Source organism: Balaenoptera acutorostrata, chromosome 5 (assembly GCF_949987535.1).
Source record: "Balaenoptera acutorostrata chromosome 5, mBalAcu1.1, whole genome shotgun sequence".
Taxonomy (NCBI): Eukaryota; Metazoa; Chordata; class Mammalia; order Artiodactyla; family Balaenopteridae; genus Balaenoptera; species Balaenoptera acutorostrata.
Window position 1 is genome coordinate 27,894,522 of NC_080068.1, and position 123,814 is coordinate 28,018,335.

Here is a 123,814-nt window from a genome sequence, read left to right on the forward strand (position 1 = left end):
ATTTTTGTCACCCCCAAAAGAAACCCCATAACCGTTAGCTATCACCACCCCCTGCCCCAGCCTTTCCAATTCCCCCAAACAAAGGCAACCACCATTCTCCTTTCTGTCTCTATAGGTTTGCCTATTCTGGATATTTTGTATAAGTGGAAGCTTACAACTTGTGGTCTTTGGTGTCTGGCTTCTTTCGCTTAGCATAGTGTTTTCAAGTTTCATCCATGTAGCATGTGTCAGTACTTCATTCCTTTTTATGGCTGAATAATGTTCCATTGTATGGATACAGCACATTCTATTTATCAAAGGAGGGTTTGAGCAGAGGAGCGATCTGATGGGAGTGGCATTTAACAAGGCTCACTCCAACTGCTGTTTTGAGGAGTAGAGAATGAATAACTGTATCAAAAGTTGGTTTTTTTGGGAAAATGAGACCCAAGAATTGACCTGTAAGTGCTCAAATCATTTAATGAAGAAATTAGCAGAAATATTCTGACCTATACATAAACAGTATTTTATGTGTTTTGGGGGACTTGTTGCATTTCCTTAGAATAATTAAACATGGAATGCAGAAATTAAAAAATAGTTAATAAATAAGAATTTTAAATGGAATGTGCACGTGTAAAAGTACATGAACAATTGGAGAGTACCATTAATTGGATTTTTAAAAAAATATTGCTGGTAATGGTTCTTTTGGTACATGTGAAATTTATTCCTCAGAATAATTATTCGCCTCTAAACATAACTCAACATTATGGTAATTATCCAAGATTTCATGCCAGCTTCCAAGAGAGCTGGCCAAGAGAAAAATGAAATCTTATAAAAAAATATTTTCAATGTCTACGCAGATCAGGTATCTGGGAGCTAGTTCCTTTTTATTTTGGGAGGTTGGTGTCATCTAAAAGATTGTAGAAACTGGATCAAAAAAATTTAAAGTTCTATTGTGGCATCTGTCATTATTTGGAGCAGCGAGGTAACCAGCTGGAATCATTAGATCCCGAATTGGCATAAAACACACGTACTGATTCAGGGTTTGTTACAAGCACATGCAATAGTTACTGGGTTATCCATTTTTTGGTACTTGCAACTTCTGGGGCTTGCAAGTCGTTAAGGAGTAAGCGAGGGGCAAGGAAACTAAACATAAAAAGGCGAGGCTCGAAAGGTAATTGTCAAAACGCACTCCACGTTTATAGAGCGGTTCGGTGGGCCCGGTGGACGTGTTCGAGGAACATTTCAAATAAATAAAAATTGAACTCGGAACTTCACCGGCAGGTAAGGCACCGAGTCCGCTCCCCCGGGGCTAAAGGAGGCAGGGGCTGTGGTGTTTTCTCCTTAGAACCGGCGAGGCGTGGGGCTGGCGGCGCGGGAGGCGGCGCGGGACGCGGCGCGGGCCCAGCGCTCGCGCCGGCGGGGACGGGAATTTGGAGAGGATCCCTGGTCGCGCAGCCGCGGCGGGAGCGGCGGCGCGCGCGAGTGCGCGTGTGAGCGAGCTAGAGAGCAGGCGGGCGGGCGAGTGCGCCGGGTATTGGCAGCTGAGGAGTGGAGGCTGGGCGGCTCCGACTCCCTGACGCCAGCGCGACCAGATCAATCCAGGCTCCGGGAGCGAGCGAGTGTGCGAGCGGGCGGGCGGGAGGAGGAAGGAGAGGCCGAGCCGCTGAGCCCGGGCCGAGGCGCGGGGAGGGACCCTGCGAGCGCAGCGCCCGGCCGGCCTGACCGGGGCCGCGGGGGACCCCGCTCGCCCGGCCAACGCGTGCGCCCGCGTGGACAGGCGCGCAGCCAACCCGGTAAAACGAAACAGACCCGAACCCAACTTTCCCCTCCGTCGCGTCCCCGCCCTCCCCTCGGCGCCCCCGGCTTCCCAGCGCTGCCGCCGCTGCCGCCGCGGGCTGGGGCGGGCGCGGGCCGGCCGGGTGGCCACCATCGCGCGCGGGGTTGGCGGCGCGGGTTGCGGCGGGGAGGGGGCTCTTCCCCGCGTGGGGCAGACCGGGGATTTCCCCCCCCCGCCCATGATGGCGCCTCCCGGCCGCTCGGAGGAGCAAGCCTGCCACCTCCTCCTCTCCTCGCGCCTGGCCAGCCGGGCAAGGCTCGGGCCCGTGTGCCCCCCGCGTCTTTGTTGGGTCTGCGGTGGGGAAGCCGCGTTCCTCGGCCCCCGGCCCTGCGCGCGGCCGGCCCTCCGCGGCCACCCTCCCCCTCCGCCCGCCGCCCGTTTCCCTTTCCCTTCCTGCAGCCGAGCCTGGGCCGTCGGCGCGGCCCGCGGGCCCATTGTGTCCCGCGCCGGCCCGGGCGACCCCTGCGGGAGTCGGAGGGCGGCCGCCGGCGCTGCCCTTTCCGCGGAGTGGGGCTGGCGTAAGGGGGACACCGGGTGCCCTGGGTCCCTCTGCGTCCGGGGCGGGCTCCTTCCTGTGCCCCACCAGCGTCTTGGGGGTCGAGGTCAAGGAAAGTTCGCACTGAAATTCCCTCTCATTTATTCAAAGGTTTGGCGGCGGCGGCGCGCGTAATTTTTTTTTTTTTCTCTTCCGCCTACACCCCCCGGAGTCTCCGAGTGTCGTCTCATTCCTTTCCCTTTCCCGGATTCGATTGCCTCACTGCATGTGTATTTGTGAGTTCGCTGTGCAGCAACTGTTCATTTACTCTGCGCCCGGTCTTTGTTAGTGTTTCTCGGGGTTGTTTCTGCAGGAATGGGGGGGGGGGGTGGTGTAGGGTGTGAGAGAGACAGACGTGGGCTTGTTTTTCTCGTTGCTTAATATATATGAAGGCTTCCAGGGAGAGCGGTTCCCTGATGTACTTTGGGAAGGGAGGGGGAACAAATGCCTGCCGGATCTTACAACTACAGTAGCTGCGGCTTTTGTTTATTTTGCGGCGCGGACCATGTTTCAATGCACTTGCAAGATCCCCGGCCGGGCGCTTCCCTTCTGAAAATCGAGGCGCGTCTCCGAGCCCTCTCCCGAGAAAACATCGTCGTCGTGAGTGCTGTGACAGCCGGCCTCTTTCTTTCCCCTGAGGTTCTCTTGCCATTGTAGCTGAAATTTCACAGTAGGTGGAATGATACAGAAGTTGCCTGATATCTGTATGTGCTTCCTCTTACTGAAACTCCTAGCAAGCAGCTCAATCGCAAAATGCCTTTATTTCAGAACGTTTCTCGCTTTCATTACCTGCCGTGGATAACATGCCTGCATTCAGTAGCACAATGAGAAAACTGTTCTCTGCCCATGTTGATTTTTCATCTTGTTTCTCATTACCACTTGACGCTTTATTGGAGGTAGCTGAGCTGTATTGGAACCACGATTGAAAAAGAATCAGGGCAGAATCAATGTGCACTGCCCCGGGATTTTCAATTAGTATAAATATTTTGCATCAGTGTTAATTCTGATGGAGGTGCCAGGCCTAAATATGCTGTAACTGATTTAAATGTTTGTCCTCCCCTCTCCCTCCCTCTTTCCCATTTGTAGTTATTTGATATTTCTGTGCAGCTGGTGTACATTTGTGTAATATTGCAGTTCTTAGGAAACTGTAACCAGGGTCGTGGGAGATGATTTTCTAGAGGTGGGTGATGTCTGAGCCTCTGGAGGATCCAGGCAGGATCGGGTTTCTTCTGACGGTAGGGATTTGTCCTTGATTTAGTTTTGACCCCTCCAACCGTAGGTATGTAACCAAATACATTTTTCCTTTTTGCAGTATCCTTTGGTTTTATACCCTTGAAGAGCTGATGACCTTTGCATTTTAGAGAAATGACAGTTTTTAGGCAATTTAAAGTATTAACTTCTTACACCTCTTGGAATTTAATTTTTTTTTCTACTAAGTTCATTAAAGCATTAAGAGGAAGTAAGTCTCATTTTTCCAAATACATTTATTAGTTGAAAACTAAATTGCAGTTTGTAATTTTGATTTCTAGTAATTCTGGGTTTAGTAACTTGGTTAGAGTGGAAAAAGAATAAACTTGAGTGTAATTAGATGAGTATATTTAAGCTGCAGTCGCCTACATAATCAAGGCCAAGTTGTGTGTGTATAAAAGATCTCATTTGTGTAGTCTTACAAGGCTAATGGAAGCATCATTGAGGCTTTATAAATAATGTAAGTTGTGTATAATGTAGAGTCTCCAGAGACGGCAGAGAAAGCATCATTACCAGCCTTTTCAACCTGCTTGAGATCTTAAATTGATTTACAGCACTGAACTGGTGCAAAATGATACATCAGGATGACATGGGGTCAGCCTGTAAAAGTCTATGATGTCAGCCTATTAGTTCAGTCATCATAATTAAACCATATTACAGGGGCAGCTAAGCAGGAGTCTGGCGTTATCCTTCAGATATGGGTGGTACATGGATTTTGTTTATAGTGGAAAGGCCAAACTGGCAAGGAACGCTAGTGTTTCTGAAAAGGGGGAAAGGCTTACAGAACTCTGAATTTCTGAAAAAATTGAAGCTAAATTAAGAGATGTTCAGTCTGCATTGTCTAAGTAGCTTTCCATTTGGTAGTGGAGAAACAGATGCTTTGAGGGTGCCGATAAGGACCTTTGCAGCTCTGATCCATGCACTGAATCATGCTTCATGTGAGCTTGAATTTAACTTGGCCTTAGGGACCTTATAAAATATCAGAGGACCACATATTTCACATCTCTGATCCTTTTATTAACACTGAGTTGCACTGTATTGATGCAAACGCTGATACTTTATTTCTTTAATCATAGTTACCAGGTCTCCACTGGAAACAGAGGTATTTGAATTGAACATATAAACAATTCAGGAAAAGAAGATTCTTATTTTTTGCTGAAATTTCTGGCAATCCTTATTCAATTTATGGGTCATCTAGGGCTGTGCTGTCCAATTAGGTAGCCATAACCATGTGTGGGTATTTAAGTTGAAATTAATTAAAATTAAATTAAAATAAAAATTCATCTCAGTAGCACTAGCCACAGTTCGCGTGCTCAGTAGCTAATGTGGCTAGTGGCTACCACCTTGGAGAATATATACATAGAAAATTCCCATCATCACAGAAGGTTCTGTTGGACAGTGCTGTTCTAGACCCTTCGCCTCTCCTCATCCTCACTTTCTACTCACCTTTCAGCTGCTTCTCTGCTTGTTACCTCTGTGGATGAGTTTGTGGGGTCAAAGGGAGAAAGAGATATGTCAATTAATTTTGCTACTTCCTAGTTGCTCTTGTTAAAATAAAAGTTTGGAAGTGACAGTTGAAGCTACTGCATAAAATGAGGTTGACTTTTCTGTCAATCATATTTATCATTGGTGTCATGGCTTCTAATTTGATTTAGAGCTTTGGGTAGGAGAAATAATTGTAACTGATTTTTTTTCTGAGTTTTTACTGTGTCCTTGTCTTTGATACTCATATCTCATTTAAGCATCAAAACTTCCCTAAGTACTGTTGTTACGTTTTACAGATAAGGAAACTGAGTTCTGAGTGATTCATTGTCTTGCCTCAGGCTACATAACTAGTGATTATATTCTTAGCCATGAAGTGAACAAGGCAAGCTCTCTCTAGAGCCTCACTTTTCTAAAAAATTAATTAATTAATTTTTGGCTGCATTGGGTCTTCGTTGCTGTGCGCGGGCTTTTCTCTAGTTGTGGTGAGCGGGGGCTACTCTTCGTAGCAGTGCGTGTGGTTCTCATTGCGGTGGCTTCTCTTGTTGCGGAGCACGGGCTCTAGGCGCACGGGCTTCAGTAGTCGCGGTGCATGGGCTCAGTAGTTGTGGCTCGTGGGCTCTAGAGCGCAGGCTCAGTAGTTGTGGTGCACGGGCTTAGTTGCTCTGCGGCATGTGGGATCTTCCCAGACCTGGGCTCGAACCTGTGTTCCCTGCATTGGCAGGCGGATTCTTAACCACTGCACCACCAGGGAAGTCCCCTCACTTTTAAATATATATATATATATATCTAGAATACCTGAATAATCATTGTTCTGCTGGGCTTTATTATTCTGGTATAGACATGACTTTGCTTTTATTTTTTAGGCTTTTAGACAACTTTGCCTTCTATTGTGCTTTTCTGGGCCATCTTCTGTTGTCTTCCTTTAAGTGCTTAAGAAAGGAAACATAATGTTAACACCTCTCTAAGCAGAACATAATTGGAAGACTAAATCTGACATAAAAGTAATGCATTTCAAAGCCAAATTGGTTTTATCTCTGCTTTTCTGGATTATTCTTGTCACTTTCCCCTTGCTTTTTTCTTGTATAATCACAAGCTGATGGTACTAAAAAAGAAAGTTCTAGTAGTTCAGTTTATCTCATTAAAATTAGTCTTTTTTAGCTGGTAAACACTGCACCTTGAGATACAAATAGTTCATTGAAAATTCCTTGAAATTTTTTTTCTCTTTTTACATTTATGTCTACTTTTGTATAGTCTTACAGTTCAGTCATTTTTATTTTTATTTTTTTTGGTCAGGGCTATTTAAGAATTTGATGAAACCCTGGATCCCCTATCACACTCCCATCCTCTAATCCAAAAATGCTTATATGCCCTGGTAAGCTTGTGTGTGCACAGAAGTACCCAAATTTCAGGCGAAGGACATCCATGGGACTGCCTTGCCAAGTGTGTTCATAAACACTGATTTGTAATTTCCTTTACAAAGAATAGAGATATTGAGTATTAAAAGCTACTTTGATGTTCCTATCAAGTTGAGCAATCCGAGGCCCAGGGAAGATAGCGGACTTGCCTGAAGTCACCCATACAGTGATTGGAGGAGGGAAAGCCTGCACCTGGATCACTGTCATTGTCAAGTTGCCATTTGTTTTTTCCTTCCTCACTCGCTGTGCTCCTGGGCCTTTGGTCTGAGCATATCCAGTGTTAATTGGGGAGGGGAGGAAAGAAGAATTTTTTGGCATGATATTAACTTTTTGTACCCAACATTGTTTGAGCTGAGTATGAATCAAAAAGTCTGACAACCTCAGAGAGATGTTTTTTTACAGATTAAAATTGATTTTTTTTTTTTTTTAATTTTAGAGATGGAAAAGAAACGCCTTATGCCTGATTTAGTCAATGGGACCTTACTAGGAAATGGTAGATCCGAGATTCTACGAAGTTCAAATTAAATCAGGCAAGTCTGCTGTACAAATCTCCTCTTTTGGCTCTCAAAAACAAATCATATTCCTAACCAAAAGTCAGGGATTGGGGTATTTAGGGAAGGAGTTAGGAGGTACTAGGGAGAGAATTGGAAAGGTCTAAGGAGAAAAGGGATAATTTAAATATAAAAATTTAGAAATGAAATATAAAGTTATAAAATGACATTGAGGCTGATGAAGTATTCTGTGTAATTGTACTTCAGTATGTGGTTTTTTCTTTTTATAAAACTTACTATTACCGGTTTATTATGAAAGGATATAACTCAGGAACAGCCAGATGGAAGAGATGCACGGGGCAAGGTATGGGGGAAGGGCGCCGTGAGCTCCATGCCCTCTCCAGGCTCCCCATCCCCATAGCACCTTGATGTGTTCACCAGCCTGGAGGCTCTGGTCTTCATTTTTGGTACCAACATTAGCAGGAAGTGCTTTGATAACAAATAGAGGCATCTCCATTTTGCCTCGAATTGAAAACTGTTGACTCTTTATCCCCCTTTTCTGCTATTAACGTCGTATTGCAACTATTTAGGCTAATCTGGTGACCTGTCATCTGATTTGCTGCAAAAATACCTGAAGTATTTTTAATACTTCTGGAGTTACTGCCTTTAAAAAAAAAAACAAAAAAACTAAGTTGCATGAATGTATTTACTTAAAATCTAAGTCAAAATCTTCACTATGGTGTTCATTATTAAAATAATGTCAGTTTTAGAGATGTACTACTAGTCCTAGGCAAAAAAGTAACATTTACAGCTATTGCTTGCTGACTTGCAGAAATGAGCCGGCCCTGTAGAATATTCATTTGCATAAGGAAAGCTGTCTTTCAGATGGGAAAAGCCAATCTTTCAAAAACAGTTCAACTCCAATGGCTGCATCGGGTTTTTAGGCTGATACTGGGAACTGCAGTATTTGAGCAGTTTAATCTAACATCTTTGTGATTTTTTAAAAACTAATTTATTATTTTATTTTTGGCTGCGTCGGGTCTTCGTTGCTGCGCGCCGGCTTTGTCTAGTTTTGGCGAGCGGGGGCTCCTCTTTGTTGCGGTGCGCGGGCTTCTCATTGTGGTGGCTTCTCTTGTTGTGGAGCACGGGCTCTAGGCACGAGGGCTTCAGTAGTTGTGGCACGCAGACTTAGTAGTTGTGGCGCACGGGCTTAGTTACTCCGCGGCATGTGGGATCTTCCCGAACCAGGGCTCAAACCCGTGTCCCCTGCATTGGCAGGCGGATTCTTAACCACTGTGCCACCAGGGAAGCCCTGTGATTTTTTAATGAGCTAAAATCAGAACTTTAGAGAACATTCCCTCTTGAAGATAAAGCATCAAACTCTCTCAGGTTTGAGGGAATCCATACCTGGCAATTCTCCCAAATCTCTCTGCTTGGTTCCTAGTGTTCACATAGGAGCCTTATATAGAACGCAGGTCTATGGTTGGTGGATTGATTTCTTAACTAATTTTCTTGAGACAAACAAGCCTGGATTTCAAGGAACACATACAGCATACACAGCGGTTACTTATGCATCTATATGCTTTTGAGCTCACGATGAAAATAAATATTCACTATGTCATGTTTGCGAAAAGGAGGATAGAGGGGTCTAGCTTTTGATTCAAAAATATATTTATATGTGTAATTTTTTAATGCTTTATTTGTAGTTTCCCCTTAATTTTAGGGCAGCTGTACTATATTTTTTCCTACAATTCCAGATAGTTAGGGTATAGTTACTCAAACTATTCATTCATTTTCCTCTCCATGTCTATCTTTTGTGGTTTCTTTGCGGTGTGCTTATGCAAAGTGGAAGTATTTCAGACCTTTATAGTTTTTTTTCTTTCAGTTTCGAATACCACAAGAAGAAAAGGGAACTAATTATCTTTCAAGTATTATAATTAGGCATTAAATTAAGTCATTATTTAGTTAGCTAAATGCAAGATCTTTTGTTTAGATTGAAGGAAAACATGTCTTTTTAATGGAGGAGAGGGGTATTAAATATCTCCTTATTTGATAATTTTGATGCAGTGTGGTAATGAGCATATGCTTCACTTAGTGAGTCTGTTAGTTCAGAGTGGCTCAGTAATTAGTGAGGAGACCCACAAAAATGAAAAATTAAATGCAACATCACAAGAGTTGCTGCAGGGTGATATAGGGGTAAGTTGTACAGACAGTTCACATGAGGCCCACTGTGGTGTGGAAGGACGTGTGGGTTTGCGTAGGGAGAAGGAAGAGACATTTGGGCAGAGTAGCGGCGTGGAAGACTCAAGGTAACAGGAGTGTTGGGAGCAGCGCTGTCCGATAGAACTTTCTGGAGTGATGGAAATGTGCTGTGTCTGTGCTGTCCAGCACTGTAGCCACTAGCCACAAGTGGCTGTTGTGCATTTAGAATGTGGCTAGTGCAACTGAGGACTGCATTTTAAATTTTCATTAATTTATGTTTAAACAGCCACCTGTTTAACAATGAGCTATCACGTTGGACAGCACAGATCTGGAGGCCAGTCTGCAGCTCTGCCTGACCACAGAGGGTATTCCTGATGGGGTCCCGTATGGTGAGCTGGGAGAGGTGTTTGGAAAGGTTGAGTTGAGGATGAGGATTTGAGGGCCTCAGCGTGCCAGAATAAGGAAGCATTGGGAAGTCACAGAAGGTGTTTGAACTTGCAGTTTGGGTTGGAGAGGGTAGAGCCCATATGCCAGGAGATTGATAAGAAAGCGCTTTGAGTTCTCTCTGATGGGGTGGGTTTTGTGAGTGAAAAGACACCTGGTGGTTATTTGGCTATAGAGTAATGGGAAAGAGGGGTGTCACATTATTCTTAAGTTTCCAACCTGAGTGGCTGGAAAATTAATAAAGCCTTTACTTAAGAATAGAGAAGAACTGGTTGTGGAAGGAATAAAAATTGTGTGAATGATAAATTAGAATTGACAGGTTGAATTTAAGGTGGGGTATCTAAGTATTCTACAGGCAAGTTGGAGATACATAACTAAGCTAAAGCCTAGGGAAGGGCTCAGAGCTTTACGTAGATGCCAAGTAGTGATCTGTTGGGAATGATGGTGGAACGTCCAGGAATGGATGGGTATTTGGAGAGGATCATGAACAGAGAAACAGAGAGCTGGTGGGTTGAATCTTCCATTGATGCCCACAATTAGGAAGTGGTAGAAAGGAGAGAGGCACGTTTGAAGTAGACAAAAGAAGGATCTGGAAGAAGGGTGTGGGGTCAGAGGAGAAGTTAAACCAGGAAGCCAAGGGAAGAGAGAGTCCAGAGGAAGGTTCAAAGGGGGCACATGTTATATGGTTCAGGGTGAAGGAGAGAAGGTCAGGGTAATCAAGTGAATGCAGCTGAGGTGAAGAGACTGAGTATATTAAGAAATGAGAAACAGTCTTCTGTGCCCTCGAGTGACTTATGTTCCAAAATTGATGAGACGACTTCTTATTTGAAGGTTGAGGGAAAGAAGTTAATGGACAGAAAGCAATCAAAGATGATGGAGTTAGTGATCTGGAGCGCAGGTGACAAGATATGAGTCATGGTAAGGAGGGAGGTTGTCTGAGAAGGAAGCAGGATGGGGTCCGAGAGAGGAAAGCAGATGGCACAGAGCTCCTGTCAACTTGCGCTGGTTTTCCCAGTAGTGTCGGAGGCAAGTCAGTCCCTTCATTGGGATGGTGAGCCGGGAGAATCAGAAAATGGTACTGGAAGTTTAAGAATAATGGACAAGTTTTGGAAGAACCATTGTAGGTGATGTGCTAGGAAATCTATGGCGAATTCAGAGGCTGAACAGTGGGAGGAAGCCTGGGGTGAGGTTTGATGCGACTGTAGAGTAGACTAGTAATTGTTGCTTTTTAGCGTAACTTGGTGGCCTGAAAAAGTAAGATTGGAGAGGAATGTTGGCAGAGGTGATTCTGGCTGAGGGATAGAAAATAGGCTAAGAAATGAGGTTCTAGAGTCAGGTTGCCTGGGTTTAAGTCCCGGCCCCCAACACTGACTTGCTCTTTTATAACTTTGGGAAAGCTGCCATTAACTTTTTTTTTTCTAATTTTTTTTTAATTGAAGTATAGTTGATTTACAATGTTGTGACCATTAACTTTTGAACCTCACTTTCCTCATCTGAAAAATAGAGATAATAGTATCAGCCTCAGGGTTGATAGAAAGATGAGATGAGTTATCCTTCCGTATTTCATCTAAGATGCTGTTAATCATAAGATGTTATTTCATGTACTACTGAGGAAAAAACCATCATTTAGGCACAACATACCACTGATTGTAAATTTCCTGGTTAGGAGAGGGTACATCTTGCAGTCAGTGAAGTACAAAATACATAAAGGACCTAGCCTAGGACCTGGCACATAATAAGCATTTGGAAACTGTTAGCTATTTAATATTTGTAAGAGTCAATGTGATTGTAGGGTCTAGAATGTTAATGAGAGCAATATCGAATCCAATCTAGATAAGGGGTTACAGGTTATAAGGAGTCTAATGGATTAAATGAACTGAGAAGGGTTAAGCAATGGGAATCCCGGTAATGAAATTGTGAAATAGCAAGTTTGGGAATTTGTAGATGGAGCGTTTCCCTGACAATGCCAGCTAAAGGTTTTTAAGAAAAGTGTAGTAATTGAACTAAGAGAAGAATGCCCTTTAATGATTTTAAAAAGCTATTTAAAGTTTCCCAGAGCTTTTCAAAGTAAGTATTGTGAATTTATCTATGGATTTTTCTTACACTATTCATTAGTGGTAAAAAATTTTTTTTTCATTAGAGAATACACACTCAGTGAAGAAAGATTCCGGCATGGATTCTTGTCATAGTGTCAGAAGGAAAGGGGGAGATGGATTCTCGATTGTCATTGATTGAGTGAATTGTCATTTTTAAGAGATGGGGATACGGGGGCGGGGGTAGTCCTAATAGCTGCCTGTAGAGCTCTTTTTTTTTTGTTTTTGTTTTTTGTTTTTGGCCACGCTGTGTGGCATGCGGGATCTTAGTTCCCCCACCAGGGATCGAACCCGTGCCCCCTCCTTTGGGAGTGTGGAGTCTTAACCACTGGACCACCAGGGAAGTCCCTGTAGAGCTGTTTTAAACATGGCTCTGAAGGCAGAAACCATAAAGGAAAAATTTATAGGTTTGACAACATTTATGTGACCAAACACACAGTCTTGAATGACCACACACAAAAATACAACCTTTCAAATTTGCAGCAAGTTACTCTTCTTGTAAAAAACTTTTTAAATCAATAGGAAATACCACCCCTACAGAAAAATTGGTACATGGACCTGGAGAGTATCATACTAGGTGAAGTCAGGCATACAAAGACAAGTATCATATGATATCACTTATATGTGGAATCTAAAAACATGATACAATGAACTTATTTACAAAAGACTCACAGACATAGAAAACAAATTTATGGTCACCAAGGGGGAAAGCGGGGGAGGGATAAATTAGGAATTTGGGATTAACAGATACACACTACTCTATGTAAAATAGATAAACTACAAGGATCTACCGTATAGCACAGGGAACTATACTTAATATCTTGGAATAACCTATAATGGAAAAGAATCTGAAAAAGAATGTGTGTGTGTGTACATACACCTGAAACGTAAGTCAAGTATGCTTCAATTAAAAAAAAAATAAATGAAATTCTGGGCTCCTAAACAAATTGGTAAAGGACAGGAACAATTCACAAACGAATGAAATGCAAACTACTAATAGACATGAACTGTTCTGCCGAGTCCTGGATGAGACTCTTCACTGGAATGGGGATGATGTCTTCTCTTTTACTTTATTGTATCATTCTTTGTGGACCAGGAAGGATCAGTCTGGGGAAACTGGGCTTTTCTCACTGAAGGAAAGGAAGCCAAAATTTCCCTGCCTCCTAAGAGAAGCTGAGGTCACAAGGAGGTACCCAATGAATGTAAGCTGGAGTTATAAGAGACAGGCCATCTCCATCCCATTTCCTTGATGTTGCCCCACTACCCTCATGACATTGGGCTAGGAGTCTCCTCATTAGAATGTGAGGTGTTCCCAGCGCTTTAGGGGCTCTCAGTTCTATGCAGGTTCTCAACCAGCTGGCACGATCGGTGAACCTTACGGATACCAGTGCTCCACAGAGCACATCGAAATGGGCCTCTTTCTCTCCCACCTGAGTCGCAGTATTAGATTTGATTTGTAGCGGCATTTTCGTATTCATATGAGACACAGTGATGGTCTTAGAGCATGGTTTTGCTTATTGAGCTAGACTGGTTCGTAAGGTATTGAAATAAGAAGTTCTCCCACATAGTAAAACCTCTTATAAAGTGAAGAAAATTTAAAGTTAGGCATTAGCATTTGATTTCCCAGATTGTCTCTTAAGGGTAATAGTTAAGGTCGTGGGCGTAAGAAAGGCTTCTCATGTGCTGCCCGTAAGGTGGTTATTGGTAGGGTCCTTACCTAACCAAAGTACACCCAGTCTTACCTCGGCCTTGAGTTTTTACCTGGCCACTAGACAGAAGAGGATTCATCAGCATCTTCTGACCCACCATCTCCTCTCTCTTAAGTGATCTGCAAATATTTCAGAGTTGGGGGAAAACAAGGCTTTTGAATTTCACCCCCGGGCTTACCACCAATTTCAGCCACAGGCCAGTTACCCCCGCCTCTTCTTTCTTACGTCCTTTCAGAGGACGGTGACTGGGAGTAGGGGGCTGGAACTGGTACGCATTGGTCAGAGCCGTCCTTCAAACTCTGAGCAAAGTTGGGGAGGGAGGACGAATGCCGGCAGCACGAGCCTTAATTTTATCAAAATGGGTCTTTAATTTTATGGGTAGCTTTGTGTGAAAGGGAGTGGTAATGCTACAGTGAGTGTTGCTTTAGGAAGTACACCTCTAGCCCTGTGACAGCTCAGCACAGCTGCCTGTACATAGCTTGCCGTCCCATCTGTTACGGCTTCCTGTTTTGCTTTGTGTCCGTTGCTGGCTTTGCAGTCTGCATAATTAATAACAACCTCTTTATTTTCCCAGTGTTCGTGTTTGTGTGCTCAGGACTTCTATTCAGTTTGTTCAAGCTCGAGAGAACGTCTCATTGGTTTCAAATGGCCTTCTGTTAAACTGTGAGCAAAATTAATTTGATTATCCTTGAAATGATTGGCATCCAAGCTGTATTTATAGCGTTTATTTGCATGGAAACACTGAAGAGTTGTCTTGTCACACTGTGCAGGCTGAGGTGTTGATCTGTATTCCAGGAAAGCCTCCTTTAAAATTGGTGCATCCTCACTGAGCAGTTCTGCTTTTTGTTGAGCCAATATTAATCAATTCAGCAAATGTTTCATGCATCCAGCGCTGGGCTCTGTTTCGGGGAGGGAGAGAGAGAAACATCTAAGTCAGTTTTTGCTGTGCAGAAGCAATCTTAACTGGTAAGAGGAGACTATGATTATATGAAAAGCTAAATAACGAGCCATCGTTATTCATGTTATAGCGTCTTATTTTGAGTGTTTTTCTTCAGTAATTGGGATAGCCTTTCAGAGTCAAGGGATTAGGAAAGAAATCTGATGTAGTTGGTAGAGCTCCTGCGCCGTGCCCACCTCCAGCTTAGTGGATTCTTTCAGCAAGTTTTTGAGCATCTCTACGTATACTTCTGTTCATAGTGTCTCTTATAGAGCTTGATAAAGTTGGGGTAAGGGGTCATAAATGTAGGATTTGCACTGAGATTGTAACTTTGAGGAAAAATACGAACCTGCTTGTCTAATGTGACTTCTGTTTTAATAGCTTTTATTACAGTTATCTTATTCATTCTTTAGACTGAGTTCCTTGAGGGTATGTGGACAGTATCTTCACGATCTTCATGTTAGCACAGTGGTTCTCACTTTGCACATCAGAATCCTGTGAATGACAACCACCGCAAAAATGCCAGGGCCCGCCCCTGGGGGGGGTCTGGTTCCAGGGTTACGGTTGGGGAGCTTGTAAAGAAGCAGCACAGGTGAGTCTAATGTACAACAGCATTGAGAACTGTCGGCTTGACACATGGTAGTGATGAGTGAATTTTTTCATTTTGATGTGTTTAAAAACATGTCAGGAAATAGGACCTGTGGTATGTTGTAGGTCTGTTGTGAATATGAACTACGTCTTTGATACCCAGCAACACTTGGTGCTGGGTGATACCTGTTCTAGGTCCTCCAGACGACCCAGGTAGTTCTGAGGGTTAACTTTTGCTCCCCCTTTTTTAATTTGAGGAGAGAAGAGGTAGAAAGAAAGGATATGTGTGTTTGAGAGCTTTCGCTTTTCCCTTCTTGAAGGAATCAGCAATTCCCTGTGTCCTAGAGTCTAGAAGTAGAGCTAATAAATAAAGCTGTTGCGACCTGGGGCACCAAGAGCGCAAAGAGAAGAGGAGAGAAGAGCGTCAGCGGAGGTGATAGCGGAGGTGATCTGGCGGAGTCTGGAGGAGTGCTTGGGTGTCACAGCTGGGCGGGGGCAGGGCTGTTTCCACCAGCAGGGATGCCGCCAAATGTCCTGAAATGCCGAGGTTGAGAAACCCTGGAATAGGGGATAAGGAAGGGGGGACTAGGAGGCAGATAGGATACTGAAGTGGTAGCGTCACAGACGGCTTTTCCTGCCACACCCGTATGCTGTTTGCTGTGTTAGCCCCTCTCCCAAATCCTCTAGAGTCAAGAGCACTGTTTTTTGCCCTTATCTGTAGATAGGATTGTGACTGCCAGCTGTGTATGAGCCGTTAAAAATTACCTACAATAAAATATGGTACTTGAAAGAGTCCTTCAGCTATTTTCCATCTCTACATTTGCTTGAATGGGACAGTATTAATTCACACACAAAGAAATGAGCCAGTAATTTTTGTTCTGTTTTGCTTATGTTTTCAGTAAAGGATACTAAGAACAATCAGTAAAACTGGAAAAAAAAACATTAAAAAAATAAATCCAATAAAGCAATCAGTCAATCCATCTCTGAGACAACCAGAATAAAAGGAAAATTTCCAATCTTAACAAAGGCTATCTACTAAAATCTTACTTTTTAAACTGCTGTTTCTTACAGCATCATTTATAAAGGAGGAGTTTGAGGCAGCGCAAGTGTCTCCCTTTTAGGAATGGATAAGAAAATACAGTCTATACGTCTTTTTTTTTTCTTTAACACAGTAACTGGTAAAAATAAACTAGATTTAAAAAAAAGAACAATCATGGGCTTCCCTGGTGGCGCAGTGGTTGAGAGTCTGCCTGCTAATGCAGGGGACACGGGTTCGAGCCCTGGTCTGGGAAGATCCCACATGCCGCAGAGCAGCTGGGCCCGTGAGCCACAATTACTGAGCCTGCGCGTCTGGAGCCTGTGCTCCGCAACAAGAGAGGCCGCGACAGTGAGAGGCCCGCGCACCGTGGTGAAGAGTGGCCCCCGCTTGCCACAACTAGAGAAAGCCCTTGCACAGAAACGAAGACCCAACACAGCCATAAATAAATAAATTAATTAATTAATTAAAAAAAAAAAAGAGCAATCAGTGGGAATGTAAAGAAAATGAATTTCTTAAAAGGAGTTTAATTTTAATATTCCGCAGCCTCATCATAAGAAAAGAGTATTAAGAGATGAACACATACGTGGGCTGTTGGTGTGAGGTCATGGTGCCAATTTCCTTGTGTCCTTGTTGAGTTATAGCTTACAACTACTTATCCCTATTCTAGGCTGTTTAGATTAAAATGAATTTAATTTTGTCATCGCTGCCCTGATAAAACTCTTGGTTTTTTCATGTTCTAGGAAAGTGGCAAGATGCCAAGAAGGAAAGCAACAACGAAAACAAAAATAAGTTGGGGAGAGAAGGAACCAGGGGGATTAAAGTAAAACCATAAGCACATCCTTGCTTGTCAGTCCCTCTACTTTATGCATGAGACAAAGGAGGAGGTTATTTAGGAGAAGCAGGGTGGTAGAGAGGTTGCCTTGGCAAGCCCTTAACCTTTCTGCACCTCGGTTTCATCATCTCTAAGATAGTCTCTACATCATAGGATTCCCATAAGGATTAAAGAGAGGGAATAGGTGTAAAGTGCTCAGGACAGTGTGTGGTGGTGATGGTGATGACGAGGACGATATGAGAATGATCTTTTATTCCCTCTGAATACTTGAGCTGTGTTGGAAACTGACAGAGACCATGGATACACTCTTGTGTGATGTCACCCATAGAGCCACCTGCGTGACAGTCCTCTCTCCCTTCGAAGTGGGTGGTGACGAGGATGAGAGTTTATGGAGTCCTCAAACTGGGGTGTTTCAGATGTTCTGTAAAGACTGTTGCCAGTAGAATGAATTTCCAGAGGAGGAGAAAGTGATTTATGTGACGAAATATGTTTTTAAGTTTTTATAACATAATAAAACCATTATACTTAAGTCTCTGTCATCCACATATAGATTTTTCCACAGCAATATTTGAATCTTGAGCAGGCATTTCTTTAGAATTTACTACGTTCTCAGAGTATATAATAGTTTTCTGGTTAGTGTAAGCAACATGTGGTAAAGAATTAAAAGTGTTCTTTGATAAAAGCATAATACATATTCGAAAAGCAATAGTTAAATTTTATTAAGGCTGCTTTGGATAATCCATTCCGTGGTTCATCCCCACTGATGCAAGTGGTTGATAGTCAGCTGAACTCGTTTGGATTTCCACATCAGGGTAGGCAACACAAAGCCCAAGATGCACAGGAGATGTAGTTGTGGTAAAGAAATGGCAAAGGTTTTTGGCCACTGTCCCTTAGATGAACAGCCCGAACACGTCCTGTGACTCTATCACAATCAACCTGATAATATGGTTCTTCAACCCCCAGCCCCCCATAACGGTGAGCAGGGTGATGCTGGGAACTGTTTCATACCCATTTTCTTCCTACTGCACCTTTACGTTGGGGATAAGCACTTAAAGTACTGTTCAGTTACGTAGTGAATTGGTGGAGACTGACGCCTCTTAGTAGTTGAACGTACAGAGGAGGAGAACTTGTGTTCTGAAGCCTTCTAAGAGCGCTCTGTTTATTAGGTTTTTCCATCTCGATTGGTCAGTAACTCACTGAGGGGAGGGTAATGGATAGAACTGACTGAACAAGTGATCTGAGGCAGAAGAGATCTAGATTGATGGTGCTGGTCTCACCTAATTCTGTAGGTGATGCTTGTATCCACAGCATTGTTTTCCTAACCCAGTGAAAGATGAGCATCTGCTTCTTTTCGCTCTTAGTTGGAGGGAGCTCTTACTGTTCTGGAAGAGGGCTGCTTCTCTTTGTTCAGTTTCTCCTCTGAGGTGGCCGAGTGAATGTCTGTAAGTCCAGCTTAGTTTTTGGCAGATTGAAAACAGGATGTCATTGATCATGGAGGAGAGTGAAATCTGGCTGATCTCAATGTTTGTTCCACTGGTTATGTAAACTTTTGATTTTGAGAAGTTATTTTATTCTTCCAGATAACAGATTTACATACTGGAAAAGGGACAGGACCAAATTGCTCTTGAGATATTTGAGTAATACAAAACATTTCTTTGGTAAGAAATTCATGCCCTGAAAAATTGGAAGGAGATTTGAATTGTTAATGGAAAGGGGACCAGGAACTACAACGGAGAGGAAACTGACTTTTTGTTATAATATGCCATTTTGTAAAATTGAATTTTTTGATCATATGGCTGAATTGTATAATAAAAAAATACATTCCCACCCATATCATATTCACCCAGAATTAGGTCATATATCCTAGCCCCATATATCAGAATACATTTCTCTGAAAATCCTAGTTCAGTGATAATTCCATTCTGTGCAGAGACACTTTCTATTATTTTTTTTCTTCGTAAAACGATAAATCTTGTCACCTGCTGGTCATAATACTGTCTCCTGGAGCCGTGTAGAATAAATCTCTTACCTACTTTCAGTTTTTATTTGTTTTTATTGTTAGAGTCTTAAAATTGAAAACCGTAATTGGTTGTAAGTAAAAATGGTCTGCTTTCCTGAACTCCCCTCCTGCCAGCTCACTGCTAAAGGTAACCACTTGTTCAGATTTGTTTATTTCCTTCCAGGCTTTTAAAGGTGTGCGTATATTATACATGTGCAGGTTTCGTTTCTATTTGTGTTTTTAAAATGGGATCGTACTATATGTATGGTTCTCTAGCTTTTTTTAACTGAACAATTATAGTATGGTTTTATTCCCATGTTAGACATGAAAGGCTGTCCTTCCCCCCCGCCCCCTTTTTTTATTTTAGCAGTTACATCATTGTCAGATGTACTATAATTTATTTAACCATTCTATTATTGTTAGATACCTGGGTTATGTGGAACGTGAATGATCTTGAACACAGATCAAATGCATCTGAGGCTGCTGCTTCCCTTGTAGCTGTTTCTGCGGCTGTTTTCTCTCCTCACCCTCATACCACAGGGCCTGCTGGAGGCAGGGGCCTCCTAACTGTCTCCTCCAGACCATTCTTCCACCATCCTCCATAAAAACACCCACCTTTGACTGTCCTGTCAAGTTATACCACACTTCCCCTCCGTGTTACTCACTTACTGCCTCACTCCCCATCCTCCCCCCTCATTCCTACAGGAGTTTAGTGTCTTTATTCCCTTCCTGCTGCTCCTGGGATCATTCTTGGCCTACATCTCCAGTGACCTTTGACCCCAGCACAGGTACTCAGTCTCATAGGCCCATAATATGGGATTTTGCACTTGTAAAAATTAAACAGATTTCACCAACTTTATGGTTAATTATTTTCCTCATTTACTTAAGCAATAAAGTGTATTTGTTCATAGGCGTACCTTCAGAATACGCAGTAGCTGGGATCTGACCACTTCTGCTGGGCTGATCCAAACCTTTATCACCTTGAACTGTAACAACTGCCATAGCTTCCTAACTGGTCTCTTTACTCCTTCCTACTACTATCACTCCTCCTCCTCCTCCTCCTTCCATCCTTTCAGGCTGTTCTCAGCCCAGCCATACCACAGTCAGCCTGTTAAGCTAGAAGTCAGATCACGTTGGCACCTCTGCTCCCAGCTCGCAGCGGTTCTCGTCTCAGTTCAGAGGGAAAGCTACAGAGTCCTTGCGGCGTTCCTGTCTGCTCCGACCTCCTCTCCCCTCGCTCTCTCCATCCCAGTCACATTGGACTCCTTGCTGCCCCTGGAACATGTCAGGCATATTCTTGCCCCTTGGCCTCTGCCGTTGCTCCCCCGCTGTTTGCGACATGCTTCCCTAGATATCCACGTGGCTCCGTCCCTCACCTCTTCAGGCTTCTGTTGGAATATCACCTTCTCAGTGAGGCCTTCCCTGACCACTAGAATGTAGGTCTCATGAAGGCATGATCTTTTTGAAAAAGAAAAAAAGCTGTTTCTGTCTCTTGTTCGGCACTGTGTCCCAGTGCTTAGACTAGTGACTGGTATATTGTGGGTGTTTGTCAAATGAGTTGAATGACTGTAGTGGTCATCAGCCTTTCTTTTTATCATTTTCTTTCCTTTTTTTGTACAAAGTTAGAACTTCACTGGACAGACAAAAGCTAGGACACAAACTTTGTTTTTTTTGTGTGTAAACAAAATATTAGAATTAGCTTATTGTGAACCAGCTCTGTAAATATGTTACATTTTTCAGCATGTTATAATTTTCAGATCAACTTTACCGATTCCTATTTAAGGCTGATACCAGCCCAGCCGGGTAGGTGGTGGAATCAAAATTTCATGGAAGAGGAAATTGAGGCTCAGAGAGGTGTTTTGTTCAAAGAGCAGCTGCCAAGTGGAAAGCTGCTCTTCAGACCTATCTTTTTTCATTCCAAGTGAAGGGCTCCTGCTTTCTCATTTAGAAGCATCTCAAAATGACAGAAATATGGTGGGGGTCTTATTTGAAAGCCTGGAGACTGTGCCCTGATTTCTTCCTCTAGATTTTGCCTGCCTTTTGTTTCCATTTGGAAAGCACATAAAATACATGGTTCCCTTTAAAATTCCTGACAATGACAGAGCAACAAGTTTTATTTCTCTCACCTGTGGAGGAAGTGGCCTCCACCCAGTTTTACTGAATTAGGAGGGAAGTGATTTTTTCAAGTGATAAAAAGAAAGAAAATTCCATGCTCTTCCCAGAGGAGGAGCTCAACAATTGGGAGAATGGCGTGAGACCATATGTTGGTTTGTAAAAGGATATAACTTGTAAAGATGTTTCCTTTGATGCCTGTGATGAATATGGATGTGTTTCCCTTCTAGAGGGTCCTGATTAAATTATTCAGTTAAGCGTGGAGCTGGAGGATCTAAATATAGGGAGAGGGTTCAGGCTGTCCTGCCTTGTGGCTGTCAGCTCACCCCTACAGATGTGTGTGTGTGTTGTCATAAATAACACCTGCCAGATCAGTGGAGAAGGAGAAATGTTCCAAAAAATGAAACACAGCAGGGTATTTTTTTTTTTAAATGAAAGGGACAGTTTTTTTCCGTCCTTCGGCCTATTCCATTTTCATTTATGAATTTGGCATTTGAATTACTGATTTTTTTTTTTTTTTCTTAACCTGATTCATAGACTTTAGTATCTGTTCTGGTTTCAAGTGTAAATCTACCACTTACTAGAATATGATCTTGAAAAAGTTACTTCACCTCTGATCCTTAGGTTTATTACTAAAATTGAGAGAATGCTATACATCTTGAAAGATTGCTCTAAGAAGTCAATACGATCGTGTTTGTAAAAACGACCAATATAATCCTTGCATAAGGTAATAGCTCAATTAAAATAATTTCTTTCATTTTTTAATGATTGTATCATTCCTAACTGGTCGCTTATGGGAATTTACTGCATTTAGCATGCTTTGCAATCAGTAAAATTGCTATACTACGATAACAGTGACTCAAAGCGAAGAGTTTTTTTCTGAGAGACAACTACTGTATACTTTTTCCGCTTATAGTCTGTACAGTTCAATTTGCAAATGCCCCTGCTCTGCAGTTTCCTGTGTTTGAGGAGTAAGCACTTGCGAGCCAAATGAGTCTGTACAATTTTTGAGTTGAGGTGACTGCAGATGAGATTTATCAGAGTGAGGCCATTAGGACCTGGAAATCTTGAAAGGCTACCACGTGCTGAAGGACAGCTTTCCATTACAAGCATGAATTCGAGAACAGGGCTTCAGGGGGATTAAGGAATGTTATACAACTTCTAGAGAAGTGGTAAGGAGATGTAGAAATAAGCCAAGCTTGTTTGTTGAAGCTGAGGACAGCAAGAAAACTTTTAATTGTCTCCAGTCTACTTTAACTAAACAGGTAATCGTCTCGTGAAACAAAACAGAACTGACACTTGTTATTCTATAAGGGAAGCTCTGTGACTAAGAAAAATTGACCAGGTGCCCTGTCAGCAGCCTGAATTTGTCAGGATGGAAGGACTTGTGTATGCAGAGCAGAACCAGAAAGAGTTCTTGTCTTGAAGAATTTTCTAACACAACGAACATATATTAAATAGCATACTTGGTGCAACTAAACGCATAAACAACAGCCCTGTCCTTAGAGACGCATCTAAGTGCGACGTCCCTAAATTCCTTGCTTCATTGTCATCAAGGGGATGCTGCTTTTGGTTGAAATGTCACTGCTCACGATGAACTTCCAAGTGGTAGGTGGTAAGCTCTTCTTTTTGATTCCTAAGATTCCTACTCAACACTGTTGAGAGACCACATCAAGGCAGCTCTTGCTGGCATGTCCCTCAGGTCACACCTGAGAGACTGGTAGACCGGCTGTTGGTGCCTGTGTTTTAAAGGCACCGGTACCTGCTTGACTTCATTATGAAAAATAGCTTTCAAGAGCTGGTCCTCTCTTCCACCTTCACCCCCTAGTTTCTCCAGATTTGGAAAATTCACCTCTGAAAACAATTTTTTTAATGAAAAAGAGGCAAACTAGCTATTCTGTGTCATCAAACTGACATTTAGAAAGTTGGGAAATGTTTGGAAGTAACCGAAACAAGGCTTTACAGTAAGAGGCTCAGGAAAGTGAAGTCTGCCTTCTGGATGTTTGTGACAACAGGACTTTGCTGTAAGACCAGCAGATTTCTGTGATCGTCAGTGGATCTTTTTTTTTTTTTTTTTTTTTTTGTAAAAAGTATTATTTAAGAAACGTTTTAAAATTTTTTCTTTATTCTTTTTCAAATTCCTTTCCCATTTAGGTTATTACAGAATATTGAGCACAGTTCCCTGTGCAATACAGTAGGTCCTTGTTGGTTAACCATTTTAAACACTGCAGTATGTACATGTCAATCCCAGACTCCCAATCTGTCCCTACCCTCCAGTGGATCTTCGTATCGCTTTCTTGTGTAGGGACTTGGTTTAAATATATTTTCTTTTTCTGAGGACTGAATCAGAGTAGAGTTCCTGTTAGCCCAACTTCTCAGCAAAGAAGTAGGTAGTTTAAAAAGCGCTTTCAAGTCTGTAAAAGAAATGGAGAGAGGTTTTATTCATCCTCACTTTCTTCTTCTTCTAGGTTTTTTTTTCCCCCTTTATTTTGGTTAGTGGTGAGCTTTATTTAGCTACCTTTGACCCGTTTGAAATTGAGAAATGTTGAGTGAAGGTCCAGGGCTAACTGCTAGTTTAAAACAGGAAAAGGAAATGCAGAGGGACTTCACCTGTTTTCTCCTTCAAGACAAGTATCTCAAAGCCAAATGAGTTCCTAATTGGAGTAACCAGGGAAAAGAAACATTTGAACAGGTTATTTGTTGAAAGGACTTCACAGAATCACAGACCATCGTTGCTTTGGGATATTTTCTGAGACTGAAATAGCTGGAGAAAACCCATCTCCGTTTTTATTTTCATTGTGATGGCATTATACTTGTGTAGCAAATTTTAACTTTTTTTCCCCATTTGCCTTAAGAGTAGATAAAGGTGTATCATTTTCCTTAAGGAGCTGTACGATCAGTAATTGATGATGCTTTATTAGGAACTGTTTGGAGTTGGTTCCACTCTGGTTGTGTCCTGTATGTCCAGAGTACTGTCTCTGCCTGTCCTCATTACTGGTTTCCCTGGGTACCGTTCACAGGGTTGGTTCTCCAGCTGGAAGCCTTCCTATTCAGCCAGTATGTGGGGTGTCTGCGGTTCTACTTTTAAGTAATAAGTATTTTAGCTTTATCAAAAGTTTGGTAGTTCCCAGTTCTTCAGGACTTTGGATTAATTCTGTAGCCTAATTTTATTTAGGCCTAATGAATATGGTTATGGTTTTCACCCCCCCACCCTACCTTTTTTGTGAATTCTCCATCATACTCTTACCAGCAAAGCTCATTGCAATTCTTGGCTTAATGATGGGTTGCTCTTTATGTTTTAAAATATGTGCTGGCATTGAGTCTCTGGAATATTTTTCTTTGCAGCCTTCATCTTTTTTTTTTTTTTTTTTTAAGATTTATTTATTGATTGATTGATTGCTATGCTGGATCTTAGTTTCTGTGCGAGGGCTTTCTCTAGTTGCGGCAAGCAGGGGCCACTCTTCATCACGGTGCGCGGGCCTCTCACTATCGTGGCCTCTCTTGTTGCGGAGCACAGGCTCCAGATGCGCAGGCTCAGTAGTTGTGGCTCACGGGCCTAGTTGCTCCGCGGCATGTGGGATCTTCCCAGACCAGGGCTCGAACCCGTGTCCCCTGCATTAGCAGGCAGATTCTCAACCACTGCGCCACCAGGGAAGCCCCAGCCTTCATCTTTTTAAGCGATTTTAACCTTAATCTATAGTGTGTGTCTGTGATTCTGTGGTTCCTATGAGCATCAGGAACGTTTGAGTGTCTTTTTTTATCCTCCTTGGGAATCATGATCTGTTTTGATGATTCTGCTTTTGGTTAGGAGTATACATATGGTTGATGTGGGTACCTGAATGAAATGAAGTACGTTAAAAAAAAAAATAGTCCATTTTGGAGTAATGAAAAGTTACATTACAGATCCCCTGGTATGTTAACTTTCTGACTCTTTCTGATGTTTTAATTTAGCTAAGCATCTCGGGGAGGCAAGATTTCTCATCAGGCCTTGAATCCTATCTGAAATCGAATGTTAGGCTAGATGACACATACCTTTCCACAGAACTAATTAATATTGCCGCCAGTCACCTTATACAACACACCTCTGATGTACTTGACATCTCCATGGCATTCTGGTGAGGTATTTGGTGAAATAATTTAGATACAACTACCGAACTACAGAAATCATATAGTTTGCCTGTGATTTCTCTAAGGCCGCACAGTAGCTCTTCTTTAGGAGCTGGAGTCTTACTTTTTCTGTTTCTTCACAAGATGATCTATTTAAGAAGAGCTAGTGGTATAAGTCAGGAAATATGCATACAGTTTATTTAGTTACTTGGAAATACTTGTTTCCCCCGCAAAATGGATCAGGCATTTTTTTTACAGAAAGATAATTTTTGTAAAGTTTTCGTTTTTCTTAAGTAACATATCCAACGGTTAAACAGTTCCAAAACAAAGTTAATCAGTACCCATGCGTTTAGTTCCTTGATTCTTTTGATCTTTATGCCTTGATGTTTTACCATTAGAGTTAAGACAGTAATGAACCAAAGAACAAGAAGTCGGGGGTTGGGGAGAGTTGCTTGCTTCATTGACAGTAGACCATTTATCTACTTTTTTTAAGGTACTAGCAGGGAGTCTTTGATATTTTTTCCCCCAGTCACTTTTCTGGAGCCTGTATTTCATGCTGATTTTATTGAATCATTTCATTATTCCCTCAGTATTTAAAGGAATCAGTCGTTTTGTCTAGTTCACTGGATTGCGTGCCAGTGCAGGAACTGTAACAGCACTGGTCTGAAGCTGTAGAGGGCGACTGGCCATTGTCTGTCTCCTCCCCTCCTCCTCCTTCTGTTAAAGGTACTTAGTTTGTAGCACTTGGCGCACCCGCCCCGCCCCCCCCCCCGCCCCCCGCCCCCGCCTTTTTCTTGTGCTTCAGATACAAATTAGAATAATTTCCTTTTAAAACTTTCAGTGGGAGTCTGGGATCTGAGGTGTTGCATGGCAGAGAGTGTATTTTGTTGATATTCACACAGTTGGATAATTACATGTTTCTTTGCTAGATGAAGGTGAAGAAAGTGCCCGTTGTTGTGCAGTTGGCTAATGAGGTTTCCTTTCAGTATAGAGCCAGTCTCACAGCAGTTAAAGGTATTTTACTACTTCTTCCTTTTTTCCTTGTAACATTAAGGAATACCACATAAGTTGCAGAATTCAATAGCCATGTCCAAAGGAGCATTATAAGAGTATTTTTCTCCTTTGGTTCTGGCATTGCTAATAGAAATCCTTCCTTTGGGCGAGACTCCATAGGGAAAGGGCCTGACTTTAGAACCCTGTTTTAAACTGCATTTTTATTACTTCCAAAATCGGGTCACACTGTAAGTGCAACCTGATTTATAAGTAGACTTTGTATGTGGCTTGAGTTAATGAATTGAGGTTTTGTTTTGTTTTTTTGTGTGTAATTTGCAAATATTTGTGTATAGAGGCTTTTAAAAAATTTGAAAGTAGCAGTTTATTATTAAAGAATGTTTGAAAAGTTTTAACAAGTAGCGGGGAGAGAGAGAGATTATTACCCTTCCAGACCCAGCCACCGTTACATGCTTTGGTATATTTACGTAGTTGTTCATGCTATGTATACCATTATTTTGGTATATTTACATAGTTGTTCATGCTATATATACCATTTTACATTCTGCTTAAGGTTTTTTCCCAGTTATTTTTATGAACATAATTTTTTAAGGGTTACATAATATTCTATCGAGTGGATTATACTACATCTTACTTAACTATTTTCCAACTTTTAGATATTTCTTTTTTTCCTTATAATAAAGAATGCTCTAATGAAAATCATTGTGCAAAAACTTTTTTACCTTTCCAGTGCAGTGTTTCCTTAGAGTAAATTTCTAGAAGTGAAGTTGCCAGAACAAAGATCTCCCTATTTTTTAAGGCTTTTAGGGGGTTCTTTACCAGATGAATGCTTTTGCTTCTTTGTCAGTGTGAAATGTTTGTATTTGGAGAAGAGGGAAGGAAATCTCTGTTTGCTGACTCATGTTTTTATTTTGCACTTTAAACTGATAACGCCACTTAGCTTTTGACATAAACTAAAGCAGGAAGTACCAAAAGGGGCAGAAAAAGAATGAGTTGCCTTGCCAAGGCCATAGTGTCATGGACACATTTGAGTTCCTGATGGGGGAGGTAGGTTACTTGTTTGACTTGAATATAAAAAAATGCTTAACTCAAGTAGGCAAAAATCAGTCATCAGCCTGTATTTTGTTTCATATGCACATTTATATGCAAGAGTTTGTGATCTTGTCACTTTAATGTTTTTAGTGGCATCAAACCCCCCCAACTGGCCCTGTGGTGTTGGGAGACCCTAGGGGGTTTTTTTTCATTTTTCGTTCCCTGTGTGGAGAAGCCTTTTGTATTGAGGATATCACCTTAGCTATCTTTCTAAAAACATAAATCTAATCACACTGATACCCTGATTTAAAGCCTTCCATTTGTCCACAGGATAAGATGTATGACAGGCCCTTCACAGTCTTGCCCTGCCTTTATCAGCCTTGTATCGTCTACAACAACCTTGAACCCTAGCATTTCTCTGATGTCGGTTAGAACGAGCAATTTAGAAAAGTGGTTTAAAAGTTGAGGCTCTAGAGCCAGACAACATGGGTTCACTCTGGCCCCGCCACTTACAACTGTGCGCATAAAACCTCGGACAAGTTATTTAATCTTTGTATTGTATATTTCACTTTCCTTACCTGTAAAATGAGGAAAATAAGAGTGTTCACTAAAGAGGGTTTGTCACAAAGATTAAACTAGTTAGTAGATATAAAGTGCTTGGAACAGTGTCTGTCTAGTAACGATCACTCAGAATATTAGCTCTGCTGTTTTGCAAAATTCTACTCATCCTTTAATGCTTGTCTGATAGTTCTTCTTTGGGAAAACTTCCTGAAATCCCTGGAATTAACTTTTCTCTCCTTTTCTGCTTTTATACGTTATCGTTTATACCTGTCATAGAGCTTTTGCACACAGTGTTATTGTTGGTTCATGGTGGGCAAATGCATGGTACATGGGCCGCCTCTTCTATTCCTACACTCAGGGTTCACCTTGCTACAGTCCTGGCATTCCTTCCTGCTGAGGTCTGCACTTGACCCAAGACTCCGCAGTACAGTCCCTTAGCTTGGCATGCAGGGGAACCAATTTGCTTCAAGAGAGTTCACTGTTTACACGCTGGCTCTTCAGGGTGGAGGCATCTTTGCTTCCATCCTCTGTGGATAGCATAGGTACTTAGCGGGCACTCAGTGCAGCTGTGCTGAATGAATGTCACTTTGAGCAGTTAAAGCAAAGGTCTGCAATGGTGGTCCTTAATCTCGCCAACCCCGCACATACTTACCTTCTATAACAAACCCAGCAGTGCTAGAGTTTGAAACAGCCCCAGGTGATTTTGATATAAACTCACCCCCTCTATTTGAAAACCATTGACCAAAATATAAAAAAGCAGTTTTTGGAGTCGAAGAAAAGGACATACAGAATAAGAAGAAATGTATTCCTTTTATAAATTGTTGCTAGAGGACAAGGAAAAGAAGTTGTCTTTCTTGTTCTTTGGCACAATTAACCTTTAGTAAAAGTAAATGATCATTTCACGAGGTACACTCTGACCAAGTGTGACTTTTGATGGTAGCATAGTTTTGTTTTCTCTTTTTCTGTTCAATGAAAACGCCAGCTTTAAAGCACTGGTAAAACTCTTTACTTTACAAAAGGGAACAACTGACCCACTACAGCCTGTTGAATAAGTAAAGCTCCACACTTGGCCTTCTGATTCCTTCAGGGAGCTAAATCATTCATCAAACATTTATTGAGACTCTGATATGTGCCAGCTACAGGGCTAGGTTCCAAAGCTAGGAAGACAGTAAGATAGAATTCCTGAGTCATTTTCCTCTAGTGAGGAAGTAGCTATAGACATGCACAGCTGTATGTCTATACCACAAAGTAGCTATAGACATGCACAGTTTGCTATGATAGCTGTTCATAATTATTATCCCTTTGAGTTCTGAGGATCAGTAATGATTTCCCCCTTTTGTTCCTGTTATTGGTAATTTGTGCCTTCTCTTTTACTGATTAGTTTTTTTTAGAGGAATATCTGATTTTATTCGTATTTTCAAAGAGCCAACTTTGATTTTATAAGTTTTCTCTATTTTGTATATATATATTTAATTTTTGCTCTCATTTCCTTTTACTGTCTTTAGGTTTAATTTGCTGTTCCTTTTTTTTTTCTTTTGATAGATACATAGAAAATTAGTTTTCAGCTTTTTTTCTTTTCTTATATATGCATTTAAGACAATACATTTCCCGCTAAGCATGGATTGAGCCACATCCTACAAGTTTTGATGTGTCTTATTTTTATAATCATTCAGTTTAAAATATTTTCTAATTTCTCCTGTAGTTTCTTTTTTGATCCATGCATTATTTAAAAGTGTAACTATTTTCAATAACAATACTTTTGGCATTTATTCTTAGTTATACTATGATCAAAGGACATATTCTGTATGGTTTTATTCCTTTGATATGTGTTGAGATTTACTTAATGGCTCATTATATGGTCAATTTGGATAAGTATTCCATGTGTTTTTGAAAGTATTACGTATGTTTCAGTTGTTGGGTGCATACACAAATTGAGTCAAGTTTTTAAACATGTTGTTAATCTTCTATATCTGTTGATTTCTGTTTGCTTGTTTAGTCATTTACTGTGTTAATCTCCCACTAAGATTGTTAGTCATTTTAATTCTGTCAGTTTCTGCTTTATGTGTTTTAAAACTGTGATTACTTGGATAAAAAATTGGGATTGTGATGTATTTGTGGTGGATCAACTCTTAACATTATGAAATGTCCCTCTTTTATCCCTGGTGATGCTTCTTACTTTACAGCCTCTTTTGCCTGATATGATAGCTGTGTGAGCTTTTTTGGTTAGAATATGCATAGTATATTTCTTTCCATATTTTTTTTTTCTTTCAGCCGTTTTCTGTCTTTATATTCGACGATGTGTGTCTCTTGTAAGTACAGTATAGTTAAGTGGTGTCCCCACCCCTACCCCCGTCTTTTGCTTGACAGATTTAGTCTCTTGATATTTAAGTAATTCTTGAGACTTTGAGGATTAGATCTGAATCTTACTGTTTTCTATTTGTCCCATCTATTATGTGCTCTTTTTTCCTTTTAAGTTTTTTTGGATTAAGCATATTTTAAAAAATAATTCCATATTTTTAACTCCTCTATTACCTTTTAATGGTTTTTAAATTCTTTCAGTTGTTGCTTTATTATGACATGAATTCATAACATATCAACAATACTTCTACCACAACCTGGGTAATACAAGGACCTTAGAAATCTGACTTCATTTACCCCTTCTGCCTTTTTTTGTTATGCATTTTAATTCTGTATTTTAAACACCACAAGACATTCCTATAATTGTTCTGTAAAGTCAGTACCCTTTTGGAGCTCTTCATTCGTTCCTGCAGTTCCTTGCTTTTCCCTTGTGCCTGAAAATTCCTGCTGGAAGCCAGTTCTCTCAAATTTTGTTTGTTAGAGAGCATATTTATTTCACAGTCATTTTGAATGATTTTTCTTCACTAAGTATAGAATTCTGAGTTTCCAGCTATTTATTTGTAGGCTAAAGATGTCATTTCACTGTCATCTGGTTTCCATTGTTTCTGTTGAAATGTCAGCTGTCAGCCTTATTGTACTCATTTTGAAAGTATTGTGTCTTTTTAAAGATTTTTGTGGTAGGTTTTCAGCAATTATACTGTGATATGACACATTAAAACTTGTGGATACCTTTCTATTTCTCCTTCTTTGGATTTGTAGGCCTTCATGAATCTGTGGCTAGACATCTGTTGTCACTTTTGGAAAATCTTTGGCCAGTATCTACAAATATTTCCTCTCTCACAGTTTTTCTCTCCTCTTTTCCCATCATCTTGTTCCAGTCTAGTATTAAGATGATTCTAGGCTGTGTTTCAGTGTTTGTAAACACTGGTCCATTTCAGTTTTGCCCTTGCACACTAGGGCATACCGCTTCAGGGGTCTCAACTGAAAGCCTGGTATGTTTACCAGGCCCTCAACTCCATTTTTCTTTTTTCTTTTTCTTTTTTTTTTTTTTGGTCTCCTCAGCACTATGAGACTACTGAAATCTCTGTTTGGTTCTTTAGCCTCTTTCTGCTTGGCTACTCACATTACAGGCATTGGCAAATGCCTTGAGAAGAAAAGCAGTGAAGAGTGTTCAGCTTATTACTTCATTGCTTTTCACATCTCTCCAGCATCTTGGCCCCTCATGTCCTGTGTACTTTGGTTGCTCTTTGATACCTTTAAAAAGTTGGAGGTTTTTCCCCCTGATTTGTTCATTTGTATTTTAGTCAGCTTTTATAGTTTTTTTGGGGAGGAGGTTGGTTTGATACCTGCTACTGAATCTTAGCCAGACTTGGTACAAAGTTACCATCTTTAATCTTTTTCACTGTTTGTGTTTTTATCTGGTGAAGAGTAACTAGAAAGTTTAAATGAGACAACTTGACAAAAGTATTTGGTACAGTATGTGTTCACGTGCTTCATTCCTTTCATGTCAATAAAAAGCAAATTTGAAAAAGTAGGGGGTGTATTTCCTACCTTACTTGCCTGATAGCCCATAGGCATAGGCTTGTTTACTGGTTTACTGAATAAATACCCTCAAATGTTGCTACACTTATATAGTGTAAATATAACTACCCTTTTTATAGCATAAGACATACTTGAGGAACAAACCAAAAATAGATGTTAAGACTGTTGCATTTTTATTTCTTCCTTTTGGTTTCAGTTTTTGTTGATTGAGGTGTATTTTGAAATATATATCTTAGAGCCTATAAATGAATCTAAATATAAAACATCACAATAGCTGTTGAGAACTTGAACTTTTTTTGCTTTAAGGGGTGTATTGCTTCTATCTCAGAACTCATGTAAACAGTAACATACTCCTTTTTAAACCTGCATCTCAGTTTATTCATCTATAAAATGGCAATGATGGTATTACCTAGTTGAAAGAATTATTTAAAGGATTAAATACTGTGTTAGTCTGCTTGGGCTGCCATAACAAAATACCACTGACTGAGTGGCTTACACAGTAGAAATGTATTTCTCACAGTTCTGGAGGCTGGGAAGTCCAAGATGAAGGCTACAGCCAGTTTGGTTTCTGGTGAGGGCTCTCTTCCAGGCTTGCAGACAGCTGCCTTCTCTCTATGAAGAAGGCCTTTCCTCAGTGGGTGCACATGTAGGGAGGGAGAGAGAAATCTCTCCCTTCTTCTTATAAGGCCACCAATCCAATTAGATCAGGGCCCCATCCTCATGACCTCATTTAACATTAATTATTTCCTTAGAGGCCCCATCTCCAAATACTGTCACACTGGGGTTGAGGGCTTCAACGTGAGTTTTAGGGGGGACATAATTCAGCCCATAGCATAGTGTAATACATAAAAGTGCTTAAAATAGTATCTGGCCCATGGTAATTGTTTAATAAATTGTGATTTTGTGCTAGAGATGATTTTAAACATCTTTTTCCCTTCTTTCTTTTCTAGGTGCTGACTTTGGGTTACTTTTGGAAACACTAGGAATGGTGATTTCTGCTTTTCAGGACCTCAGCACGGAGAAGCTAAGGAGACTCCTATGTAAATAAAGTGAAACCTCTTCTGCTGTCCTTTCACATTTGGGCACGTCTTTCTTTCTCCATCCACAAGGAGTGTACGTGGTACCATCATGAACGTGACAAGTTTGTTTTCCTTCACGAGTCCAGCTGTGAAGAGACTTCTTGGGTGGAAACAGGGTGATGAAGAAGAAAAATGGGCAGAGAAAGCTGTTGACGCTTTGGTGAAAAAACTGAAGAAAAAGAAAGGTGCCATGGAGGAACTGGAAAAGGCCTTGAGCTGTCCGGGGCAGCCCAGTAACTGTGTCACCATACCCCGCTCCCTGGACGGCAGGCTGCAAGTTTCCCACCGGAAGGGGCTGCCTCACGTCATTTACTGCCGTGTGTGGCGCTGGCCCGACCTTCAGAGCCACCATGAACTAAAACCACTGGAATGCTGTGAGTTTCCTTTTGGTTCCAAGCAGAAGGAGGTGTGCATCAATCCCTACCACTATAAACGAGTAGAAAGCCCTGGTAAGTGAGTCCTTTTGTGTTGATGCGTTTAGCAGATTTGTATTGTTTCTCAGAATCATTCCTTTCCATGTTTTTAGTTGTAATTTTCAAATATTAGGGGAAAAGGTATGTTTGTCCGCCCTTGAATATGTCATACGTTCTAACAGCGTAGTCTCTAGTTAACCTTATTTCTTAGGAGCAGGGCTGTGAAACCTGTTATCCCGGTACTAATACCTCTAACTTGTAATAAATTGTTTTCTTTCTAAATTTATTCTTTATGTTTCCCTTTGGCTCTGTGCATTTCTCTAGACAAATTTAGCTATGATTTTATTGTGAGGGAAGAAAATCAGGAAAGGAAAGAAGCATGGCGTTGCCGTCTACCTACTTGAGGGCAGTTGCCAGTGACTTGAATCACTTTATCCTTAAAAATAGCAATTTTTATCACCTCCAGTGGAGTTTCGCTATGGCATATTCCCTGTAGAGGATATGAAGGAATTATGTTCTGCTGTGGAATCATTTGATACTGTTACTTTATAAGATATTCTTAGTTTTTACATATATGACCTTGGCCGGTGGGCAGGGGGAGAAGCACAGTAAAGGATATACTTTAAAATTTACTTGGTCTTACCCTCAAATTAGAGTCCACATTCTAGACAGTTGCATCAGTTGGAAAGTGATTAGGCAATCTCAAGACCTTAAATATCTCATTGTCAGATTGGAACCAGTTTTGTTGATGGATTAGTTATTAATAGCTGGTGGGTACCAAGGGTTCCCAAATGAGGCTGTGCGTTAGATTCACGTGGCTCCCCCCCGGAAATTCTGATTCTGGCATAGCCTGGTAATCCGTGTTTTTAACAAGTACTCCAGGTGGGGCTGACGGGAACTATTGGATTGGTGTTTGGGAACTACTAAGCTAGATCCTGTAATAACATGGCTCTCAAATAAAAGGCATTCTGGTTTCTTATGGAATATTTAAGAAGAGTTTAAGGACTAGGCAATAATATAATAAACATCTTTGTATCCGCCACCCAGTTGCCTTCAGTAACTACTGTCCTGAATTTGATGGTTAAATTTGAAGTTCATCATTCCCATGCGTGCTTTTATACAGCAATTCTGTATGTGTTTGAATCCTTGACAGTATGTACTGTCAATTTTGTATATTTAAAGGTATTATATAATGATATTGGAGTATCCTTCTACAAGTTGCTATATTCATTCAACATCATTGATTTGTGATTTCTATATTACACACTTTAGGATTACCTTGTCAGGCCTGTGAAAAATCCTCTGGAGATTTTATTGGAATTTCATTGATTTCATTTGGGGAAGGATTGACATAGTTCTCCTCCTGAGCGCAGTATTTTTCTAAATTTATTTAGGTCTCTTAAGTTTCTTCCATAAAGTTCTTGCACATCTTTTCTTAGATTTATTTCTAGGTAACTGGGTTTTATTGTATCCTTTTAACTTTTTTTTTTTTTTACTATTTTTTATTTTATTTATTTATTTTTTTGGCTGTCTTGGGTCTTCGTTTCTGTGCGAGGGCTTTCTCTAGTTGTGGCAAGTGGGGGCCACTCTTCATCGCGGTGCGCGGGCCTCTCACTATCGCGGCCTCTCTTGTTGCGGAGCACAGGCTCCAGACGCGCAGGCTCAGTAGTTGTGGCTCACGGGCCTAGTTGCTCCGCGGCATGTGGGATCTTCCCAGACCAGGGCTCGAACCCGTGTCCCCTGCATTGGCAGGCAGATTCTCAACCACTGCGCCACCAGGGAAGCCCTATTGTATCCTTTTAAAAGTTACATCTTGTTAACAGTTGTTCATGGCTAGGACTAAACTTGCTTTTTTCCAGCCATCTTGCTGAATTCTCCTTGTTCTAATCTAGACATTCTTTACTGCTTGTCACACCCACTGTGACGTAAATTTTAGCGTGTAATATGTACAAACAGGATTGCTTAGGTACATGGTTTTTAGATCCCCATAGTAACTTTAAGAGGTACACAGGGAAGATTCTAATCCCACTTCACAAACGGTAAAACTGAGGTCCCTATAAATTAAGTGACCTGTGTGTCAGACACCCAAGGTTCAGTACTGAGAAAACACTTAGGCTACATTTTCTCCGGCCACCCCTTCCTCCACTCTGCTCCGTTTCATCTTACGCTGCAGCCGTTGGGGACCAGCGCACTACAGAGAGTGTTCTCTGAAGATGCGCACCACAGCCATGTAATCTTCCTGCTTCCCATTGCTCTTACGCACAGCTCTGTGTTCTGGTCTTCACCTGCCTCGCCAGCTTCTTTTCCCACGTTCCATGCTTCGTGTGCTTGAGTCATATGGGGACACTCAGTGCACTCTTCCTCTGTACCTCGTTTCTCCTCCCTCTTTGCCTAGTTCACTCTTCTTTATCCTTCAGGCCTAAGCTTAATGGAGGCCGACTTTGCTGAGAAGCCTTTGTTGATACCTCCTCCCCCTGCCCCGCCCCCCCAGGCCTGTCTGTGTTTCCCATAGCAATTTGAATTTCTTCCTGATGTTCTTCACACTTACATTTACCATTGTTAGTCTTCCTTGCAGGATAGTAAATCAAGCTTCATAATGGCAAGGACCATGTGTATTATTAACATCTCTACATTTAGTAGTGAGCATGGTTAAATACATTTTTGCTGTTAAATGAAAATACTTTTTTAAATTTCTCTGTGTGGTCTTTTTGTTTGTTTGTTTAAAGATGAGCTTTCAATTTGTTGAGGTCCTCCAACCATCATCTTCCCTTTCGTGTTCATTTCATTGCCATTACTATCTGACATAAGATGGAAAGGCTTTTTTAAAAGTTAAGGCTGAGGTGATTTTGTCGATTTTAATAATTTACATGTAAAAGGCTTGATAGGGAGGAGGTGGAAAACCAGCTAAAATAGGGCGTTCTGAGACTCCACGAGTATCATTCCGTCCTCCCCTTTAGCCAAGAATCTGGTGAGCAGCCATGCATAGACCAGTTCTCAAAAACCGTGAGGCCAATATCTGTTGAATTTGAACATATCAGGATTTTCCTTATATTTTTTATATTGTGAAGTGAAAATATGGTGGGAATAAGAGTAACTGGACCTCTTCCGGAGACCACCGTGAAGCAGCCCCTGCACCTCATGGGGAGAGAAGCCCCTCTAAATCCAAGTGCAGCGGGGCCTCAGCCCCTCACAATCCCAGTTAAGTAGGCATTTTCCCTCTGTAATGCAGCTTGGAGCACACCTGGTTATTGTTTCCGTGAAATAGGAAAAAAGGGGTCTGGAAGTCTAAGCTGCGGACACGCAGCTCAACACTGAATTACTTTGAACTCTGTAACTATTTTACCTCACATAAAGTATTTCAAAGAGCAATTTAACAGTTTAAGCATAAGATAGTCAGGTCTCCCAAACTTGTTATTTTCTGCTAAGGCCCCTTCGGGGATCTCTGGAGAAAAATTCAGCCGCAATTGGGAGTGTCTAGATTTAGAGCAGTGGTTTTCCAAGTGTGTGGCCCTCAGACTAGCAGCGCCAGCATCACCTGGGAACTCGGGGGACACGAATATTTTTAGGTCCTTGCACAGACCTGCTGAATCAAACTTTGGGGATGGAGCCAGCAATCTGTTTGGACAAACTCCAGGTGATTCTGATTCAGACTAACCTGTGAGAACCACTGGTTTAAGGTATCCAGGCAGGTCAAGTCCAGCTGACTAGATGAAGTCTCTTATTGAAAAGAGATGCTAATGAGTTACAGTTTGAAATCCTTCATCATTTTGAACTTTGCATCTTGTTAGGGGTATGAAACTGACTTGCTCTTTCCAGAATTTACCTTCCTGCTGATATTCATTAAGATTAGCATTCTGATACAATGTGATAAAGGTGTCTTTAAGGGAGTGGAGGAGTGAGGGGAGAAAGGAATGCTTTGTTGTTTGGCCCAGTGGAAGTTTTATAATTGTTCTTTGGGGTATCTTTTACTATTTCTGTTTCTTTGACCAAAAATAATTTTAATGGATTTAAGTAAACGTAGTTTTTCTTTAACCTGTGCCATTAATTTTGTTATAAATAAAAGAGTCTAAACATTGTGGTGGGGAAAAACCCGAAAGTTACAGAAACACTTTGCAACAACTTGTGCTCATCATAGGCAATGATGGGAGAGAGTGTGAGAGGGACGAAGCTTCCTTTTGGTGAAAGGTAGTAAGTACCTTGCCAATTACTGAAAAATGCATCTTTGGGAAAGTAGAAAGTGGTAAGAATTTCTTTTTCTGCAAGTGTGTGGATAGTTATAGGAAAGAGGAAGTTTGTTTGTACAGTTTCTGAAGACTGTGCCCCTGCTGATGATGTAACAGGTGACTGTTTACTTGGACTTTTGGTAGCCTTTAGAGTCCAGGCTACTTATTAGTGGTTGGGTTAAATGGCGGTTTTCTTTTTCTTTACCAAAGCAAATGCTGCCAGGGTAAAGTCAGTCATCTCAATGTGGTATGAGAAGGCTATTCAGTTGCTATCTGCCGCCATTAAAATGTCTTCATGAAGACTTCCTGTCATTTGGCTTTTTTTTTTTTTAATGTTTTTCACATGGTTCCTGAGAATTATCTTCTGTACTTTGAACTTCATCCACTTGCAAGGCCATATTGATCCTGAGCTTGAAATTCTGAGATTTCAGTTTGATCTTTAAAGTAACACCCTGCTGTTCACTTCCTGGTGCTTCTTCCATTTTCAGCAGCATGGCTCCCAGCTGTTGAAAATACACCTAAAATCCTCTTCACCTGTTGACCGAATGCAAGTTTTGCCCCTTTGGCTGCCTCGGTCGCCAGGTAATTCCTGGCTTGGTAAATTTTACCTTAAGAAGAAGGCCTTAAAATCATAGAAATGGAGAATGAGTTGGTGGTTGCTGGGGGCAGGAGGGGAGTGGGTGTGGCTACAAAAGGGCAACATGGGGGAGGGACCCTTGGGTTGATGGAAGCGTTCCGTGTCTTGGCTGTATCAGTGTCAGTGTCGTGATTGTGATGCCGTTCTGTAGTTTTGCAGGATGTTACCGTTTGAGGGAACTGGGTAATAGGGTAGGCAGGATTTTTCTCTTACTTCTTACAGCTGCCTGTGAATCTGCCATTATTTGAATTTTAAAAATGGTGATTCCCTGAAAAAGCAGCTAGTGCAGCTCACGGCTCAGTCACATTGAGTGCTTTTCCTCGACAGCCACTGTGTTCTGGCATGTAGCAGAGGTGCTCTGTGAGTACTTTATATTGTCACACAGAATATTAGACAGACATATACTCAAGGATCAAGATTTAATAAAATTAATATTTAAAAAATTAAAATCAAAAAATTTTAATGTGTTTCTTCATGTTGTGAATGTGTTTTTACATGAGCCAATGATGACAAAAACCTCTATCTAATTAAAGTGCCTTTTTTTTTTTTAAGTCTTTGTATTAGTACATCCATTCGGAGGATGGTAATGGGTGGGGGGACGTATTGACTTTTCCTTCAAGTTTATCTGAGTGGCTGTATCGAGGAGTCTGGTGACTGAAGCTGTAAACCAGATACCAGGATACGATGGTGACGAGTGTTTTGAAGATTTAGGATTAATTAGCAACAATATCAACTATAAAACTTAAAGCATTATGACCTGTATATTATAGTCAGAATTCTCCAGAGAAACAGAACCAATAGGATCAATTGATCCATCTATCTATATACATATATACATATACACACATATATATTATATATATATAGATCTTATATGTTATATATATATATTATATACCTAGATCCTATATATTTAATAGGATCCTATTAAATTTAAATTAATTTATTAATTATCCTGTTAATAAGTCTACTATTGGGACTTCCCTGGCGGTCCAGTGGTTAGGACTCGGCGCTTTCCCTGCTGAGGGCCTGGGTTCAATCCCTGGTCGGGGAACTAAGATCCCACAAGCCTCACAGCCCAGCCAAAAAAAAAAAAAAGTCTATTATATATTATAGATTTATTATGGGAGCTGTCTCATATGAGTATGGAGGCCGCGAGGTTCTATGATCTGCTGTCTGCAAGCTGTAGAACCAGGAAGTCTGATAGTGGAAGTCCCAGTCTTAGTCCAAAGGCCTGGGAACCAGGGGCACCGTATCCAAGGGCAGGAGAAGACAGGTGATCCAGCCTTTTTGTTCTGTTCAGGTGCTCAGCAATTGGGTCACGTCCACTTACAGTGGTGAGGGTGATCTTCCTTACTCAGTCTACCAATTCAAGTGCTTATCTCCTCTGGAGATACCCTCACAGACACAACCAGAAATATTGTTTTACCAGCTCTCTGAGCATCCCTCAGCCCAGTCAGGTTGACACATAAAATTAACCATCACACCCTGTGTTCATCCATCTACATCTAAATTCCTCTTCACTCAAACATCTGGGGCCCATGTACAACTCCTCAGGAACTGGGTCTGCCAGAGAAAGACGGGCATGTGAGTACAGCACAGTGTGCTAAATTGAATGATAGAAGCGTGGACGGGAGATGCAGCCAACTCTTACAAGCCTGAGAGTGGCCATAGAAAAGCTCACTGGACTCCAGCGCATCTGGACATTGTGTTCCAGCCTGTGTGGTGGTTCAGTTATATAAGTATGTAGTATATTTCATTGTACAAAGGATTTAAATTGGTTTATAAGAAGACTTACAGGGCTTCCCTGGTGGCGCAGTGGTTGAGAATCTGCCTGCTAATGCAGGGGACACGGGTTCGAGCCCTGGTCTGGGAAGATCCCACATGCCGCGGAGCAGCTGGGCCTGTGAGCCACAATTGCTGAGCCTGCGCGTCTGGAGCCTGTGCCCCGCGACGGGAGGGGCCGCGATAGAGAAAGGCCCGCGCACCGCAATGAAGAGCGGTCCCCGCACCGCGATGAAGAGTGGCCCCCGCTTGCCGCAACTGGAGAAAGCCCTCGCAGGAACCGAAGACCCAACACAGCCAAAAATAAATAAATAAATAAATAAATAAGAAAATCCTTTAAAAAAAAAAAAAAAAGAAGACTTACAGTAAAGTAGAAAGTATAACTAATAAGGTAGGCCAGGGAAAACAAATTCAAAAGGAAGGTCAAGACTAAGAGGAAAATTAGCACATATGCGTCCATGACTCACTATGATACAGATGTACTGCTGTGCATCGTTACGTTAAGTCTGTGATCCTAGTCTGGATGGTTCTCTCCTACTTTTGGTGTGGGAGAGAGATGTGTATGACATTGAAAAGAAGGAAGAAGGCTTTGAAAGCTGTCAAAGGTAGTTCAGAACATTTGTGCCTGAGGGTGGGTGGAGGATAGAGCCACTGAGGCAGTTTGCAGAGACTTCCTGCAGGAGGGATCCTTGGGGCGAGGGCAGTGTCCCCTGACTTTACAATTGCTTTTCCATAGTCCACTCAGGGCCCCGTTCTCCCGTCCATGTGGAAGTTTTGTTTTGCAAGAGCATTTGGTTACTACTTTTGCTTCCGTCTGAGTTCAAGGGACAGCCAAGTGAACGTGGAGTTTAGATGTTGAACTTATTTCCCAAATATTATCGTTGGCATTTGGCTTGTGTTTGATAATTTCATCACTGTCATCTCAAATATTATTAGAAACTTGAAGTAATGTAATCATGTGTGGGATTTTATACCCAGATCTCTTAGTGGATTCCATTTTCTCAAATCCAAGGCAAAATGTGAAGTTTATTATTCCCATCTTTTTTTTCCCCCGAGCAACTGTTCCTAGTGCATGATTTGGGCAACTGGTTTTGTGTTATTTATTAATTGATGAACACATGGTAAGTTTTAGCAGTTACTGTATGTTAACTTTTACATAAATTGTAAAAGTACATAAATTTCATAAGTTGAAGCAGACATGGAGGCCATAATTCTGTGATTTGTTTCTGGGTAGCATTTTTCTATTGCCAGGTCTACTCCAATCTGAAATTTTAAGACCATACTCCATAGGTTATACAAAGTATCTTGCTCATACTTTTGCTTTCCTGACCATTATCCCCCACTTCATTCCTTTTCTATCTCTGCAACATTAGGTGGGCAAGAGAAGATATTTTCAGACCTTTTGGATTCACTTAAAGCTCAGCACTCTTCTCTCTACCCCTGCTAGTTCATAGGGCTGAAGGAACACTAGCCGGCTGGCAGCTGTTAAAAACAAAGCACACACACACAAAACCATGGCTGATGAAAAAGCAATTTTGAAAACCACAGGAAAACATTTGTCGTAATAAAGTAGTTCACTGATTGCAATTGTGTGGAAATAATGTTTCAAATCAAAAGGGAAAGCCTGGCTAATAACTTCCAGGACTAGCTTTGGGTGAAATAACATTGAGACCTGCGAGTACTGCTTTTTGGCTTCGTGTCCCCACGTGTGGAAAATCCTCAAACGGTGATGTCGTGTCGGTCTGGGAACGTTCTGTGTGACTGTGGTGGGGAGAGACAGGTGGCTTGCCCCAGGTTGGCAGTGCCCTAGGCTCTTGACAGACACGAAAAGTGAGAGAAATGGAGGGGAAGTTGGCTTTTGTAATGATCTCAGACTGATTTTCTCGGTTTTACTTTCAGCCTCCTTGGTACTAGCTGTTCAAAGGCTCAAGGAAAAGCCTGGGCATTTCTTTCCCAAAATGTATGTCCCATCCCCTTGTCTTTTTCCACTTGGAGGTGCAGCTATTCTCTTGAAGGACCCAGCATCATGCCTAATAATCATGAATTAGCCAAATCATCAGACCTCTGCCCTGTTATTTGGGAAAAGGAGATTTGTTTGGGGAGGAGATGGGGAAACAGAGTGGATACTTATTTATTTTAAAGAGCAGAGCTGGGGGACTTGGGGCAGCTGGAGGCTACCCTGAGCGCTGTGTTAAAAATCGCAGAGGGCCTGGAGAAGGGGAGGACTAAAAAAACCCCAAATTTTGCTAATTTGCTAGCTTGGCTGGGGATTCGTTGCTCTCAGATACTGGTCTCAGGACTCGTTTGAAAGGCTGCAGACTTGCTTCCCCTGCGTTTAGTCTGGGCTGGGCTTCCACCGTGTCAGCAGCAGTTCTTCCCCGTGGGTGGGAGATGGGGAGGTAACGCTGAACTTGCCACTTACCCATTTCACTTACCTAACTACCGGTGCCTCAGCTGGACTTCTCCATTCGCATGACCTTTAGCACCGAAGCCTGCCCGTAACGCTCCATCCAGTCGGCTCTTCACAAAACTGCAGTGCAGGGTCCCCAACCCCCGGGGCGTAGGAACCGGCCGCGCGGCAGGAGGTGAGTGAGCAGCGGGCGGGCGAGCGAGGCTTCATCTGCCCCGTCGCTCCCCGCCGCTCTCTTTGCCGTCTGAATCATCCCCCCACCCGCCGTCCATGGAAGAACTGCCCTCCGCAGAACTGGCCTCTGGTGCCAGCAGGGCTGGGGACAGCTGTGCTGCGAGCCACGTGGCTTGTGTAACTAGGAGTAACGGTAACCGCGCCGAGAAAAGAGGGAGAATCTGGAAACAGAGACTATGTTTAAATAAAGAGATTTAGGTCCACAAAGGACTGTTGGGCACTTTTTCCCCCGGTTCTTTAAATGGTCGGTTTTATACTCTGGCATTTTAGCAGCCCTTACAGCGGAAGAAGAGGTTTACGTATTACTGCATCGCTACATCAGTTCTAAAACAGCTCCCCCAGACGCCGCTGTTCTCAGTTCCCCGCTCTCACACGGAACGAGCCATTTCCTGTCTAAGCGCGAGTGTCTGGCTTATGTAGTCCTGCGTCACCTGACCACCTCCCACTTGCTCCTGTATGGGATCTTCAGTCAGAATAAGGCAAAAGGAGAGCCTATGATTTTCTTTTTAATATATAAATTTATTTATTTATTTATTTTTGGCTGCGCTGGGTCTTCGTTGCTGCGCGCGGGCTTTCTCTAGTTGTGGCGAGTGGGGGCTACTCTTTGTTGCGGTGCGCGGGCTTCTCAATGCCGTGGCTTCTCGTTGCAGAGCACGGGCTCTAGGTCTCATGGGCTTTAGTAGTTGCGGCGCAAGGGCTCAGTAGTTGTGGCTCACGGGCTTAGTTGCTCCACGGCATGTGGGATCTTCCCAGACCAGGGCTTGAACCTGTGTCCCCTGCATTGGCAGATGGATTCTTAACCACTGCGCCACCAGGGAAGCTCCCAGCCTGTGATTTTTTTGAGTGGTATTTGGGCAGCTTTTTGTAAACTAAAAGTAAACATATATATGACAACAGAGTGGAATTCCCTTGTATGTTTTCTCCTGTATGTTTCCCTATAAATTCCTGACAGTTACATCTGACCAGCTCTGTAGCAGATTCAGCAGTATTTTTTGTGACAGTACCCTTTCTTTGAGCATCTAAAAAGTGTCTCCAGGTTATGGTGGTGTACCAGGACAGGTATTTAAGTACGATGGTCAAGTTAGGAAACAGTTGTGGATAAACGCTTTTGAAACATCAAACTTAACAGCTTTTAAACAGGAAAAAGAACAGCTGATTTTAAAATGAGTTATTTTTAAAAGAGAAAACTGGTGGGAGCAGGTCACAGGGACACGGAGGTCAGCTTGAAGGGGCTGCTTCTGGCTAAATCAGACAGTTTGATCAACAAGATATTTAAGGGCAGAAATGAATTATCAGCCACTGGGGGATAAAAACAGGGATCCATGCTGATAGCACTCATTCTACTCTTGCTCCCAGTAGAATGCTGATTGCTGACTGGTAGATGTGGAGTGGAGTTCTTCAGGAGAATCAGGACAAATGGGGACTATTAAAGGAGATACCTCTCTGGAGCTGTAAGGTTAAAATATGGTGGGGCGGAAACTCAGGTGAGTTCAGGACTAAAATTTTGGCACTTGGTATATTTGACCTCGGGCCAGTTGCTTGTCCTCTTTGAGCTTGTGTTTGCTAACCTGTGAAATGGGGAGCGATGGTATTTACCTTCCAAGGTCGTGCTGAGGCTTAAATTAAATAATGCACATGAAAAGGCTTTATGCATTCTGGAAACATAATGTGGCTGAAACAGTGAAACAAAGAGCATAGCTTTTGTGCACAACTTCTTTAGAATAAAAACAAAATTTGTAATGTTAAGTTTTCACTAAACAGATCTGCAGAAAACTATAATACAGTTGACCCATGAATAACTCGGAGGTTAGAGGCACAAACCCTCCATGCAGTGGAAAGTCCACGTGTAAATGTATAGTCGGCCCTCCATATCCGTGGTTCTGCATCCTTGGATTCAATCACCTGTGGATCGTGTAGTACTGTAGTACATATTTAGTGGGAAAAAATCCGTGTATATGGATCTGTGCAGTTCAAACCCATGTTATTCAAGGGTCAATTTTTACAGTATTAATAATAGTAACAATAGAAATTAAAATAGCTACTTTTTATGCTTACTGTGTGCCAGGCACTGTGCTTATGGATTCACGTGTATTGTCATTTCATCCTGACCGAGCTGTGAAAGGTAGAGAGTGGTACCCACCGACAGGGCCACTTAGCTGCAATTTAAGGAAGTTGTCACATGGCTTGTAAGGGGAGAGGCGGGATTCAAATTGAAGTCTAAATGCAAAGTCCATGCTGCTACCCACCACACCACTGCTTCCCAAAAGAAGTCGTTCTCCCCGACCCACCCTAATCAATTTTCTCTCTCTGACAAAGGGGAAAGGTATCCAAAATTTTCAGTGGTAGAGCATTTGATCTGAAATATACCTGTGCAACAGCTGCTTGAATTTGGGGTTGCTAATGGTAAATTGAGAGTCCACACCTGTGCTTCAGATGCTTCTGGAAGCTTTATTTGTGTTTATTTCCCATTGGTCAGTCTTCATCATTAGATAATAAGTGTCTGTTTCCTAGAATATATTTGAACTCTGAAAGAGAACTAATTACATTCAGCTGCAATTACAAATGAAGCCCAGCTGCCTGGTGTGACACCTGGGGATGGCCATTTCCATATCAATAGCGTCAGATAGATGATTAGGTGCGCTAGGCCGAGGGCTGACCAGAGCCCAGGAACTTGCTAAAACTAACCTGCGCCACATTGAGAGACACCTGCCTCCCTCCACTGGTTCCTGGTTGTATACTTACCGGCAAGTCACTTGATCTCTCTCTACCTCAGTATCCACCCTAGGTCAGAGTTGTTATGAGGATTAGATGAGTGAACATTTGGTACAGCCCTTGGCATATGTAAGCACAATGTAAACGTTAAATGAAAAGGAAATCTGGGAGAAGTACTACTCTTCCCATTTTACTAGTAAGAAGTTCAGTGCAAAGAGTAAATTCCCCATTAATCGTCTAGTAAATAACTGAACAAGACTTCTGTCCAGAAGTCCAAAACTAAAGCCCGCCTCTAACTGTTCCTAAACTTCCGGTGTACCTTATGAAGGACTTTTTCCTCTCCTGGTATTTTTAGCGGACACCCTGAAGTTTTTCTACCTCTAACAAACTATGAAGTCTCTAATAATATAGCATCTTCCTTCTGTGGTAGTTAAGCAAATAAGTATTTGGCAAAGGAAAGGAACCTGGGGTAAGGATGGGAAGAGGAGCTATAGGGAGGAGCCAGCATTTGAGAGCCTGCCACATGCCACCTGCCAGAGCTTGGTCACTAGCCCTGCAGGGAGACAAAGGCCTGTGCTGTCTGATTCATGCAGCTAGGACCCTGGGCTTCTTGATCCAAAGCCAGTGCTTTTTCCTTGGCACCAAGACACCTGACCAAAAGAACTGGACACTTTGTGAATTTTCTTGTCAACTTAGTTTAAGGCCATGCTGGTCTTTTCTGTATCATTCTAATTTAATCTGTATACCTGAGAATTGGGACTGATGCTGTATGGAGTTTTAGAGGTGAAAGGGATGATTTCTAGACATCTGACTTAAGGTGAGAAAATTGAAGTTCAAGCTCCACAGCTAGTTAGAGACGTAGACAGGGCAAGAGGCCTGGGGCTGTGTTGCCCACAACTATGGTAACCCCTCATCTTCCCCACCCCGGCTGCATTCAGCCAGACTCCAGGAGGCCTGATTTATTGTGTCTGGGATGAGGTACAGGAATCTGCCTTTAAACAAGTGTCTTGCTAATTCACCGAGGACTATACTTTGAGCAAGACTGGTCTATATTAATCAGGTTATAATAAGCAATCTAAGAATAGTAATATAGTTCACAAACATACGTTAATTGAAAAAACACTTATTAGGGATCTATTATATGCCAGGCACTGGATGATACAGAAGAAAGAAAACTCAATTCTGCCCCCAAGGGGCTTATGGTCTGGGTGAGGTAAAGTCAAATTAGCAATAAAATGTTACAGATGCCATGATGATCTAAGCCACAGTGGGGCACAAAGAAAAGAGGAATTCATTTCTCCTGGGGGTGAGTAGAAAAACCAAGAAAGATACCATAAAGGAGATGACATTAGAACTGAGATTAGAAGGATGTCAAGTGAGCAGAGGTACAGGAGTATGAAACCAGCAGGTGGAAACTGCAGGAAGCTCTGGGTGGCTGGGTGAAGAGTGGGGTGAGAAGGCAGTTACCCCAAAAGATAGGTTGGACCCTGAATCTGCACTAGATCCTGGAGTCTTAAAGGACATACTGTGGGCACGTAATCTCTCAGATGAGATGTATTTCAAAGGAATCACCCATGGTGTACAAAAAAAGAGAGAATCCCCAGCCTAGAATTATCTAGGAAGTTGGGTTCTCAGAAGTTGATTTCAATTCAGGCTCTTTTTAAGTCAATTTCATGTTGTTTTGCAGATACTTTTATTGAATACAGTTCATTTCTGTTTATGTTTAAATTTTGTTCACATATTCATCTTCTATTCATGTATTTGTACTCAAGAGTAATTGATATATTCCTAGAAAACAAATACTACAAAGTTGCTGTCGTTAGGCAAAATCATCTTAACTTTTAAAAAGATGTTCCCTCAAAAAACTAAACAGAAGAATGGAAACAGAATTTTAGATCCACAATCTCTTTCCAGTTTGGCAGTACTGAGTAACATAGTCTGGTGGTTATTACGTATAGACCTTGATTCAAACCCTGGCCCTCCACTTAGCAGCTGTGTGACCTTGGACGTGTCATGGAGCTGGACTGAGCCTGCTTCCTCATCTGCTGTGAGGGTTCAGGGATCTGTTATAAACTCCGTGCGGGCAGGGACAGTGGCTGTCCCGCTGACGTCTGCACCTGCCATGTCCCACCCAGAGCCTGGCCCTGAGGTCAGTATTTGATGGGCATGTATGTAGTGCCCAGTGAACAGTATCTAATATTACTTCAGACCCTCCCTTCCGCCGCCTCACCACCAATAAGCACGCAAAAAGATAAAGGGCCACCACTCGGGGATGTGGGGCTATATTTGCATTAAAATTTAACCTCGATTAAAGGTTATGAGAATCTTTTCTTCAGTGTAGTTTCCCTGACATATCCTGAGGTTAGGAATTTTATTTCATAAATGCATATACTATTAACTTTTAAGTAGTCTTACCCTCTCCTCCGCTCTCTCCTGGAAACGCTTCTATTTAGAAGGTCATGAACACACACCATATTTAGGGACATCTGTCTAGTATAGATATTATATTGGGCACCGCTGCTCTGGCAGCTTGGCTGCCTTTCCCCTTCCCTCCCGCCCCCCCCCCCACCTGTTTTCAAATGAGAATGGTGGCCGCTGGACCAGCTCTCAGGCTGTTCTCCCATTAGCCCTGGGCCACCTTCCTGCTCTTGGGTGACCTCGCTGGCTGTCCTGAGACCCGAGTGAGATGTGGTCTGACACCTGTGCACCGCGGCGCTCCAGATGTCCGCAAGCAGCAGCGGCAGGCTCACACAGTTCAGGGCAAAGGAGGGCCCTCGGAGTTCAGACCCCTTGCTCTTCGGAGTGAGGAAATTGAGACCCTGGGAAATGAAGTGACTTGCTCAAAGTCACAGAACTAATAATTATCATAGCTAGGCTAGAACTCAGGCGTCTTGACTGTTACCTCAATTCATTTCCCAGGTCTTCGGAACTAAAGGACGTTTATGTACCACTGGGTCACAGCCAGCTTATTTGCCATGATGTCTGTGTGGACAGCCATAGGCAACAGCCTGGCAGCTTTGTTATCAGAACTCTCTTGTGTGTTAAAAAAAAAAAAAAAAAAAATCTCGTCCACGAGCATTTGGCAGGTCACAACCTCGTCAGCCTTAGTCTGGTCACTAGACTACTTTACACTGATGACTTGGTGATAGAATTTCAAACAATACTTCAGAATCTTGAAGATGTTCACAAATCTGGAGGGTGTACAGGAATACTTTCCACAACTCAGCCCCTCTTTGCAATGTTAGCTGTTTCTTTTTCATTCCTTTTCCTTGTGCCCTGGTAACGCAGAAAAGCTGAGTTCAGTAGCAGAATCACAAGTGTCTTCTGAAACTCGCTTCCTGAAATGAAAATACCTCCTGAAACTTTCTTAGTTTGGTTTCCCTATTGACTGGAAAAGGGATTTTATTTTTTTTTTAAACTATAAGAGACACATAAATACTTTGAAAAGCAGAGATATACATCACTAAGAAAAGGCAGAAATCTGACCTTTTTCCTCCCGGGAGGTCAGGAAAAGACGGGAAGAAAGCTCCCTCCTTTTAAAGACATACAGCAATTATTAGAGATTTTCAAGTAGGTGGAGGGAGGTGTAGTGAAATTACCTAGGAGCCTTGCCCTCACCCCCTACTAGAATACACCTGAAGAGGTGGTGTGCAACCAGCTCAGGTTTTTTCTATTTGTTTGTTTTTTTTAACCAGGGGTACAACTCTTAGAATACAGGAATGACACAACACAATCTGATTTTTCAGTGATTCAAATCAAAAAGAAATTTATGTGTGTAAAGAAAGTGTTTTAACACTGAGCCCCTCTTTCAAAGGAGATTCTTGTAATTCAAATTAACCAGTAGGAGCAGCCCTTAAAGGGAAGCCGCAAACTTCTCTCAAGTTGCCTAGTAGGAGTAACCTCATCAGTTGCCGAGGAAAAGGGTCCCCAGAAGCGTCAGTGCTCCCATATTTCTGTTTTCCATAAAATGGAATAGACTGAAACATGGAAAGAAATATTAAGAGGAAGGCATTCCTCACCCTCTCTCCCTTCCTATTTCTGACCTGAGTCAAGCATAGAGTTTGCAAATCCTACTTCTTTCAGCTGGGTAATCAACCTCTCACCCAAGAAATAAGAATTGCACATAGGGGGACTTCCCTGGTGGCTCAGTGGTTAAGAATCTGTCTGCCAATTCAGGGGACACGGGTTCCAGCCCTGGCCCAGGAAGATCCCACATGCCACGGAGCAACTAAGCCTGTGCGCCACAACTACTGAGCCTGCGCTCTAGAGCCCGCGAGCCACAACTACTGAACCCACGTGCTGCAACTACTGAAGCCCACACACTCTAGGGCCCGTGCGCTGCCACTACTGAACCCGTGCACCACAACTACTGAAGCCCGTGCACTCTAGGGCCCACGTGCCGCAACTACTGGAGCCCACGTGCCTAGAGCCCGTGCTCCACAATGAAGAGTAGCCCCCGCTCACCGCAACTAGAGAAATCCCGTGCACAGCAACAAAGACCCAACACAGACAAAAAAAAAAAAAGAATTGCACATAGGTTTGCTTACACATAGATAATTGGTCTGGATGTTTATTCTTTCCTTTTCCCCCAGTAGGAAACACACCTTAATATTGAAATATTGCTGAAATGAAAGGAACAAGGACTGCGGATGGGGTGTGGGGAAGACAGCTGGGAGGGAAGTGCATTTTCCTTCAGGATTCCACACAGGCAAGGTGCCTGGGCCTTGTTGTTTTAGAGCAGTTTGTGTATACAGGCCTAACCCTGCCTAGCTAGCTCCCCCCCACCCCGCCCCATCTCTTCTCTTCCACATTAATACTTCTTTCTAGGACTAGCAGCTGTTCCACACCCCAGACCCATATCATTCCTCTCCTTAATTTAATCAGTTATTGTTTATAGTTTGGATGACCGTAAAACTTACTGTCTAAACCAGAACACTTTTGAGAGTGACAGGGTCACCTATTAATAATTCCATCGGGCAACAGGTACAGACTGGGGTTGTCCCAGGCAAGCCAGAATATACAGATACTCTACTTACAATCTTCAAACTACAAAATCAGTTTTGATAATGATTCATCTCTTAGCATCATCAAGGAGTTAGAAGTGTCTCATAACTGAACTTACTCAACTGGACTGGAGTTTTCTCCTTTCAATTGAGTGGACCTTTAATTTGTCCAGAAACACTTCTAGACTTTATTCCACTCACCCATCCCTTAAATGAACTATATCAGACATAATTTAACATTCTTGGAAGTTAGTAATCGAGACGGCAGAACCTCAGTGGTTGAGCGTGCTCATTGCCTTTGTTTGAATCTCAACTCTTGCCCCTTTCTCTGTGACCTTAGGTAAGTTATCCCTCTAGAACTCTTATCTGCAAAGTGTGGTAATGTGCTCGGCATGGTTCCAGGCTTAAAGTAAATATTAGTGGCGGTAATCTGAATTTTGTAGATTCTGGTGATCACCTGAAAACCAATTTGATGAACATCTCCTTGCTTCTACATACATGCTCTTAGTTCTAGAGTCTAGCTTTATATCTTATCTGCCTCCCTCCTTGCTGTGACCCCTCACTTTTTGCTGTAATTTTCTGAGAAATTAGTAACTTATTAGAATTGTGACGCTGAGGAAATAGGAAATCCACACATTCAAACCACCCCAGCACAGTGTCCCACACCAGCTACTCAAAGCCATGGGTAACATGGCAAGCACATCTTCCTGGAGGATCAGTTTTACTGGATTGTAAATTATTTCAGATATCACTTTTATATTTGATAAATAATGAAGAGCAGAGTGTAAAATGTATATGAGTTGGTGAAGATAAATCAACATGTCGATGTAATTTCAGTTCCAGTGGTGCTGCTGGGACCCCGGGTGAATTCACTCTCCTCTGTCACTGATGCTTACCTTGGTGGAGAATGTTGAGAAATGCTGGGAAAATGTCTTTCAGAAACATTCTACGGGTAATTTGAGAGGGTTTGAAGCACTGGTTGCTGCTATTGTTAGAGGGTTAAGTTGAACTTTAGGTAAATTTGACAGAAATGTCTTCTTCCAAGAGTGTATAGGAGGATATCCATTTATTTTTTTACGTTGCAGTTCTGCTTATTAACTTTGAACAGCCCGTAGGAGACGTATGTCTTAAAGATTATCACCCTATTCAGCGTGAGACTTCCTTGCAGCTCTTTACTTTTGGTACCTTCAGTTGGTTTTCCCTGTAGGATCTGGTGTATCTGTGATAGCAAACTGGAATTCCTTTCCTGAATGGGGATTCTGAATTGGGAGGTATACATCATATATATAGCCCCAGAAGAAGAGGTGGTAGGATAAAACTGTTTTAACTGGGAATGGAGTACTGTTGAGAGCTCAGAATAATGGTTTGCAAACCTTGAAGATGGGATTGGGAAAGGAATAGATAATAGAAAATTTTAGCCGTTTTTTAAGATTAGCAAAAGACAATTTTAAATTGCCTCTTCACATTCATTTTTTGAACAGCTCTATTGAGGATTAATTGGCTTAGAATATACTGCACATGTTTAAAATGTACAATGTGATTAGTTTTGACATACATGTGAAAGAATCACCACAATCAAGATAATGACCATACTCATCACCCCACAAAAGTGTACTCCTGCACCTTTTCAGTCTCTCCCCCAGCGCCGACTCTCATCCCCAGGCCACTACTGACCTGCTTTCTGTCACCATACATTGGTTTGCATCTTCTAGATTTTATTTGCATGGGATCATACAGCGTACACTCTTTTTCTGTCTGCCTTCTCTCAGCATATTATTTTGAGACCAATCCATGTTGCTGTGTGAATCAGTGTTTCATTCTTTTTTATTACTGAGTAGTATTCCATTGTATGGATGTACCATGTTTGTTTATTCATTCATGTGTTGATGGACATTTGGTTTGTTTCCAGTTTTTGGCTATCACAAATAAAATATACACGTCTTTGTAAATACATGTTTTCATTTCTCTTGGGTAAATACCTAGAAGTAGAATGGCTGGGTCATATGGTAAGTGCATGTTCAACTTTACAAGAAACTGCCAAAATATTGTCCAAAGCGGTTGTGCCATTTTACATTCCAGCCAACAATGTGGGAGAAAATCCCTGTTGCCATTACTTGATATGGTTAAGCCTTTTAATTAAAAAATTTTATTGTGGTAAAATATATATAATGTAATACTTATCATTTTAACCATTTATAAGTGTACAATTCCATGGCATTAAATACATTCACAGTGTTGTGCAACCATTACCACTATTCATAGCCAAAACTTTCTCATCATCCCCAACAAAAACTTGGTTCCCATTAAACAGTAACTGCATCTTTTCCCTTTCCCCCAGCCCCTGGTAACCTCTGTTCTACTTTTTGTCCATGAACTTTTCTATTCTAAGTCCCTCATATAAGTAGGATATTTTTCCTTCTGTGTTTGATTTACTTCACTAAGCATAATACTTTTAAGAATTTCTTTGATGAAGAGTGTGTTCACATCTTTTACCTAATTTTTAATTGGATTATTTGGATTTTTATTAATGAGTTTTGAGAGTTCATTATATATTCAGGACACAAGTCCCTTATCAGATATGTGATTGCAAATATTTCCTTTGAGTCTATGGCTTCAATGTGTTAAGTGTAAGACGATACTTCAAAATAAATATCCTTAAACAAGCATTAGTGGGGAAAAAATCAGAAATTCAGAAACTAAATACAGAAATGGATAAAAATTGGAAGAAAATCAAAGAGAATTGATGGAATTCAGTAAATAAGTTTAAAAGAAAAACATTTCATAAATTTCAATGTGCCAAAGAACAGTAGATTTGTATTAAAATGTAGTAAGGTTCATTGAAGAATGGCAGGAAAAAAACTAAAGGAGTGAATAAGAAATTGAAAATGAGATAAAAAGTGTCTAAGAGAAAGTGATTGGAAAGGACAAAAAGGAAGATTCAAAATATGTATAACTGGAGCTCCAAAGTACCCAGAGCCAGTAGAACAGGGCTAATACTTAAAACTTTCCAGAAGTTAGTGAAGACCTAAATCTACATATTGAAAGAACTCACACTTGGGCAATTTCACCTAAAATGATCAACTTTGAGACATATCCTAGTAAAACTATTAAACTTTAAAGACAAAGAAAAGTCCTCAGGGCTTCCAGGTAAAAAGAGCACATTACTTGTAAAGGCAAGAAAGTAAAGCTAAAATCAAACTTCTCAAAAGCATCATCTAGAAATAGGCAACAGTGAAAAAGCATTTCAAGAATCAAGGACAAGCCAAGCTCTCCTTCAAGCATCAGGGCTATAGAAAGTTTTAAATGTGCAAGAAGTCAGGGGATACTGTAACAATGAGCTAGCTCTTCCTGAGGCATCTGCTGGGGTCATTTTATTCAACTAAGATATGACTGGAGAAAGTTTGGCAAAAGGACAGGTGGTGAGCGTTTAATATATTCAGTCATAGAGATAAGGCTAAAATAAGTGTAGTGATATGGATGAAAGAATAGTATATAAACTTTAGATATTCTGACAAAGTAGAAAGAGTACAACTATAAAAATGGAACAGAAGAATAGGGAAAGGGGGAAAGTAAAATAAGATCATTGACTGTATAGGTGATAGATGAGAATTAAAAGATACCATTTAAAACTGACCAACTAGACGGTATGAGGTCGAGTAAGGAAAAAAACAGAGATGGAAGACCTTAAAAGATACAAATAGAAAAATAACCATAGCACAGCAATATAAAACTATCTTTAGAGTTTCCTTTTAAAAAAAATGAAGACAAATAATTACATCACATAGAGAAATATAGTAAATATAATATTACAATAACTCTAATAAAAAATAACATGACAGAATTGAGACCAAACATCAGTCATATCAATAAATGTAAATGCGCAGGAATTCCCTGGTGGTCCGGTGGTTTGGACTCCATGCTCTCACTGCCAAGGGCCTGGGTTCAATCCCTGGTCGGGGAACTAAGATCCCACAGGCCATGTGGCATGGCCAAAAAAAAAAAAAAATATATATATATATATATATATATGTATAGGTTTAATCACCTATTAAAATTAAAAGGTTTTCAAGTTGGTTCATAAAGCAAAACTTTATGCTGTATTCAGAAGACCCATCCGCGACCCCCCCAAGTGATTAAAAAGCTAAAAATCGGGCTTCCCTGGTGGCGCAGTGGTTGAGAATCTGCCTGCCAACGCAGGGGACACGGGTTCGAGCCCTGGTCTGGGAAGATCCCACATGCCGTGGAGCAACTAGGCCCGTGAGCCACAGCTACTGAGCCTGCGCGTCTGGAGCCTGTGCTCCACAACAAGAGAGGCCACGACAGTGAGAGGCCCGCGCACCGCGATGAAGAGTGGCCCCCACTCGCCGCAACTGGAGAAAGCCCTCCCACAGAAACGAAGGCCCAACACAGCCATAAATAAATACATAAATAAATAAATAAATAAAAATTAAAAAAAAAAAGCTAAAAATCAAGGAATTGGCAAAGGTATATCAGGCACTTGTAAACAACAGGAAATGGGGGATTGTGATTCTGATATCACACAAAATAGAATTCAGAAGACCAAAAAGCACTGACACAGAGAACACTTTAAAGTGAACATATATGCACCAAACATCACAGCAACCTCCTATATAAAGCAGGATATGGCAGGGAAAACGAATAGAAACACACCAATAATGGGAACTTTAATACACCAGTCTAAATACAAGACAGGTCATGTGGGAAAAAACGTAAGTAATCATAGCAGCCAGAGGTTGGGTAACTGCCCACAGGCCAAGTCAAGTCTGTTACTTGTTTTTGTAAATAAAGCTTTTTAACACACAGACACATCCACTTGTTTACATATTGTCTATGGCTTTCTTACTATTCAACAGCAGAGTTGAATAGTTGTGACAGAGGCCCTGTAATCCACAAAACCTCAAATGTTTACTCTCTGATCCTTTACAAAAGAAGTTCACTAACTCCCCCCCCACCCCCACCCCTGATGCTGGAGACCTAAGCAACATTATTAATTAGTTAGTTTTTATGGAAACCTATTAAACACTGCATCCTAATAATAGAAAATATACCTTCTTCTCAAGTGTGCAAGGAACACTCATAAAAATGTATAATATTGTAGGTCACAAAGAAAATATCAAGTTCCATAAGTTAGAAATACTGCAATCAGCATTCTTATCACAATGCCATAAACCTAGAAATTTGAAGCAAATAAGCTCTTCTCTCTGGGAATTTTAAAACTTTTCTATTAAATGACCTATTGGCAAATGAGAAAATATAAAGATAAATTACATAATTTCTGGAAAATAATGATCAAACAACTACATATTAGAATCTGTAGGATGCATTTAAACCAGTGATCAGAGAAAAATTCATAGCGTTGAACACCTATATCAGTAAAAATGAAAGAATAAAAATAAATTTTAAATTCCCAATCAAAAGGCTAGGAAAAGGAACACTGAAGTAAGCCGAAGAAAAAGATTATAAAGATAAAAGCAAAAAATAATGAAATAGTAAAAAAAAAAAACACAGATCAAGTAAACAAATCCAAATCCTGGTTTGAAAAAATAACAACCCAAGGGTCAATTTAATAAAGGAAGAAAAAGGTGTTGCAAGAAGAAAGCACAAATATAAAATAAGAAATAAGAGGGAAATAGATATTGATAAAGAGAATACAAAATTTTACTGTAAGGTTACTTAACATACCTTTATGCAAGTAAATTTAAAAACCTAGATGAAATGGATAATTTTCTAGAAGAAAGTATAATTTACCAAAATTATCCTTAGTAGACATAGAAAGCTTACATTTACTTACAGAGGACAAATAGAGAAAGTTTTAAGGAACTACTCCACAGGAAAGCACCAATCCCAGAGAGTTTAAGAGAGGGAGTCTACCAAACATTTAGAGTCTGTTTAGAAACATAACCTGTTTCTGAGCACACAAACATTTATGAAGCAAGTGTCACAGTGACATGACAACCTGCTAATGATAGCACAGAAAGAAACTTACAGATCAATATAGTTTATGAATATTAATATAAAGATCTGAAATTAAATATTAGTTATAAGACTCTAATGCCCCACATTAAGAAAATAATACATGATCACCAAGCAGGTCTTATGCCAGAATGCAGGGATAATTCACCATATTAATAAGTATAAGAAGAAAAATCATAATATCTTTAGAAATGCTGAACAATCTTCTGACAAAAATTCAACACCTATTCCTAGTAAAAACACTCAACTATAGGAATGGATGGATACTTCCTTAACATAATTTATATATGTCAGTCCTAAAGTCAGCATCTTACTTAATGGGGAAACACTAGAGGCATTCTTACCAAGGTCAAGAATAAGTCATGGAAATTCACTATCTCCATTACTTTTTAATATTGTATTGGCACTACTAGCCAGTGCAATCAGACAAGAGAAAACAATTCAAAAGGAAAAAGTAAAACTAGTTGGAGACATGATCATTTGCTGGAGAACTAACTCTATAATGAGTCAATGATAAAAATAACTCAGACAACAAAAGAATTCAGCCAGGTAGTAATATATAAAATAACATGGAAATATCAATAACCATATATATAAATAATTACCAGATAGAAGATATAATGGAATAGAAAACTCCATTTAAAATAGCAACGGAAAAGATAAAATACTTAATTTTGTAAGAACTGTTTAAAACCTAATACTGTTATAGATTGAATTATGTCCCTCGCAAAATGTATCTGTTGAAGCCCTAATCATAAATATAATACCTAAGAATGTGACTGTGTTTGGAAGTAGGGTCTTTAGAAAGTTAAAATGAGGCCATTGAGCTGGACCCTAAACTGACTGGTGTCCTTATAAGAAGAGGCGATTAGGACATACAGAGAAACACCAGGGAAGTAAGCTACGGGAGAACGCAGCAAGAAAGTGGCCATCTGCAAACCAAGAAGAGAGGCCTCAGGAGAAACCAGCCTGCCAACACCTTGGTCTCAGACTTCTAGCCACCAGAACTTTGAGTAAATAAATTTCTGTTGTTTAAGTCCCCCAGTCTGTGGTACTTTGTTATGGGCAGGCCTGGCAAATTAATACAGACAGTAGCTATGGGGCAGTCCTGAAACATGCAAAAGTAGAGTTGACAGACCTTCCTAGTTCTTGAATAGAATATTTTAACATCATCAAGATAGTCTTACTAAATTAATGTTTAAATATAATGTGATCCCGGGCTTCCCTGGTGGCGCAGTGGTTGAGAATCTGCCTGCCAATGCAGGGGACATGGGTTCAAGCCCTGGTCTGGAAAGATCCCACATGCCGCGGAGCAACTAGGCCCGTGAGCCACAATTACTGAGCCTGCGCGTCTGGAGCCTGTGCTCCGCAACAAGAGAGGCCGCGACAGTGAGAGGCCCGCGCACCGTGATGAAGAGTGGCCCCCACTTGCCGCAACTAGAGAAAGCCCTCACACAGAAACGAAGACCCAACACAGCCAAAAAATAATAATAAATAAATAAACTAAAAGTAAATTAGAAAAAAAAAAATATATATATAATGTGATCCCAATAAAAGTACCAATAATCTTTTTTTCTGGAGGTCGACAAGGTGATAACCAAAGTTCATATGGAAAAGTCAGCGTATGAGGACAGCACTGAAAAGGAAGAACTGTGAGAGGGGACTAGCCCTACAGATATTAGCATGTACTATAAAGTCTCTGTAATTAAAACAGAGTGATACTGGGGCACAGACTAGAATGGAATGGGATGGAATGTCTAAAAATAGACCCTAACATACATGGACATTTATGAGAAAGGTGGTATCTCCAACCACTAGGACAGGGGTGGGCTTTTTTTTTTTTTTTGGCCTCGCCGCTTGGCTTGGAGGATCTTAGTTCTCCCACCAGGGATCGAACCTGCGCCCCCTGAAATGGAAACATGGAGTCTTAACCACTGGGCCGTCAGGGAATTCCCCAGAGTTGGGCTTTTTAATTAATGGTATTGGGGCAACTGGCCAACCATTTGGAAAAAGAGAAAGTTAGATCTATTCCTCATACTATAAATAAACTGAACTCCAAATGGATCAGAGATTTAAGTAAAATATGAAACTTGCTATGCACTGGAAGAATGGATGAATTCCTCCTTACAGTCTGGGTGTAGAAGAAGGCTTTTTATCACTCAAAATCCATATGCAATAAAAAGAAAACACTGATAAATTTGACTACCAAAAAATAAAAAATAAACTTGCCCATAAGCAGAGCCAAAAGACAAATTGACAGATTGTGATAAGATGTTTGTAACATAATATATCATGGGCTAATATCATATATATATATAAATGAAAAATGGGAAGACCAAAAATGGGCAAAAGGCACAAGCAGACAATTCACCAAAAAAAGATAAAAATACGTCTTCTGAAATACATGATAAGATGATCAACTTTCACCATAATAGAAATGTAAATTAAAATTGCACCACAATACCTACCATTTTCCACCCATCAGATTGTCAAAAAATGTTTTTAAAAACCTGTCAAAATAGTCTGTTCAGGAGGCTTTGAGGGAAAAGTCACTCTCATTTGTCGCTGGTAGCAATGCAAAATGGTACAACCCCTATGTAGGGATACTTGACAATAACAAAATTATACCTGCATTTACCCTTTCACCCAGTATTTCCACTTCTAGGAATTTACCCTGAAGATACACCTTTAACAATACTGCAATATATGCCTGGAGTTACTCTATAAACTAATATGAAGTTAATTCTAAGATATAGTTGAAAAAGCTAAGTGCAAAGGCTGTATAGCAGGCTGCCTTTCTTTTTAGTAATAAAGATGAAATCAGAAAGCAAACATTTATCTGCTTAATTTCTTCAAGAAGAAACACAGAAAGGATAAAACAGAAAAAAATGAAATTGATTATCCTCTGAGGAGGTTAGATGGGCGGACTGATAAATAGTAATATATACATATGATGAGATGCTACACACATTCGATGAATCAATCATACAGACATAATGTTGAACTTAAGAAGCCAGACACAAGAGTATATACGATTTCATTTATACGAAGATTTCTGCATTTTATTATAGGTGTGTGATACCTCAATACCTTTTTTAAGTTCATTAAAATATACCTGTACCTATAACAGCAGCAGCAAAATCATCTCATCTTAATAATCAGAGGTGAGAAAAAGGTATCGATCTCGTCAAGTTCATCTATAGAGTGCTGCTTTGTTGTAGTTGGTGGCTCACATTCCAGGTCATGTACAAAAGCTGATTGATCTCACCTGTGGTGTACACTAAGGGCAGCCCGGTGCTTTAGAGCCAGACCACTGCACACCACGCAGCAGTTACACAGGGACACGTGTGCGTAGTATCAGCCGGAGGTACAGAAACACATTGCCTTCTGCTGCCGCTGTCACCTGCAAGCAGTGGGAAGAAGTAAATGCCCAGTTCTAAAACTCTGTTAGGCAAAAAGAGTCGCTAAAACAAGGGCTCCAGTAAGGGGGTGTGGGTGGGAGAGAGAAGAGAGATGGAGAATTGTTTTAAGTTGCTGTCTGGTGCTGTAGTTGGCAGGAGGGGTTTAGAAGCCAGTATTATCCACCTTTTAAAGGAGGCTGTAGCTAGATGACCATAAAAGGCAAGCTGGGAAGCGGTAATTCAAGCTGCAACAGTTGAAAGAAAAAGAAAAGTGTTTGATTGCATAGGTAATTTAAAGATATTGCACTGTTTCAGAGCATGTGTTTATTTTGGAATATAGATTTCTCTTGGTGTTGGGGGAGCCTTTGTGACTGTTGGGAACTTTGTCGACAACAAAGCAAAGTGGTTTACATTTCAAATGACTACTGAAAGGTAGGAGGAATTAGGCCTTCTTTTCCCTTCCCCCCACTTTTTTCCTTCTTGGGTTATTTGGGGGGGGGCATTGGGTTTTTTGGAGTGTAATTGATTTACAATGTTAGGTTAGTTTCAGGCATACAACAAAGTAATTCTGATATATATATGTATTTATTCTTTTTCCACTATAGGTAGGAATCATGCTTTTGATGACTTGATTTGGACAGATTCCATCACTGTGAAAAAGGAAATACATTTATTATACTAAAAAGATTTGTTTCTAAGGGATCAAATAGTAGGGGAATCAGCAAATCTTATTGCTACAGGATTATGGAGAAATTTACGATATAGCACATGAGAGCTTTTTTTTTTTTTTTTTTTTTTTTATAAATTTATTTTATTTATTTATTTTTGGCTGTGTTGGGTCTTCGTTTCTGTGCGAGGGCTTTCTCTAGTTGCGGCCAGCGGGGGCCACTCTTCATCGCGGTGCGCGGGCCTCTCACTGTCGCAGCCTCTCCCCTTGAGGAGCACAGGCTCTAGACGCGCAGGCTCAGTAGTTGTGGCTCACGGGCCCAGCCGCTCCGCGGCATGTGGGATCCTCCCAGACCAGGGATCGAACCCGTGTCCCCTGCATTGGCAGGCAGATTCCTAACCGCTGCACCACCAGGGAAGCCCGAGAGCTTTTAATACCTTCAAAAACTTTTTTTTTTCTTAAACAATTTTTAGCTCATAAATTAGTAATAATCCAAGCATTAAGAGTACTTTTTCCTGTAGAAATGGTATCAGTCATGGATAGATTCCCTGGAAAGCCCTCAAAAATCTACTTAATTCCTAATGCCACTAAATATGGTTTCTTTGGGAAAATGTATTCTGAGGCCTAACTCCCAACAACAATAACAGATTTTAAATCTCCTCCTCTCTCCTCCCATGTAGTTTACCAGATGGGTTGTTTTTCTCCTTCCAGCCAAGGCCACAAGAGCAGTAGGGATTCCAAGGACCTTTATTATGGGGAGGAGCCATCTGGTGACCCTGGCAAGAAGCTTAGGATCTAACCCCAGTTAGGGCTCTGGAAACCAGCCTGCCCTTCCCTTTTATCATTGCCTTTGTAGTGGCTTTGCCTCTGGAGGTTTCTGGAGGTGGAGGACCATGCTAATTATTAACTCCTTAGGTTCTTAACATACGGAGCTTTTAGGAATGGCTTGAGTTGTTTTATTTCCTTCTCTACTGGTGTGTATGTTTTTTGGCCTTTGTTCCTTGAGTATTCATTCAGTTAGCAAAATGTGGATTGTATGACCTGTTTCTTCCTTTGCCTATCAGGTAGTGATAAGGATTACTGAGAAGTGGGTAAATACATTAAGATCCTTAGAGGAAAAATGTTCATAAAGTATGACTGCTAGGACACAACATAAAGTCCGTCCCACAAAAAATCATATTTTATCCAATTAACTGTCTTCATTGGCATTTGGATTTTATACAGCTCACTGTATTTACCCTCTCAACTTTATTTACTACACTTCCTTTAGTTTAAAGTGAGTTAATATGTCCATTTAAAGCATTTGTGGTGAATAACTCATAGCATTCAATAAATATTATTAACTCTTAAATGTGAAATCTCATCAGCCAGGGATGTAAACTGGAATTGTCAATGTCGATATATGTTCCTAGTTGTGCTTTGGTTTTTAGTGAATGAAAAAATTAAGAATAAGGGAACCTTAACATTTTTAACCTAAAAGAATGTATTTTGCAGACTTTCCTTGGGTAGTTTGTCAATGCTGCAGGTCTCAGGCATAGGCCATCAGTGATTCTAAGGAGACCGTAGTTTTTACTGCATTTATTCCTGAGTGAAAAATGTCTTTTCATTTGAATGGTGCTTTTGAGTTGGCAGCATGACAGTGTTCGAATAATTTGTTGTTACTTACAGATTATGATTCAACTTTATTGTGTTTTATTGTGACGTTATTAACGATTTTCATCATTCTCATTTTTGTCCCTCTTTTCTTTTCTTTCCCTTTTTCCAGTTCTTCCTCCAGTACTGGTTCCAAGACACAGTGAATATAATCCTCAGCACAGCCTCTTAGCTCAGTTCCGGAACTTAGGACAAAATGAGCCTCACATGCCACTCAACGCCACTTTCCCGGATTCTTTCCAGCAACCCAGCAGCCATCCGTTTCCTCATTCTCCCAATAGCAGTTACCCAAACTCTCCTGGGAGCAGCAGTAGCACCTACCCTCACTCTCCGACCAGCTCGGACCCAGGAAGCCCCTTTCAGATGCCAGGTGGGTTGCAGTGTTCAGTGATGTTCTGTGGTCAGATCCAAATTGTCATCACAGTGTTAAGGCAAAGCTGGGGTCCCTGGAATGGAGAGCGCTTTCCAGCCCTGGTACGTGGCACTGCGCCCCTAGAACTCAGGATGCAACTTTGAATGAAAGGGGACTTCTAGCCAAGTAAGCCGGTGTTCTGTTTGTCTGGCGCAGATGCTTGAATACATTTTCATTTTTGATTTTTGAAAGGTTTTAAAACAGCTGCATCCTTCTGGGAGTGGCATAGTTGTTCCAGCCTTTGCGCTTGATAAAAGAAAGAGGAAAAAAAATAGCGTGCTGCACACATTTGCTGTTCCCATGCAAGGAAAAAAACCCTGTCGTAAGTGCAACCTCAGAAAAGATATTTCCTGGGGGATCACACCCCACCACACAACTTAATTAAATTCGTTTAAGTGGTGATGTAATCCCAAGAAACATATATTTTAACAACAAAAGACTTGCATCAGGAGTACTGGAAACCATCTGCTTGTTTAACTTAACAAAGACCAAAAAACCATTATCCTTCTTTCTTAGACTTCTCTGGTGGTGTAATGTTTGTCAAATTAAATGATTAATTAGGACATTATATTTTTTGAGTTATAGGTTCATAAGCGAGCACCTCAAAAAATGATTAGTGCCCAATTTCTCGCCAGCAGACCTCACAAAGGATACGCTAAGCAAAGATACACTTGACATCTGTTAACATTGCAGGAAGGGAAAAATGAGTGGGCAAGCATGTTTAATGTATCACTTGAAATGTTTTCGGGCAGATTTGAATTCGACAGCAGAGCTGGTATGTCCTCAAAAATTGAAAAGTGGTCCACACTTGATATTCCTATCTTTTATTTATATATTTATTGCTTTTTTACATTTTTAGCCTATTATTTTGCACTGTTTGTTTTTCAGTCGAAAACGGTTTAAGATGAGGGTGAGGGATAGACTTGTTTCAAAATCAAACTAGTATCATCTGGTAATCTGCTATCCACCGCACTCCCTCCTGGACCCGCTGGGTTTGAGGAACAGGTTAGTGGCAAGGAGGTTGTTTCGGAAGGCTGTGTAGCAGTGGCCGACCCAGGGTGGGCCCAAGAGTGAAAAAACTGAAGATTACTGCTTGAATTTACACCTTGTCCCCGGCTGTCAGGGATTAAGGCACAGGCCAAGTAGAGGAAATACGGAGCAGAGAAAGCTGAAGGGGTGGGAGGAGGACCTTGTGGGGAGAGCAGAGCATCACCCAGAGTATCTGGCGCCTCCCAGGGACGCTGATGCCTTAAGCCGTTGATGATGTTTTCACCAGCTTGTTTGCAGAAATGGTATTGGATTTGGTCTCAGAGGAGGCTCTTTGTCTTCATTCCTGGCTGGAAGTAAAGCAGAGGCAGTGTTACAGCTGCAGGGAAGAAGCTGAATTTTAAAAAGCTGGGGAAAGGGTGGAAAATACATCCAGATCAGGTCCCCATAGTCCTGTCTTTGTGCTCTGAGGCCTGGCTTGTTAGCACCTGGACAGTAGAAGTGGCCAGGTTGTGATTCAGCTGGAAAGTCAGTCTGGGAAATCTCTTGAGAAACTCTGAAAGAGTAGTGTTAGCTTTTTCTATTTGATGGTTGCCCTGAGTGGTCCAGAGTACCTATCCAAGCTATTGGTGGTTCTTTAAGGTGAAACTTTGTTCCCTGCTCTGTTGTATGTGCTAAGTGGTATGAGGTGGGCTCACCATAGCCCATGAGGCACTTGTTTTTCCATCACAAAGGATTGTTTGTGGGAAATCCTTATTTAAGAAAGCACACGACTTGTGTTAGTGTTCTTTGTTTCAAAAATCACACTGTTTGCCTCTTATTTGCCAGTTAGCTGTGAGCTTTCCAGGAGAAACATGTATGCAAATTCTGAAATAGAAGATAGTTGTGACAAACTGATTTCTTTCCTATTATTCTGCTACTAGGGATTTCGAAACTCATGATTATTTTTTTTTTAATATGGGTACAGAAGATTTTTTTTAAAAATTGTATTGGGGTATAGTTGATTTACAACATTGTGTTAGTTTCAGGTGTACAGCAAAGTGAATCTGTTATATATTTAAGTGGGTAGGGAGAAGGTAGTCCTAGCAGATTTCTTGAAGTCATGGGAAATTCACAGTTGGAGTCAGTAAGTTGGCTGTAATGAAACTCAGTTGGTAAATTCCTAAGAGCCCATAGATTTAACGCAAGAGACCCTGAAGCTCCTTTTCTTAAGAAGTCCTGCGTAGCTTTCGAAGGTTTTCCGTCCACCAGGGAAATGATGAAATGCAGAGGTCCTTTTAAAGTGGGTTGGGTGAAAGCATGTTTAAATGCCCTTCTGATTGTTTTAAAATGGCATGATCCTCGGTAGGCAGACAACTTCTAGAACTGGCATATGGTGCTTTCGTCCCACTGAATCTTCACGACAGTTGTATAAGATTATTTATTGCATAAGATGGTAGTAATTTTCAAAAAGTGTACACCAAGTCCAGTGCCTGTAGCATCTAATCTTCCGATGGGGAGGTTGAAATGGCAACTTAATCTCTTAAGAATTTCGGCACCGAAGAGAATATATGTTTTAAGCACGTGTGTTTACTAAAGCTTTTTTTCAAATTTTCTAGCCGATACGCCTCCACCTGCTTATCTGCCTCCTGAAGACCCCATGGCCCAGGACGGCTCTCAGCCCATGGACACAAATATGATGGTGCCTTCACTGCCCCCAGAAATCAACAGAGGAGGTAAAATGAATTGCTGCTTATTCCCTTTTAGAGTCTGAAGTGTATCTGTCCACGTGTTGCTTTCTCTCACAGATTTTTATTAGTCTTTAAAAAGATAGCTATCTGAAAAAGATAGAGCACTTATAGTAAGAGAAGCTCAATAGAAAGAATTCTTTGGATTACAGATAAGCCTTTTATATGAAGAACAGGCGCACTGATTTAACTAATGAAGGCCTAGATATAATTGTGCAGTCATCTGTTTATAACTTCAATACTCAATACTTTTGAATTGGTGATAAAAGAGTATTTTTAAGTGAAAGACAGAGGATGTTGAGGGAGAAAAAAGAACATAAAACTAGAGTTTTCACTGGTGATTTCCAAAATTTATAGGTCATATAACAAGGCTTTCCAAAAGGTTCTTTGGTCGTTGGGATAGATACTCATAAGCCCCATCTATTTTCTAGGCCTCATCTATGTATAGCTGCAGCTGAAACAAACTAATAGCTTTTGTTCCCTTCTTGCTCTATTTATTTGTTTCTTACCTTGTTACAAGAAGGGATGGGAGGCCCATGTTTTTCCTATTCTTACCCTGAGGAGCCGACTTCTTTTCCTCTCTAGTAGAGGGTGGGTCTTTGTGATCCCTGGCAGTGTCTGAGAGGAGGATGCATCATTCTGCCAGGTCTGCAGAGGCTTAAGCGAGCAGGGAACTTGGGTAAATAAGCATTGGGAGAATCCCTGAGCATCTGTAAGAAGTCATGACCACACGTTGAATGAAACTGTCCCCAGGTAACCTCCCCTGGAGGAAAGTGCTTCACTGGCCTGCTCAACAGCGGCAGAGATGGATCATTCAATTTGTATTCATTTAATGCAAATTGAAGTTAAAATGCCATTTCATTACTAGGTATGTCTTATTTATCGCATTCTTATCACTTTTTTAGTAAAGGTCTGGAGATAACCTCAGACTTTGTCAGAGTTGCTGATATTTTTTAACTTCTTAAAAGTTGTGGATGAACTCAAAGAACCTTCCTTCAGTGTGCAGTGTAATACGTTGGAATTTACACCTTTTTAATCTATAAACATTTCTTACATCTTTTTTATTGGCTATGTATTTCATCTTTTTTATTAGCTCTGTATTTTGATAATCTCTAGAATATACTCTCAAACATAAAATTATGAGTTGACAAAGATTTTGGTTGGGGAAAATAACTCCTGTCTCACACATCTTTGGAATGTGTATTTGGGGAACAGAATAGCAGGAGAGAATGGGCACAGCACTGTGAAACAGTTATAAGCCTGTGGACCTGCAGCCATGGTGGCTAAGCCCAAAATGTCTGATTTCAGGAAATAGACCTTTAATTTGATTTAAGATTTTTCCTTTAAATGGCTTAAAATTCTCTCCTCATTAGAATAAGTTTACACTTAATATTTTCATGAGGACAGGCTATTGGCCTTGTGGTTGTTATACTTTGGTGGTTTTCCTGGAGCAGGGGTCAGCAGACTGCAGCCCACAGGCCACTTCAGCCTGCTGCCTGTTTTTGTAAATAAAGCTTTATTGGGACACAGCTGTGTTCTTTCATTACATATTATCTGTGGCTGCTTTTGCACAGCTAGGGCACAGTTGAATAGGGGCCATAGAGACCACGTGGCCCCCAAGACCTTTCTGGCCTTTTACAGAAAAAAAATTGTCAGCCTCCAAACTGGATGAATAGTCCTGTGAGCAATACTGATAGCTGATTAAAGCCCTCTCTTGGACTTCCCTGATGGTCCAGTGGTTAAGACTCCGAGCTTCCAATGCACGGGGTGCACGTTTATCTGTGGTCGGGGAAGTTCCGCATGCCGTGCAGCACAGCTGGAAAAAAAAAAAGCCTTCTCTTAATGATGTTGCAGTCTTCCTTAAGATTTGGCACCTGTAAATCACTAAAACTTTGCTCTTTGAAATACAGCTTATTGACATGGGGTAACGCTTAGCAAACAGGGAAGATGGTATATGTTTGTGTTCAGCTTACCCGCTTAAGTGTATAAAGCAGTTACTGTATGTGTGGATTTTCTTTTTTTTGTTTTTTTTCACACACACACACACACACACTGTATTTTATTTTTACAAGAGATAAATAGACGGACACCAAGCATTGTACATGGATGACCACAACAAAAGCAACAATGATTGCAATTACCAAACACAAAACACACTCATACTATGTCATAATATTGACATTCAGTCCGGTAATCCTCCACTATAACAGCTCCTTTACCTTGCAGTGAAAATTGATTTGTATATTCTTTGCTTCTGAGTCCTTGTGGGATTTTTTTTTTTTTTGTAATTCAAACAGAAAGTCACAAAAATTATACTCATCCTCATCAGTTCACTCAGTCCCATGTAATTAATTTCTTTTTCATCTTGATCTTTTGTTAGCACTTTTATGAGTTCATCAGTTTTTCATTAGAGTTCTGAAAATGCTTATTCATTCAGTTCAGCAGTACAGTCAGTTACCAGAAAACTGTACTTGTCAGAGTCTTTTCCATGAATTTCATGAAGATGAAACCCTTTTATAGGAACATATTTGCAAAAGCGTCAGAGTACACCCAGAACTGTCTGTAAATGACAAAAGACTTAAAAATGACCACGGTTAAAGATCTGATGAAAGTTCATAATAATGCAGTTGACAAGAAAATTAGTTATTTCTGAGATATACATTTTAAAGTAATAACTAGGATTATGACTTATAACATTATACCAGAACATATAAGATTTTTAGAAATTTCTTGTAATGTCTGAAACATTTATATTAACATATTTCCATACAAATAACCCAATGAAAGTTTAGTATTAGTTGTTTTGTTTGTTTGTTTATACTGCAGGTTCTTATTAGTCATCAATTTTATACACATCAGTGTATACATGTCAATCCCAATCGCCCAATTCAGCACACCACCATCCCCACCCCACCGCAGTTTTCCCCCCTTGGTGTCCATATGTCTGTTCTCTACATCTGTGCCTCAACTTCTGCCCTGCAAACCAGCTCATCTGTACCATTTTTCTAGGTTCCACATACATGCGTTAATATACGATATTTGTTTTTCTCTTTCTGACTTACTTCACTCTGTATGACAGTCTCTAGATCCATCCACGTCTCAACAAATGACTCAATTTCGTTTCTTTTTATGGCTGAGTAATATTCCATTGTATATATGTACCACAACTTCTTATCCATTCGTCTGTTGATGGGCATTTAGGTTGCTTCCATGACCTGGCTATTGTAAATAGTGCTGCAGTGAACATTCAGGTGCATGTGTCTTTTTGAATTATGGTTTTCTCTGGGTATATGCCCAGTAGTGCGATTGCTGGGTCATATGGTAATTCTATTTTTAGTTTTTTAAGGAACCTCCATATTGTTCTCCATAGTGGCTGTATCAATTTACATTCCCACCAACAGTGCAAGAGGGTTCCCTTTTCTCCACACCCTCTCCAGCATTTGTTGTTTGTAGATTTTCTGATGATGCCCATTCTAACTGGTGTGAGGTGATAACCTCATTGTAGTTTTGATTTGCATTTCTCTAATAATTAGTGATGTTGAGCAGCTTTTCATGTGCTTCATGGCCGTCTGTATGTCTTCTTTGGAGAAATGTCTATTTAGGTCTTCTGCCCATTTTTGGATTAGGGTGTTTGTCTCTTTAATACTGAGCTGAATGAGCTGTTTATATATTTTGGAGATTAATCCTTTGTCCGTTGATTCGTTTGCAAATATTTTCTCCCATTCTGAATGTTGTCTTTTCGTCTTGTTTATGGTTTCCTTTGCTGTGCAAAAGCTTTGAAGTTTCATTAGGTCCCATTTGTTTATTTTTGTTTTTATTTCCATTACTCTAGGAGGTGGATCAAAAAAGATCTTGCTGTGATTTATGTCAAAGAGTGTTCTTCCTATGTTTTCCTCTAAGAGTTTTATAGTGTCCAGTCTTACATTTAGGTCTCTAATCCATTTTGAGTTTATTTTTGTGTATGGTGTTAGGGAGTATTCTAATTTCATTGTTTTACATGTAGCTGTCCAGTTTTCCCAGCACCACTTATTGAAGAGACTGTCTTTTCTCCATTATATATCTTTGCCTCCTTTGTCACAGATTAGTTGACCATAGGTGCGTGGGTTTATCTCTGGGCTTTCTATCTTGTTCCATTGATCTATGTTTCTGTTTTTGTGCCAGTACCATATTGTCCTGATTACTGTAGCTTTGTAGTATAGTCTGAAGTCAGGGAGTCTGATTCCTCCAGCTCCGTTTTTTTCCCTCAAGGCTGCTTTGGCTATTCGGGGTCTTTTGTGTCTCCATACAAATTTTAAGATGATTTGTTCTAGCTCCGTAAAAAATGCCATTGGTAATTTGATAGGGATTGCATTGAATCTGTAGCTTGCTTTGGGTAGTATAGTCATTTTCACAATGTTGATTCTTCCAATCCAAGAACATGGTATATCTCTCCATCTGTTGGTATCATCTTTAATTTCTTTCATCAGTGTCTTATAGTTTTCTGCATACACATCTTTTGTCTCCCTAGGTAGGTTTATTCCTAGGTATTTTATTCTTTTTGTTTCAATGGTAAATGGGAGTGTTTCCTTAATTTCTCTTTCAGATTTTTCATCATTAGTGTATAGGAATGCAAGAGATTTCTGTGCATTAATTTTGTATCCTGCAACTTTACCATATTCATTAATTAGCTCTAGCAGTTTTATGGTGGCAGTTTTAGGATTCTGTATGTATAGTATCATGTCATCTGCAAACAGTGACAGTTTTACTTCTTCTTTTCCAATTTGTATTCCTTTTATTTCTTTTTCTTCTCTGATTGCCGTGGCTAGGACTTCCAGAACTATGTTGAATAATAGTGGTGAGAGTGGACATCCTTGTCTCGTTCCTGATCTTAGAGGAAATGCTTTCAGTTTTTCACCGTTGAGAATGATGTTTGCTGTGGGTTTGTCATATATGGTCTTTATTATGTTGAGGTAGGTTCCCTCTATGCCCGCTTTCTGGAGAGTTTTTATCATAAATGGGTGTTGAATTTTGTCGAAAGCTTTCTCTGCATCTATTGAGATGATCATATGGTTTTTATTCTTCAATTTGTTAATATGGTGTATCACATTGATTGATTTGCGTATATTGAAGAATCCTTGCATCCCTGGGATAAATCCCACTTGATCGTGGTGTATGATCCTTTTAATGTGTTGTTGGATTCTGCTTGCTCGTATTTTGTTGAGGATTTTTGCATCTATATTCATCAGTGATATTGGTCTGTAATTTTCTTTTTTTGTAGTATCTTTGTCTGGTTTTGGTATCAGGGTGATGGTGGCCTCATAGAATGAGTTTGGGAGTGTTCCTTCCTCTGCAATTTTTTGGAAGAGTTTGAGAAGGATGGGTGTTAGCTCTTCTCTAAATGTTTGATAGAATTCACCTGTGAAGCCATCTGGTCCTGGACTTTTGTTTGTTGGAAGATTTTTAATCACACTTTCAATTTCATTACTTGTGATGGGTCTGTTCATATTTTCTGTTTCTTCCTGGTTCAGTCTTGGAAGGTTATACCTTTCTAAGAATTTGTCCATTTCTTCCAGGTTGTCCATTTTATTGGCATAAAGTTGCTTGTAGTAGTCTCTTAGGATGCTTTGTATTTCTGCAGTGTCTGTTGTAACTTCTCCTTTTTCATTTCTGATTTTATTGATTTGAGTCCTCTCCCTCTTTTTCTTGATGAGTCTGGCTAATGGCTTATCAATTTTGTTTATCTTCTCAAAGAACCAGCTTTTAGTTTTATTGATCTTTGCTATTGTTTGTGTGGATTTTCTTAAGCTCATTTTAATATTCGTGGAGGTTGATGTTAAGAACACAGAGGTCATTCTCCCTTAACAGTTAGAGTTCGTGCTTCCAATGTGGATTTTCTCTTTTTTTTTTTTTTTAAATTGTACACTCAAGTCTTCATAAACTTCAGATCGTTGCATATTGGCATACTAGATATATATGGTTTGTATTCCTGGAATTGCTAAAGCAATGGTATAAGAGGTTTTTACTACAGAAGGAACTTATCTTTAGAACTTTTTAGTTGCAAATGTTTAGAAGCATGTTCTGTTTGGAGATTTGTTAGTCTTAAGAGATTTGACTTAACAAGCTGCATCCTGTCAGTAAAGTTGGGTAATTTCCATTGTTGGCCCATTCTGGGAATGGAGAGACAAAACACACCTGCTCTGCATGACTTAAAGCAAATATAAGGAAGTTAGCATGAAATCTGGATGAGAGAGATATGATTCATCCTGTAAGAATGGCCAGCTGGCAGGATTTCTTCCTGAGCTTGAGGACTGGAGCAAAGCTGTAGCTGTGAGAGTTATTGGCAACCGAATGTGAGGTAACTTCTTATCAATAATTAGAAACTGATTTTCATTGCTTTGAAAAAGCGTCGGCATACTGAGGCGTTGTCCAAAGTAATTCCTCTTTGTGCCAGCACCTTTGGCATATTTCCTGTCCTCTATTGTTCTCTCCGCACTTGTTTTTTCACTTGCCACTTGTTGCGTTTCTTTAGATGGTGAGCCAGGGTCAGTGGTGGGGTCATTTCCATTTTGGTGAATTACAGAGCGTTCAGCACATGCTGCTCGTGTGCTTGCTTAGCCAGTGTCTCGGTTATCTGATAGCCATTGGAGAAAATATCTTCCAGTGAAAGGTGAATGTTGCACTTAGCAAGGAGAACCTGCTTCCGAGATCAGAGATAAACTCTATACATTATAATAGCAGTGGCTTTTTCACATCTTCATTCCACGACCCTGAGCCAACTTCACGACACAGTTTCAGTTTTTGAGAGCCCAGGGCACTCACCATGGTTGACTCTAAGCTTTTCTTTCTTAAAGATGTTCAAGCAGTTGCTTACGAGGAACCAAAACACTGGTGCTCTATTGTCTACTACGAGCTCAATAATCGTGTGGGCGAAGCTTTCCATGCCTCCTCCACGAGCGTGCTGGTGGATGGTTTCACCGATCCTTCCAACAACAAGAACCGTTTCTGCCTTGGGCTGCTCTCCAACGTCAACCGGAATTCCACTATCGAAAACACTAGGCGACATATCGGGAAAGGTGAGTTTTCACTGGAACCTCTCTCAAATGTTTGTCTGTCGTGTCCCTCTTCCCCCAGAACTCACCAGTCGTTCCTGGAGTCAATACCAGATGATATACACTTGCCGCTACGGTTTGTAAATATTTTTTCAATTTGTATTATCAGGAAGTTCTTCATTTTCCAATCAGCAATTTTTGTGGTTTGCTGACTCGTAATAATTATAGCTGGAATAGTGATTTGCTATCTGGGGACACCATTCTATCATGTGTTTTGCCAAAGAATGAAATAGCTGTTAAAAAATTCTTTACAACCTAAAACTAAAAGCAAAAAGCAAATGAAAACAAGTAAACTGAGTTTATTTCAAATGAATACCATAACTCACTGGGGGAAAAAAAAGAACTAATTCAAAATAACTTATGAATATATAGTATTTGGCTATAGAACCTCAGCCTGAGCCAGGTAAGGTAGAGCGACTGCAAACAAATCCTGAACTCTTTTTGGTAGACTTGATTATTTAGTGCAGTATGAAGGAGACAGTTATGAAATTTTAAGATGTACTATAATATTAAGCAAATGACTAAATGTGTGGTTGTTGTGGGAAACCTGGGTTTTCACTGTGGAATAAGAAGAGACATACAAGTGTGGAGGAGGGTAAAAAATAAACCCTGTGGAGGTATCAGTGTGAGATCGTGATTTTAATAATGTGTATATGCATGTTTATGTCCTCCTGTACACATGTATGTATGCACGTGTCTGAAGGCATATGTAGATGTGTCTCTGCATGCATATAGTTTCTGATCTGTCTGCTGAGAGGGCCAAGAGGCAAAGATACCCAGTAGTAATAAGCACATACAATGCTCAGACCATCATCTCTTAACTCCGTGGCCGCTAAGAGGAACTGGGGCTTTTGGAGAAAGGGCTGACTGCAAGGCTGGGACAGGTAGACGCAAGATGAGCCGAAACATTCTGTTATGTCCGGAAGTAAACAAATACTTATGCACATGATGGAGGTATTTCCCAGGAGCCAACTTGGAGGGGCTTCCACTGGCCAACTCTGGGACAGTTCGAGCGCCAAAATAATTAAATACAGTAGTGAGTTTTAAACCACTGGAAAACCATAGTAATTCATAAGTCCATGCCGATAATCGATAAATGAATGGGGGAGGCTGACTGGTAAATGCAGAGTGAGTTGGTGGAGTTAGAAAGTCCCCATTTTGCAGCCATCAGGCAAGAATAGTCAGTGATGCTAAATATAGAGAGAATTTTTTATGAGAATCAGGATATTTTCATGGTCTTTAAGTATCTCCTCCCAGGCTGCCTATTACTGACATGGGAGAATAAAAATCAGTAACTATTTAGTGGAGAAATTGGACAACATCTTGACTAGGCGATGAGAATTATCATCGCCAGTGAGAGGCAGATGGAGGTCGTGAACCTCCAGCTGTGGTGCTCTGAGGAGGGAGTAACGTCACCTACACAGAAATCCAGCTGAGCATGCAGATCCGAATCGAATCTCAGGGTGCCTTCAGACAGACCCCAGGCACAAAGGTGAAGAGGGACTGACTGTGTTCTTCCAAAATACTGATGTCAAAAGACAAAGGTGTGAGAATGTTCCACATTAAAGCGGCTAAAGAAACATGACAGCTCTATGTAATAATCTGCCCCTGGACGTGATCCTGCAGCAGACAGGGGGAAATACTACAAGGAGCATTACTGGGCTCAGCAGACAGAATTAGAATATGAGTGGTAGATAAGATAAAAGTATTACATCAGTGTTAAATGCAGTGGCATTGCTGCTTATGCTGTGGCTTGCAAGAGAAGACCCCTATTCTTAGGAAATACACACTTAAGTATGTAGGGGTAAAGGACCATGATGAAATGGTTCAGGAGGAAATTATATATGTATCTTATGTTTATGGATAGAGATATCTCTCCACCTAGAACAGTCCTGTGTCCGAATGTATACACGTATGTACCTGTGTGTGTGTATATGAGGGTGTGTGTGGGAGCATAGAGAGGACGGAGGTACCATGATGAAGCATATGGAGTGAACTGTCCCAACAGGTGAATCTGGGGAATGGTTGTGTGGGTGATCTTTGTTCTGTTTTTCTTCGTTGTTTGTTCTGTTTCTGTAAGTTTTGAAATTATTTCCAGAGTAAAAGTTTTTTTAAATGACCTACTATGAAATTTAGACCAAATTAAAAGGTTATTCAATAGGTGCTTAAAAGACATTTGAGATGAAGTTTAACATTGAATCCTGGAAACAAAAACAACAACTCTTAAAACAGGAACTGATAGATAATTCCTTAGTATGCTTAAGGAAAAAAAATAAGCCTAAACTACACATCTAATGATGAAATGTCAGAACTCAGGTTCATATCGTATGGGTATCTTTCTGTGGTCTGTAAACCCCTGAAATTGTATATAAACACAATTTTGCATACATTTGGGACAGAGGGACAGTTTTCATTATATTCTAAAGTTGACCGTTACTCCAACGTAGTAAAAAGCCATTGTACTCTGGAACATTCCTATTAACAATTAGGAAGAAAATAAGGATTCTGGGAATGCTGTTATTTCAAATTGTTCCAGATGCCTTGACTCTATTTTTATAAATTATATGTCAGTTTTCTTTAATCTGGCAATAACCAGTTAGAAAATATAATGGAGAGGAAAATTACATCCTGAGTAGCAACAGAATGCATAAATAATCTGAACCAGCAATATATGAGAATTATGTAAAGAAAACCAAATTTCACTGAGAGCGAAAGAAAATTTGAGTAATAAATAGGTAGTCTGTGTTCCTTAAAGAAAAGGCTTAATATTGTGAGAACATTTTAAGGATATTCATTCTTCCTAATTTAATTCATAGTTTAAACAATCCATGTCAGAATCACAATGTTTTGTTTTTTGAAAGTTGGAAGATGTATTCTGCATGTTACCCAGAAGGATAAATAAGTGAAAATAGCTAAATTTTTTAATGGAAGAGTAAAGAAAAAATTCTCAAGGTGAGGATTAATGAAAGATTATGAAACTACAATTAAATCGGTATGTAGACAAAACAATAGAATAAAGTAAACTCAGACTATACTGTATTTAAGAATTTAATGTATGATAAGTGAAGCATAACAAATTAGTAGAGTCTTCCAGTGGTCCTGCAATAACAAAGTTAGCTTTGGGGTGAGGCTGGGGGTAGAAACCCTGACCTCATTCCACATATGCAAATGGATTAATGAGTTGAATTATTTTTTAAGACAAGCTATTGAGAAGCTAGAAGAACATATATTGATCAAGAGTGGCAGAGATTTGGACTTCCCTGGTGACACAGTGGTTGGGAGTCCACCTGCCAATGCAGGAGACACGGGTTCGATCCCTGGTCCAGGAGGATCCCACGTGCTGCGGAGCGGCTGAGTCCGCATGCCATAACTACTCCGCAATAAGCCCATGCACCGCAATGAAGAGTGGCCCCCGCTCTCCGCAACTGGAGAAAAGCCTGCACGCGGCAGCGAAGACCCAACGCAGACAAAAATTAAATAAATTAAATAAATTAAAAAAAAAAAAAGATGAGATAGACTGGAAAATGCTTTAAAAAAAAAAAAAAGTGGCAGAGATTTCCTAAGCGTAAAAAGCAACAGAAAGATTGCAAGAGATTTGTCTACTTAAAGATTTCAAACTTCTGTAGGTTAAAGAAAAACGATACCGTGAACAAAATTAAAAGACAAAGGACTAATGGGGAAACAAATAAGAAATAAATTATTTATATCTTTTCTATATGCACAGTTCATTAAAAAAATAATAAAAATACTAGAACCCCAGAGGAATAAATAAGTAAGAAATATGAACAGTAAATCCATAAGAGAAACACAGATGGCTAGTAAACAGAGGAGAGCATATCAAGGCTCATGTGCAAATTAAAACAATATTGTTTTCCAGCTATAAATTAGGGGAATTTCCTTGTTGTTTTAAACTCAGACTCAGTACTGGCGCAGGTGAAGTGAGAAAGGCACTCATCTGCTGCTGGAGAGAGTGTATATTGATACAAGCACTCTGGCAAAGTGAATCAAGAGCCTTCGATCCAATGACTTAACTTCCAGGAATCGCTCCTAAAGATATTATCAAAAATTATGCTGAGACATTGATCATGGCATTGTTATCACAGCAGAAAATTAGTATCAACAGAATGGTCCAATAATGGGAGAATCCTTTAAATAAATTGTTGTAGTCATTCAATGGTGGAGATATGTTAAATGTTTGCAAAGAAAGTTTAATGATACTCAAGACCGAATACGATGTGTATTCACAGTTATTGCCTCTGGGCCACTAAAGGAGTGATAGTTTTTTCTGCTTCTTTATATTTTGCTTTACTTTCTAAATTTTCTAAAAGGAAAATTCCTCATTTTTATAATCAGGAAAAAAGTAGCAAACACACACACCCTTAAATTGTTTTCTCTACATCAGACAGAAAAATGGGCTTCTGCTCCAGCGGCTATTTAATTGTTACAGCAGTCTTAGCCATTGTGTATATGTATCGACACAGCACATAGTATTTTTTTTTTCATTTTTCTAAAATACTTCAGTTCACTCAAATCATGACAGCCCTCTAGACACAGCCAGCAGCTCAACTTGCATTTTTTTTCCTTCTTTCTTTTTTTAATATCTTTATTGGAGAATAGTTGCTTTCTACTGTTGTGTTAGTTTATGCTGTACAACAAAGTGAATCAGCTTTACGTATACATATATCCCCATATCCCCTCCCTTTTGAGTCTCCCTCCCACCCTCCCTATCCCACCCCTCTAGGTGGTCACAGATCACTGAGCTGATCTCCCTGCACTACACAGCAGGTTCCCACTAACCATCCATTTTACATTTGGTAGTGTATATATGTCAGTGCTACTCTCTCACTTCGTCCCAGCTTCCCTTTCCCCCCACTGTGTCCTCAGGTCCGTTCTCTACGTCTGCGTCTTTATTCCTGCCCTGCCCCTAGGTTCATCAGTACTGTTTTTTTTGGATTCTATATATGAGCACATAGTATTTTGGATGAGACAATAGTTCTAGCATTGACTAAGCTTTGCCAGAGTTACCTGCAAGGTCCATCACTGAAAGCCACATGGGATGTGACTCTGTTTGCTGGGTGGCCTATAATGGTGTGGGGTTCTGTCAGAGTGGTTTTTTCCCCTTTCATTTTTTTTAAAGGCTTGGTAAGATCAGTTTCCTACACTCCTGGCACTCTAGGTCTCACAGGAAGAAGTTTGGAGCAGATTAATAGTTGAGTGAGATCAGATTCCACACAGTATGAATTATTTTTTCTAGGTTTTTTTTTTTTTCCTGGACCTTACATCTTACGCTTCTCAGCAATACTTCCTCCACCTGTGGTTTTCTAGTTCTTTTACTCCTCTCGATCCTCCCTTCCCCTACCCTAAAATTTTTCAAAAAGCTTAGCTGCAAAATAAATACAAGAGAGCTTATGTAACGAATATGCATAGGATCCCATAGTCAAGTTCAGCTTTATTGTGCTATGTTTTTAAAGTGAGAATTTGCTCTCAATCCATGGCCAAATAGGCATTAAATGCTTTTCAAAATGAAATTGCTGCACTGTTACTTATTTTTAAGAGACTTTGTTGTGTTATTTCCTGCAACCTTCTAGACATGCATGTTGACATATGGACATTGTATTAACTAATACAGTTAACTAAGATTTTATCAATTGTGCAAGACTTGGAGAATGTCTGTTTATCGAATCAACCATGTAAATTTACATTCTGAAGCTACATGGATGCTTTTCAGCTGTGAAAAGCGATAATGACCACACTCTATGCTTTGTCTCCCTGCAGGAGTTCATCTTTATTATGTCGGAGGCGAGGTATATGCCGAATGCCTCAGTGACAGCAGTATCTTTGTGCAAAGTCGGAACTGCAACTACCATCACGGATTTCATCCCACTACTGTTTGCAAGATCCCTAGTGGGTGTAGTCTGAAAATTTTTAACAACCAAGAATTTGCTCAGTTACTGGCACAGTCTGTGAACCATGGCTTCGAGACAGTCTATGAGCTCACAAAAATGTGTACTATTCGCATGAGCTTTGTGAAGGTAAGTGATCTCTGATTCCTCTGGTCAGGGTTTCACGCACTTCCATGTTATATGTAAATCTGTATCCTCTTGATATGTGTCCATAGACACCAACTTATCATCTAGACATTTTTAACCTTTAACAAGGATGTCAACTATGAGGAAAGTATCATTGGAATATAGGATTGTTTGTGTTAAATGTTAGTAGTAGCAGGCTTTAATAACTTTTCCTTATTCAAGTAGCACTATTTTAGCTATTGTAATACTATTAGAATATGTTATGTATATATATAAAGTATATGCTTTAAATGCATGGTTGTCTTATGAGATCCGTTCTTTTTATTTTTATTTTTTTGTTTATTTATTTTTTGGCCGTGCCACGTGGCTTCAGGGATCTTAGTTCCCTGACTAGGGGTTGAACCTTCGCCCTAGGCAGTGACAGCGTGGAGTCCTAACCCCTGGGCCGCCAGGGAATTCCCAGAGATCAGTTCTATAAACACACCCCTCTTTTTTTTTAATGCTATGCTTGTTAGTACTTTTAGGATTGTTGTTTCAACAGTAAGCAAGTGGTCTTTTTTTTGTGTGAAAGTAAAAGTTCATCACACTGGGATTTATTTTTGATTGGTCAGTTTTTTAGTGGTTCCAGTAAAGCTTGTGATTTTCTGGGGGTTTTTTTTCCCCAAAAAACAATAATATATTCTCAGGTACATATGGGTGGGCAAGGGATGCACTAATCTAGTATGAGTGCCACTGGGGGTGGCTCTGTCCCATATGACACTCATCCTTTTTTTTTTTAATACATCTTTATTAGAGTATAACTGCTTTACACTGTTGTGTTAGTTTCTGCCATACAACAAAGTGAATCAGCTGTACGTATACATATATCCCCATATCCCCTCCCTCTTGCGTCTCCCTTCCACCCTTCCTATCCCACCCCTCTAGGTGGTCACAAAGCACCGAGCTGATCTCCCTGTGCTATGCAGCTGCTTCCCACTAGCTATCTGTTTTACATTTGGTAGTGTATATATGGCAAGGCTACTCTCTCACTAGATCCCAGCCTCCCCTTCCCCCGATTTTCTTATTTTCAAGAGTTAATAAGGCCCTTGCCTCAGCGCTAGGATCGTGCTCTGAGGTTCGAGGAGGGTGAAGGTTACAGACATTGCTCACAAGAATTGATCTCTTTTTTGCCTCCTCTTCTGCCTCTGAGAAATAAAAAGTTTTAAGATGCCATCGAAATGGAAAAAAGAAACTCATGTGTCTGATTAAATTTATGAGTCAGAAACTTATTCTCGTGGCTGACTGACTTGGCTCTGAATCCTCAAAGATAGATTTTCCTCCTCTGTTACTCTGAGAAACAAAACTAATTATATATTTGGGCGAGGCAATCACCTTTCATATCCTCTCTTCAGAAGCTCACAGAACTTGTTGTTAAACCTGTTCTGTGATGTATTTATTACAGAGGGTAACTTTGGAACCTTACTTTGTTATTCATCCTTTACGTCAAAGATATCTTTCCCTGAATATCATTTTTTTCCTATTTCTTTGAGTCACATTAGCAGATTTTCAGTGTGTTTTCTTAGTGTTTGTTTTCTTGAAACACAATTCAACAGTTTCTTATAGCTGAGTCCGGAACCTTTTTAGTATTGAAGGAGGGTTTTTTTTTTACCTTTTAAAGAGGTTTACCTATATACTATGTACCTATGAGACTACAAAGAGCTTTCTCATCCATTATTAATGTACACTGTTTAATTTTTGACTTAGCATTTTGACTGAAATGAATTTTAAAATGAGAACAGTGACTTGCCAGCATTGTTTGTGTTTGTTGTTTTTATTGATACGGAGGAAAGAAGACCTCTTGAGAGTCAGGAGATCCAGGTTCTAGTTCTGTGTGTGTGATTAAGGCCCTGGGCTTCCTTCCTGATCCCCACTTTCATTATCTTTAAAATGGGTGGCTGCATTTGGGGAACTGTGGTGTTCATTACTGAGGTCCCTTGATAAGTCTATTGTCACTGAAGGACCACTCTAGGAGAATTTATGACCCTAATGCTCCAATTGGCTTTCTCCTCAAACTTCTTTCTTATGGATTACCCAATCAATTTTAATGATATTACTTTTACACATTTTTAATTACTGACTTTTACACAAGTAAAAACCACCATTACGCTGATAAAAAGTGTTTATAATGCAAAGATATGCATTAAAAATGTATTAGATTTCATTTATTCAGCGAACATTTTTAGCACCATTCCAGAGAATTAATACAAAGATGAAAAAGCACCTAAAGTCTCTAGCTTCAAGATGCTGATGGCCCAGTCTGTGTTTAATTATATTATAAAGTGGTAAGTATTGGAATGAAGGGTTATACAGGCTATAATGGACATAGCTAGGAAGCTGGATTTGGAGAGTTAAAGATAAACATCTTATTTTAAACCCCCTGCTGACATGATAAAGGGCAGCTACTTTATTATACATTAGCAACAAAAAATTTGCACATGGTACAACATTGTTCTTTATTAACATAAGGACTGCATACTTTGCCTTCTCACACTTAGCATCTTAGAGAAAGGATATAGAACGTTTTACTAATGTTAATAGCCAATTTTGTACTATTTTTTAAAGATGATCATTTTTGGACTTTAATATAAAACACATGCTTTATAAATTATTTGCACAGTAAACTCCACATATCTGAAAAATCCAAGTCATTTCAGCTGAACAAGTGTTTCTAGAGTTTCTGCTTTGTGCCAGTCACTGTGCTAGATGTTTGAGATCAAAGATAAATAAGATCTGGTCTCTGCCTTCAAAGAACTTCCTATCTAATGTAGGAAACATGCACATACATCTTTTGATTAAACTTAGCAGTTTGTTGGTATATGGACAAATGCTTGGATGTTTATACATGTTCATGTATCACAACTTTCTCCTGAAAGTTCTGATATTCAGACACATTTCTTGAAATTCCTGGGGTAGGTAGATAGCAGAGATAAATAGAACCTGGCCTTCTGTGACATCCCTCAGGAAACAAGGTTTATCAGGACCTTGTATGCCATCGTCCACCATACCAGTGAGCTTTTGATCTTTGCAATGGCAAAACTATTTTCCTCTTTTGTGCAGGGACTTGCTTCTGTCAGCTTTCATGTCCTAATTCAGTAATCCTGAAGATGCCTGGCAAGCTACCCTCTTGTACAGATGATTCAAGGCAATGGTTAGGTGTTACTAATTGATTCAAGACAATGGTTAGGTGTTACTAATAGATTCAAGACAATGGCTAGGTGTTACTAATAGATTAAAGACTGGCTAGGTGTTACTAATAGATTCAAGACAATGGTTAGGTGTTACTAATAGATTCAAGACAATGGCTAGGTGTTACTAATAGATTCAAGACAATGGCTAGGTGTTACTAATAGATTCAAGACAGTGGTTAGGTGTTACTAATAGATTCAAGACAGTGGTTAGGTGTTACTAATAGATTCAAGACAGTGGTTAGGTGTTACTAATAGATTCAAGACTGGCTAGGTGTTACTAATAGATTCAAGACAGTGGCTAGGTGTTACTAAATAGATTCAAGACAGTGGCTAGGTGTTACTAATAGATTCAAGACAATGGCTAGGTGTTACTAATAGATTCAAGACAGTGGCTAGGTGTTACTAATAGATTCAAGACAGTGGTTAGGTGTTACTAATAGATTCAAGACAATGGCTAGCTGTTACTAATAGATTCAAGACAGTGCTTAGGTGTTACTAATAGATTCAAGACAGTGGCTAGGTGTTAATAATAGATTCAAGACAATGCTTAGGTGTTACTAATAGATTCAAGACTGGCTAGGTGTTACTAATAGATTCAAGACAGTGGCTAGGTGTTACTAAATAGATTCAAGACAGTGGCTAGGTGTTACTAATAGATTCAAGACAATGGCTAGGTGTTACTAATAGATTCAAGACAGTGGCTAGGTGTTACTAATAGATTCAAGACAGTGGTTAGGTGTTACTAATAGATTCAAGACAGTGGCTAGGTGTTACTAATAGATTCAAGACTGGCTAGGTGTTACTAATAGATTCAAGACAGTGGCTAGGTGTTACTAATAGATTCAAGACAGTGGCTAGGTGTTACTAATAGATTCAAGACAGTGCTTAGGTGTTACTAATAGATTCAAGACAGTGGTTAGGTGTTACTAATAGATTCAAGACAGTGGCTAGGTGTTACTAATAGATTCAAGACAGTGGCTAGGTGTTATTAATAGATTCAAGACAGTGGCTAGGTGTTACTAATAGATTCAAGACAGTGGCTAGGTGTTACTAATAGATTCAAGACAATGCTTAGGTGTTACTAATAGATTCAAGACAATGGTTAAGTGTTACTAATAGATTGAAGACAGTGGTTAGGTGTTACTAATAGATTCAAGACAATGGCTAGGTGTTACTAATAGATTCAAGACAGTGGCTAGGTGTTACTAATAGATTCAAGACAGTGGTTAGGTGTTACTAATAGATTCAAGAAAGTGGTTAGGTGTTACTAATAGATTCAAGACAGTGGTTAGGTGTTACTAATAGATTCAAGACTGGCTAGGTGTTACTAATAGATTCAAGACAGTGGCTAGGTGTTACTAAATAGATTCAAGACAGTGGCTAGGTGTTACTAATAGATTCAAGACAATGGCTAGGTGTTACTAATAGATTCAAGACAGTGGCTAGGTGTTACTAATAGATTCAAGACAGTGGTTAGGTGTTACTAATAGATTCAAGACAATGGCTAGCTGTTACTAATAGATTCAAGACAGTGCTTAGGTGTTACTAATAGATTCAAGACAGTGGCTAGGTGTTAATAATAGATTCAAGACAATGCTTAGGTGTTACTAATAGATTCAAGACTGGCTAGGTGTTACTAATAGATTCAAGACAGTGGCTAGGTGTTACTAATAGATTCAAGACAGTGGTTAGGTGTTACTAATAGATTCAAGACAATGGCTAGCTGTTACTAATAGGTTCAAGACAGTGCTTAGGTGTTACTAATAGATTCAAGACAGTGGCTAGGTGTTAATAATAGATTCAAGACAATGCTTAGGTGTTACTAATAGATTCAAGACTGGCTAGGTGTTACTAATAGATTCAAGACAGTGGCTAGGTGTTACTAATAGATTCAAGACAGTGGTTAGGTGTTACTAATAGATTCAAGACTGGCTAGGTGTTACTAATAGATTCAAGACAATGCTTAGGTGTTACTAATAGATTCAAGACAATGGTTAAGTGTTACTAATAGATTGAAGACAGTGGCTAGGTGCTACTAATAGATTCAAGACAATGGTTAGGTGTTACTGATAGATTTTTGGATACTTACGTGCTCCTGCCAGTTTTGCTTAGCGATTGAAAGGTCAAGCTGTGTGTTTATAGAGACTTCAGTGGCTAAAATAGGAAGAAACAGAATGTCAATTTGTCTTACATACCTTTTTCCTTATTTTCTTGATGGTGAAGTGAGAATTTAACAACATCTGTCACAATATTATCGGTGAGATAATGGGCAATAAAAATGAAGGTTAGAAAGTGTCTTTATTACAACAGCCTTATAATGTAGTTTAAAACTTTCATTCCCCAAGACCAGTACTTCTTAATCTGGAATCCATGTATGGACTTCGGGGAGCTGTGAAATTGCCTGCCAAATCATGTGTGCACATTTGTGCACGTTTGTCTTGTGGAGAGAACCAGATCTTTAATCGGAGTGTCTGACTGTGTGAGCTCTTTTTACTTCATAAGTTTAACCACTGAGTCAAACAAGTTAAATGACCTCCAATGTTGTTTCTAGGGTTGGGGAGCAGAATATCACCGCCAAGATGTTACTAGCACCCCCTGCTGGATTGAGATCCATCTGCATGGCCCCCTCCAGTGGCTGGATAAAGTTCTTACCCAGATGGGTTCACCTCATAATCCTATTTCATCTGTGTCTTAAAACGGCCTCGGGCTTCTGCCTCTTGAAAACTATTGAGCCTTGCATGTACTTGAAGGATGGATGAGTCAGACACCATCTGAACTGACAAAGGAGCCTTGATAATACTTGACCTCTGTGACCAACTGTTGGATTCAGAAATTTAAAAACCTGGGTAACATACTGTTGATATCAAGAACCTGTTTAGTTTACATTGTAACATTCTATTGTAAAATCAACTAAAATGCATACTTTTAGCAGGACTTCGTGTATAGTTAAAGGAGAGATGGCCAAGCCAGGGACAAATCATCTATTGGAAAAACGGTCCTAAGAGAGATTCTGTTGTGTTTGGCACTTTAAGGTCATCGTTTGGCAGAAGCTGAGCATTAATAGTCTTTCTGACGTGTGTTTTTATCAGGTTTAGAGCCCATGTGGAGTCTTCTCGCATGGGTTTTCATAATATTTTAAAACTATTTGTTTAGTAATGGTTTTTGTTTGTTCGTTTTTTTTAAGTAAAGGTTAATCTTGGTGATATACATAGTAATCTTTCTAAAATTGTATGCTGACCATAATGCTGTCAGAATAATGTTAGGCATATGCTCTTTGCTAAATATATATGTACAGAATATTTGGAAGTTAAGAATTGATTAGACTAGTGGATTTAGGAGTATTGGAGGGGGCGGGGGGAGAGGGAAATGACAAATGTAGAATATACTGTAAAAATTCAGTTTGTTGCTTTAAAGAAACAAACTGATGTCTGAATTTTGCTGTGTTTCAATTTTTTAGAGATTTTATCCTACCTTTTTTTTTTTTTCCATCTTCTATCCCATCCTCTCCAAAAAACAGTTATGCAGCTGGTTAATTCATATAACTGTGAGAGCAAATGAATAATTCCTGCTATTCTGAAATTGACTGCCTGTATGTTTCAGTACCAATTGTATGAAGTGCTTGAATTTAATAAGGAGTTTTTATGGAGTTTACAATACAGAAATAGGCTTTAATTTTCAGGTGAATTGTTTGCCAAACCTAGTAACTGTTAAATATTTGGAGGATTTAAGGAACATCTCAGTTTAAATCCATTTCAAACTTTTTAAGTTTTTTTGTACTATGTTTGGTTTTATTTTTCTTCTGCTAATCTTTTATATTCACTTACGCTCTCGTACATTGAGTACTTTTTTTCCAAAACTAGTGGGTTTTCTCTACTGGAAATTTTAAATAAACCTGTCATTATTGCTTACTTTGATTAAAAACTTGTTTCCTTTCTTCACGCACAAGATTTTAAGATTAATAAAGTTCACCACTCTCTTGAGAGATTTTTCTCAAATATTCTTTGCCAAACATAACACACTAGATGACTGAAAACCTAAATTGCAGAGACAGGGAGACTGAATCATGAAAAGAGCAGAATCCCTTTAAATCAGAAAAGAAAGGACATACGGAACTTGAAAAATTAAGAGAAAGCTAACTTGCACAACCTGGAATTCCAGACCTAAACGTACAGGCTTTCTCGTGTGAGCAGGGTCAGCCGCAGCCATTATTGGTGGACGCCCCTGAGTCCACCGAAGGTCCCAATTTCTAAACTTCAGATGGGGATGCAAGGATGAACGTGAAAGGATGTAACACTGGGGGAAGAAGGAGAACTAAAACTGCAGCGAGACAGGGTGATCGCTTCTGCCGTCTACTTGTGACTGGGATGAGCCCATCCTCTCTCTCTCAGCCCCACCTCACCCCCAACATGGAGTTTGCCTACAAAGGACACAGATTTGGGAAGACTCAGATTCTTCCCTGGCCAAATAGATGCCACTGTTTCTCCTGTACATTTTTTTTTTAATTTTTTTTTTTTAATTTTTATTTATTTATGGCTGTGTTGGGTCTTCGTTTCTGTGCGAGGGCTTTCTCTAGTTGCGGCAAGTGGGGGCCACTCTTCATCGCGGTGCGCTGGCCTCTCACCATCGCGGCCTCTGTTCTTGCGGAGCACAGGCTCCAGACGCGCAGGCTCAGCAATTGTGGCTCACGGGCCCAGTTGCTCCGCGGCATGTGGGATCCTCCCAGCCCAGGGCTCGAACCCGTGTCCCCTGCATTGGCAGGCAGATTCTCAACCACTGCGCCACCAGGGAAGCCCTCTCCTGTACATTTTTATACCTCTTTCCCAGAGGTATTTATCAGCCCCTTCTACTCCCCAAACTATGACCAAGCAGAAATTTCTGCTGCATCTTGCTGTCTCCAAAAGCATCGTGGTGTACGTGTAGAAAGCCCTGAATGGAAGACCTCCATTACGACACACATTTATGCTTTGCTAGGGCATTTCACTTCTGTGAACCTCTGTCCTCATCTGTAAAATGGAGGTAATGTCGTTGTGTCCTCATCACAGGTTGAGGGGAGGATCTATTGGAAGAAAAATGTGTTTGAATATACCTGGCAAACATAACTGCCGTGCCAGTATGGGCTCACTCTTTACTTTGACGCCGCCAGCCCCCACCCCCCACCCCCGTGCTCTGTTTTCTCACTTACCTGCTATCATTCCTGGCCCAGGTGTTCTGGATACACAATGGGGATTGGTGAGCTGTAATAAAAGGAGATTAATAAAACTATCAGGCGTCAGCAATGAAGTATAACTGGAAATTGTCTAAGAATAAAGAGCTCAGGTCAGGATTTCTCACCTTGTTCCTAGTGGACAGCTATTTTTTGCTTTCCCCGAGTTCCTGGGGCTGCCTGCTAAGACAGTTATGCAAGGGGTTAATTGGTGTAGCTATGCTGGCAGCCAGCTTGGAGATCTATCAGGTGAAACCCCCAGATTGTCCAGAAGATTGAAACGTACTGGGTCCACGACCCTAGGAGTTGGCAGTGTGGTCCTCATACAACTGCAATTATTTGTATTTTTGGTGAAATCCTAGGACTGTTGTCATCAGCCATAGGAGGCTTTTAAGTCTCCTGGAAGTTTTTAATTAAAGGAATGAAAAAGTCAAAGCTACCATTTGTTTGGATTACTAGAAAAAATTTAAGCTAGTTCAAACAAACAAAAAAGGCGATGTGAACTGTTTCATAGTAGACATGTTTTCTGCCCCTAAGAGAGCACTATGTGGGATGATTAGAAGTGGAGGGCCCTGAAGCCACTGCTTCACTCCACTACTTCATAGAATTAGACCTCCAGCAAGTTTCTGAACTTTTCTGCACTTATTTCCTCATCTGTAAAAACAGGCAATGGGACTTCCCTGGTGGCTCAGTGGTTAAGAATCTGCCTGCTGATGCAGGGGACATGGGTTCGAGCCCTGGGCCAGGAAGATCCCACACGCCATGGAGCAACTAAGCCAGTGCACCACAGCTACTGAGCCTGCGCTCTAGAGCCCGCGAGCCACAACTACTGAAGCCCGTGTGCCTAGAGCCCATGCTCTGCGACAAGAGAAGCCACCGCAATGAGAAGCCCATGCACCGCAATGAAGAGTAGCCCCTGCTCACCGCAGCTAGAGAAAGCCTGTGTGCAGCAACAAAGACCCAACACAGCCAAGAATAAATAAATAAATGAAGTTATTTTTAAAAAAGGCAATAAAGCCTACCTCATGGGTTATCTCGGAGATTAAGTCCATACATTCAAAGCACTTAGGGACCTCTCAATGAGTATTAATACTACTGATTAAATCTGGCTCAGGAGACAATCCAAAAGGAGTTCAATTCAACGAACATTTGAGGAAGACCTACTTACCTTTAAGGCATTTATTAATAAGCACAGTGGGAAATCCTGACCTAAAGGATTTTACAGCTCAGTGAGAGAAACCCAAAGGGAGAAAACTAGCAATTTGTGAGTGTCCACTGAGCCAGGCTTTGTGCCTGAAGTTTCCACACATACTGTTTCATCCTCACAAGGATGTGTGAACTACAATGTCCTTGACTCCTTGTGTCCTTTTTTTTAATAAATGTTTTCTAACTAATTCAGAAGCTAAATAACTTGTCCAAAGTCACCTAGCTAGGTAGTATGGGAATCAGAATTTCAATTCTGGTCTGATTAAAAAATCTAGAGTTGGGACTTCCCTGGCAGCCCAGTGGTTAAGACGCTGCACTTCCACTGCAGGGGGCACGGGTTCGATCCCTGGTCGGAGGACTAAGATCCCACATGCCACGCAGTGCAGCCAAAAAAAAATTAAAATCGAGAGTTAATTCCATTATATTCTTACTCTTGTCAGTTTGCAGACATGTAAACTTACTATAAAATAAGGCAAGGACTTCCCTGGTGGTGCAGTGGTTAAGAATCTTCCCGCCAATGCAGAGGACACGGGTTCGAGCCCTGGTCCGGGAAGATCCCACATGCTGCGGAGTAACTAAGCCTGTGCACCACAACTACTGAGCCTGCGCTCTAGAACCCACAAGCCACAACTACTGAGCCCGTGTGCCACAACTACTGAAGCCCACGTGCCTAGAGCCCAAGCTCCGCAACAAGAGAAGCCACCGCAATGAGAAGCCCATGCACCGCAATGAAGGGTAGCCCCTGCTCGCTGCAACTAGAGAAAAGCCTGCGAACAGCAACAAAGACCCAATGCAGCCAGAAGTAAATAAATAAAATTTAAAAAATAATAATAATAAAATAAGGCAAAATGAAAAGCATAGAAGAGAACAGAGGAAAGAAAAATGTTCGGACTTGGCTGAGTGGAGATCAATGAAGGTTTTAGAGAGAGTGGTGTTTAAAGTTGAACCTTGAAGGATGAAAACATTTTGAAATTTTGAGGCAAGAGAACAGTCTGAGTAGAAGTGTGTGTGACAGTCACCTGTTGTTTGGAACACCCCAGCATCTGCCCACCAATTTCTAAAGACCCGTCTCCAGCCCACAGGGTTACTGTGGGATTTACCATACAGTATAATGTGATGTCTCTTCTGGCTACTGTCACATGGTCCAGGCAGGGGCCTGTTCTGGGACTGGAAATAGGGAAGAGGGTTTTTCTGTGCCTGGCTGAAGCTATGGTAAACCTTGGGAATTGTCTCCTGCCATCTCTTCTGCTACCTGTGCTGGAGACAAAAAGTGAGAGAGATAGGGTTCTCAGGGAATCTTGGTTCCTGGGTCTAGGATTTCCCAAGTGCTGCCATGTTCCTGTTCTTGGCTATCCTGGGACACACCAGAATCTCTAGGGAGAATCCCCTCTTCTGCTTCATGTAGTTTGATTTGCGTTTTTGTTACCTGCAAGCAAATGTGACTTAAGCAATACAAGTAAGAACACATTTGACTTTTTAAAGATAGATCATTTTTGTAGGTAATTTTAACCAAAGCAATTCTTGTTCATGCAAGATTTTTAAAGTCCAAGAAAAACAAAAAGAAGAAACAAAGTCACCTGTACTAACCCTTGATAAGTAAGTTTATCCTTGAACTAGGTGATTCTGATAACCTGGCAGAGAGATACTCAGCAGGCTATAGGAAATTCAGGTCTAAAGGTTGGTCTTATTAGAGAGATGATGATTCGCTCCATTTGTTAAGCAGTTACTGGCACCAGTCCTGTGCCAGCCACCGTGCAGGATGATAAAAGTAAACAGATCCTCGGCCCTGCCCTCAAGGAGCCTGCACTCTATTTTTTTTTTTTTAATTTTATTTATTTATTTATTTATCTGTTTTTTTTGACTGTGTTGGGTCTTCGTTTCCGTGCTAGGGCTTTCTCTAGTTGCGACAAGCGGGGGCCACTCTTCATCACGGTGCGCGGGCCTCTCACCTTCGCGGCCTCTCCTGTTGCGGAGCACAGGCTCCAGACGCGCAGGCTCAGTAGTTGTGGCTCACGGGCCCAGTTGCTCCGCGACATGTGGGATCCTCCCAAACCAGGGCTCGAACCCGTGTCCCCTGCATCAGCAGGCAGACTCTTAACCGCTGCGCCACCAGGGAAGCCCCGCCTGCACTCTATTGATAGAGGCAGACAAGTGAATAGGCAACGACACAGTGCCGTGACAGCGAGGGGCCCAGAAGGGGATATAAACGGGACCAGAAGAGTAAGGGAAGACTTATAACAGGAGATGGTGCCTCCAGGCTCAGTCTTAGTGTGCTGGCCAGGAATGATACGGGCATGGGATGGGTGGGGAAGGATGTGTGCCAGGCAGGAGGGGCAGAGGGTGGGAGAGCCTGGCACCTTTGGGGGCAAAAATGCAGTGTAGCTGAAGTGTAGGGCAATTTGCAATGGTAAAGGAAAGAATGGAGGGGAAAGAAGGGGCCAGGTCATTAAAGATCTTGTATATGTAATACTAAAAATGGGATTTCCCCCCTAGAATTTTAGCTCCTAGAGATCTCAACCTAGAAGTGGTTATGACAGTCCAGAGTCCAGGAGAGAATCTACAGTGAAGCATACACGCAAGGAGCAGAGAGGAGCTAACAACGTAGAAAAGAATCGTAGAAACCAAGGGGAGCATGTCAATAAGGAGGGTTTAAAGAACAACAGGAAGAGAACAGATGCAGAAAGGTGAGAACTTAGAAAAGGTGTACGCTTGGTACTTAGGAAGTCTCTGGCAACCTTAGAAGTTTTGGGGGGTGGTGCATAAAGCCAACAGATAAGGGTTAGAGAGTCTGGACTAAAAAAGTGGAGGCAAAGAGCATTGAATCTGGAAAAGTTGAGTGGTGCAGAGGAGACAAGGAAGTGAATATGGTGGCTGGAGAGAGGAGGATGTGAGGACAAAGTGTTAGAACAAAGCTGTGTTAGAACAAAGAGCTGTGGCACGCCTGTGAGATGACGTGGCCTCTTCGGTGAGGTCATCCACCACAAGAGGATAAGGCTGGGCTGAGGAAGAGTGGAAGGGCCACGGCAGGTGCTGAAGAGAGGACTCAACCAGCAACAAGCTCGAGCCCTGGGAGAGCATCATTGGCACGGCCGAGGTGGGGGACATGGCCTGGAAGTGGATCCCATCTTCATGGTTCCATAAAGGCTCTGGAATCGGGGGCAGGATTAGAGAAAAAGACTGTGGTAAGATTCCCAGAGTTGATTATTGACAAGGCAGTCCTGGGGAAACTCAAGGGGACTAATGACCATCATTGGAACGGTGGCCCAGGTGGTCCAGGCTGAGAAGCAAATGAGGAATGAGAAACCAAGCAGGAGTCGCTGGGAAACTGGGATGAGACCAGAGAGCATGTTTGGTGTGAATGACCACAGCCTGCTCTCCTTCCATCACTCAGAGAAATTTGAAAATGCTGCATCTCAGACAATAAATCCTGAACCAAGGCCCTTCATAAAGGGTGCTTTGTGGGGTAGAGCTGTGAAAGTGGTTGGAGGAAAGAAAATCAAGGAACCAAGAAGTAAGCTGAGAGGAGTCAAGTGTGTCATAGGGAAGAACAAATCTGACTCCATATTGGATCTGTTTCTTTGACTTTGTATTCTGTTGCTGTTGCTAGGAGTTAAGAATGTTGCCTAGAGCCTGAAATATACAGGATAGCTCATCCTCAAGGCTCTGACCTTTAAAGGGATAACACTTTTCTATTCACATAGAGAGAAAAAGTTGCAGAGCAGAGAATAATATTTGTCTTGCTGCAGGTTTGTAGGAACACCATGACCTGACCTACATGGACTGCTGCAAGAACAAAGGATTCCGGCACCAAGAAGTTTGTAACAACCAGCCACAGCCCCTCCCCTTTTAGTATAAAAGAAGCCTGAGGGGCTTCCCTAGTGGCGCAGTGGTTGAGAATCTGCCTGCCAATGCAGGGGACACGGGTTTGAGCCCTGGTCTGGGAAGATCCCACATGCCGCGGAGCAACTAGGCCCGTGAGCCACAACTACTGAGCCTGCGCGTCTGGAGCCTGTGCTCCGCAACAAGAAAGGCCGCGACAGTGAGAGGCCCGCGCACCGCGATGAAGAGTGGCCCCCACTTGCCGCAACTAGAGAAAGCCCTCGCACAGAAACAAAGACCCAACACAGCCAAAAATAAATAAATAAATAAATAAAAATTTAAAAAAAAAAAAAAAAAAAAAAAAAAAAGAAGCCTGAGTTCTAACTCGGGGAAGATGGTTCTTTGGGACACTGGTCCACCATCTTCTTGGTCTGCTGGCTTTCCGACTAAAGTCACTATTCCTTGCCCCAGCACCTCGTCTCTCGATTTACTGGCCTGTCGTGTGGTGAGCAGTTAAGAGCTTGGACTAGGTAACAAGTGTTTTTGCCCATCATTGTGTCACCAGATAGTGCTTAACCCGTGATAGGTACTCCATAAAAAATGAATGAATGAATGATATGGTCTAACAGCATGGATACGGAGGTCATTTAGGGTGATGGAGGAGACAGTGTAGGAGCTTACAGTGGAATTAGGGCAAGGGACCAGCAGAACTACTGTAGTGAGAAAAAAGAATCCAGAAGAACATCAGTCTTCAAGGGAAGACAAATAGGAAAGAAAGCCAGAGAGACTTAGGAGCGTCTATCGATTCATCCCAGGATCCGAGAGGGAGCCAAGTGGAAGGTGAAAAGCTTCCTTCTCCCCAGTGCTTGGCATATTTCACACACACTAATTTACGTCATCTGTGTCTTTTAAAGATTCCCTGTGCCTGAGGTTTTGGAAAGGATTTCTGAAGAATTTCTTGCTCAGTTCATAGGGTTCGTGATACAGTTAAATAAAATAGGAACTCAAGAAAGAGGAAACAGGTGTGGGGAGGAGTGAAGTTGATGAAGCTCATGGGGTAGAATTCTGGGCTCCTGGGAGTCTTATTTCTTGTATTTCAGGTTATAGACTAGTTGCTTCCCCAGATGATATGATGTCAACAATAATGTGCATAATAAGAGCAGGGTCAGCAAGCGGAATAAATGGAAGGCAGTGGGACGGACACAATAGCAGGACAGGAAGATGGTGATCCTAGCTGCTCTAGAATGTGAGGGCAGTCTCCTCCACTTCCCAAAGCACACCAGATTTCCAGCAGGCGAAAGAAGAGTAAAGCAGAAGAGCTGCTTGCCCACTGCCAGTTCTAGGGACCATGGGTGTGGAAACTTTGGGTAATTTCTGGGCTGATACAATACCAGCTGAATCATTTAGAGCAGTAGGTTTTTCTTAAAAGAATATGTCTCATTGGGGCTTCCCTGGTGGCGCAGTGGTTGAGAATCTGCCTGCCAATACAGGGGACATGGGTTCGAGCCCTGGTCTGGGAAGATCCCACATGCCGCGGAGCAACTAGGCCCGTGAGCCACAACTACTGAGCCTGCGCGTCTGGAGCCTGTGCTCCACAACGAGAGAGGCCGCGATAGTGAGAGGCCCGCGCACCGCGATGAAGAGTGGCCCCCGCTGGCCGCAACTAGAGAAAGCCCTCGCACAGAAACGAAGACCCAACACAGTCAAAAATAAATAAATAAATTAAAAAAAAAAAAGAATATGTTTCGTGTATTGCCTGCATTGGGTCTACAGTGTTTTCTTACACTAGCAGAATTTATTAAAAAGAAATAATTTGCCCAAGCCTTGCAAGTTATTGTGCTAGATTTAGATTTCACTGCTAGGTTTCCCCCAACACAGTAGCTGAGCTGGTAGCCTCCATGTTAGTTGATTTATTTGTTCCATATACATTTCTTATTTTTTTCTGGGAGAAGTGGGATTGGAAAAATTGTAGGCAGTTTACTGCAAAGTCTATTTTTATTGAGTCTGTTGACTTTTATCATTCTTAAGTGGTTTTCAAGGCAGTGGTGCCCAAAGAGGGTGCTGTAGGGAATCCTGAGGGCTGCAGTTTCCAAGCAGTGGAACTGAAAACCTCTTCGGCAGATCTGGAAGCTCGGTCCTGGCAATTGAGAGGCCATAATCCACTCCAGTTGAAACGTAACATGATATTTAACAGGCAGGGCTGTATTATATTTAAAAGGTAGAGACTGACTTCTCTAAGGAAGACTGTGAAAAGCTGACAATGTGTAAATTCCGCCCCCCTTGATCGGAAAACCAAATAAATCCAAGTAACACAGCTCAGCTCTCTTTATCCCTTAACATAGAGTAAGTTTTAAAAAGGAAAAAAAGAGAGAAGAAAAATATTGAAATTGAGCTGCTGTTACCCTTTAGGACTAGATACCCTTTGAGAACCTGAGGGAGAAAATGTTCTTCTTTCCCTTGGTCTTGGGTCAGAGTCGCCTCCACCTTATCTCCATCCCATGTGGATGTGATTGTTGAGTCAGGGCACCTGAGTTATAGGGACCTGTTTTTAATGCTGGCTCCATCACTTTCAAGCTGTGTCATTTCAGGCAAGTGAATGAATGTCTGAGCTTCAGTCTCACTGTCTGTAAAATGGGAAAATAATAGCCATGTTCTCGTAGGTTGTGTGATTCACACTGAATGTTTGGTGCAGAGCCAGGCACGCTGTGAATGCTTAGTAGTGGCTTGGTGGCATTGGTTATGCTGACCCAGTGGGCTTCATAAATGCAGGTCTCTCAATAAAGGGGGGTGGTAGGCTCTTTGGTACCTCTGGGAGTTGGTAGATGACCTGAAACCCGTAAGAATTTTTCAAATCCCCATAACAATAATAAACATTCTAGTAAAGAAAAATGCAGTGAGTTCTGGCAAAGGAAAAAAAAAAAAAGAAATGCCCAGTGTGTAGCATAACTAATGTTAATAAAACATAAATCTTGTCCATGTCCCCCTGATGCTTCCAACAAGAATCCTGTCTGTGGAGTCTTCATTTTGTTTTGTTTTTCTGCATTTTTTTCTTTTTTTTAATTAAATGAAAGATTCTTTAAATTCTATAGTGCTTTACAATTTTCAAAAGTTTCACACACATGATTTCATATAATCCCATAATGACCCCCTTTTCTCCTCCACCCCTATGTTGCCCCTCCCCCTCTCCCCACTGGTAACCGCTAGTTTGTTCTCTGTATCTATGAATCTGCTTCTTTTTTGATTTATTCACTAGTCTGTTGTATTTTTTAGATTCCAAATGAGTGATATCCATCTGTGGATTCTTGACTGAAGAAGCTTGAGGTGACTATATTGAAAGTTTTATCCTATTTGCTAAATACTTGTGCTGTCGAGGTGCTTATAAATATTGATTTTCATTTACATCACTCCCTACGTCACCCCTAATTTAGAGACTAACTCCTTGGTAGGATATCTCTTCTAAAAACATTTCTAATTTCTAATTCTAAAAACATTTCTTTATTCCTGGTTCCATTTCTACTTGAATGTTTGCCACGCCTGATCTCAGACCTGTAACTTTCACCACCAGTCTCAGGGTGCTGCTAACCCCAGAGGATTCAAGCCACTCTTCTGTGCTTGCTATCACCCGGATTCTACTTCATCTGCTGAAAGAACGCGCCACTGGGAATTCTCATCCTTTGCCACAACTTCAGCCATTGTCCGTCTGTGTAGTGCCACATTCCAGATTCTTGTTTATCCCTCTGTAGGCAAGGATTTATTTTGGTAGTGTAATTTTGTCTCCGCTGGTCGGGACATGGAAGGCTCCTGTTCTACTTCTGGAAGGGTATGATTCCTAACTGGTTGAACTGGCAGCCATTCTGCCCTGGGTGTCTGCCTAAGTACACAGCAGATTCTACCCTTACCAGTCATCAGATATTAATAGCTCACTTGTATCTAGTAAAATCCATTAACTCAGGGCCCTACCAATTTTCCTACCCCACCCCCTTGCTTGCCTAAATATATTTAGAAACTTCAATTAACATAGGTCCTTTTGAGAGGAAGGAGACAAGATAAACCTAATTTAAACTTTATAGGATATGTAATTCTACTTAAGCATAAGGCATTAAAGGTAACGCCATTAAGAAGTGTCTCTGAAGCTAATCCCCGTAGGACACTGAAACGCTTTAAAATTTGAGCCCTTGAGAAGCTCACACCCCGATGGGGTGTGACATTGATCTATGTTTAAAATGGGTGGAGGGTTTCTATATATATATTCCAGCCTCTAGCTTCTGTTTTTGGGGAAACTGGGTGCAGGATGAAGTAAGGGAGAGAGAAAGGCTTTGAGTCAGAGAATTGCTTCCTGATCCTGGCCCCGGAGCTCCCTTCGTGGTGACCTCTGTGAAGTTCTCCAGATCCTCTGAGGCCAGCTTTTCTCTCTGTAAAGTGGGAAACAAACTCTTCAGGGATGTTGTAAAGATTAGGAATGATTATGTAAAGTGCTGCTTGCCATACCTGTCACCCGAGTTGATGCCCAATAAACAGTAGTTGCCATTATTATGTTTGGTTGAGCCGGCGGGGTGATTTGTTTTTTAATTTATTTAGGTTTGTTTGAAAAGTCACTGTAATTGCCTTCAAATTCAAAAATATTAAAGTTGTATGGTATGAAAGTTGTGTATACATCTCAATAAAGGTACAAAAAAGAAAGATTTTTAAAATTTAGAAAAGGGGATCTATCAAATTCCCTTAGAAAACATTCAAGTGATTTTTCTTTAATAAATTTATTAATTTATTTATTTGGCTGCGTTCGGTCTTCATTGCTGCACGCGGGCTTTCTCTAGTTGAGGCGAGCGGGGGCTACTCTTCGTTGCGGTGCGCAGGCTTCTCATTGCGGTGGCTTCTCTTGTTGCGGAGCACGGGCTCTAGGCACACGGGCTTCAGTAGTTGTGACACACAGCCTCAGTGGTTGTGGCGCACGGGCTTAGTTGCTCCGAGGCATGTGGCATCTTCCCGGACCAGGGCTCAAACCCGTGTCCGCTGCGTTGGCAGGTGGATTCTTAACCACTGTGCCACCAGGGAAGCCCACAAGTGATTTTTAAACCAAAAAATCTCAGGGCCTATTCTGTAGGTGACCAGTAAATAAATATTGATTAATGGACTTCATCTGTAGTTTTTCATGAGAACAGGAGCCCAAGTTGTCCCTTATGTATCCTGCCCTTAATGCAAACATTAATTGCTACTTTTATGATACAAAAGTAGTACTTTGTTATAAACTGCTTTTTAAAATTATTCTTTTAGCATGAATTAGTCATTGGTTGATGACACCAATCCGGGCTTAAGAGTAAAAATTTTGGACTAATTATATTCATCCATTGAGTGATGAGATGAGGGCCCTTGGATATGAAGCACAAATTATTTCCCAATGCATGGAGTACGGTTGTCATAACAACCTTATAACAAAATAACCGATAACTGACATGGGCCACGTAGGAGGGGTCTTACTCTTCTCATGAGAAAAATTGTGGATGAGGTCCATTAATTTACGGACCACCCACAAACTAGGGGCTGGAATTTCAGTTTTAACATCACTTTTGTTTCCTAGGAGAATGAGATAGCTTTTGTCTTCTTAATATGTTTTTAAATTTAAAAAACAGTTAAGGTGGAAAAAAAACCCATATTATCTGGGAACTTCATTTTAGGGCAGGAGGAAGGGCAATATAAAGTATATTTTTTTAAGGAGGCACTGGGTCTCGCGTTTGAGAGCCAATGTCCTGCATGCACTGGCTTCTGCTGACCTCTCCCACCTCACTTCATCCCACCCCAATCCAAATCCTCAGACACACCAAGCTCCTAACCCCCGGGTCTCCTCTGCACCAGCCCCTCCCTCTTCCGCGAACGCTTCCGGCTTCACTGCTTCCTCCGTGCTGTTTGCAGGATGGCGCCTCCTTGAGTCTTACTTCCAGGGTCCTTGCTGACCTCCCTGGCAGGCGTGGCCCCGAGGCCCTCGCTGTCACACCACCTACCTGAATTCTCTTTAGCCCTTGTCACCACCTGATTAGGGACCTTTTCTGTCTATGCCACAGTGTATCCTCCGTGCCTTGAACATTGCCTGGGATATGGTAGGGGCCCAGTAAATATTTGTGGAATGAAAGAATGAATAAGATAAGGCAAGGTAAAGCATCTTGTTGGTGATCTATAAAGAGCATTCATCATTTGATCATATCTAAAACTGTAAGGCTTTGCATTATGAAATAAAATATTGAGACACTTGAACCAATCTTGTGGCAGGGACGGCAGCCATGCTCACCATATCAGAGACTGCAAATTAGTGCTAACCGAAAGTGATGTTCATAATATTTTGCAAGCTCTTTTTTTTCCGATTAGGTGTGGTGTTTTAGTTAAACTGTTATATATTTGTGGGCATGCGTGTAGGGCATAAAAGCTCATAAAAGTGAGATCTTGTTCAAACCGAGGTTAAAACAAAATGATAATGGATGAACATGAGGTCAGATGACTCCCAGCAAACTATTACTAACGAGCAAATTATCAGCATCAATAATTGGAGTATAAGCATCGGGCTTAGGTGAGTAAAAATTTATCCAGAGAGTATGCAAAGAGAGATGTGTGTGAAGGGTGGTAATTAACTTGCCTCCAGCCTCCCTCACCTCCAATCCATCCTCTACACCCTCCTTCTAAAATACCAATGTTACCTCTCTACTCTGACGGAAATCCTCCTGTAAGTCCTTATTGCCGCATATGATGTGCATAATCATGAAAGCAGTAAAGTGCCACTATTTGCAGAGCAGGCAAAGACCCTTCATGGTCTGGCTCCTCCCATCCCCTTGTACGTCCCCACACGGGCCCTAAGCTCCAGTCACATTGGAAAACTTGTCATCCTCACTCATGACAGTGGCTTGCTCTTACACAGCCCCTCCCTGAGAGGCCCTTCTGCTGCCTGGAAAATCCTAACTCATCATCAAGAAATGCTGAGGCATCACCTCTTCTGTATAGCTTCCTTGATGTCTGTCTCAGGCAGTGTTGGGTGCCCCTCTCTTATTCTCCCATTGCACTACCCTCAACAGGCCCCCATTTTAAGCAGTAAACATTTCTAGTGTAATTTTCATCATACTTCTCCACTCATCTAGCTGCTGTTTGCTTACAGGACTGCATCTTACTTATATTAGGCCCCCCGGTGCTACTATCCCCAGGCTTGGAATATAATAGGCACTCAGTACGTGCTTGTCTGAATGAAAGAATGAATTCACCGAAAGCTTCATAACTCTTCTCGCTGGAGCAAACTGATATCCCAGAAGCTGCTATTTTAAATATGATTTTTTAGCCTTTGAGAACTGAGCACGATTCCCTTGGGAAAGCTCACTGAGTCTGAATGTGAGAGCTGGACTTTCTTTCCTTGGGATTCATATGTTCTACCTCTTTCGAATATTGTTTAGTAAAAAGATGAATGGAGGCAAGTGAATATTTATGTATGTTAAATTCAACAAGCTTTTACGGAGGGTGTTTGTGGCCATAACACTATAATGGGGTTTCCAAGAGTGGAGGCTGTGGCCCAGCCTGGTTCACAGCTAAGCTGAGGCGGCCCAGCAGACAGTCACAGGGGAGAGAGCTCGAGGGACCAGGAGATCATGTAGCCCCCAGGCCCTCAGATGGTCCAAGTATGGGCTTTAGGTGTACGGTGATGAACCCCTGAAATCACGTAGAAAATGCTTTGTGTATGCACCAACATATGTTTTTCCTGGAAGGGTGTATTTTCCCTGGGGGTAGATGGGCTTGTAGATTTCACTACATTCTCAAAACCATCTGTGACCAGTAAAAGGTTAAGATACAGCCCACTATCAACCCCTCTCCCTTTATGAAATAAACTGAGGCCTGAGCAGTTGGGTGATTTGTCCAAGGCCTCACAGCACCTTGGTGTCATGCCGGCATCTAGAACCCAGTCTCTGGGATCTTACCTCCCCTTAGCCATGTTGCCATCCCTTCAGAGAGGCCTGATGCTCTGACAGTTTCCTTGGCAGTGCTTCTCCAACTGATGGCAGAACCCCATTTGTCCTAAATTAAATATAATATCAAGGGGTACCACTTTAAAACTGGGGGTAAATTGTATGTTCATTACATTTGATCTCTGTTTTTCACCAAGATTATATAACTGTACTATCATTAAGTGCTATTGGATACCTCCATTTTTTTCCCCACACAAACTTTGGAGGCACTTTTAAATTTCATTTATATTTGTCCTACAGGTCAGAATGCAAATTTTGTAATAAAATTACTGAGCTGTATTTGAGCTTTTCAAATTGCAGTTTCATAGGCTCTTGGTTTCTAAAATTGTGATGACTTGCTTTATTTATATGTGAACCAAACTATTTAACTCTTTTAAAGGGCCTATGAATTTTATTACTTTGTTTTCTCTGTTGGAAATTACTATGAGAAGTTCCCAGGAAAATTCTTGTTTTGACTCCATTTTTATGCTTTTAGAAAGAGCAGCATCATGGCTCTTTGGCTGGGGATGGTAAAAAAGAGGTTCTGTGTTTCTGTTCCTCGTGGAATGGGACCCTCTTTAGAATTACTGCCCTGGTGCAATTGCTGTCAAAAACGACAAGAATGGTCTATCGTCACATGCTGGATTTCTTGGCTTTTTTTTTTTTTTTTTGAAGTATAGTTGATTCACAATGTTGTTTAATTTCTGCTGTACAGCAAAGTGATTCAGTTATACATACATACATATATGTATATATATATACATTCTTTTTAAATATTCTTTTACATTATGTTTTATCATAGGATATCGAATATAGCTCCCTGTGCTATACAGTAGGACCTTGTTGTTTATCCATTCTCTATATAATAGCTTACATCTGCTAACCCCAACCTCCCATTCCATCCCTCCCCCAACCCCGTTTCCCTTGGCTTTTAAATAATACTAAAGAACAGGAGTTCTTCCCGGGTTGCACAATTGCCTGTGGTGATTCTACTGAAAACTTGGAATTACTGCTGAAAAAGTCTCACTCAGAGGGCTCAAATCAATCAGGGGAGGGAGAGAGAGAGGGAGAAAAAGCTCCCAGGTGTGGAAGAGCTCAATGAGATATGTCACTATTATTCTGAAACACCTGTCCTCTCTCTCTAGGGATCCCTAAAAATGACTAGATGTTTTGGAAGAAGAAAGGCCAGAAAGGAAATGATAGGAACCTTATGTAAATATGGAGAAATGAAGTTAGCATCACATATGTCGGAGGGAAAGCTGCGTGTACACTGCAAATGCAGAACAGAATGGAGTAGAACACGAGGCGGGGGGGGGGCCCTGGAAGCCCAGGCCAGGGGCAAAGCCACCCAAGGCAGGAGAGAAACAGGAGCTGAGTTCAGAGCTGACAGCAAAAAGAGGAAAAGGAGAAGACTCTTGTCTGCCCCCACTCCCTGTTCCCCACGGTATGTGCCTCGCGAGCCCACCAGGTACCCACAGCCTCAAAGGGACTCAGGTTCCCACTTGCTACCCTGCTTGTTTCCAAACCCCTCTTGCGAGCTTCTTCCTCTAGCTTCTAATCAATCATGCATTCATTCATGTATGCGAGCATTTACCCAGCAAATGTTTACTGAAAATGGCTTCTGGCAAGAGTCAAGATTTCATCTAGCCTTGGAGCAGGGCTGCCGGAAAATTGCAAAGAGGAAGTAAAACCTGGGACAGTTTCAAGGAGAGCCTTAATCACCTGCAGTGTGGGGTGACACGCTAAGAGAATTGGGGTCACTGACAAAATGGTCCCCTCTCCCCAGGTTCCTTCGCACGGTAGTCAAGTAGCTGTTTGCTCTGAGGTAACTGTATGTGTGAGCAGTCAAAAGGCAGATGGCCTGAGAAGCCGGGAGATTGGAGAAACGCCCTTTGATACTGCTTAGGGGTCAGATATTATGTTATTACCACATTATACTTGACGTAGTCTCTGGTATTCTTCCCCATTCTCCAGGCTGGGTGTGTGCACCACCATGCTGAACCTTCACCCCCAAACACCAATCCTGGGGGTCTTCATTGAGGACACAGGCAATAGAAGCCTGGGCGGTAATCCTGGATTCCTGTTATAAATACTGTGATCACCACAGTGCCCTCTTGTGTCTAATTTCATCTCTTACAAACCTCACATGGCCCTTTTTTTTGGTTTGAGATTCTGTTTACAGATACAATTGTTTAAATTTTTCATAAAGTTAAAATGCACATGATTAATTAACAATCAAATAGTCCAGAAGGACTCATCATTGCAAAGCAACTATCCTGGACTCTGCTCTCCCCTTTCTTGATTTTGCTGCCCAGGCGTAACCACTGTTTCATCTGTTGTTTTCTCTTGGTTGCCATCTCCACAGCTCTAAATAATAAGCTTCTATTTCTATGTCTTGATTTATCAATTCTAGACCTCATTTATTGATTCCCTCCCATTGAAACTGATGTAACTTAGATTGGGTCTTGAACCCATGGTCTTTTCATTAGAATCACTCACCTGATGTCTGGACTTGCTGAGGCTCAGGCTCTTTGTGTCGCAGCGCAGAAAGAATTCAGCGAGAGGCAAAGTGATGGATAAGAAGTGATTTATTAGAATAGGATGATTGTGAGGCTTACAAGTGGGCAGGCAAGCATTGCACTGCCCCCGAGTACTTAGTGGGTTACATTTTTATAAGAAAGGAAGAGAGGGGAGGGGGAGAGGACCTTCTTTGTCTTTCTTGAGTAGACATCATGCTTTCAATGTCAGCTCCTCCTCCAGGTTGGGTTTTTTGTCCCTACATGGTCAGGCCAGGACTGTCATGGCACTTTGGAAAAATTATTTCAGGTCTCAGTACAATGAGGGTCTTTCACTTTAAAATATCACCTTGCCATAAATGATTGTTTTTTGTGTGCACAGAGCATGTCCTGGGGGTCATTAACTTGATGACACCACTGGGCAGGTTGTAGGCCTTATTCTCCACTATTGTTTTCTTGTTTATAGGGCAGTGTGCAAACAGCATGTCCTAGGGGTCAAAGAGCGTGTTTTGGGGGTCATTAACTCACTGAGCTCACTGCGCAGGATGTAGGTCTCATGCCACCATTGTTTTATTGTTTGGGGGCATGTCTCGTGCTTCTGTTGTGCGATTTTGTTGCTAATCAAGTTTTAGCTTTATTTTGTTGTTAAGCAAGCCAATCTGGCTTTGATGCTAAGCGACTTGTTCTGCTTTATGAGTCAAGCAAGCCCACATTGTTTCAGGATTTTTCCATTACTTTCTTGAGTGATCATTAATCTTACTGCGGTCTCCCAAAGTCCCCTAAAGTTCCCTCCCTACCTGCAATCCCCTAATGGGGTTTCCAAGCTGACTATTTGATTATCCTACTGAATCCCTCTCACTGCGGCAGAGCACTTAGCTAGTCTACGTGGCTCTCACATCCCCTTCCTGCCTCCTCCTCTTACTGAGTCCAAGCTCGTGCTGCCCACATGACAGGCTGATGAATTGAGAGACAAGTTGCTGGGGTAAGGAATAGCGACATTATTCGGAAAGCCAGCAGACCGAGAACATGGTGGAATAGTGTCCCAAAGAACCATCTTGACCAGGTTTGGCTGCTAGTTTCTCTTATAGAGCAAAGAGAGGGTAGTGAGGAGGTAAAGTAAACAAGGTGATAAGCTGTTGCAAATGTTTCCTGGCTCTGGCCAGACTCAGGAAGGGATGTGTTAATTTCTTCTTTCCTGCAGCCATTCGCAGGTGAGCCTGTTTCCTGTGAGCTTAAACAAAGGTATTTTAATTTTATTTTTATTTATTTATTTTTGGCTGTGTTGGGTCTTCGTTTCTGTGCGAGGGCTTTCGCTAGTTGTGGCAAGCGGGGGACACTCTTAATCGTGGTGCGCGGGCCTCTCACTATCGCGGCCTCTCTCGTTGCAGAGCACAAGCTCCAGACGCGCAGGCTCAGTAGTTGTGGCTCACGGGCCTAGTCGCTCCGCGGCATGTGGGATCTTCCCAGACCAGGGCTCGAACCCGTGTCCCCTGCATTGGCAGGCAGATTCTCAACCGCTGCGCCACCAGGGAAGCCCCAAAGGTATTTTAGCTCAATGCTCAGGCACGGGAGGAAGGGTTCCAGGAGATGGGCCATTATGTATACTTTAAATTATAGGCAACATCCATTTAGTGATTAACTTGTAGCAAAAGCAACAGAATACAAAGGTTAAAGTAAAAGAAATGGATCCAACATGGAGTCAGATTTGTTCTTCCCTATTACAGTCCCAGTGTAGCAATTTCACGATTCTTGTTTCCTTCACTTTGCCCTTAACTTCTCCTCCCAGCCTTGTTACCTGAACCTCTGTTGGTAAAATGTCAAGGTTGATGGCATTTACACTGTGTTCCTTAAACAGAGTCAAGTCTCCTGTGATTTGCCCACAGGTTGATTCTACATGTTCCAAGTCAATAAACAATGTTTACTATCATAACTAGGTAAATAGTATCCATCCAGAGCCAAGTGGTGAGCCTAGATCACCAGGCTTCCTCCAATATCACAACAACTGTGCCCCTGAATGGAAAATGTTTCTACAGTCAAGTTCAAAAGGACTCTCCTTTTCTGTGTTCTAATGTGTAATCAAAATAACAGTTAATATTAGTTTGATTTTTACTTGGACCATAACTTTCTTTGTTTTTTTTAGATAATCAAAATTTTATTTTATTTTTTAATTTTTATTGGAGTATAGTTGATTTACAATGATGTGTTAGTTTCAGGTGCACAGCAAAGCGATTCAGTTATACATATACATATATCCCTTCTTTTTCAGATTCTTTTCCCATATAGGTTAATACAGAAAATTGAGTGTAGTTGTCTGTGCTGTACAGTAGTAGACCATAACTTTCTGATGATGTGAATTTTTTTCTTGTAGTTTCTGATTGCTTTTCTTCTCTTTTGTTTTGCCTACATGGGATGAGGTTTTTGATGTGTCAGCTTGTCTAGGCTAGAGTTCTGTTATTCAGACTCTAATCTGGGTGTTGCTCTGAAGGGATTTTGATCATTAAAGTCCCCAATTAGTTGATTCTAAGTAAGGGAGGTTAAAGTGGGTGGGGTGACATTTCCCTCAGAGAAAAAGAATTTCTTTGGACCTATGGACAACAGTTTCAGTCTGTGCCTATGGTTTCAAGCCTGCCATGATACTTTCTTCCCGATAACCTGGCCTATGGATTTGAGACTTCTGTAACCAGCCCCCACAATCATGTAAGCCAATTCCTTTGTAATCAGTCTATCTATCCATCTCTCTATCTCTCTATCTATCTATTCATCTCTCTCTCTCTCTCTATCTCTCTATCTATCCATCTCTCTATCTCTCTATCTATCCATCTCTCTATCTCTCTATCTATCCATCTCTCTATCTATCCATCTCCCTATCTATCCATCTCTCTATCTCTCTATCTCTCTATCTATCCATCTCTCTATCTCTCTATCGATCCATATCTCTCTCTATCTATCTCTCTATCTATCCATCTCCCTATCTATCTATCCATCTCTCTATCTATCCATCTATCTATCTCTCTATCCATCTCTCTATCTCTATATCTATCTATCTATCTATCTATCTGTCTATCCATCTCTCTATCTCTCTATCTATCCATCTCTCTATCTCTCTATCTATCCATCTCTCTCTCTATCCATCTCTCTATCTATCCATCTCTCTATCTGTCCATCTATCTATCTATCCATCTCTATCTATCCATCTCTCTATCTCTCTATCTATCTATCCATCTCTCTCTATATCTATCTATCTATCTATCTAATCTGTCATCTGTCAATCTTCTATCATCTCAAACTGGTTCTGCTTTTCTACTTGAACCCTTCTGTTCCTTTATCACAACTTCAAAATTTACCAATGTCTTCATCTGACTGTTTAGTCCACCAAATGTCCTGTTTTCTGGAGCCCTCCCTCCTGGAGCTGTTTCCCTCCCCTTCCAACCCACAGATATCACTCTCTAGCTCCTAACAGACAGCCACTTTCTCAGGACTTCCCTTCACTGCTCTCTCAAGTTGAACTTATGTTTCCTGGATTCATATCATCCTGTCTATTGGTTTATTGACTCAATTTGTTGGAGTTCTACTACAAGTTATTTCCTTTTAAAAAAATGAAGGTAAACTTTGAGAAAATGTTTTACATTTTGCTCTCCCCCTTGATGGGCAGTTTGGGTACAGAATTCCAGGTTGAAAATAATTTCCCCCTAAAAACTTTGAAAGCACTGATAGAGTTTGTCCTTGTTATCTAGGACTGCTGGTGAGAAACTGGTACCAGCCTGATTATCAATCTTTTTTAGATGACCTGTTATTTTTCACCACCGGAAGCCTTTGGAATCTTTTATCTTTGTTGTGCTAAATTCACAATGATAGTTCTAGGAGTTATTAAATTTATTCCATCAATTTTGCTAGGCACGTCCTAATCCCTAGAACCTGTGAATATGTTATCTTACAAGGCAAAAGGGACTCTGCAGATATGATTAAGTTAAAGATCTTGAAATGGAGAGATTGTTCAGATGGGCCTAATGTAATCACAAAGGTTCTTATAAGGGAAAGAGAGTCAGAATCAGAGAAGGAGATGTGACAATGGAAGCAGAGGTGAGAGACAGTGATCTGGGTGGGCATCATCTGAACTGTTGAGGGCCTGAATACAGCAAAAAGGCAGAGCAAGGGTGAATATGCTCCTTTTTCTTGACCTGAGACATCCATCATCTCCTGCTTTTGGACACTGGTGCTCCTGGTTCTCAGATCTTCAGATTGGGACCAAATTATACCACCAACTTTCCTGGTTCTCCATCTTGCAGACAACAGATCATGGGACTTCTTGACCTTCATAATGCATGAGCCAATTCCTATTATATATATATATATATATATATATATATATATATATATATATATATATATTTATGTATAAAATCTTCTTGTTTTATATATAATATTCATATTATATATAAAATAGGAAGATTTTATATATATATAGAGAGAGAGAGAGAGAGGAATATAGATATATAATTATGTGTGTATATGTTAACTCAGCGTTAATTTTTTTAATCATTAGCACAAATGATCACCATTCATTCAATAAGTAGTTAATTAAGCATCTATTTTGTGCCATATAATATATTAAGATCTATTTTGTGCTGGATGCTTGGGATATAAAGTTGAGCAAAAGTAGATACATTTCCTGCCCTCATAGAGTTTACACGCTTATGATCAGACAAGTAAATGTAAAATTACATCTGTGGTTGGTGCTTTGCAGGAGTGGGATGTCAATCTATGACAGTGAATGGGGGCTTGCTGACAAAGTCTGAGAGGTAGGTGAAGGTTTCTGTAAGGAACGGACTCATGAGTAGCATAATTTTCAAAAAATGCCATTGTATATTATTATTGCATATATAGATTTCATGAAACATGCACTGCATGAAAGATGATAGAGTAGGAGTGAAAAGTGTTCAGCATGGGTGTTGGGAAACCTGGGAGGCCTGGGGAGTTTCAGTGTCAGCTTTGCCAACAGATGGCTGTATGGCCTTGGGCAGCTCAACTTCGCTTTCCTGGGCAGGAGTTTTTCATCTATACCGTGAAGGAGTTGGATGAAAGGATCTATTAGGTCATTACCAGCTCTAAAAGTCTCTCAAAATTTATACATTTTCATTAAAAGTCTTGTCTCTCTTAAGGGTCTTGATTTAAGAAATAATTCTGCTCAGGTCATGTGCATATACTTTCTTACCCTATGAAAGGATCATTTATTCGAGAAATATTTTGGGGGTACTTATTATCTAATTGTGTGTGTGTGCGTGTGTGTGTGGCGGGGGGAGAGAGAGAGAGAGAGGGGAGAGAGAGAGAGAGAGAAAAGAGAGAGAGAGAAAAGAGAGAGAACTAAGCACATGTGGGACTTCCCTGGTGGCGCAGTGTTTAAGAATCTGCCTGCCAAGGCAGGGGTTTGAGCCCTCATCCAGGAAGATCCCACATGCCGTGGAGCAACTAAGCCCGTGCGCCACAACTACTGAGCCTGCATGCTGCAACTACTGAAGCCCGCATGCCTAGAGCCCGTGCTCCACAACAAGAGAAGCCACCGCAATGAGAAGCCTGCGCACCGCAACAAAGAGTAGCCTCCGCTCACCGCAACTAGAGAAAGCCTGCACGTAGCAACGAAGACTCAATGCAGCCAAAGATAAATAAATAAAATAAATAAATTTATTTTTTTTAAATGACTAAACACATGTGAGTAAGATGGGTCATTTTAAGTGAAAATAGAAATATATTTCTATGTCAGCAAATACATATTTTTTGTTGTTTCTGGGAGATGCGTTGACTGAAGAACAGGGTTTCAATCAACAATTACTTTTTGGAACATTAATTAAGTATTCCTTTGGGACTTTTCCAGTTGGGACTTTTTAAATGAATCCTGGCTTCGTTTTAAATTGTGAAAGTTTCTAAAATGTTAGCATGCAACAGTGTTAACAACTGCTCTGGAAATATTATTGGAAACTGGATGGAAGCTTTTGTGTGCCTTTGTGCATGCGTGTGTGTGTGTAGTTCGTTTACTGGTAACAAAAGCCCTCTTTTGGGAGAAAAACAAGATCTATTTTCTAAGTCCATAGAAATATCCTTAGAAATGGCCTGCATGATTTGGAAAATTGAAAGGGGAAAGTTATATGTGATAAATGAACCAAAATAGATTTTAGAATTAGACTAGCTCTGTTTCTTGAAGTGTGTGATCTTTGATCCTTTGTTTATCAGTTTGTGCTTAGTCTGGTATGTGATTAGAAATGCTTATGGTTTAGAAACAGTAGTATCTCCCAGTGAATCTATTGCCTATATATTTTAAAAAATAAAGATATACACTCCATTTTTAATTTAATTTAATTTAATGTCAAAATATCTTTGATTATGTTCATAATTTTAATTTCTACCTCGGACTAAACCCTCTAGACTTCAGAGCTTCTAGTTGGTGGCTGACTTGGTCCTCAGATTGAAGGGAACTTTTTCTTTCACCAGCGGAGCGGTCCCTCTCACCAAGGATGGAGTGGGAACTCAGGTGTGGTTTAGCCGAACTCACAGGAAACGTTGCTCTACCATGATTTCTTTGCGTGATATTGAGGCAGTGAGAAAAGAGGAGACATGATTGACAAGGGGAGGAGACTCACTGGGGTCACTGAAAAAAGTCAAGAGAGAAATGGCTCCTTTCACCGACATTCTTTGTTTCCCGAGAAACAGGGGTTTGCCAGCAGAACGCAGTCCTCAATCCCTTTTGATCTCTGAGGGCCTTTGAAATGTGAACATAATTACAGATAGGCTTTGGGTAGCAAGTGGAAATACTTAGGTAGCATCATCTTTGAAAAAGTGCTGGCGTTCTCTACAGGTTTCAGTTCAGAAGCCAAATTCTTTTCCTGGCAGAAGTTTCATATTTTCCCCAATTTCCATTTTGAACTTTGCGTTTCATTTGCTACCCGCCATCTATAGTCCTGAGTGTACAACGAGACGATGATCGGTGCATAAATAAATACACGTGAACTGCTAACAGGTGTCTCTAGAAACTATAGTCACTTCCCATGATTCATCTGAGAACCATAGTATAGGCAAAAATGGCAACATACATAACCTTGATCAGCTGTGGCTATATCCAAACAGTCAAAATGCAGCTGTGGAGGGATTAGGAAAGGTGGACGAAATCCTTTCTTTATAATTGCATTAAAGTGCAACACAGAAGAGATAAAAGAAATGAATGCATTTACGTATTTCCTAAACCTACAAAGTCTGTGCCAATTGTTCAGAAATGCATTTTAATATTATGCATATATATTTATAAATGTGGAATTTTTTAGCCATGAGAAATTATACTGTGGATGGATATTTATTGGAATGGGAAGAAGTTTGCGGTAGACTGTTAACTTAAAATTCAGATTTAAATAAATGTGTACCAAATGGTCTCTTTGTAATAAATAAATGTGTATATATTTATAATAAGAAGAGAGCTGAATTGATAACTAGAAGTTGCTAACAGTGATTACCCCTAGATGGGTGTTTTACTTACTCTTTTTGCTGATCTGTGTTTTACAATTTTTCTTCAGTAAGATTGCATTGCTTTTTCTAATAAGGAAAAAAACAATAAATGTTACTTTAAACTTATGGTAAACAAAAAGTGTTACGATATTTGAGAGCAACTGAGCCACTGACAGATAACCTGCAGTGATCATATAAAACAGGAGTGAGAAGCAAATAAATAACAGTATAAATAATTCTCTTGATTCTGACACCAGTTCCAGTGTATGGGTTTTGCACCCACCAGCGAGCAATTCTCCAACACCAGCTGTGTGTACTACAATTTAACTCAGTTCTGACACTTATCTACCAAGAATCCCACAAGTTGGGCTTCCCTGGTGGCGCAGTGGTTGAGAGTCTGCCTGCCGATGCGGGGGACACGGGTTCGAGCCCTGGTCTGGGAAGATCCCGCGTGCCGCGGAGCGACTGGGCCCGTGAGCCACAATTACTGAGCCTGCGCATCTGGAGCCTGTGCTCCGCAACAAGAGAGGCCGCGATAGTGAGAGGCCCATGCACCGCGATGAAGAGTGGCCCCCACTCGCCGCAACTAGAGAAAGCCCTCACACAGAAACGAAGACCCAACACAGCCATAAATAAATACATAAATAAAAATTAAAAAAAAAATAGTTATGAAGTCAATGAACACACTTTAAAAAAAATTTAAAGAATCCCACAAGTTAAGGGCTCAGTCCCTCAAGACTGCCCCTCACTTCCCTTCACACACCCACGAGACACGAGTGCAAGTCCAGGTTGTGTCCTGTGCTTCCGATTGATCAGCTGTATATTAGGGATTCCAGTGACCCCACCCCCGACCCCACTGCTTAGATTCAATTACTCTGCTAGAGCGAGTCACAGCACTCAGAGAAACATTTTACTTACTGTATTACTGATTTATTATAAAAGGGTATAACTCAGGAACCGCCATATGGAAGAGATGCACAAGGGCAAGAGACCGGGAAAGGATGCAGATCTCCATGCCCTCCGAGAGCACCGCTATCCCCAAATCTCCACATGTTCACCAACAAGGAAGCTCTCTGACCCTGTCATTTTGAGGCCTCATTACATAGGCAGGGTTGATTAAATCATTGGCCATTGACAACTGATGCAATCTCCAGAAGTCAAGGGGTGGGCCTGAAAAAATGATGTACTGCCATTTGCAGTACATCATTCTGCCGAGGATGGACCTAGAGAATGAGGTAAAATAGGTCAGACAGAGAAAGACAAATACAATATGGTATCACTTACATGTGGACTCCAAAAAAATAATACAAATGAATGTTTCTACAAAGCAGAAACAGACTCACAGCTACAGGAAACAAATTTGTGGTTACCAAAGGGGAGAGAGAAGGTGGGGAGGGACAAATTAGGGGTATGGGATTAACAGGTGCAAACTACTATATATAAAATAAATAAAATAGGTAAGTAACAAGGATATACTGTATAGCACAGGGAATTATACCCATTATCTTATAGTAACCTATAATGGAATATAATCTGCAAAAAAACCTGAATCACTATACTGTACACCTGAAACTAACACAATATTGTAAATCAATTGTACTTAAATTTTTAAAAAGACACCTTTATCATTCTTATCACTTAGGAAATACCAGGGGCTTTAAGAGCTCTGTGCCAGAAATCGGGAGGAAAGCCAAATATATATTTCTGATCACAGTATCACAATTCCTTAGGGCCAACCTTCCCCAGGGTGTGCTCCCCAGAACACACGTGCCACAAAATACCCTGTGAAAAAAATAAAGGAGGTCGACTTTAAGACCTATCACAATGTCAGCAACATTTAAGAAAGGACTAACCTGGAGTGGGAGGTACAAACTACTGGGTGTAAGATAGTCTCAAGTATGTATTGTACAACATGGGGAATATAGCTAATACTTTGTAATAACTGTAAATGGAAGGTAACCTTTAAAAATTGTATAAACATTTTAAAAACAGAAAGAAAGGACTAACCCTTTTGTCAATTCAAAAACCACTTTGGAAAGTTCTGCAGTGGAGAAACCTGCGGCAGCAGTTACTTACTGGACCACTGATACCTTTTTTCATGGAACACTTATTAGCATTCCATGGCTCACTCTAGGAGCCTGTCTTCCAGTAAAGGCCTAGGAGATGCTCCTCTTCAAGTCCCAAAGGCCTCTTGTTTCCATTACTGCAGTTGCCTAAAGAAGAAATTCCACAGCCAAAGGCTTTCAGCTGAATATGCCTAATGAGTTAAAGTGCAAAATAAACTATCAAACAAACAGCAAGTGTGCTTCTGTTGCCTGATACTGTACGGAATTCTCAGTGGGGAGGAAACCAAACGTTCAGTTTCTCTTTGGACTCCAGAGGAGAGTGGATTCTCCACAGCAAACTACGCGGGGCTCCAACTTTCACCTCAGGGCCTTCATTCTTCAAGGCCACCTCCTCTTGGCCTTTGCCAATCGGTTCTCACTTCCTTTAGACTGTAGCATTGATGCTTCAAAAGGCCGTAGTGGGAATTTCCAGAGCTGGCTTCCGGCACGCACGGGCTGCTCGTTGGGCGTTTGCTCCACGCAAGACTAACCATGTGCGGTATGCTGAAATGCATTTTTTATTACAGTTTTAAAATAGTAATAAGGGAATTCCCTGGTGGTCCAGTGGTCTGACTCTGTGCTCTCACTGCAGGGGGTGTGGGTTCGATCCCTTGTTGGGGAACTAAGATCCCACAAGCCGTGCAGTGTGGCCAAAAAAAAAAAAAAAAAAAGATCTAAAATAGTAATAAAACATTGTTTTTCACTGTGGTAAAATACACATAACATAATATTTACCATTTTAACCATTTTCGAGTGTACAGTTCAGTGGTATTAAGTACATTCACTTTGTTATGCAACCATCATTCCCATCCGCTTCTAGAACTTTTCAATCACCCGACACAGAAACTCTGAACCCTTAAACACGAACTCCACACTGCCCTCCCCCCACCCCTGCATCCCTGGTAACTTCTAGTTTACCTTCTGTCTCTATAAATTATTCTAGGTACTTCATATAAGCGGAATCATACAATATTTGTCCTTTTGCGTCTGGCTTATTTCACTTCACATAATGTTTGCAAGGTTCATCTGAAACAGAATAGTTTTCAGCGAATAATAATAATTATTGTATCAGGGAAAGGGACGATACGGTTTGTAATCTTTCACGAAGGTTTCATTAACCCTCTAAAAGAGGGAGCAAGGGAGGCACTGGTTACAGCCCACATCCAGCCAGATTCTTTTTTTTTTTTTGGCCACACCACGAGGCTTGCAAGATCTCAGTTCCCCAGTCAGGGATTGAACCCCGGGCCACGGAAGTGAAAGCCCAGAATCCTAACCACGAGGCCACCAGGGAGCTCTCCAGATTTTCTTCTTACTCATTTCTACTGAAATAGAAAATCCTAATCATAATTACTGGTCATCAGAATTCGCAAAATTGTCTGATACTTCTAAACCTACGGCTCAAACATATTCCCAGAAAGTATGTTCTGGTTTCTCTCTCAGCAGTAAGTCAGTCATTAGGATAAAAAAAAAAATTATAGGATTAAAAAAAAAAAAAACACCACATGTAATACCTGGAACGTTCTCTGTTGCAACCTCAGAGATGATGGTAAATGGAGTAGGTCTCCACTTTGATTTCATTTGGCTCTGCAAAGTGTTTCTCCAGGCTTGGGGACAGCATTTGAATTAGTTTCTTTTATTTATCTTAATTTTAGGGATATAACACATAAGCACATCCCATGATGTCTTGGATTTCTCCGATGAATGAAAAAATCACGTGTTAAAATCAAACTTGTTGATTAAGATATTTATACCATAGTTTGATCTTCTTAAGACATCCTGAGTGCCATAATATTTAAAATGATAAAAATTTATACTCTGACGTGATCGACTAAGGCTGTTAAAAACAGAATATATCATTGAAATATACTACTTGAAAAAACTACTTAAAAAAATGGCATTACTAGTGTCATGAAGAAATGCTTTTATTGCATCCCTGATTTTAAAAGCTTGTTTAAACACCTTCATCTTGATAAACAGTTTACTTCTGTGTGGAAAAGAAGGCTTGTACTTACCGCCAATTTCTTCACAAAGCATGCTTAAAAGATAAACACTTGGTGACCACAGTTTAAACGTATTAACTACTTTCACCAACTATGTTCTGGGGAGGAAGCAAGGGATAAGGATACAAGCATTTTATCCAAATAAGTAAGCACTTCTTCCTTGAATTCATAACTGGTGCTGGCGGTATCCTTCCAGCCTACATCATGGTTCACAAAATAATTGTCAACTACATGAAAAAAATCTCCTCTAGCATGGGGGTGGAGCAATAAACTAATCAGTAGGTCGCTGAGCACTTCCCTTTTATATATTTCTGCCAAGCATTGACTGATACTCTGGACATCTGATTCTTTCCAAATGTAAGCCAAATATCTACCAGCATGCACTCATGATAGACATGGCCCTTCTTTGCTGAATGCCATTAATATTATATGATGTTCAACAGTCCACTTGGATTATGAAATTCCCAGTAGCTAATTAAAATTTCTTCCTGAGCATGGTAATTATCATTAGCCTTATAGCTGGATTTGTAAACTTTTTAGCAATATGTGACTTCTATATTTGTTTTTTTGTTGGTTGGTTGGTTGGTGTGTTTTGTTTTGTTTGGTGCACAACTTTGATTAATGTTTCTTTAGTTTTGGTCTCTTCTCCACCTTTAAATGACAAAATTTATCAATTTCATATTAGAAAGCATTATTTTGTGCTTGTTCAGGAAAAACTCAATTGGTTTATCAGAAAGGTCATGATACTTTGAAAGCAATGCAAAAGCCTCTGTGGCTTCTTGCCATTCTTTAACAAAGTTTTGTAAGAGACAATGTAATAGAAACTAGAGGCAAATTGATTGCTGGTCTGATAAAATCCAATTTTCACATATTCATCAAGATTCACATGTTCTAACATATACAGCCTCACATTCAATATTTGCATTGGACTCCTGTTCACTGTTTACATTTACACTGTTGTTCTGTTACATTACCGTTTTTATCACTACCTTTATATTTTACTGAACTACCTCTAAGCACACGATTTATTTCAGTGAATTGCCTATCATAATACACAATAAAAATGTAAAGTTAGATGTAAATAGCATTTAAATATACAAAATTTAATAGTCAAGGCAAAAGTGCACTATTAACTGAATGCTAGTTGAGATGAACAAATTTTAGTGATTATTAAGCATGCAACTAGATTCCTATCCAAATGATAAATTAATCTTAACTTTCAGATTTACAAAATGAACATGAACTAAATTGTTTCCTTGCTCTTTCCTTGTATAGATAGCCTGGGAACACTGATGATTCACAGTCTGCCTATGACCAGCAGTTCCCTATGGGGTGGGATTTCGGGGTGTTGGGATGGCTGCCTGCCTTCCAGAATAGCTCATCCTCCAACTAGCCTGATATCCAAAGTCCTCAAGTCATTAGTGATTTCTCCTAGGAGCAAGATAGATGCAGCTCATAAAATTCAAGGCGATTTTTGTTAAATATTATGAAGCCCACAGCATAAAGGTGGGCTACAGATACAGGTGATATATGAAACGGACACAGTCCCTGCCTTCTGGAGCTTATGATTCAGACCTTAAATAAATAAACACATATAAATTGCAAACTACCGATTACGGTAAGTGCTGAAGGAAAAGAAGGATGAGAGAGAGAATAATAAAGGGGTGGGTGAGGGAGGGGAAGTCTAATTTAAATGGATTGTTCAAGGGCAAATGCTCTGTGAATTATTCTCTTTGAGACCCTCAAAAAGCAGAATAATCCATGGGTACTTAGTATATGCTCTTTTTTCTAACAACATTTGTGCAGTGTAGGAACACCTAAGAGACAACAGGCTTTGCTCTTTCAATTATTATTATCATTGTTAGTGTTTACTATGTTCCAGGCACTGTTCTAGGCTCTGGGGTACAGTTGTGACTGAGACGGACAAGATTTCTGTTCTCATGCGGCTTAAGAGTCGAGATGCTCCTCAGAATATGAAAAGATAAAAATATAGCTAACCTCTGGAGTAAACTATTGGGTTGGCCAAAAAGTTCGTTTGCGTTTTTCCATAAGATATTATGGGAGACCCGAATGAACTTTTTGACCAACCCAATATTTAAAAGCTTATAAAGCATCAGTTCATCAGTAATGCAAGATCACCACAGGGATAAGAGATATACCCTTGCCTGACAACACTTGGCTCTAACCTGGTGACTAGCAATGTAGAAGATAAAATCCCCAAATGGAGCTGCCGTTTCAGGTTTTTAAATCATCTTACTCCTCTTCTGATTGAAATTTGGACTCAAATGGAAATTTGCCTGTAGAGAGAATTGTTGACAAGTCTATGTTATATTTTTATGACCGATCAATAAATTGGCATTCTGGTCACACACATTAATCTGTAAGAGTGTGTTTAACCTGAGTCTTTACCTGAGAGATTATAAATCAAATCTGTGAGGTCAAGGGCTGACTCTGGATGGAGTGTGGCGCTCTCACCCCAGGTGGTGTCCCAGTACCTACCCGTCAGGGTGGCCCCAGGCTTTCTCCATGAGACCACCAGTTTTAGGGTGAATTCTCTTTCCGATCAGCAGTTTGCATTAACCAATGATCATGAGGTATTTGGAAGACACCTCATCAACTATCCCTAGGGAGGAAATAATGATTTAGGATGTGAGGTAGGAAATGGTCATTTCAAGGTTTATAATAAACCATTTTCAACACAATTGGCTGATATTCCCAAGAACTGTCAATAGACTAGAAAATGAAGGAGCAATTGAACTCACAACTTTTGATCCTTTTGTAAGTGTAGTTGCCTACACTTAGCAGTAGGAAGACAGGCTAACACGGACAATGGAATGCAGACATTTCTCATTTCTTCCAACAAGCTCAAATAGTACATAAGATCAAAAAAGAAACATTCAGCGGTTCAGTCTTGTCTCCCTTTCTTGTGAAATTGAAAGGAAAAAAAAATAAGCACGCTTGAATTTTGTGTAAATGGGACTAAGAATATTTATCATAGACAGTTGAATATTAGTCATGAGACCAAAGCTACTCTTTCCAAGCTCAGCAGAAATACACAAAGAATTTGATAAATATTGAATTATGCTAGAAGGCAAGGGCTCATACTTTTAACATAATCTGCTTTTTATAAATTTCTTTCCTTCTCCTTTGAAATAAAAGTCCGTCACCAAATACAATTTAAAAAATACTACATTGAATTGCTTTTCATCTCCGCTTAGGGAAGAGTTTTTACTTGCTTTTATACCATCATCTTTAGCAATTTTTCTCCGAAATGAGAGGGAAAAAAACTTGAAATTTCCAGAGAAATGTAGTGAAAAACAGGCTGCCTGTAGAGTGATGTGGTCATGTCACATATATCACATATATTACTGTCCAGTTAAGACAATGTATTTAAAGACATCAAATTAGATTATGGTAATTATCTTGGAAATTTGATTTTTCATAACTTTCTGTAAACTAGAGAATGTTTAAGCACCTGAAAACATTGATCAGTTTTTCTAAGCTTTGCACATTAGGATCACTCGGTTGGGAGAGAGGTAGCTGGTGGAGAGGGTGGGGAAGGGTCAATTTTAAAATTACTGATACCCTGTTCCCACCCCCTGAGACTCTAGCTCCCTAGTTGATTATAATCTGACATCAAAGTTAAGAACTACTGTCCTAAGAAATAATTGTGGTAACATAACCATCAAAATTCTATAAATTCAAAATGCGTTTAAGTTTAGGTTAGGTTGCCAGATAAAATAGAGGATGGTTAGTTAAATTTGAATTTCAGATTAACAACAAATACAAGTACTGAATCTGGCAACCCTAATTTAGGGTTTGTGGGGGGTTTTTTTGCTTAAAAATTCTTTGCAGTAAAGTTGTTTACCTGCTCTTAGAGCTACTTAGAAACAGACTTCTCTGATTTAAAACAAAACAAAGAAAAACTGGGGAAAGGTGTTAGATGTCCTCCTTTCCTGGGTCCTAAATCAGCTCATCTCCTCTTTACATTTCCAGAGTTTTCCTTTGCTTGTGTCTTGCCTTGTGTCTGGGGTTTATAGTTGTCCTTAGCAGGGAGGGGCAGGGAGAAATAAGGCTACATCATCATCTTGTTGAAACCAGAAGCAGAGTATGTCTCTGCTGTCATTATTAAATGTTCTTTTCATTGAAAAAAGTAAAAAAGTGATCTTTGCATATTAAGTGAAAACATTATGAAACTGGGAGATAGCCACTGCTAACACTGTGTATTCCCTTCCAACCTTTAAATAACTAAATTAGATAGATGTAGATCTAGGAATCACACATTACTGGGAGATTTGATAACTGAGGCAGAAGACTCTCAAATCTGCCGTCCTTGGGAATGTAAATTGATACAGCCACTATGGAGAACAGTATGGAGTTTCCTTAAAAAACTAAAAATAGAACTACCATATGACTCAGCAATCCCACTCCTGGGCACATACCCTGAGAAAACCATAATTCAAAAAGATACATACACCCCAGTGTTCATTGCAGCACTATTTACAATAGCCAGGTCATGGAATCAACCTAAATGTCCATCAACAGAGGAATGGATAAAGAAGGTGTGGTACATATATACAATGGAATGTTACTTAGCCATAAAAATGAACAAAATAATGCCATTTGCAGCAACATGGATGGACCTAGAGATTGTCATACTGAGTGAAGTAAGTCAGACACAAAAAGACAAATATCATACAATATCGCTTATATGTGGAATCTAAAAAGAAAGGGTACAAATGAATTTATTTACAAAAGAGAAGTAGAGTCATGGATATAGAAAACAAACTTATGGTTAGCAGGGGATAAGGGGGGGAGGGATAAATTGGGAGACTGGGACTGACATATACACACTATTATATGTAAAATAGATAACAAAATTAAGAACCTGCTGTACAGCACAGGGAACTCTACTCAATACTCTGTAATGGCCTATATGGGAAAAGAATCTAAAAAAAGAGTGGATATAGGTATATGTGTAACTGATTCACTTTGCTGTACACCTGAAACTAACACAACATTGTAAATCAACTATATTCCAATAAAAATTAAAAAAAAAAAATCTGCTGTCTTCTCTGCTTTCTACCAGGCACCTCAAAGAGGACGAGTAGTGACAACCCAGCTTCACATACTGCCTTGCTGTTGCTTCCCTTCCTAATTAACCAATTTTCCCTAGACCATTGATTACATAGTGCTTCCTTTCCCCATTTATTTGTGATGCCATCTTTATGATGTACAAATTTTTTTTGATATTGTGAATCAGGCATTTTTTATTGTGCCTAACAACTAGTTTTGCTGTTATAAAGGAAATTTATCAATGTTTATCCATTTGTTTTATTTTGGCTTCCTTAGTAAAGTTTCTATGTGAAAAGCTTGTCAAACTTACCAACTGCTACCCCTTCTTTGGTGAGGCCTTATTCCAGCTCTAAAATCTGGTCACAGTGTGTGGAAATTTTATGACACCAAGAAATGGAGACCAATGAAGGGATTCTGGTCCCCTTTTGTTCGTCAAATACGATCAAGCACGTTCAGACAATGCCCTTCTTACTTGCAGTCCTCTTGTGAAGAAGCGGTTTCTTAGAACCACTGCCTTACTCGTCACAAAAAGGGGTTGTGCCGACCCCTGTTACTACGACCTCTGGGTCAGAACCTGTGTGCTCAAGGTATCCTTCAGTCTCAAGACTTTTACCAGTGAAACATGTTCAGTGGTGATTTCCAAAAACAACTTTAACCTCATTAGGGCTAACTTGTATATCTAAACTATAAGTGTTAAATAGCAAGAAGCATAATTTCTAGACAAATAAAATCTTTAACAAGAATGTTTTAAACATTAAATGATCTTCTCGTGTTGCATTATGTATAATTTATTTTCTGGGAAGGAACACACAAATCTTAGTGTGACTTAATTAAGAATGTGTCACAGTTTATTAACCCCACGTGTTCCTGTGAGAAAGAATGAAGACTAACCTGCTGACGATAAGGTTTATCAAGAGTCTCAGGTGATACTCTCTAACTAGTTCTAATAGTTTTAAAATTAATTTTCTTGGTAGACAATAATACCATCAGGAAATAAAAATAGTTTGGTCACACCTTGTCAGTATTTATACCTTATAAATATAATGTAAGATGTTAAATCAAATAGATCATTGGAGAAAAACCACATGACCATCTGTTTAGATAAAAATTAAGACATTTGATAATGCTTATCATTCATTCTTGATTATATTTTTAAAGTTATAGTAAACAAGGAATAAGATGCTTCCCTAACATGACCAAGCTGATGTAGCTTTAATAGTCAACATTAAAATATCTTTGTATTTCTGGAATAAGCCTTAAGTTTTATGTTGGCTTTCAGTATCTCTCTTATGAATTGTCAATGTGCTGAATTACATTAATTGACTTTCTAATTAAAACCAAATCTACGTTCTGGGAGAACCTCAACTTGGTCTTGAATTACTGTACTTTTTATACATTGCTGTATTTGATGTTAGTTTCAATTACAATTTATGCATTTAAGTTCATGTTTCAGACCGGCCTGTAAATACATTTCTTGAAAAGTTTTTGGTAGATTTTCATATTCAAGTTATGGAAGCCTATTACAATTAGTATGGGAGTTTTCCCTCTTTTCTATTCTCTGGGAATGTTTGTGTGAAATTGGATACTTTTTTTCTGATTGTTTGCTAAAACTCACTGATGAAAACATCTGGGCTTGAAGGTTTTGGTTTTTTTTTTAATGGGAATATATATGACTTCTGGTTCAGTTTTTTCAATGGTTATAGGACTATTCAAGTATTCTATTTCTTCTTGTGTAAGTTGTGGTTATATTTTTAAAGTATTCATCTATTTCATTTAAATTTTCAAATCTGTTGACATAACAGATAAAATGTTCACAATACCCTCTAATTATTATGTGTAGTGTCTTTAACCTCCCTTATATTCTATTTTATATTATTTGTATTGATCATTTGTGCCATATCTATTTGCTTTTGATCACTCTCCTCAGAGGTTTAGAATTTTATTAATCTTTTCAAAGATCCAACTTTTGCCTTTGTTGTTTCTCTTCATTATATGTTTGTTTTCTATTTCATTTATTTCTGCTTGTCTTCTTACTATTTCCTTCTACTTTCTGTGAATTTATTTTGTTAGTATTTTTCTGCCTTCTTGAGATGATGTATATAACTCATTAATCTTCACTCTTTCTTCATTTCTTATACTGAGTATTTAAGGCAGTAAATTTCCTTCTATGTACAGCTTATCTGCATCCCATCACTTTTTGTTATGTACTATTTTGAGTATTATTCACATCAAAGTATATTCTAATTTTCACTATAACATTTTCTCCAGTGATTTTTTTGCAAACATATGGGAATTTTTTCTACTACTTTCTTTCCTTTTTTTTTTTTTTTTTTGGCTGTGCTGTGTGGCTTGTGGGATCTTAGTTCCCCGACCAGGGATCAAACCTATGCCCCTGCAGTGTAAGTGTGGAGTCCTAACCACTGGACCACCAGGGAATTCCCTCTACTACTTTCTTATTGCCCTCTCAGCTTAACTGAATTGAAATGTCAGAGAAACATGACCTGTATAGTAAAAAATATTTTTATTGTGAAATATAATATAAACATAGAAAAGTACATGAAATATATGTGTACTGATTAATAAATGATAAAAAGTGATGTAACTAGTCATATAACCACTACTTATGTCAAGAAATAGAATGCTCTCAGATTCCCAGAAGCCTTCCTCAATCCTCTTCCCAAACACAACCCCTCCAACTCCTAAAGGCAACCATAATAAAGTTGTCCCTAAGTATTCACAGGGGATTGGTTCTAGGACCTCCACACATACCAAAATACTCAGATGCTCAAGTCCTTTATATAAAATGGTGTAGTACTTGCACGTTAACCTACACGCATCCTCCTGTATGCTTTAAATCACCTCTAGACTACTTATAATACCTAATACAATGTAAATGCTAGGTAAATAGTTGTATGGCTAATTCAAGTTTTGCTTTTTGAAACTTTCTGGAATTTTTTTTCTAAGTATTTTTGATCTGAGATTGGTTGAATCCAAGTATTGGAAATCCATGGATATGGAGGGCAGACTGTACTGACTTTTAAAAAATCACCTTTCTACTTTTTTTCTTAAATAGTTTTCCCACCCAAGTAATATCCATAAATTATAGTTTAATTTGCTTATTTTTGAACTTTATATAGATGAAATCATATAGCATAAAGTATTTTATATCTAGATTCTTTCACTAAATATTATGTTTTTGTGATCCTTCAGTGTTGATCTGAAGCATTCATATTGTTACAACTTTTCAGAAATGGTTTTTATTTCCCATCCCTGCTCTGGTCAGAGCCAAGGCAACTTTCCTTGCAGAAGTGGGCATGTTCATTGCTGGCTCGTCCTTCCCTTTCGTATCTTGGCTTTCTGGGGTAAGGATCTCCTTTTAGATCTTCACCTTGGGTAAACCCTTGGCTTTCATTTCTTTTTCCATGCTCTACAAAGCTACTAAAGCCAAAATTTCCCTGGTTTAACAAATGTTCCTAAGGCAAAAGCAGTTCAAGTGCTCTACTTACATTTCTGGGGTTCCTTCTCTATTTAGATTTTGGCCTGGAAATTTCTTATGATCCCATCAAATGCCTGTTGCTTTAAAGAACTTGCTTTTATGTGCTATCCATCATTTTAAGTTGTTCTTCCCTCCAGCTGGGAGTAAGTAATGTAGCCTTCCATATTATGGGAAATGGAGGTCTTTTATAATTAAAAAAAAAGATTATATTCAACCTGTTTTTCTACTCCCTTTCTCATTCCTAATATATTAATGTGTGCTTGCATGTGTGTGTTCCTTAATTAGAAACTCCCAGGGTATTTTTGTATTATTTTTCCTCCAAATATATAACTCTTGGTCTATTTATAGTTCTAATAGTTTTTATTTCATAATTCTTTAATTTCTAGTTTTACCTTTATTTCCTTTCTCATTTTTAAAAAATTCTTTCTAACTTATTGATTTGAATGCTTAGTTCATTTACTTTTAGGCTTTTTTTTTATATTGAAAATATTTAATAATGAATTTGTTTTTGAGTTCATCTTTGTAGGCATCCCATTAGTTTTATTATTTCATATCTTTCTTTTGTAAAGGATCTATGTAGTTTTGATTTCATTTTTGTTCTAAGACTTATTTGGAATAATTTCCTTCCTCAGTTTCCAAAAGATTGCTTTTTTCCTTTGTGTTTGACCATTTATTATTATTATTATTATTATTATTTTTAAACATGTGCTCTCTGAATCCATCTATTTTTTTTTCTTTTCTTTGGCTGCGTTGGGTCTTTGTTGCTGCGTGCCGGCTTTCTCTAGTTGTGGCGAGCAGGGGCTGCTCTTCATTGAGGTGCACAGGCTTCTCACTGCAGTGGCTTCTCTTGTTGTGGAGCACGGGCTTTAGGCGCACGGGCTTCAGTAGTTGTGGCACGCGGGCTCAGTAGTTGTGGCTCACGGGCTTAGTTGCTCCACGGCATGTGGAATCTTCCTGGACCAGGGCTCGAACCCATGTCCCATGCACTGGCAGGCAGATTCTTAACCACTGTGCCACCAGGAAAGTCCCTGACCATTTATTATAAATTTTGATTGTATTTTATTATTTTTAGAGAATGTGACCTGTTCAGTTTCAGATTTTTAAAAAATTTACTGAGTTTTTTGTGGCTTAATGTATATCAATTTTAACATATATTTTATAGATCCTTGTCAAAAAGAAGTAGTGATACATCGGGTCTAACATTCAAGATATACATAAACAGATAGTTGACAGGTAGATAGGTAGATACCAATCTTTAAAATTATAGTCATCTGAGGGGTTTTTTTTCTACTTGATTTGTCAGGTCATTAATTCAAATGACACAGGTATAGAATATGAATCTTCTTAGGGATAACATGTTTAAGCCTATGCTTTTCTAAATTTGAAGACATTTTCCTTTACATTACTTTAGAATACTTAATATTTTCACTAACTAATGATACTGGAAAGAGTAAAGCACATGGTTAGTGTCTGTAACAAGATTATTTTCTCTGTCAAATTTTTATTCCCTGTACCTCTTTCAAACTAAATACATATCAACTTTGCCACAGTTGAATACACGTCAACTACGGTCTTTCTGTGTCTTGTCTCTCCAGTAGCTAACATGACGACTGTGTTTTTTCTTTATGCCTTGGATGGTCACTGTGTCCATCTTTTCCTAGTAACCATATGTTTAGGGGAAAAAATGGGCAAGAATGG

The 123,814-nt window shown here is 40.5% G+C and overlaps 1 protein-coding gene across 3 annotated transcripts; it reads left to right on the plus strand.

The window, feature by feature from the left end:
• Nucleotides 1–1,468: 1,468 nt before the first annotated feature.
• SMAD1 (SMAD family member 1) lies at nucleotides 1,469–85,145 on the plus strand. Of its 3 annotated transcripts, none has more exons than XM_057547341.1 (8): nucleotides 1,469–1,772; nucleotides 14,013–14,101; nucleotides 32,507–33,084; nucleotides 61,880–62,137; nucleotides 64,765–64,881; nucleotides 71,724–71,945; nucleotides 77,757–78,013; nucleotides 83,789–85,145. In XM_057547341.1, exons 3-8 carry the CDS (start codon nucleotides 32,685–32,687, stop codon nucleotides 83,930–83,932), a joined length of 1,398 nt encoding a protein of 465 aa, XP_057403324.1. In that variant the 5' UTR covers nucleotides 1,469–1,772; nucleotides 14,013–14,101; nucleotides 32,507–32,684; the 3' UTR covers nucleotides 83,933–85,145. The 3 variants fall into 3 exon arrangements, with proteins under 3 accessions (XP_057403324.1, XP_057403322.1, XP_057403321.1); XM_057547339.1 differs by lacking the exon at nucleotides 14,013–14,101 and adding an exon at nucleotides 25,982–26,066; XM_057547338.1 differs by lacking the exon at nucleotides 14,013–14,101.
• The last annotated feature ends 38,669 nt before the right edge of the window (nucleotides 85,146–123,814 follow it).

Coding starts and splice junctions, on each gene's coding strand:
- SMAD1 (XM_057547341.1), top strand. CDS start 32,685: ATGAACGTGACAAGTTTGTTTTCCTTCACGAGTCCAGCTGTGAAGAGA. Junction 62,138..64,764: donor AAGCCCCTTTCAGATGCCAG/GTGGGTTGCAGT, acceptor CAAATTTTCTAG/CCGATACGCCTCCACCTGCT. Junction 78,014..83,788: donor TTCGCATGAGCTTTGTGAAG/GTAAGTGATCTC, acceptor TGTTGTTTCTAG/GGTTGGGGAGCAGAATATCA.